The sequence below is a fragment of the Tenrec ecaudatus genome, chromosome X (assembly GCF_050624435.1).
Source record: "Tenrec ecaudatus isolate mTenEca1 chromosome X, mTenEca1.hap1, whole genome shotgun sequence".
In the NCBI taxonomy this organism is placed as follows: domain Eukaryota; kingdom Metazoa; phylum Chordata; class Mammalia; order Afrosoricida; family Tenrecidae; genus Tenrec; species Tenrec ecaudatus.
In genome coordinates this window covers 96414738-96558916 of record NC_134548.1, presented here as the reverse complement: position 1 = coordinate 96558916, position 144179 = coordinate 96414738, and the positions used below count along the sequence as shown (strand labels likewise).

Here is a 144179-nt window from a genome sequence, read left to right as displayed (position 1 = left end):
CAGAGATTTTCTGAAACTGGCCTAAGACTTAAAGAACCTTATTCTGTTTGCTTGATCATGGCCAACAATTGTATCTCAAGATTAGCCTGAAACTTGAGTCCATATTAAAGCATTTGAATGTGATTTCTTCAGGATATGAATTCCAGAGTAAAATGGATATAATACTTATATATTCTAATTTCAAAGGGGATTCCATCAGGACAGCCTGCATTGCTTTCAGATTCCCCACTGTTGTCACCTTCTAATACACTTCTTTTTTTCTTTCTAACTTTTGGCTAGTGAGTTGACTTTGCTGCTCCAAGATATAAACCTTATTAGAAGTAACAAACTCATTGAAAAGATTTAGATATTTTATATCATTTATTCCATTCTTGTTCACAGGTACCTTAAAGGATTACATAAATGCCAATTAAGCTATAATTATTTATTTCCACATACAAAATGAAATTAATTTTACAGTGAAACAATTTAGTTAAGCAGAACAATTATATAAACACTATGACTTTTATAGACAAAGTTGAAATTGTTTGATTAAATATTCAACATTACTATAACTACTCTAGTTGGTCAATTCATCCTTCTCTCAGTACAGAAATTGTCATCACTCTGTGCTTTGATTTCTTATAAGTAACATCTTTTAAAACTACAAAATTGATCTAGATTCATGTAAAATAAGACTTGCTTGGAAAAAGTGTTAAAATGATATATATACCACAGACTTTTGATATATACTTGTTAGAGCAATTGATTTTAACACAACGGAGATATCGGAGAGCATTTTAGCAATTGTAGAACTGTGTTCTTAATTTTATTAAAGAAACTAGTTATTATAGAAATTTCACTTTATTTTAAGCCTATATCTATGATATTGCCTGATGATTGTGACATTTATTTTGTTAAAGTGAAGTTTTTTAACTGATTTAGTGATAGCATGGTAAGTAATTATGAGTAATCTAGATTGCAAGACTATCATCTAAATTCCCATTTCATAGATCATATTGCTCTATGACGATTTGGGTCTTGTCAATAAAGTAAAGGATGAAGTAGTAGCTTGAGTTTCTTCTTATCTACTATACGATTTTGGGAAAATATTTTTAAAAGCATTTCCAAATCTTAGACAAAGTACAACTGAGATCACTGAGGAATCAAATACTAAAAATATAAACAGAAAAAAATGACTAAAAATTGCATGACTGAAAACTAAGAGTGACTTAGGTATAATATGTTTTCTTGTTCAGTTAAAGTACATCTTTACTGAAAACAAAAAAATAAAGAAGTGCCCAAAATGAGGTATCTTTTATCCCTGCTAGCACCAAAGACTAAGGAGAACTTTTGAAACAAGAAAAGAAGTCAGTTCCTCAACACAATTAAATAAACTAGAGACGGGTAATCTATGGTAAATCTTTTGGAGAAAGACAATGTTTAAATATAAGATAATAATAGATAATTCTAGTGCTGAAAAGTTCTTCTGTCTCTAAGAATAAGAATATTTTATTGCAGTCACAATACAATCTCTTTTATAGATATAAACAGAAGAATAACTATCACTTACAAATATATTACTCTTATATTTTTCCTAAAAACTTTCTCTCTCATTGCATTTATGTTTCTGTCAGGACCTTCTATGTGTCTAAAGGGGATGTTGTTTTAGTTACCAAGGAACATAATAATCAACATATTTTCATGAAAGAAGAATGCAAGGCTTGATTATTCCTATAGATTAATTACCTGGTTATAAACAAATTCACTCCTTCTTCTACCTCAAAATATTAATTTTATTTTTCCAAGCATTCTTGGAGAAAGCTTCCCCCCAAAGTAGACCCTAATCAAATCAAACACACTGCATATACATTAAAACAATCGTAGTGACTCCTGTACATAATTGAAGAATTGATTCATGGATATTTTCTACCCTTTTAGGTCTGATTCTTGTTGGATATGTTCTCTGGACATTATAGATGCATTCTGATTTAAAATGAGACCTTGCTACTATGTACACATAAAACCCTGGACACTTTTCCCTTTAACCAGTAAAAGTTATCAACCCCATAAACTTATCATCAACAGTTTAAGGTTAACCACACCCAAGGCAATGAAATGGCAAGAGTGTACTCAGTTTCAATGATGAAAATATTGAGGCACTAAGGTTTTTCTTATATGCATGTGGCCATAGAATTGGTTAGTGCTAAACTGGAAATGAGAACTCTTAATCTTTCTACTTATGGTTCATTATATGCTATCTTCTTCATGTTAGTTAATGAAAAGTAGTAAGACTCAGACTTTAGAGGTCTTATTTTTCCATCCAAACTCCTTTTTACTCCCTAGAATTGAGATAAATAAAATTTAAAATAAAAAGATTAATAATAAAGCAAAACTTACTGTCATTGAGTAAATTTGAACTCCCGTTGACCCTATGAAACAGAGTAGAAGTGTTCCTTTGGATTTCCAAGAACGTACATATTTAAGGGTGCAAACAGCCTCATGTGTCTTTCATGGAGCTTCTTGCTGGTGGGTTAAAAATTCCAACATTTTGGTTAAGAGCTCAATCTTTTATCCCACAGTGCTACTGTGCTTTTAAATGTAATTTAAGACTCTGGTATTTAAGAAACATACATATTATTAGTGAAAACCTCATAAAGTACATAATAATTTTGTGTGAGACCAGGTTGGCTAGAGAAACCAATCCAGGGACACTCATATATGTATGAGAGAGCTTTATACCAAAAAAATAGCATATATAAAGCAAACATCCCATCCCAATACACATCAAGTTCATAAGCAATATGCTAATACATAAGTGCCTCTTCAGACCCAAGCAGCTTCATGCAATGATTCAAAATGCAGGAAGGACACAGGCTGGTGGGTTCAAAGCTTTGTGGATCTGATGGTGGTGGATGTGTCTCTAGGGCTCTCGCAGGTCTCACCTGCCAAATTTGCCAACAGGAAGTTGAAGCAGAGAGAGTGTGTGTGTTGTCCGAGTAGACCAGAGTAACAGATCCATCGACAGCCTCATACGTGTAAAAGAAAGAGGTTTATATACAAGAGCAATTGAAGATTGAGAAAACATCCCAGCCAAGTCCAGATCAAGTCTATAACTCCTATATTAGCCCATATGTCTGATATCAATCTATAAAGTCCTCTTCAGACTCACAAAATTCATGCAATGACGCTGAATGCAAGAAGACCACAGGCCAGTGGGTGGGAAGTCTTGTGGATCCAGTGGTGTGCTAAATATCTCAGTGATGACAGGGGTCTTCATGTGCTCCTCCAGCTCCCAAGGCTCTGGCTACATCAGGGTAGCTTCATCAAGCTTCTGGTCAGAAATATCTCGCAGGGAGTGAGTGTATGTCCCATCTCCAGCTAGCTATTTATCTCCTTAGCACCTCCAAATGAGGGTATCAGGCTGTGACCTGAATGACAAGTATACTCCACACCTTCACTTGTAAGTCTTGAACTGACAACAGATTATGTGACTACCACAGACCACCCCTTGTCAATTTGACACTTTCACATATAAATTTTCAAGCACACAATAGTAAAGTCATATCTGTACCTAATAGGATAAAACTAAAATGCATACAATTCAATATGTGCCATGCACATTTAAATATAAAATTCTTTTTTTTTCTTTTAAGTTATTTTATTAGGGGCTCTTTACAGCTCTTATCACAATCCATACATGCATCCTATTGTATACTTCTTCTTTTTTTTTTAACAATTTATTAGGGGCTCATACAACTCTTATCACAGTCCATACATATACATACATCAATTGTATAAAGCACATCTGTACATTCTTTGCCCTAATCATCATTTTTTTCTCCTCTTTTCTTTTTTTACATTTTATTAGGGACTCATACAACTCTTATCACAATCCATACATATACATACATCAATTGTATAAAGCACATCCATACATTCCCTGCGCCAATCATTCTCAAAGCATTTGCTCTCCACTTAAGCCCTTTGCATCAGGTCATCTTTTTTTCCCCCTCCCTCCCCTCTCCCCCCTCCCTCATGTGCCCTTGGTAATTTATACATCGTTATTTTGTCATATATTGCCCTATCCGGAGTCTCCCCTCCCCTCCTTCTCTGCTGTCCCTCTCCCAGGGAAGAGGTCACATGTGGATCCTTGTAATCAGTTCCCCCTTTCCAAGCCACTCACCCTCCACTTTCCCATCATCGCCCCTCACACCCTTGGTCCTGAAGGTATCATCCACCCTGGATTCCCTATACCTCCAACCCTCATATGCACCAGTGTACAGCCTCTGTCCTATCCAGCCCTGCAAGGTAGAATTCGGATCATGGTAGTTGGGGGGAGGAAGCATCCAGGATCTGGGGGAAAGCTGTGTTCTTCATCGGTACTACCTCGCACCCTAATTAACCCATCTCCTCTCCTAAACCCCTCTATATTTGTCTTCAGCGATCCTATCATGGAGGTGTGCAGTCAATGATATGATTTTTTATTCTTTGATGCCTGGTAACTGATCCCTTTGGGACCACTCGATCACACAGGCTGGTGTGTTCTTCCATGTGGACTTTGTTGCTATAGGTGAACAAAACAAAATTACCCTATGCCTAACAATTGCAATTAAGTAACACCTATGTCTTAGGCCTATAATCTTATTAATATATTACCCTGCCTATTAAATTTATAAGCTAGGCACTTCATGCCTTTATTCCCCAATTTTGGGTATCCAATTTTTAGATTGCCCACTTATATCAACCCAGTGCTCTGGTCACACAATCATATTATTTGACATGAAAATTTTCATTCCACTTGGAAACTTGTGAAGTCTGCATCAAAAAGCAAAGTCAAATCAGGATAGGCCATCTATAAAGTCTGTAGCAATACGCACCAGTTCACAAGCTGAAAAAATCTCTTGTCAAATCAATGTGGACTTCCTCACTTAGCCTCACGAGGGTGCCCATTGGTCGTCCTGCCTTTAGACCAAGGACTTGTCACAAATTCTCAACAAGCCTAGTCCCTTTGAGCTAGATCATGAACCTCAGACCACTCAACCTATTCTCATCTTCTCCTCAGGTTTCTGTAAACCAGGTCCAAGGGTGTCAGTGTCAGACTCAACCCATATCTTTATTGCTTCATTCCACTCAACAAGTGGATCCAGGTGGTCACTGCAAGCATTTCAGCCTGTCCTAGGCTCCCTTTAACCTTCAGTCCTAGAAAGGAGTTTTCTTTGTGGTTACAGATTTTGTCCAGATTCTGACAAAAGCCATTAGGTCAAAGTTCAAAAAATGCAAGGAGTTCCTTTTTCTTCAATCTGTCAACAATCCCCCAGGTAGGTCTCTTGGAATGCAAATATCCTGAGTACTCCAAAGCACAGGGTGGGGCCTATCATTTCAGAGCCTTCTTTGCAGGCATATCCTAAACCCATTTTCAGATCAAATTTTAACAACTCAAGGCAAGTAGATTTGCAAGCTCTTTATTTTCATACTTCCTAATAATCATTTTTATAAATACTTATATCAACAGTAATCAGATATTAAAAACAGTCACGTTCAATCCTTATTTAGCTTATCTAAATCCTTATCTAAAGTATTCTATTGATACAAAATATGGAATTAGGCCTCTGAGAGCATCAAGCCAGAGTCAGGTTTTCTGTCAGCCATTTTATCCTTTTGTCAACCATTTTCTCTAAGCAGCTCTAAGAAATTCAAGGGGTGATTTTGTCCCCTGAGCTCAAAATATACATTAATCACATTTATTTTTGCCATTTCACACAGGAATAACCAAAGACTACAACCAATGAAAAGAATCAAAACTTTAACTTTCCATGTTCTTTCCAGAAAACAACCTAGTAAACAATATGAATAAATCTGACTTTTGGCTAGCCAGAGAAAAAACGGTATCATGAAGGGGAGGTCAAACAAATATTTACTCTCCATCTTCATGATTTGTTTCTCACATACCCTACTCCCAAGGTACCATAATATGTTAGCCTGGGTTGACTAGAGAAAAAAATCCAGAGACACTTATATGTGTATAAGAAAGAACTTTGTATACAAGAGCAATTGAATATTGAGTAAACAACCCTGCAAAGTCCAGATCAAGTCCATAATTCTGATATTAGCCCATATGTCTAAGGTGACCAGGCATCCCACTTTGGGCGGGACAGTCCCGATTTCTAACAATTTTTCCCACGTCCAGTGGCGTTTTTAAAAAGTCTGAATTTTGGAAAGAATGCACGACAAGCTAGGGAATATGGTTTTGGGTTGCCATGTGACTATTTCACCAGGATATGAGTTTTATCGCTGGTGTCCCGCTTTACCTGTTATTACCGGCTCTCCCTCAGCCCCAGGAACAGAGAGGCGGAATCACCGAAGCTGTAAGAACAAAGGAGTTTATTGACAAGCTTGAGCTAGAGCCTGAGTTCCAGTGAACCAATGCAGTGGCCACAGAGGACAAGGACCCCCTCCCTTTGTAGAGCTGTCTTCTTATACTTTTCTGCAGGTTACATAAGTTGGGCAGGCTCCCCCCTCCCTTTCCCACCCTCTCCCTGGGTTCATTGGCTTCTTTCTTTATGGCTGATTGGCTTCGCCTTCCGAATTGGTCGGTTCCAGTCTTGAGACAGTAATGCCAGATCACCTTAATTGACTGTCACCAGCCTCGGACTTTCCAGCCGTGGTCAGCGTCATTTCTAAGGAATGCTGGGCTGGTCTCGGGGAAATCGGAACTCAGGCCTATTTCAGGAGCTTCAGCCTGTCTTGGAGTAGCTGCCCCTCTACTTACCAATATTAATATCTGGTCACCTTACATATGTCTGATACCAATCTATATAGTCCTCTTCAGACGCACAAAATATATGCAATGACCCTAAATGCAGAAAGATCATAGGTCAGTGGGTGGGAAGTCTTGTGGATCCAGTGGCATTGTAAGCATCTCAGCGCTGGCAGGGGTCTCCATGTAGCTCCTCCAACTCCCAGGGTTCTGGCTGCATCAGGGTAGTTTCATGTGGCTTCCTGTCAGAAATGTCTTAAAGGGAGTGAGTGACTGTCCCACGTCCAGCGACATATTTATCTCTTTAGGGTCTCCAAATGAGAGCATCAAGCTGTGACCTGATTGGCCAGGTAAACTCCACCCCTTCACTCATAAGTCTCAAAGTGACAACATATTATGTAGCTATGAGAGAGAGAGAGAGAGTTTCCAGGATTCTCCTTGTAAGAAGGCCATGCCCACAAGGTCGTACCATCATGCTGTGACCGGATTGACAGGCTAGACTCCTCCCCTTCACTCTATTTATTAAGTTGACACAAGATTATGTAACAACCAGAAATTTAAAACATATTAAGGTATGAAGAACTTTAATAATAGATTTATAAATAGCATAAAAGAATTATCTTCTATTTCTTATTTTCTGAAATAATTACTTATTCTTGACTTCAATATATACATGTGAGGATAAGTTAAAACTTTTTTTAATAATATCATAGAAACATTGTATAATGTGTAATTATCATTCCACTATATATTCTCCACATAGGAATATAGAGTTTTGAAGGTAGTGTTTCTACCATGAATTCTTTAAATTTTGGTTTATACCCAATCAAAATAGCAGTTTTGGTACCATCAATAGGCTCAAATTGTGTTTCTTTTAAATGCTCGATTTAAAGGATCACAAAAAAATCTGAAGAGGCAAAATCAAAACTGTGGTTAGGTGAGGTAAGGTTCTCCAATGGAATTCTCTTAGGATAGCCCTCAATATACTTGAAGAAAGAGCAAGTTCATCATTATGATGGGGTGGGGGATCTTCAGAGCAAATACACTGTTCATTTTCTCACCAATGTGGTTTTGTATTTTCTTAAAACTTCTTCATAAAAATCTCCATGATCGCCCTGTTTCATTCAAGAAAATATATCATGATTATCCATTTGGGACCACCACCACCCCAAACAGTTGCTGTAAGCTTCTGAGCTGACCTTCCTGTGCCTTAAATTTAATTGATCCAGTGTATCTATGTGGAAACCACTATTTTGAATGTACCTTTATTTGGAAAGTATCCTGGTAAGACAAAGACAATTGTATTACTAAGTGAACTTATCTGCAGACATCCACTGATTGAAGAGACATGTTTAAACACATTTTCCTTGGAATAAATCATTCATGCATATACTAAAGCCTTATTCACAATATATTTTTACTTGCCCTGGTATTTAAAATACAAAAGGTTTAGATATGATCGAGATATGATTAATAACTTCATAATTACCTATAGCTGTGACTTTTGCGTGCCTTTATAAAATATAATATTGAAGGATTAAATTTTGTGGTATCTCAATTTCTTAGAGTATACAAATATTATCATCATTTTAGATGGCTTAAAAGAAAACATCAGTTATCTTCCTTTTGGCCAGGTTCAGTAGTGGATAGTTGATAACAAGAATGTGGCACCATAGAATATAAAATGCTAGGAGTTTTTAATAATCTTAAAACTAAATGCACTTTTCCTAATAAGATGAGCCCCATAGGCCCAGCTACAATAATTATTACATTTATATTCATGATAGATGTTATATGGCACTTAGCCTAAATTCAGAATTTTTTTCACTTTAATAAAAACAAAATGCCCCAATTGACCCATTTGCTAAGTTATGGGATGCCCACGAACCCAGAGGTCAGTCAAGCATTGCAGAGAGTTTTGTAAAAGACATATGTGACTATTGGGAGCCATTGGGAGCTTAGTATAGAATGAATTTTGAGAACAATTTATTCAAGACCTTATTCTAATTCACAGCAGACTGCTCAACAGGACACCTTTGATTCTCTGGAATCAAAAAGTGAGTAGCGTGTGAATGACATTTAGTGCTTAGGCAGTCTGTAACTTCAAAATCCCCTATATCCTAGTATTTGATTTAATATGAGGGAAAAATACACCAGAAAATGTGCACAGACAATGAATGTTTTGAAACAGTGGAAGAAACTAGGACATTTGTGGTATAATTTAAATCTTTCTATTGTAAATTATTTTTCTTTACCTTTAAATTTCAATAAATCACACACAATTACTTTTACTACTAAGATATTTTAATGCCATTAAATACCCAAGTGCAAACTAACAAGTTTTCTAATATAAATACATGCATTTTGAAATGGTTTAATTTAAAATTACCTATTTCTGTATTGCATGAAGCCACACTGCTGCCTGCATTAAAAAAACTAATCACAGCTTTCTTCCTAATATATGAATCCTATCCTTTACCCAGATAAGAAGTGTCAAAAAGGGAAGGCCGACTCTGCCATGATTCCATGTTGATTTATGTCCCACCTTTGTCTAAACCAAACAAGCAAAGCAACAACAACAAAAACAAGCCTTACTGTCATTAGGTAAATTCTGATGCATAGCAACAATATAGGATAGAGTGGAACAGTCCCTGTGCGTTGACAGGGCTGTAAATCTCTGGGAGTAGAAAGCTTCATCTTTCTCCCCTGGAGTTATTGGTAGTTTTGAACTGCTGACCTTGTTGTTAGCATTCCAACACACAGGCCAATATACCACCAGGACTCTCCTTTTTGTTTACTTGTGCCATATTAACATTCATAACTTGATTCAGTAGTTAGTTATTGTATAACTACTCTGTATTGGATACTGTGATGAACTGCAACTCTAAAGAAGAATCAAATAGTTATCTGTCAAATTTTAGTAATATACTGGAGAAATATCAAGATACAAGAGTCTCATAGAGCACCAAAAATGCTATGCATACGATGGAACTCTCTTGGCAGCCTCCATAGAGAAGGCAAGGCTCTGGTACAAATCTAAAGGATAACTGCTTGCTCTGCGAATGAGGGATTGATGTACATGAAGGTCACAGAGAGGTAAGAAAGATTAACTTCTGGACAGCTGAAGCTGATAATACAGTAAAGGATTCTCCGCAAAAATGATATGAGATGAGACTACAACTTAAACTATCACTCTTAGGTATTTGCATATCACTCTAAGAATTTTGTAATTGACCCTTTAGGCGATAGAAGATTATCAGTCAATACTTTTAAGCAGAGAGTTGACATGGACATCTGTATTTGAGAAATACAATATGTTTTTTTTCTGGCAAAGAAGAGACTTGTTTATGTGGGGGGCAGAAAATTGGTTTAGGAGATTGTTGGACAGCAATTTTCTTAATTTTTTTAATTATAGTATTTTAAAACAAATTAGCTCATGACTGCAATATTTTCCTCACCTCTGTTGTTTTATAGATGGTTCTACCTACATAGGTGTATTAGGCTGTGTTGTCTAGAGAAGCAAAACCAGTAAAACTCATATATGTGTAAGAAATAACTTTATATCAAAAAGTAGTTTTATATCCATAAAGCATGCCAGCCAGCTCCAACTTAAATCCATGAGTTTGATGCTAGCTGGATCCTGCTCTAGATTCACATAGCTACAAGTTAATGACATATAAAATGTGAAATGGGAAGCAGGGAGATCACACACCAGAGGATGCAGTCACATGGATTCAAGGTCTGTGGGAACATAGCAGGGCACCAACAACTCCCCAGGTTGATGGCCCATATGGGGCCACCCCTGAAGGCAGACACAGAGTCCCAGCAAGGAGGAATGCAAAAGGCCTGAGAGGTAAAACTTTTCACTGTCTTTCTAATAAAAAGGTCATATTACACTCCCAAGTAAGCATTACCAGGTTATCACCTGATGACAGGTTGAATTTCATCTGTGCACTTTTACACAGGTTCAATTTGACATAATATCTAACTGAAATAATAGGTATTAGTCATCTGGGAGAAACATCTCCATCCATTGGAAAAACATTATATATACACTATGAAAATTAATTAATCATCAAATAAATATTCCCTGCGTTTGCATATATTCTTGAATATTTGAATGTTTTAGTTACAGGAATATTAATTTGCCTTCTACACAACTGAAAATGAAGACAAACATGATAATTACAGAAAATTTAAAAATGTAAGTATAATTAAAATTAATGACAATTATATCTTTATTTTTTGTAAAATAAGTATTGTCTTTTATTTTTTTAAGTATATCATGGTCTTTGGTGCTATGGAGATTGACATGATTCTCCAAACAAGCTAGATATATTATACACTCACAACATGAAATGTAATTATATCCAGAGAAAACTGCTATGTTTAATTATTTTACATATTGTTCTGGCAAATGGACCTTGACTGTATCAAAGAGCTGTCAATCATGATAATATATATAAAATTAGGCTACTGAAAATTTCTGAGTACATAGAAGCTTTTTTTTCTATTACAGTCGATAATTTTTAACAATCATCTATTTAAAAGTTATTTTATTTAGTAATTGATGATCAAACTTTTGTATTAATGTTCTCAATTTTCATTGTATTTAGTGTTGTGGTACACTTTGTATTATGTAGACTTTTCCACTATTTATTTATTTTTTATTATGGAAAATTTCAAGTATATATAGAAAGAGAAAGAACTTTAAAGTACCTATTATCTAGTTTTAAAGGTTTTCATCTCACGACAAAAATAATTTCATCTATAACAACATCTCTAATTTTAATTCTTACAGAATTATTTCAAGGCACTCCCAAACATATAATGTTTAATTTTTAAAAATTAACACTTTATGATGATATAGAATCTGTCTTTCATGTTTCTATATGTTGAACCAAGGAACTCCTCAACTATGTAGATGCTTCAATGAGCAGATATTCAATTGGTGGGCTAGAAAGTGTTACAATCGAATCAAAGCATGTATTTGATTATACTTTATTATAACAAATTAAAATGTACTCTGGTATGTTATTCTTAGTTGCCTTCAAATTGATTACATATAAGGGTGATCAAATGTGTGCAGAATAAAATTGTTCAAAAGATTTCCAGAGCTCAACCTTTTGCCCACTAATGTTGTGCTTAAATATTTTTGTTACCCCATGGACCATATTTAGTGACTTTTTCTTCCGAGATCTCTCCTGATATGTTTTAATTCCTAACATATTTACTGGAGTGTCCCGCTTAAATTCTCATGTTATTTATTCTTATTCAAACTCATAATTTATCATGTGGCATCGCTCATCCACCAGCTACTCATGACAGAAATGTGGTACTTTTCTACCCCGTTGAATCACCTTAATCACTCACACCCATTTGTCAATAAAAATTATTGAATTTAGCATGTGCATGCTTCCACAATCTGTTCCTCTCCTCCTATTTCCATCTTTACTGACGCTGCCTTCGTATCAACACTCTTACTTATGTCATGACAAAACACTCCTAATCAGTCTTTCTACCCCCTATCTTGGTCTCTTCCAGTCAGCCTTTATTCTACTGCTTTAGTGATCTTTTAAAATTTCAAATCAGAATATGCCCATCTTATTTAAATTTCTTCAGTGAGCTTATAAGGTCTGATGTTATCTGGGCTTAGCTGCCATCTAAAATCTACTTTACTCCATGAACAGCTCTCCTACCACACCTAACTTACACACTCCCTCCCTTTGAAAATTTAAATGTTTTTAGGAAGATGAAAAGTTGAACCTCTAATGGAATAGTATATTATTCGCCTTTGGACACTGTTAAAATGATGGTTTTATTTATATAAATGTGTTGATTTTGAACTAGATTAGATATAATGTTTTTAAGAAACACAACCTTTTTCAGAGAGTTTGGCAGACACAAGGTTATCAATGATTGATAATTTATCCCAAGTTCATGCTCATCTTGAACATACTTACATCATCTGATTTGGTAGTGGTTTTTCATTGTCATTAATAGTCAAATTTGGATCACTGCAGATCCAATATTAATCACCTAGTCTTCTAATTCTTTGCACTTAGTTGTATTACCAGGAAAACACTACAGCAACTGAGTTACTCTGCTTTTAATGACATTATGCTGTACATGAAATAGCTCATCATACCCTTAGTGACATTAATCTGACAGTGATACTTATTGTGATTTATAATCTTATTACTCATTAGGGGGACTCTTGTTGGCAATTTTCTCGCCAAATGAAACTACAGTAGCAGCAGTACTCAGGACTAATGGAGGTTATATCAGAAGCAGTAGTTTTACAACTCAACATGAAACATTCTGTCATTTTGTATTAAAATCTTATAGCTAGTGATTACAATTGAGTTTCAACTACATAAAGACAGTAAGTAATTCCAAGTTGCCATTAAGAAGGAAAAAGAAACTTTCAAATCCCAATGGCAATATTTATTACCTAAAACAAAGTGTCCCCACTTGAAATCTCAGTGGTCTACCGTAAACAATTATCCCATTAACAATTGCTAAATACCAATTTTCAGACAGCTGTGCTAAATATTGTTTAAAAGCATTAAACACTAATGGGAACATTAGTGGATCATATTTTAGGGGAAAAAATTTCTTAAGAATGCATTCAGTTTTATGCACCAGAGAATCCACAAATTTGGAAGCACATATTATACAGTACCAAGGTTTTTGTTGTTGTTTTTAACCTCAAATGTTGAGAGTAAAATAGTAGTCAGATAACTTAGGGATTATTGAGCCATCTTCCCATTGACATTACATACCAGGTGAATGAATATTATATCCACAAACATCACAGGTTGATGATATTCTTGAGTGATCTAAAACAAAATGAAGAGTACCGGTTTGTTTGTGATTATTAATATGAGCAAAACATTAAAGGGAAATAGCTTTATACACTTTGCTGTCTATTCTGGTAGGGGAAATTGACTGACATAAAGCCCTTTAGGAATAAGACTCTGCTACATTTTTGCTGATGCATAAAGCTATAATTATAGAAAATGAGTTTAAAATAATTGTTCTGATCATAAATGCTGACCATATTAACATTTTTGTATTACAACATACCATGCTACTACATAAAAGTTTGACATTTAAATTTGCTTCACCAGAATATATTTAGTAACATATATTTAAAAAGTTTTGCTGTGATTGCAAATGTGAAGTTAATATAAACATTCACATTACCACAAAGAGCAGCTTTAACTAAAATGTTTCTAACATATTTAGTTGTTGTATGATGTAATAAATTATCTGCACTGCTTACGAGTTTTGTAAATAGTAAAATAATTTATAAATATGTTTGATGAATTAGTGAGCACGAAGAGATCACAAATGTAAAGATGGAGTTAATTGGGTGTAATATTGTTTTCCATTGCACTCTTTTCAGAGCCTATGACATTTTTCCAGTGAAAAATTTTATATGATATTCAATAATAATGAAAAATTGAATATAGCAAACTTGAATAACCTTTTGAACCTTTAATTAAACTGAGAGTCTTCTAAATCTCTGAAGAAAAGGAACTACCTCAATATAAAGTATCCTCCACACTACAAGCTCAAGATTTGTTGCATTAAAAACAAACAAACATCCTTATAAGGTAAGAACAAAAGATTAAAATTATTACTATAAAACTATTAAGTAAAAATTATGTAATCAGAAAGTGAGAAAATACCATTAACTAGAAGATCAGCAAAACACAACAGGCTGCAACAGATGAAATACTTAGGAAAAAACAAATTGGATGTCTATGGCAGCCAATATTAATTGCAAGAATACTAAATATTAGTCATGGCATCTTTTTAAAAAATTGAAATTGTTACATTTTTGCAAAAGAATGTTCTCTTGTAAATCATATACCTGATGGGCTTAATTTTCTATTCACTTTGTTTTCACACCTCCCTCTTTCTATTCATTTTTTAAGGTCTCCTTAAGCAGTAAAAAATCTATTCTACTCCTTGTGGATATTAAAGAACACACACACATATTTCATTTTATATGAATCCACATTTAATATAACAAAACTCACTTCAGCATAAAATATCATATTTAAGAAATAAAAATATAATCCAAAATAGTGTACACATGAATATTTCCATGCTCTAGTTCAGAAATTGAGAAAGAAAATATATTTGTCTGTAAATTTTGAACTATATCTCATTATATCTCATGTTAGCTAAATGGTGAATATTTTTAACAATACATGAGGGGGTACAAAAAAAATCGAAATTTCTTTTTTAAGCCTAGTATTTAATTTTTGTTTTATTTTACAAAACAAACTTATCACCTTAAAAATACTCTCCATTACACTTAATACATTTGACAAATTTTCGATTCCATTTTTGGAAACAATTTTCACACAAGTCTGTTTGGAGGGCTGACCGCATCCCCCTCATTTTTTTCTTCACTTCTTCTACATCATCAAATCACCGTCCTATCATGTCCCTCTTTATTTGTGAAAACAAAAAGAAGTCACACTGACTGAGATCTGGTGAGGTAGGTTTCCGGGGCAAGAGAGGCATGCTGCTTTTTTGCCCAAAACTTGCACACTAAGCTGGCTGCATGAACAGGTGCATTGTCTTGATAGCAAAACCAGTCCCCTGTCTGCAACAAATCGGGCCTGTTTTTGGTCACACACTGTTATCTAAACAGAAAGCTTGATTAACAGTTCGACCTGGTGAAGCAAACTCCAAATGCACTGAGTCGACATTTTCATCCATTTGGGAAGTTGACGGACATCTGGAACAAGGTTTGTCATCAATCAACATTTCGCTTTTTTGAAATAATAAAACCACTTGTGCACTTGAGTTTTTCCCATAGTGCTGACCTTGTAAGCTACGTGCAACATCACAACAGTTTCTGTGTATTTTTACTCAGCAGGAACAAAATTTCACAGCTGCATGCTGTTCTCTTAAATGGCCATCACAAAATAAAGGTTCCAGCAAAGCTGTTTTTATGAAAAAATTCACAGTCACTTGAGAGAAACTTCCCAGGTGGCATCACTGGGTGCACTAACTCAGATCGAGTTGCTTGATGCTTGCCTAGTGGGAAAAATGTATACCAGGAAAGCTCTGCTCCATCCAGTGCAAGTCCATTGCTGATACACACTATATATATATAATAATCCAGGATAGTTCAATAAGTTTCATTTTATACTAAGGAAATTATATTTTAAAAGATACTTACTTATTGTTATCATTAGTAATATAAGATACTTCACAAATGTAAAATATTTAATTTTTTTCTTGAATTAACCAATATTTGAGATACCTAGCTCCTTTTCCTTTTCTGGCTATATTAATTCCATGACAAGTAAATGAAGTTATCTAATTGAGCACAACTGCCTAGGTTGGTAACTTGTTCCCCATTTTATTTAATAAATTGCTTTTTAAAAAAAAATAAAAAATATTCACATACTTGAACCTAAATGTGAATATGTTAATCCATCCAAAGTAATTACTCTCTAGCAATTGAACTCTCCTTAGTTCCGTAATTGGACAGTAATCTGCCATTGAAGGGCAGAGTGCTCTCTTTGAAATACTGGCGCTGTGGGGTAGAAATCAATTCTTATGAAAATGAATATAATGTGTTTTTTTATTAGAAAGTGAAGGGAGACAAACAAAAATCTACATTGTAGTGCAGATTCCACAAAAGATGATTCTGTATGACATAGTAGAATGACACCAGAGAATTTGCAAGGCTGCAAGCTATGGAAGCTGACTGCTACCTCATTCTTAAACACAGCAGCTAGTGGGTTCAAACCACCCACCTTTTAGTTAGCAGCAGAATACTTACCCACTCCCTTACTAGGGTTCCAGGATGAATGCCTTCATACCATTTGCTTTGTGGAGCCAGTTTGAAAAAAACCTAGGTGTTACTGATTTTATATCCAAAGAACACTTATAAATAATTTGTCCATGCCTACCTTTTGAAAATAAAATATTTTGACAATTGATAAGATGTTTATGAACAATAAAAGAGGATTCATTTCATCTATAAATTAAGAACTTTTTGTCCCTGTTGATAAGGACTTCTCCCATACCATAAATCAAACCCACTGCCATTGAGTAGAAGCAGACTCATAGCGACACAATAACACTGAGCAGAATGGTCACATAGGTTTCCAATGGATACAATATTTATAGAATCAGATTGTCAAATCTTTCTCTCCTGGAACAATTGATGGGATTAATTTGCCAACCTTTTGGTTAGCAACCAAGCGCTCAAACACTGTGCCACCAGTGTTCTATTTGGAAAGTCCTCATAAAGTAATAGTAACAAAAGGGAATGATGTGCACAATATTGGCGAAGCTGAGTATTTGTCTAGCCCAGGGTATCCCAAATTGGGTATTATTGCTCCTTGGAGGGTGGTGCATGGAGTGTGGGGGAGTGCTGGGATGATCAAAAGGATTACAAAAGTAGGCACCTATCCTGTATGCTGAATGGTAGACTACAGTACAAAAGTTTTTCAGTGCAAGGAGCACTAAAGTTTGTTTGTCTATTTTGAAAATGAACTAGTAGGCTAAATAAGTCTAGGAACCTATGGTGCAGAAGAACAGATGAGAGAACAAATTCATAGACACTCATATGTGTGTGTGTGTGTGTGTGTGTATATATAAAGGTGTATACACAAGAGCAATTGAACATTGAGTATACATCCCAGCCAAGTCCAGATCAAGCCCATAAGTCCAATATTAGCACCCTTATGTCCAATACCAATCTATAAAATCCTCTTTAGGCTCACGAAATACATGCGATTACGCTGAATGCAGGAAGATGATAAACCAGTGGGCTCGAAGTCTTCTGGATCCAGTGGTGTTGTAAGCGTCTCCGCGCTGGCAGGGATGTGGCATTTCAGGCTCCGGGGGTCTGGTTGCATCAGGGCAGGTCCATGTGGCTTCTCTAGCTCCCAGGGCATAGCACCATGTGTCTTGTCAGTAGAGCATGGTCTCAGGGAGTGAGTAGAGAAAGAGTCTCCAAGGGACTGAGCAGAGAGACAGAGTGTCTTCTGCATTCAAGGAGGTAAAACAGGTTTTCCCAGAATTCGTAGGAGAAGACCATGCCCACACAGAGGCCTCATTGGTTATATCTTGATTAGCAGGCCAGACTCCACCCCTTCACTCATAATCCTCTCAAATTGACAGCAGATTATGTAACTACCACAATTATTAAGGGAGATGTCAAATAAGCTTATATTATTGGATTTGGAATCTAAAAATGCAAACTACAAAAATGCTTACCATCTTGACATTTTTCTTTCTACCAAAAATCTAGCTATATTTGGTATGTGTGGGAATAGGAATGGGGTATGTAGCGATTACTTATTGACACTCTTATTGTGTATTTACTACTCCAAAATTGGGAGAACAAGAAAGTAATTATATATTTAGATGGGCAGTTATTTGGTGAATTATAATGTCTAGATTCTTATAAATACTGTCATTTTCATTACTTCTTTAATAGTTATTCAGTTAAAAGTTATTTTATTTTTTGCAATCCACATATATTTTCTCACTGCCATTTAGTTGATGCTGACTCACAGTGACCTTATAGGACAGAGTAGAGCTGCCTGTTAAGGTTTCCTACTAGCAGCTCAATAAGTAGCTCTCTACGTCTTCAGAGATCCTTAGATATGTTTTAGCTAATCTTAAGGATTTTTTTTTTTCAGATTCACATGTTATAATTAAGAGCAAGCATACTTCTGAATTCAGCAAGGGTACTTCCTGTTTCTTTATTAAGCAATTTTTATCTATGGGATATTATTATTTAGTGGTGAAATACAGAAATGAATAAACATCTAATTCCTGTTCTCTATGGTCCACAATTTACTTAATGAGGTGAACAAGAAAATAAAATGTCAGTACAATGTCTAAATTGGCAAAGAAAATATGCGGGGAAAATAAAGGTTTTGAATATAAGAGAGTATTGGCAAACTTCCTATAGGAGTGATGTGGAAGCATTGCAGAAATGCTGAGATTTGTGAGTGTCCAAAGGACAAGCACTTTAAATATTTGGCACAGAAGGATAGCATGTGTTTGGATTTTTTTCATGATATAGCTCTATTTTGCTTTTCAATGCTCTAAATTAATTCTAAAAAAATTTGTGTGCATTTTAGAGCATGTAAGAAATGTTTTATAAATCAATTATAGAAATAATTATATTAATTGAACAATTCAAAATCAATTTCTCACGAATGTGTAATAGTAGAAAACCACTATTTGTTGCTAATTAATGGTTCCTTTGGGGAAGTTATCCACTGTAATGTAAGCTAGCATGATAGTCTTCATGTCTAGCATGCTAGACACATGTAAGACACAATGTGATCAGCAATATAGTAGGGCTGAATCTGGATTTCCTTCTCTTCATATTATAAGTCAAATTGACCCTGGCAGAAACCATCCCAAGACAGCATATGTTAACTCTTACCGCACTTGAAATCGTGTTATTGCTTAAGCTTGAATTATTTCAAATCATTAATTCTCTATAAGGTAACTGCTTTCAAACAGCTGTTCCATACAATGAATAAGTCACAAAAGTACATGATGTTCAACTACAAATGATTTAGAGAGGGGCTCAAACAAGAAGATTCTGCTACACAAAGCAAACTGTCTTTTAGGACTTTTACACCACTTTTTATGTCCTTTTTATACCCTTCTTAAAAATCTCCCCTGTCCTTATATTTGTAGAGATGTGACTTGGCTTGACTAAAAGTCTCCAAATCCCCCCTGGCAAGTCACTTACTCCTTTAATAAACCTTCTTACTTGGGTGATAAGAGTGGTTCTCTGTTTGTTATTCTGGGGTTTTTTTAATTAAACTTTTTTTTCAAAAAAATTTTATTTGGAGTTGATACACATATATCATTCTATACTTCAATCACATCAAGCAGTATTTTACAATTGCTACCAAAATCTGTTTCAAAACATGCTTTTCCCCTTGAAATAAGTTGCCTTTTATAATTCCACCACCACTATTCCCCCAGAAACTTTTATTCTACTTGCTGTCCCTATTGATTCTTTAATCCTGAGTTTCATATACTGAAAAACCAGAAAATCATGTAACAAAAATTCAAGAGGATGACCTTGATGACATAACAATTCTGAGATAAATCCTAATATGAACAAAGAAAAAAAGTACAGAAAGTGTTGAAAACAAGATCAGGCCTAATGTGTATAAGAGGGGGAAATCAATTGATAAGGTTTTAACCATTCAAATCAGATTTATCCTTTTGATCTTTTATAGTCATCTCTCCAATGCACTTGCCCTCTATAATGGATAGAAGGAAACTTATTTTCTATGTAGATCTCACACATGTATCTTGGGCATCCACTGTCATCCATAACCTGCAAATTGTATTCTCCCAATTTATGCTCTGATATTACTCTCTCCTTCAAATTCTGATTATATTATTTACGCTCCTTTGGTGAGTGATGTTGGTGTGCTTCTTCCATGTGGACTTAGTTGACTTTTCACTTAGATGGCTGCTTGTATGGAAACAAGCCTTTATGATCCCAGATGCTATTATATCTGATAGGTAGGCACAATCTAATTTCTTCACACTTTGCTATACCTTCTGTGTTCCCTTCATGATGGTGAGTATTGTGTAAGGCCATGATGTAAGAAGTAATTTTCCTTAAGTTGTAGTTAGGATTTAGTGCGAGTCCAAAACCCATTCCTTGCTATATGTTTGTTTTTTCCATTTTTAACAACATCCTTGTTAATTTATGATAGATAATTTTATCGATAATCTCACTGGGACATAGCAATCTTCCATTAATATTGTCTTTAATTAGCCCCCGGCACTATTTTTTAAGCCCTTTTCAGAGAGGCATATTGGGTCAATGTAGGCTAACTCCATATCAAAGTACCTGAATTATTCACTTGTACAGAATCCGTCCTTTTGTGGCTGGACACGGTTTACACAAACAATAGGGGATATTTGTCAGGGAAATTTTACAATAATATTCACTTACTTAGCAGAGAAAAATGACCTTTAATTGTATAGATGGTCCAATAAGTTCCTTCATTTGTCTGATTGCTTTTTTTAATATTCAATAAATAAAATTTGCCCTATATTTTGGAAGCAATAAAATGCTATGGATAAGAATAAGCCTCAAGGATCAAACTATTAACACTTAACCACCAATAAAGAATTGGCTAAGGAGTCCTGGTGACACTATGGATTAAGAATTGTGCTGATAACCACAAGGCCTGAACTTCAGTCTCATCAACCATGCTTCATGACAAAGATGAAGTGATTTGTTCCCATAAATATTTACAAATTCTGAAATCTTATAAATAGGATCACAATGAGTTGATATTGACTCTATGGCTATAGATTAAATTTGAATTTTAAGCTATTTGGAATAGCATTATCTTAGACAAGTCACCTCAGTCTCAGCGTTTGAAATTTCCCAGTTCTGAAATAGGGATACTTGTATCTCTTTTTATATATTAAATGATGTAAACGCCATAAAACCCTTGGCATTTTATCTACTGCATAATGTTAAGCACAAGGTTCCATTTCATATATTTTAATGTATATGTATTTATATTTATATTACTTTTTCTTTCAACTTTTGTCTTAATAACTCTCAAAATTATTTTACTATTCTACCCATATTTAAAATGTTTTCATATTTTTCTACAAAACTGAATCAATACCTCTAGAGATTAGTTTAACATCATAGAGCAAAATTATTGTGAATGATCAAAAGTTAAAGGAAAAATATGTGTTCAAGTTACAATTTTAGTTTTCACCATCAGTAGATATAAATCATTTTCAGAACACAAAAATGCTCATCAGTCATTTCTAACTTACCCAACATGTAAAATTAAATTAATTCTAGTTAGGGTCATACTGTTCTGGTTTTAAATGAAAATGTATACAAATAAGAGCTATATAAATATTTAAACTTACATAACATGCACATATATGAACATATATCAGTATATATATATACTCAAACATAATCATTGTGAGAATGGCACCAGACCAGGCTGTGTTTCATTCTTTTATACCTAGGATCCCTATGAATAAAAACTAACCCAACATGCCCTAACAACAACTTTTCTCACTACCATCAAGTTCACTCTGACTCATAGAAATCCTATAGGACAGGATAGAACTGCTCCTCTAAGTTTTCAATACTGTAACTCTTTATGGGAGTAGAAAGCCCCATTTTTCTCTCACACAGCACATGGTGGTTTAAACCTGCTGGCCTTTGGTTAGCAGCATAAGCCTTAAACTCCTAAGCAATCAAGGATCTTTACAGAAATTCTTTGGGATTGTGTCAACTTGGCAGGGCCAGGATACTCAGTGGTTATGTAATTGAAGCCTGGTAACCCTTCAGGCTGTGACAAAATGTAATCAAGTTCATGGTGAGATCTGCTGTGACCAACCAACCAGTTGTAAGATTTTTTTTTCAGTTGTAAGATGAAAGTGTAGTATAAGCCCCTTACTGAGGCCATGGCCCTGATGCAATTGAAAGAGGTGTGGCATATTTCCTATATAAATAGATACTATGGAAAGCATGTTTTCCTTTTGCTGGGTTGGGATCCTTCATCTGTCTTATCAATCCCATTCTTTGAACTTCTTTGAACTTGAGCAAATGACCTGCTGATCTTGGGAGTCATCAGTGACCTTCCATATGACTTGACATCTGATCTCTGAACCTTGGGTTCATTTGCCTCTCCTGTCACAAGCCTGACCAATTTGAGTCAAGAGAAGTCTCTAAACTTAACATTTGACCCATGGCTTGAAAGCAGACTGAATATATATATATCCAGCCTAACACAAATATAGAGGGAGTTTAAATGAAAATAATATAATTATTCATTGCACAAGTTCAACTTCTACAAAATTAACATAACAAACATGAAGAATTGGAAACATGTAGCAAAATATTGCTATGGCTATAAATATCTACCATAATAAAATATTTGATTACCCTTAATTTTTATAAAAGAAGATTTTATGGGCTATCAACAAATATTTGGCATGCTAGAAACTGCCTATGAAAAATATTGTATATTTTCATAGCTATTCTCAAGAAGATTTTAGGGGAACATGTTAATCTATTATGTAAACAAGAATGCATTGATTTTTCAAAATAATCAATGCACTAAAGAGTCCATGGTCTTTAAATTTCATTGGAAGTTATACGTTGAAATATTCTATACAGTTAGAAAACTTTATGCTATTTAATTCTCAATTCATAAGCTAATAGTATGATGCTGGCACTCACGCTAAATTAGCAGAAATGCTCATGGTAGCAACATTAATGTAAATGTGACAGTGATGCATGCAAGGCTACTGAAAGTCAGGGAAAGAGTGAAGATGGGGGGTTGGGGGGGGTGAAAGAAAAATGAAACCCACAGTAACTTAATGCAATATTTATACTTCATAAAGGCAAATGCATATTTTTGCTTAACCTAGATACCAAGTCAAGAAGATTAAAGATCTACATAATACACCAATTCTGCTTCAAAATATTTTACTTGTTTGAAAAACAGGGTCATATTAATATAGTGGAAGCATTAAGTTTTATTATCACCAGTAATGATTAGAAGCTTTTTATAACTTTGCCCTGGGCTATGACTACCAGTAACAAGAACAACAACAACAAAAATAGCAATTGGGTTTCTCAGAAGAGCTATCATTTACTATAATACTTTAACCAAATATTGCCTTAATTTGACAGCAACCAAGAACTTATTATAATTCATTGTGAAAATCCTATTCTGTTTTCTAAAGGAAAAGAATATATTATTAAGAAATTTCTCAATTTTTTGTTCAGTAGACAGATGTCCACACATGTACAGAGATATCTCTAAGTTATTTTTCATGTAAATCAGGAATATTTTCTAGAGAATCCTCCTTGCCTGTTTTGTGCATCTTTGAACAAGAAGTATAATAGGCACAATTATATGGCAAGTGAAATGAAAGACCACAGAGGAAGTTTTCTGATCCTCTATTTTTAAACACTGAATAAATAAGGAGTATTTTGTCTAGTTCATCTGAGTTAAATCATGATAAAAAATAAACATAAGAGGCTAAGAGTTATAAGGCAGCATAAGGTGACTTTGTAGAATGAAATAGGTTGGTGAAGGGCAATATTGTGAGCCATTAATGAAAACTACAAGCTACATCAGAATAGTTATGCACTCACAATTTGAAGAGTCTTATAATTAACAAATAATTATTATGGATCTTCTGATATTTATGAAATACTATCCTCTATATTCAATGTACTTCAAATTTATGGATTATCTCATGGTCTGATATTTTGCATTTACAATGATAGAACAAAATGTTACTACCTGATTATTTCACTCCTTAATAACATATATGTGGCACTAAGGAATGCCAAGGTGTGAGGCAAAAGTAATGCTGCTTATGCTCGTCAAGATTATGTGCAGTGCTTATATTATATTTTAAGATGAAGGAGGATATATAATGTCTGAAGTGAATAAAGAGGGCCATGCTGGTAGAATTAGATACTAAAGTCTGGAATTGAAAAAACTGTAAAATAAAATAGAAAGGTAAAGGATGAAAAGAAACGTTTAGCATGCAATATCTAGTTTTATATTTATGACAGCCCTATGAATTAGGCATTATAGTAAATTAAGGTGTGTTTAAATTGACAAAACAACAAGAAAATGGTAAATCTAGGAATTGAATCAAGATATCTGTGTTCTAAGGCATTATTTTTATTGTTAGTCTTTTTATTATTATAATATTGTAGCTGTCAGATATAAATCTATATATTAAGTCTATACATATTAAATCATGAAAACTAAAGAAGTTTAAGTATTGCCAGCAGCCAGTTTTTCCTTGACTATTAGGTTTCAATTTTGGATATTTAAAATATTTATATTAATATAAAATTGTATACCATAAGTTTCATATGGTTAAAGTGTACAGTTCAATGATTTTGTGAATGTTTACAAAGTTGTGCAATCATCACCATAATCTACATTTAGAACATTTTCATGGTCCAACGAATAATCCCCATACCCATTAGCAGTTACACGTCACATTCTTCAGGTCCAAACAACAGAGAACCATTAACCTTGGATCTGGAGGCACATGAGCCCTCCCTCCCATCAGATCAGTGGAACATACCACTGGCCTCCTCTGGATTGGCAGGAAATCCTTCCATAATCAGGTACCTTAAGCCTTTTGGGAACAAGCACATTGATCTCAGCCACCATCTGAACCAGCATAAATTACTTTCAGAGCAGATACTCTGAAACCAGATAACACAGATGGTCTCAGGAACTGTATCTAAGTCTAGTGTATCCCTCCCTCCGATGCCACCACCATGAGTTCATGATGCTCTGTTCTTTACACCCATCTCCTCTATAGTTTTTGTTTGTTAATATGTTCGTTCCCTCCATTGATCTTTATACTTTCCATGCTTTCCTTTTTGCTTAGTATCAGAGCCTAAATTGCGACATTCTGGTTTACAGAAAGTTATGGATTATAGTGGGAGGCCAAGATACATTTGTGAAAAACACACAGGAAATAAGCCTCCAGTGATTTCCCTCTATCCATAATGGGGGGGGTGGGAATAAAGTGGTTAACAAACAGAGTGCCTTGGAGAGATGACTCTAGGAGATCCAAATGATAAACCTGACGTGAATGGCCAAAACTTGTCAGTTGATGCCCACTTCGATGAACATTGGGCCTGACCTGGTTTTCAATATTTTCTGTGTTTCTCTTTTCTTTCTTTCTCATATTGGGGTTTATCTCTGATGCATTTTTTCATTGAGGGTAGCACTCTTGAATATTTGTTATATGATCTTATAATTTTAGGCATATGAAACCCAGAATTCATGAACCCATACAGACAGCCAGTAGAATAAGAGTTCCTAGGAGGTATAGTTGCAGGGCAGGGCGGGGGGGAGCTGAAGTAAAGATATTAAGAATGTCAAGGGGGAAGAGAAAGTTTTGAAACTGTGGTAGCAAATGTACAATATTTCTTGATATGATGCAACTACTGAATGAAATGATATCTGTAATAGCTCCAAATAATATTTTAATGCAGCTGGAAATTGAAATATCATCTAACAATACCACTATTGGCAATATCACTTTTCATAAGACCACATACCTCAAAGATTTAGACACAAAGCATGAGTAGATGCTCCTATATTTATAACAGCATAGTTCACAATAGCAAGAAACTAGAAGCAGCTTAAATGCCCAACAGTGGAAAAATAGATAAAGAAACTATGGTACATACACACAATGGAATACTATGCATCCCTAAAAATAGTGATGAAAGCATGAAACACCACACAGCATGGAAGGACCTGGAAGCCATTATGTGGAGTGAAGTTAGTCAATCACAAAACACACACACACATATATTTATATATTCACATATATATTCACAACTCTAAGAAGAGACACCAATTAAATAAACTTAGAGGTCGATTCTCAAACAAAGGGATAGAAAGTCTGCCTAGCAGCCATGAACCATATATCACACACACCCCACCTGCCCCTTATATACACTTTCTAAGAATCAACTAGAAACAGGAGATCTAACATCGGCTGGGGTCACTCCTTCAAAAAGTTGGAAAAGGGCTAAATAAAAAAAAAAGGGCGAAATCCACTTTATGTCATGCAATATTTAGGCAAGGCTGCAACAAATCAACAGGCTATCTACAAGAATGAGAGCAGAACCTAACAGGATAATCAAGTTAAGATCAGAGGAAGGAAGCAGCTACATTCCCGAGAAGGCACTAATAGTTCTTTTTGTGAATAGATGGGTAAATGAGGAGGGGCAGCCTCACATCAAAAAGGGCAAATAAACAATAGTTGTAAGGAGAATAAGGTGAGAATAAACCCGGTTCAATGGACCTGGATAGACATTTTTCACTAAATTTCAACCCATCCACGGTGAACTATACCATTATCTAAGCACTATGATAACATTAGATTCTGGCCTTACACGCAATATGGCATGCCCTAAAAGACACACCAGAGGAACTTGACATGAAATCCTGACTAAAAACGAACTGTAGTCCATGAATTTAGGATTGAAATTCCCTAATGGGAGAGCAAGCAAATGAAGGGCACCCCAAGATTGTGGAGCCAATGGTTGTTGGACTATGGGTGTAATACCTTGCTTAGTGGGTATCCACGGAAGGGGGACCCAGAACCATCATCTTTACTATCTCAATGCTCCCATTGCATTAATGTGACAAGTGTTTATCTGATAGGCAAGGATCTGCTCATGCAAGGAATGTTTCATGAAATTTCCCCTTAGTTCCAGCCCCATGCTGACCGTAAACAGAGCTCAATCACTTAAGAATGCCATCTATACAAGACAACAGCTCATGGATTTCAGTTTGAAGTTGGACAATACTGGAATAAACTCATTTTCTCAATAGTGCCTTAAATTGGATAAATTATTGGATAATTTATTATGTTATCAATACAAAGGGCCTTATGTCCCAGGTAACATTTTTCTTTTGTTTGTTTTTTATATTTGTTTTGTCCTAAAATGATAATATTCCGGCTAAACTACACCAGAGACATTCATAACACTTGGCCAGAGTGGAGGGACGAAGACAGCTCTGTTATCAAACAGATTATTGTAAACTTATTTTGGTAGTCCAAACTACAGTATAATATGATGCCTGGTCAGATGACTTCCCTCTTTAGTCATCCTGAATTTGCTCTAGGTTTAAATATTTCTCCCTTGTTCCATGACAGAAATTTTCGCTTTGGCTTAAAATATATATATATTACCAGTTGCATTTCTTACTCTTTATTTTTATCTTTATATTATTATTTATTGTTGTTTCACTTTGCTTTTTTATTGTTTATTTTAAGCTTCCAAGATTATGAAGCACAGAAGGATTGAATACATAGAGACAATAACTGATGCATTGATTTAATGTGTACAATGGGTGGGGAGAATGAGGGGAATTAGGGAGTAATAAGTGAATGAAGAAGGGGGAAGGGAGTATTAAAACTGATTGTGATGATGTAACCCCTTTTAAAGTAATGTTGCTATGAAACTGTATGATATGGGAATGTTACATCAATAAAGCGATTTTTTAAAAAGCAAAGCAAAAGGAAGAACATGCTAAGTATATCTTTAACTGAAAGAACTCAGCAAAAAATTTAAGCCCAAGTTGCAATATTTAATGTTTCTGTGGGTCAAATATTGAATGATGCTGGACGCATCAAAAGAAGATGGAATGAATTCAGAGTCACTGTACCAAAAAGAACTAGTAGACCATCCACCATTTTGACAGTTAGCATATGAGCAAGAACCAATGGTCCATAAAGAAATTCAAGCTGCACTGAAAGAATTGGCGAAAACAGGGCTTCAGGAATTGACAGAATACCAATTAAACTATTTCAACAAGCAGATGGAGTACTGGAAGTATTTACTTGTTTAGGTCAGGATTTTTGGAAGACAGCCACTTGGTGAATTGACTGGAATAGATCCATATTTGTCACCACTATGAAGAAAAAGGACACAACAATATAATTTGAGCACTGTTCTATAATTGATATCACATGCAAGCAAAATTTTGCTGAAGACCATTCAACAGAGTTTGCTACAGTACACTGACAGGGAGTTGCTAGAGTTTCAGGCCAGATTCAAAAGAGAAAATGGAAGAAGGGCTATCAATGCTGAAGTCAGAATGGGTGAAAGTAGATAACACCAGAAAGTTGCTTCATTTTGTTTTATTGACTTGCCAAGTTATTGAATTTGGAGCATAACAAGCTATGGATAGCCTTGAGAAGAATAAGAATTCCAGAATACCTTATTTTGCTCAGTTAGAATTTGTATATGAATCAAAAGGCAGTTTTACAAACAGAACAAGTAAATACTGCATGGTTTAAAATCAGGAAAGTGAGCATGGGTGTTGTATCTTCTCACCATATTTGTTCAATCTTTGTGCTGAGCAAATGATCAAAGAAGCTGAATTTTATTAAGATTGTGGTATCAGTATAGAAGAAGGCTTATTAACCACATGACACAGCCTTGCTTGCTGAAGGTCAAGGATTGCAGCCTGAAGCATAGATTAGAACTCAATAGACCAATAGGTAACACCATGATAAATGGAGCAGAGATTGAAGTTCAGGATTTCATCTTGCTTGCATCCACTATCAATATTCATGAAATCAGTAGCCAGAGATCAAAAGTGGAGTTGTATAGGGTAAATCTGTTGCACAATCTGTGTTTAGAATACTGAAAATTAAGGATGGTACATTGATGATTAAGGTGTTTCTGAACCAATCCGTGGTATTTTCAATTGCCTCAGATACATGTTAAAGTTGGACATTAAATAGGGAAGGATTGATGCCTTTGAATAGAGATGCTGGTGAAGAATATTGACAGTACAATACACTGCCAAAAGGACAAACTGAGCTGTCTTGGAAGAATTATAGCCACAGTGTTCCTTAGAGACAAGAATGGTGAGACTTCGTTTTAAAGACTGTGGACATGCTATCAAGAGAGACAAGTACCTGTAGAAGGTAAAGACAGTGAAAAAGATGAAATCCGTCAATCAGATGTATTGGCATAGTGGTTGCATCAGTGGACTCAAGGACAGGAACAATTTTGATGATGATATGGGACTAGGCAGTATTTCATTCTATTATGCTTAGGGTTGTTATGGATCACAACTGACTTGACGCACCTAATAACAACATATTCACAATGGAAAACAGTATGGAGCACCCTTGAACAAATGTTAATAGACATGCTGTATGATCATGCAATCTCTTTACTCAGTAAATATACAAGAAAACATGAACAGTGTATGCACACCCATGTTTATTTAAATGATAAGTATGATTGGAAAAAGACGAAAGCAACCCAAAATCCCAAGTGTGGACAATGTATATATAAACTCTGATACACATATATAATGGAATATTATGAATCTCTAAGAAACAATATGAAACCATCCGACACCTTAAAAGGTATTTTTTGGCATCTTCAGAAAAAATAATTTGGAAGACATTGTGCCCAGAAAACTTAGTTAATCTAATAAAGATACATATTATATGAAACCGTTTTATAAACAGAGAAAATAAATCTAAGGAAAATAGTTTGCACGCTAAAAGAAGTAGACATTGAAAGTTATGGCAACACCTGTTGGAAGTGGAAGAAACCAACATGCAAGACAGTGCCGCGTCTTTCTGGGATTTGTCAGTGGTCTGGATGAGTTGGTCTGTGCAACTGTTTTGTATGCTTTTCCCTGCATGTGTTATACTACAAACAGAGAGAAATCAAATGAGATTTCAAAGCAATTAATGCAATGGACTAATGGGTCATTCATATATCAGTCTCCACGACCCTGAGACCACAAGGTTTAGATGGTGCCCAGCTACCACTACCAACTGCCCTGAAAAAGATCAAATTAGAAGGTCCTGTTTTTAGTGGGAGAAAAATATCACCTAGAGCTTAAAATTCTAAAAGAACAAATCTTACTCATGTGAAACTGATGTCACATCCATGTTACCGTGATCAACCATTTAACACCTATTGGGCAACGTTTGCCCAAGGAGAAGGAAGGGAAACAGGAAACAAAGAGGAAGTGAGATAAGGGATGGTAAGCTACGGGGATTGAAATGCATAAGTTAAATCAGAATATATATGAATTATGGATGTAAAACTATTATTTTATTTAGAACCACAGTAAGCATTCATGGAAGCAGTAATAAAGAAATCAAATGACAAGTTTCACTGGAATAATATGCTACACAATACTCCTATAAAGTGTTTTTTAAAAAAAGAAAACAAAAATGTTACTTTGAGTACTACAGTGTACCTGACATAAGCCATGGTATATTCAATTTCATCATATGCATGTGAAAATGGACAATGAATAAGGAAGACAGATGAAGAATTGATACATTTGAATTATGGTCATGATGGAGAATATTAAATATGCGATGAACCGTCAGAAGAAAGAACATAGTTGTCTTGAAGAAAACAAGCCAGAATGCTCCTTAGAAGAGAGGATAGTGTTACTTTGTTTCTCTTATTTTGCACATGTTTTCAGAAGGGACCATTCCTTGGAATAGGACATCATTCTTGGGAAAGTAGGAGGTCAGTGAAAAGAAGTCCCTCAAAGAAATGGATTGAGCAAGTGGCTGCAACAATGGACTCAAACATAGTGATTATTGTGGGGATGGTGCTGGGCTAGGCAGTGTGTCATTTCACTGCATATAGGTTACTATGAGATGGAACTGACTCAGTGGTATCTAGCAAGAAAAATATTATCAAATACTGTTCTACAGGCTATCGTTAAAGCAATGATCAAAAACAGACTAAGAATTAGATAATCTCTCTATTTTGATACTTGTTAAATTTTTTGCTTTTAAGACATTAAGAACTATTTCTCATATTAGAGGCATATATTTTCTAGTTTTCCCATGGCTAAAATTTTATAAGAATGTAATATTGTATTCTAAACAATATTAGGACTTTAAACTTATACTAAATGAAATATGGTGTCAGTTACTCGAGTCTCTTCTTTTTCACCAACTTCCCTAATGACTTAAAATGAAAATATATTAAAATTACTTACATTTAGCTTTATTTTAGCTTGATGTTGCTTGTATTCTAGATAATATTCCAGATAGTTCTATATAATAAATATCAGAAAGTTAACAAAAAGCTTTCTAGAAGTGTCTCTCAAGGGGTAATTATGGTAATGACAGTCTGTGGCCCCATAGAAGTTTCTAAATTACTATTAAAATCTATCATCAAATAGCTAATTAACTATATTCAGGAAAGCAGCATATTCATGTGTGGAGGTAGTGTGGTTTAGTGGTTGATAATGTGAGCTTCTTACTCAGCTTGGTCAAGGTTTCTCTCTCACCACAGGCCCTTAATAGTATTTTGGCGGAACTTGGGAAAATAAATCGCCTTACTTGAATACCTATGCCACAGGTTGTTATGAATATAGTGAAATGTAAATACCTAAAGAACCTAGAATAGAAATTGAAACATAATGAAGCCTACAAAAGAGGAAGCTAATATTACTAAAATCAATTGCAGTTATAAGTATGATACTTACAGAATGATTGTTTCATTTTTTCCCCACAGAAACCCTTTGGGATGCTAAAAGCAAAGTGGCTGTGGTCAAAGACATTTAGGTACCTTCATAATAATTATGATCCTCAATCTTCATAAATTCTATTAGCATATTGGCATATGTTATAAGGTATTTTTGTAGATGTCTATTGAATTTGGTTAATACAATATTTCCTAACAAATTTTTAAAGGTTATTCTGGTGCAACATATGTATAGTAAAAAATGTATCATTTTGAATATTAAGTGTGCAATGTAGCGACATTATTACATTTACTATAACTTGCTACTACCCAGTCCATTCCAGAAGTTTTCCATCACATCAAAGAGAAACTTCATGCCGCTTCAGCTATAACTCTCATTCTCACCTGCTCTCAAACCCTGATACCATAAGTAAAGGGTTGTCATTATGCATTTGCCTATACTAGATCTTTCATATCAGTGCGATCATATCATATCTGTCCCTTTCTTACTGGACTGTTTAATCGAGCATAATGTATTCAAGGTCCATCCAGGTTATAGCATGCATCAGGGCTCCATTTCACGCTATTGAATGGGAACCACCTACTTTAACGGAATCTTGGGTCGTTTTCATCCATGCTTTCAAGCATTTTGTAGCAGAATTTCTGAATAATATGTTAATATATGTAATTTTATTGATTTATTTTAGTAATAATTTTATTAAGAGCTCTTAAAGATATCACAACAATCCATAGTCCAATCACATCAAGGAATATTATGTAATTGTTACTGCAATTAGTTTCAAAAGGTTTTCTCTCTCCTTGAACTCCTTGATATCAGCTCGCCTTTATCCCCTCCCTTCTCCACCCTACCCCCCAGAAACTCTTATTATTTTTTAATTGTTTGCCGTATCTTAAACTATCCATTATATCTTTTCACATACAGTTCTATGTTCTGCTCACCTCGAATAGGATTATACAATCATCAAAGCTATGAGGGCCAGCTCCACCAACCCCTCTTTCTTCCCATACCCTTAGGGAACCATTACTCAAATTACTGTTCCTTTTTTTTTTCATTTTTATTTTAGGAACTGTCCATTTTTTTTCCACAGAGGAGACACCACTTTACATTACCTACAGCAATTACTGAGTGTTCCAATTCCTCTACACCACCACCAACACACTTGTTATTTTCAGTTTTTCTGATAATAGCCATCCTACTAGAGGTGGAGTCATACTTCATTGTGTGGTTACAATTTGAATTTCCCCACTGATTTATGTCAAGGAGACCTGAAGTGTTAAGCAGTGGGATGCTAACCAAGAAGATGATGGTTGAGCCCACTAGCTACTTTTTGGGCCAAAGATGAGATGGATTCCCAAAGGATTTACTAGACACCCCATAGAGCAGGCCTATTCTATCCTTTAAGAAAGTTATGACTCACAACAGAGGGTTTGATAATTTTGATGATGATGAAGGATGTTGAATTTCTTTTTAATATGCTTATTGGGTATATATATGTATATATTGAAAAAGATCTAAGGCAATATTTCTCACTTAAAAATATTTGTCCTTTTACTGTTGGGTTGTATGAATTATTTTTATATTCTGAAACACTGGTAAGTTTATAACTTTATAAGATAATTGAGCACAGCAACAAAATTATTTTAAAAATCATATGAAGTACAATGTACTAAGATCCCTACAATAAGTATTTTCAAACAATTTTACCACTATATAAAAAGAAATAGTTATAAGTAAATGAAATACTTGCTTTCATTTTTGAAATCACTCTTTTGCTTCACTTTTAGCTTCTAGTGAAACATGAGAAAAGGGACAACGGTGTTGCAGCTTTTGTGAATAAATGTATTGAAACTTGAGATGTGTTTTATTTCTGTGTTTCAAGTTTTACTCAGAAACGATTTTATATTTATGGAAGTTGCAAAGCCAGTACAGAAATTTCATGTATAACCTTCTGTGATAGTGGGTTTTGAGTCATATTGGCTGGACCAGTGTTCTCATTAGTTGGACACTAAGCCCCGTGATTCATAGAACACAGTTTAATCAATTACATCATGGGATATGAAGGGAGCCCTGGGGGTACAGTGGCCACAGGTTGGACTGCTACCCAAAAGGTCAGCCATTCAAAACTGCCAGTGGTTTAAAGAGAAAGATGGGGTTTGCTACTCCTTTAAAGTGTGGCAGTCTCTGAAAACCACAGGGGCAGTCCCACCAATTCCTATAAGGTTGCTGTGAGTTGGAATCAACTCAATGACAGTGAGTCTGTTTTGGCTTTTGGATCATGGGTACTGCTATAATGTAATCAACTATGAGCAGTTAATAGTTGTGGTAAAGGGCAGGCATCTTGATAAGGTTGTCGTCTTGGTGTGGCCTGCTCCTTTTTTAAGCAAACTTAATGGGAAGCTTAAAAATATGAATACTGAAAGTACTAAAACGATAAACTAAACTCTCTTGAAAGAAGTATTGCCAGAGTGCTTCTTAGAGGCAAGGATAGTGAGATGTCATACATACTTTGGACATGTTGTCATGATAGACCAGTCCTTGGAGAAGGTCATCGTGCTTGGTAAAGCAGAGGGCCAGTGGAAACGAGGAAGGCCCTAAACTATATGGATTGATATACTGGATGTAACTATGCGTTCCAGCATAGAAACAATTTTGAGGATGGCACAGGACTGGACAGTGCTTCCTTCTGTTGTGTACTGGGTCACTATGGGTTAGGCCCGACACAAAGTCACCTAAACATTACGAACAACATGGAATAGCTTTTACCTTCGACTGGATCTGAATCCTGAATCTGTCCTTGACTTCTGCCATAAGCTGCCCATAATACCTGCTAGTCCCAGGAGTCATCAGAAAATTGCTGACCTTGGATTCATTTGGCTGTGCATTAACCAACCTATGGTCCTCCTGCTTCATTTTCCCACTTTCTGGTTCAACAGCCACACACACACACACACACACACACACACACACACACACACACACCCCACACACACAGAGCTATCCAAGTCAAGAGACACTTCCAATTTACCATCTGACCCACAGATAGGAAGTCTGGCTTGAAGTTCGGCTTGAAGTTGCCAACTTTTACAATTGTGTGAGTCATTTCTTGACATAAATCTCTCTTTATATATATATATATATGTGTGTGTGTGTGTGTGTGTGTGTGTACACACATGTATATTTGTATATATTAAATCATATGTTTATATATGTCATTAATTCATATATATGCATATACATACACAGAGGCACCAGTAGAACACATCTTCATATAATGTTCTTTATTAAGACCCTTTCCATATTTCACTCTTGGGATATGAAGCAGTAAGTCTAGCCTACATGAGAAATGAAGCTATACTCCTGGTAGAGAAATATCAATGAATTTAATACTCTATGTTAAAATCTACCATAAAACTCATTGGAAGATCATTTCAAGCTGTGAAAATATCCATAAAGTTTCAAGCACCAGGGTTCTTGCCTATACCTATTACTCTAGTGCTCTAACTGTGATTTTTTAATTTTCTTCATTTGTCTGCAATTGTAATCTGACTTCTCCACCCATATTTGTGGGTTTTACTATTTGTTTACATAGTATTGACTCATAAATATGTGTATAATTATTTTATTTATAATTCAATACCAATTATTTTTATTGCTCAAATTTTTAGAGTTTTGGACATTGGGAGGCCTTTTGAAGAAAAAAATGATAGTTTTATTGGCATATACTTCACATACACTATTTAATCTTTCAATAATATTAAGAAGAGTTGTGCAATCATTACCACCATGAATTTCAGAACATTTTCTTCTCATCCTCCTTGTTGTTAGCTCCCTGATTTCCTCCAACTCCCCTTGCCATGCCTCTAAGGTAATTATAATTCAGTCACTGTCTCTGTAGATTTACCTATCCTGAATGTCATAGGAAATCATTGATTGCATGCACTTCCTAGACAATCATTGATTTCATAGAAAACCATGGATTTTCACAGAGTCATTTAAAACACAGAACAACTTCAATTGAAAAGAAAGTGAATAATTAAGAACAGAAATAAGTTTTAGATGGGTCAAAAGGAGATGAAGTGAAAAGGTGTTACAGTTTAAGCTAACCACATCTCCCTGGTCTTTTCAATGCTGTCTGACAGCAAGACTATTCACATCCTCTTATGGGTTAAGCCTCCTGTGGGAGTTCTTTCAAGTTGACTCTTTTGTATTTTTGAAATGCCCTCATGCTGTCTTTGAAATCATGTATTTTTACCTACTGGTACAATAACCCACGCATCTCATATTTTCTTTGCCTTAGACAGTTCTATGAGACTGCTTTAGGTTTTGTGGGCCATAAGATCTCTGTCACAGTTACTATATTTTCTCAAACAACATACCTATGTTAAAACAAACAAAAAAGGTCTAGCATATACCATACCTATAGGAATCACAAGAATTAAGACTTGAAGGGATGTATAGTGTGCAAAAAGCATAAGATGTATGCATTATTTACATAAAATATATTTCTCGATTCTGCCATTGGAGTACAAATGTATAGCATTGTTCCCACAAAATTGTATTGACAAAGGTGGAAGGCTGAATTTGGACTATGTATCAGTCTACCTACTCTGCTTTAAATATTAGAAAAAACAATAACATGAAGGACCTTGTGAAAAGGTCTGTCTGAATAGGACAGGCTGGATGAACTATCTGGAGGAAAAACAACGGGACCGACAGTTCCGGGGGGACTTGGGGTGGGGGGTAGGGGGGAGTAAGGAAGTGGTGTTAACAAACCCAGGGACAAGGGAAAAACATGGGACCCCAAAGGGTAGAGAAGGGGGAGTGGCAGGCCTGGTGGGAAATGATCAAGGGTAAGGTTGCTTAGAGAAGAGGTATACTCTAGCCCAGGTGGCAATGAAGCATGGTAGTAGGGCAGGAGGAAGGTCAAGGGAGATGGAGGAAAGAGCTAGAAGTCAAAGGGCATTCATGGAGGTCTAGACAACGACATGTACAAGCAAATATATATAGGAGGTTGGGGAAATAGATCTTTGTGTCTATATTTATAGGTCAAGTATTAAGGTGGCAGAAGGACCTTGGGCCTCTACTCAAACACTCCCTCTATGCATGAATACCTTCTTTTATTAAATTGGAACTCTATGATGCTCACTCTCCCGACACAACAGCTGGAGCCAACATGGGTGAACAAGTAAATGTGGTGAAGAAAGCTGATGGTGCCCGGCTATCAAAAGAGATAGTGACTGGGGTCTTAAAGGCTTGAAGATAAACAAGCGGCCATCTAGCTCAGAAGCAACAAAGTCCACATGGAAGAACACACCAGCCTGTGTGATCGAGTGGTCCCAAAGGGATCAGTTACCAGGCATCAAAGAACAAAAAATCATATCATTGACTGCACACCTCCATGATAGGATCGCTGAAGACAAATGGGTGCATAAGCGAATGTGGTGAAGAAAGCTGATGGCGCCCGGCTATCAAAAGAGATAGTGTATGGGGTCTTAAAGGCTTGAAGGTGAACAAGCGGCCATCTCGCTCAGAAACAAATAAGCCCACATGGAAGAAGCACACCGGCCAGTGCGATCACGAGGTGCCCAAGGGACCAGATATAAGGCATCATGCAAAAAAAAAAAAAAAAGATATAAGTGTGTGTATTTATGTGTATTTATGTGTATTTATGTGTATATGTATATATGTATGTGTATATATATATTATATTAAATGAAGGGGGAAGTGCAGAGTGGAGACCCAAGGCCCAAGTGTCAGCCAATGGAGATCCCCTCACAGAGGGGCTTAGGAGAGGAGATGGGTTAATTAGGGTGTGAGGTAGTATCGATGAAGAACACAGCTTTCCCCCAGATCCTGGATGCTTCCTCCCCCCAACTACCATGATCTGAATTCTACCTTGCAGGGTTGGATAGGACAGAGGCTGTACACTGGTACATAGGAGGGTTGGAGATACAGGGAATCCAGGGTGGATGATACCTCCAGGACCAAGGGCGTGAGGGACGATGCTGGGAGAGTGGAGGGTGAGTGGGTTGGAAAGGGGGAACTGATTACAAGGAGCCACATGTGACCTCTTCCCTGGGAGAGGGACAGCAGAGAAGGGGGGAAGGGAGACCCCGAATAGGGCAAGATATGACAAAATAACGAGGTATAAATTACCAAGGGCATATGAGGGAGGGGGGAAAAGGGAGGGAGGGGGGAAAAAAAAGGAGGACCTGATGCAAGGGGCTTAGGTGAAGAGCAAATGCCTTGAGAGTGATTGGGACAGGGAGTGTATGGGTGTGCTTTGTACAATTGATGTATGTATATGTATGGATTGTGGTAAGAGTTGTTGGAGTCCCTAATAAAATGTAAAAGAAAAAAAAATCTAATTTTGAATCTGGAAACCTAATCCGAATATGTTGGCATGTATTTTTTACAAAGTAAATTAACATAACATACTCCCACCCATTCTTCAACACCTTACCTTTTAAAGTCTATTTTTGTAGTTATAACATATCTTACTCTGTTGCCTTCTTTAAAAACTCTAATACACAAAACTTGATTAAACTTCTGTGATCATATATGGCATATATGCAATTTGGTTATTCACAAAAAGAAAGCAATGGGAAGAATGCAATTGGTTGAAGAAATTAATAATACTGGATTCTTAAAATGGGTGTAGTAAAATCTATCTGTAGAGCTTTCATGAGCATTAATGAGATAGCAAATGAAAAATATTTGTATACTTTAATACTCATTATTTTGAGGATTAATCCATTTATTTTGAACAATTTCTTATATATAATTCACTTATAGTACATTTCAATTGTTCAATAACATTATTAGAAGTTGGGTAAACATTACCACAATCAATTCTAGCACATTTCTTTTTGCTTTTGTTGTTCATTGTTATTAGCTCTCCATTTCTCACCATCCTTTCCTTCCATATCCCTTTGAAATTATTAAACCAGTTGTTTCTAGAGGTTAACCTAATCTGGGTTTCATATACAGCAAAACAGGCAAAATACAAACAAACAGCCGAAAAACAATGACAGAATGAAACATAAAAAAACTCAATCAAAAATGAAGCATAAAATATTTTAAAATAGAGCAATTATACATGGGATCAGGAGGAAGATCTATGAGTAGGTGTCACATTTTAACCCAAATACAACTGCAGTACTCCACGCTACAATGTCTTCTATCTGATAACAGGGCCTTTCCCATCCTTTGTCCATAGTCAGAGAGGAATTCACTGCGAATGAGTTTTGGGCTTTCACTATAATCAGAAGTCTTCTGTAAACGTAATGTTCACAATTTAAGTTCTAATACTTTTTTCCCATGGGATTTGGATTTTATGATTTACAATTCTTGGAGCATACAAACTACTGTGCTTCTTCCATGTAGATTTAGTTAATGCATCACTTAGATGGCGGCTGACTTTAAGACAAACTTTAAAACCCCAGACACTATTTTATCTGATAGGCAAGAAACATCTGCTTTCTTCATCACATTTTGCTATAGCACCCAAATCTTCATTGATGGTTTAAAGAGGGTAGTATTGAGAAAAGCCATGTCATAATGAGGAGCTGATACCAAGGGTTCAAGTAAAAAGCAAATGTTTTGAGAATGATGAGGGCTATAAATGCACAAATATGCTTGACACAATGGATGGATGGATGGATTGTGATAAGAATTGTACGAGCCCCCAATAAAATGACTTTTTTTAAAAGAAGTAATAAGCAACATCACGATAAACGAAGAAAAGATCGACATTATCAAGGATTTCATTTTACTTAGGTCCACAATCAATGACCATGGAAGTAGCAGCCTAGAAATCAAGAAATTTTGATTTGGGAAAATTTATGTTGGGAAAATCTGCTGCAAAAGAACTCCTCAATATGTTAAAAAGCAAAACTGTCACTAAATCTGAGGATTAAGTGCACCTGATTTAAGCCATGCTATTGTCAGTTGCCTTTATATGCATATGAAATCTGAACAATAAATGAGGAAGACCAAGAAAAATAAAAGAACTAATTGTTCTTATATTACGGCTAATATAATTGATAATTCAAATCCATTCACATATATATGATTTAAATATGTCATTGGATTATGTTAAATATACCATTTGTTGTAGGATATTAGAAATTATACCCACAGGCATATTGATAATTATCAGTAATTTAGCCAATGGTATAGAGTTTAAGACAGTGTTATGAAAAATTAAGTATACATGTATAAGACAATTTTTGGACCAAAATATGGGGATTATTGATTTGTACAGAGTAACAATTTAGGTGATTGCCTACTATTTACACTAAAAATGAGTTTTGGAGATAGGGCAATATTTTCAATAATGCTCAATCACATAGAGCTGAGCTACACGTTTCAGTAAAAGCAAAGAGAGTCTGAAATAGCACATATATGGTAGTCTTGAGTTGCCACCTATTAGGCACCCTCAAGGCAAGAATTTTGAACCAAAGTTCAAAGACTTTGACATCCACATGCTTGAGATAGTGGTTGTCTATTTCTTCTCATCCTGGAACATTTCACCCTTAGGCCCATGGGATTAGTTAAATTCCTTTAAACTGATTCTGATGTGTTTAAGGTAAAGTCCAGTGTGCTTACTGGAGTTCCAAATTAGATCTTTCTGGTGTGATATATGAAGGATGTTGTGCATCTCAAAGGGACAGAGTCTAAAATCTTGATTGTGTATAGTACACAGCCTGGGTCAACAAGTAGGTCCAAAATGTCCAGTTAGGGACAATGAAGATCCTTAGAACTCTGACATTTACCTTTAAGCCTTCAGTGCATATTGAGATTATTTTGTGCAAGGAGAGAGGTATGGTTTGAATTTTATTCATCTACATATGGAGATCTAAAATTTACAATACCATTTGTTAGAAAGGCTCTCCTGTCCCATTTGATAGTTTGGAATCCTTTGTTGAATACCAGTTTCAGTTAGGTGGCTACATTTCCTAGAACATTTTATATTCTGCCCCACTGGTTTAAGTATCTATCATTGTATCAGTACTTGGCTGCTTTGACTACTGTGACTATTTAATAGGTTTTGAGGTCCTGCAGTGAGAAGCCTTCTTCCAAATTTGTCCTTCTTAGGAGTTTTCTGCTTATGCTAAGTTCTTCCTTCTCCATGTGGAGTTGATAACTCATTTTCCATTTCTTTTTTATAAATAAATCATTTTATTGGGGCTCACACAACTCTTATCACAATCCATACATACAGCAATTGAGCAAAGCACCCTTATACATTCGTTGCACTCGTCATTCTCAAAATTCACCTTCCACTTGGGTTCCTGGAATCAGCTCGGTTTCCCTTTTTTCCCCTCCTCCTCCCTCCCTGCTCCCCCTTCACCCCTGGTCCTTTAACAGTTTATAAATAATTATTATATCTTATCTTACACTGCCTGGCGTCTCCCCTCACCCACCTTCCAATTGCCCATCTCCCAGAGAGGAGGTTACACATAGATCTCCAAGATCAGTTCTCCCTTTCTACACTCCCTTCCCTCCTGGTGTCGCCACTCCTACCGCTCATTGTGTGATCACCTTCCTCACATAATCGCTGAAGACGAAGGTGTGCATAAGCAAGTGTGGTGAAGAAGGCTGATGGTGCCCGGTTACTGAGAAATATAGCGTCTGGGGATTTAAAGGCTTGAAAGCAAATAAGCGGCCATCTAGCCCAGAAGCAACAAAGCCCACATGGAAACAGTACACCAACATGGGTGATTGTGAAGGGCAGAGGAGTCCATTTCTTTAAAGAATCCAATATGGTTTGAAATTTGGATTGCATTGTGTCAGTAGATAGTGTTAGGTAGTGTTGAAATTTCCACAGTATAAGGTTGCCTATTCATGAACACACTGCCACCTCCCTGTAAGTTTGTCAGACTGCTGTGGTTTGCATGTTGCTGTGATATGTCACTGGTATTTCAAATACCAGTAGGTTCACTCAAAATGGACAGGTTTCAGCAGAGCTCCAAGACAAAGAAGAGACTATGAAGAAGAAATAGGTTGACCACTTCTCAGGAATTAGTCATTGATAACTCTATGGACAGAATTAAACCATTTTCAGACACTGAAAGCCTCTTGAAAAGAAGCAGATCATCTCAGGAGATGGTGCCAGAAGACCAGTCTCTCAAATCAAAAGTCACTCAAATTATTACTGAGGAAGAGCTACTTTCTCAAAATAGAGTCGATCATAATGACTTGGATGGAGTAGAGCATGTGGCAGTAAAGCCTTTGGAACCTTCATTTGATGAGGCATGACCACAAAATGAGAAGAAAAGCTGAAAACATCAAGTAATAATCAGTATTTGGTATGTGCACAGTATGAGTCGAGTAAAATTGGAAGTTGTCAAAAGTGAAATGCAACACACTAAAATCTGTGTTCTAGGTTTTCTTGAGCTGAAATGGTCTGGTATTGACCATTTAAAATCAGAAAAATTATTTTTGTTATAATGGGAGTGAAACAATCAAGAGGGCTGACTTTGCATTCATTGTCACAAAGAATCTATCTTGAAGTGCAGTGCTCTCCGTGAGAGGACGATCTGCCCTCAAGGAGTGCAATCCGCACAATTATGATTCACATGTTCCAACCAACTGCTAAAGCTACTAATGCGGATATTGAAGAAATCTATGAACTTCTTCAGTGTGGAATTGATCAAACATGCAATGAAGATGCGTTCGTAATTATTTGCAATTGGAATGCAGAAGTTGGAAACAAAGATCAAGAAACAGTAGTTGGAAAGTATGGACGTGGGGATAGAAATGAAGTTGGGGATTGCAGGATAGAATTTTGCAAGACCAACAACTTGTTCCTAGCAAATACCTCTTTTTTTCAACACGTAAAACATTACTATACATGTGAACTGCTCCGGGTAGAATACATAGAAATTAAATTGACTACATCTGTGGAAAAGATGACGGAGAAGCCAAATAGGAGCAGCTAAAACCAGGCAATATACCATGAAACAGAAATATGGAAATTGAAGCTGAAGAAATTCTAAACAAGTCCAGGTGAGCCAAAATAAGACTTTAAGTTTATCCCACCTGAATTTTGAGACTATTTCAAGAACAGTTTTTCTGCATTGAACACTAATGACAAAAGGCTTGATGAGCTATTAGATGACATCAGGGATATGTGTGCAGAAAGCAAAAGGCCATTAAAAAGACTGGAACAACAAATCAGTGTGGATTTTAGAAGAGACTCCAAAACTTGTTCTTGATTATAAAGTAGGTAAGACACATGGAAGAAAATATGAAAGGAAATTTAAAGGAGCAGCTGGAGAATACCATGTCAAATATAATGAACTGTGAAAAGGAAAACACAGTCAGCAGATCTTGAACTGGAAGCACTCAAGAAAGACATTCAAGCCTTAATTTGCAATGTTGACTGAGTCTATGGGCAGAATACTGAACAATGCATGAATCATCGGAAGAAAATGGAAAGAACATACAGTCACTGTACCAAAAAGAAGTAGTCAACCAACATTCCACCATTTTGAGAGGTACCATATGAACAAGAACCAATGGCAGTGAAGGAAGAAAATCCAGCTGCACGGAAAGGATAGGAAAAAAACAAGGTTCCAGGAATTGATGGAATGCCAATCTAAATGATTTAACGAGCTGATCAAGCACTGAAAGCACTTTCTCATTTAGGTCAAGAAATTTGGAAGACAGCTACTTGGCCAACTGACTGGAAGAGATTCATATTTGCACCCATTCCAAAGAAAGGTGACCCAACAGAATTTAAAAACAGTATCATTAATATCGTATTATCATTCAACAATGATTGTAGAACTACATTGACAAGTAGCTGCCAGAAGTTCAGTCAGTTTTCGGGATAATTAAATTAGGCTTTTCTAATTTGTGAAATGTGCATTTGGAGAATGTCTCTCTTCTCAAAATTATTTCTCTCTTCCTATTAACTCTCTGCTTTCCCAATATTCTTTTGTTTTAAGAACTCAAAGGGAATTAAAAAGGATGATTTATTGTATGGAGAAAAGAATGTGGGTTATCTGGAAAAAGTCAAATACATGTTCTTATTTTTGTGCTAGAATCTTAAATGAGTGTTTTAAGAAGATATGCAGAATTGGTCCCCTTATAACTTTAGAAATGTTGTTTTCATAATCTAGGTGGTAGTAACAGGTTTATTTATGTGTCCAGAGAGTAGTATTCTATTATTGACATATAACAAATTAGGAAGAAGAAAGTCTGATCTGTAATTCTAGTATAATGATTGAACATTTTTCTAGTGAAAAGAAGAGTTTTTAAGTTTGTTAATCTGCTCAAATATTAAACTGAAATTTAGTTTTTGTCAATCACTCTCACACTTAAGATTTTAAATGTATGACTGATCATTTTGAGGCACAGATGTAAACCACTTAATTATACATGGTTTCTTCCAAAGAAAATAGAATGGTGATTCTGCTCTCAAGTTGACACCACTGAAATAACACCAGATGATTTTATAATAAAGATGTGCTTAGAAAATGATAGATTTCACCATATATAGAGAGGGCTTAAATTAGCAAATATATGTTGGAAAAGTGTATAAGAGTCATAAGGTCCAATCCGTCATTAAATGCATCATAGTATCTCTGAGAGAGAAAGGGGAAGTGAATATTTATTGTACCCTACATGGAGCTAATATTCCCTTAAAATGTGTCAACCAAAGTCACTAGCTCTTCCTCAAGTCTTTCCATCATACCCAGATTTAATAATAGTTTGTTGCATGTCTTTTTTTCAAGGTCATGCTACAAATATTCTATAGGATTGAGAAGCCAATTATAGAAATATCTCTCTATCTGTAACAGAATCATTCATCTTGGAATAAAAATATTAAACTAGAAATGGCTCCATGCAAACAGCATTGTGTCATCCCTGGGTACAATATAGGCTTTAAAGTAACTCTCTTAGTGTTCAGGGTTTTGTTGAATGTGAGAATACAAACTTACCAGTTTACTAGCTATATGATCATGTGCAAGTAATTGACACTTTCTATAACTCTTCCTTGATAGAATCGAGACACCAGTAATTGAGAATTTAATTAAGTGGTGGAATAAATGCCTAGACAATTCTCTGAATGAAATGTTGGGATGCCATCAGGTATTAGTTATTGTTATTGATCATGAACCCATGCTTAGCATTCTGGATCAGAAAAAGTTCATAATAGGGATTGCAATATGGCTTCTAAAAGTCTTGATTAACTGTGTGTATCATATAGCCATTAAGTCCATGCATTCAAATTTGATGCCTCTTTCTTCTGTCTGCCTTATCTGCTTTAGAATCCCTCCAGAACAGTTTTTATTTCAGTTATTGTATTTTAGGCTGCAGTATTTCACTTTGTTTCCTTTTTATAAATTCTCTCTGTGTGTCAGTCTCTTTCTTTGAATTTTACTCATAAGCTAAAGTATTCTTTGGTTCTCACCATGTGTTTGACAGTTTGGCAACTGTTTGGCTTACACACATTTTGCTCTGATGCCAGAAGCTCTGTCAAGGGTATTTTAAACACCAGCAGGGTTATCCAAGGTGAACAGGTTTTAGTGGGGCTCACAGAACATGCACAGATTACAAATAAGGAATTGACTGTCCACATCTGATGAATTAGCCACTGAGAACCTTACAGACAGCATCGAACCACTGTCAGGTGGAGTACTCGGATATATTTATTTCTATTATGCGAAGGGTCCCTTTGAGTTAGACCTGACTCAGCAGCACCCAACAGCAACTGGTTGGTTCAAATAAAATATTAGGAGATAGTTTCGGTTTAATATAGAACGATTATCTCATATCAATTGTCTTGAGGGGGTCATATATGCTAAATGGCCCCAGAATGGATTCTATTGATAATATTAGAAATTATTTCCCACAGTTTTTCCATTTGGGTTCATATTCTTATAACAGAATATTTCTATGTTATTAATTTATTTTGTTGTGGTGGTAGATAAAATACACACATTCTATAGTTCCTACATATACAATTGAGTGGCATTGATTAAAATACTTGAGTTGTGCCAAAATTCTTAACTTTCTTTCTGAGTTGTACCGCTCCCATTAACATAAACTCACTGCTCCTGGATTCAAATTACTGTTGCCAGTTTGAGCCCATGTGAATGGTTCTTAAAGAACATACTACTCAAGGCAGACATCTTTCCCTGGTTGAGCTAAACTGATGTTTGATTTAAAAGAAAAAAAACAGGGATGTTTTTAATTTAAAATTCAAGGTTTAAAAATTATCTCAGGATAATTGTTTCAAGGGTTCATCCAGCCTCCATGGATTCAGAAAGTCTGGATTTCATGAGACTTTGAAATTCTGTTCTGCATTTTCCCTATTTTGAACAGGATTCTTTATAGAACAATGTATCAAAATATTTATCCTGGAAGACAGTTCTAGTCACATGGACTAGGAGGCATTTGTCCGTGGAAGAAATTAGTCATATATTCCATTTCCTCCTCTTATTACTGATTATCTTTCTTCCTCTGTTACTCTAGGAGAAGAGAGACCAGTTGTTGTGCCTTGGATGACTGCTGGCAAGCTTTTAAGACCCTGAACACTAGTCAATGAACAGGGAAGTGGTTATTTAACAGGACTGCCTCATGAAACTATTACCCTTAACCTCTAAACCAAATACTTAAATCCTTGGTTTAGTTATACATAAGTAGCCTTGGCAGCTATGGGGATTATTTTAATATTTGCTGTTGTTTGTGTCATTGATGGAAACATCTACAGAACTGTTGATCAAAACTCTCAGTTACGGTATCTGAACAACATCCAGTTCTGGTCTCAAGGAAAAGGAAAGAGCTTTTCATGAAAACAACCAATCACACATTCTGTTTTTTCCTGCTGTTCCTCACCCTCCTTCTTCCTTTTTGCTCTACGTGAATGAAGATCAATTGAATGATCACTTGAAAGTGTATAATATCCCAGGAACTACGCAGCACACTAGGAGGCTGAATAGAAGCAGTGTAAAACAATATTAGGTCAATTGGCTAGAATATCTCAGAAGATCTTGATCTGAAATCATCAAACCAAGGAAACAAATTCTATGAAGAGTTTGTTTGCGTAAAGTAACATCAATAGCTACTCTATTATATATATGTTTTTATATAACAACTTTTCAAATTAAACATTTTCAGGTGTAAATTAATTCAATGTACAACAATTAACCTTTATTGACGCTGAATTTTCCATCACCATGAATGTTCATTGCTTATCTCCTTCCCCCAGAAAATAGTATTTATTAATATGCTTTTCTCTTTATGTATTTATTCTTTCTTATAATTTTATGTAAGTGAAATAATTGTTTTCTGCTTGATTTGTTTCATTCAGCAACATAGCCACAGGGTCCACCTAGGTTGCAGCACGTATGAGGATTTCATTCTATTTCTGATTGAGTAGTACTAATATTCTCGTTTTTTTATTGCTGTTTTCCTAATTTGCTTAAGTTCTGTGTCGATCATATTCTATAGTATTTTAGTGTATTCAATACGGATGCTTTAAAGATGTTGTTTAGTAATTATCTTGTGTGAGTCTCATGGGGATGGTTTCTGTTACTTTGTCTTGTTCATTTCAATAAATCATTCTTTCTGTTTCTTTATATATTTGTCATTTTTGTTGTTTTAAAAGTTGACACATTTGAATATTATAACATAGTTACTCTGGAAGTCAGACTGTTTTCTTTTCACAAGGCTTGCTGTTTGTCTGTTTTTCTTAAAGTTTCCCAGGGATTGTTTGTTCAGGAACTTCCCCTATATCTCTAAAATCTGCCTTTAGAACTTGTATGCACAAAGACATCTCTGTCCCTTAGCTGGTGTTCAGCTAGTGTTTTGACATATATTTCCATAAATTCCACAGACAAAAATACAAGTAAATAAATAGAAGTAAAAGAACCCCAAAAGACTAAAGAAAGGGTGGTTCGCCGTTTCTGAAGACTGGTGCTGTGCGAGGACCAGCCTTCAGCTTAGGGATCAGCCTGAGGTAAGCATATATTATAGACACATCTCAGGCAGCTTCTGAGCATGTGTCTCTCCCTGGGTGTACACATAGATCTATCACTTCCCTTGTAGACGCGGTGCTTTATAAATTTTTAGTCTTCCAAAGTAACTTTTTCTCTGGCTTCTGGCTCCAACATCTAGGTGCCTGTCATATGCCGTTGAGAGGGAATGGGCACTTGAGCATTGAAAACGAAAATTTTCCTACCATTTAGAAATTCACTTTTTTCTTATTCATCATTGGTTTAGTTTCTTACTAGTGCCCAGAATTCTTACTCAGTTGGTCCTGGAAGTTCTGTTTTTGTTTTGTTTTTTTGCCAAGAAGACAGAGACAATAATGGACATGCTTGTGCTGCTATTTGTTTTCCTTGTGCTGCTTTTACACAATTTTAATTTTCTATCTCTTGGGATTTCAAGCCAGGGTTTTCCCTTATGAATATTATTTATATAAAGTATAGTGAAATGCTAAATTAACTGGATTAAAAACACAATGAGAGACAAGAGTATAGCTTCATATTCTCTTATCCTAAAACCCAACCAAAAGTCTTATGTATAATGCATACTCAATAAATGTTACTTAAAATAAAGTTAATTATATGAGGATAAACAAAGTTTTAGTTTATACGTTATATTTATTTCTATCAAACAGCAAGTGTTGTATATTTTTCTACCTAATTCAGGAAGTTTATGTTACATAACAGAAATTATGCATGGGCCATTAGTTTTCACTATGTAGTAAATCCAAATTCAGGCTGATCATCTACCCCATTGCTGTATGGAGTTTGGGGTTTTCCTAGAGTTCTTTTTAGGAGACTACTGCAACCCCACAGCTCACATCATTCCCAGGGCTAATATGGAGAGTGAGACATTAGAAATATCAGGATTAGGGAAAATAGTACTTCAGTTTCTTGATAGTACTCAAGAGAGGGAATCCTGAAGAGCTGAAAGTGTAATGTGAAATTTCAACCATTTTTAGCTTTTAAAAAAAATCAGTTCACATATAACTTGCTTTGAGAAAAATATTTTATCATGTATTGAATAATATAACTTGCTCTGATGAAAAATATTTTATCATGTATTGAATAATCTTGCTCCATTGATGATTTGGTATTTCATGTGAGTAATTTCCAGAAGTAAAATAGCTATTTATTTCAGCCTCTTTTCATGCATGCCAAGATCTTCTGTACATATACTGTTATAGTTACCACAACTTATATAACAGGCATAATTGTACATCAAAGTATATTAAATATTACCTGATTATATAAAAAATGTAAAGTGAAAATGTTTGAACAATTCGTTGTAACATTACAATTCGTTTTAACAATTCAGCAAAGCTATGAGGCACAAACTCGTAGTAAAACAGGACCCAAGAGGAAGAATAGTATAATTGTGTATCTTGTCATAATGTTAGCCACAAAGTTTTAGAATATTATATTTAGTAAGGTACATATGGGAAATAGATTTATGTAACAAGACAAAGCATACCAGGCTTGCCACTGGTGGTAGTTATATAATCTGTTGTCAATTTGAAAGGATTATGAGGGAAGGGGTGGAGTTTAGGCTATCAATCATTGTATAGCCAGTGAGGCCTCTGGGTAGGCATGGCCTTCCAGAGGATTCTGGGAACTGTTGTATTTTCGTCTTTGGAAGCAGGAGACATTCTTGGCTCACTCCCTTGGAGATTCTTTACTGACAAGGCTGACTCACTGGGAGACTTCCCTGAGAGACGCCACATGGACCTACCCTGATGAAGCCCTGGGTGCTGCAGAAGCATGAGGCGACCCCTGCCAGCACTGAGGTGCTTACAACGCCACTGGATTCACGAGACTTCCCATCCACTGGCCTGTGATCTTCCTGCATTCAGCATCATTGCATGTGTTTTTTTAGTCAGAAAAGGACTTTATAGTTTGGTATCTGGCATATGGGCCAATATCAGACTTGTGGACTTGATCTGGACTGGGCTGCGATGTTTTCTCAATATTCAATTGGTCCTATATATGAACCTCATTATTATACACATATGAGTGTCTCTACGAATTTGTTTCTCTAGTCTACCCAGATCACACCACTCAACTTGTATAAGTTGAATCACAGCTTCAATATGAAGTTTTTTTAACACATACACAGAGAAAAACAAAAACATTAAAAATCTGCTTTTTACATGCTAAATTTCTTAGCAAGTATACCATTAAACATAGAAATGAAATGTAATAATACAAAAGTAAGTAGTCACAAAAGCTAAATATTGCAGTCTAAACAAACTGCATGTAAAATAAAGTGACTATCACCGTTTACACAACTGGTACAAACATGCATTTTAGAAGCTTGAAATGTCAAGTTCTAAAAGTACCAGTGTCTATTTGAATTTATTATTTTCCCAAGCTAACGTGTAGTCAAAATTAATTCAAGTGGCATTGCACATTCTAAAGTGTGCTGGTGGCATAGTGGTTGCCTGTTGCGCTGCGCATTGCGAGGTCAGCAGTCTGAAACCACCAAGCACACCTCAAGAGAAAAAGCAAGAAGAGGCTTTCTACTCCTGTAAAGAGTTACAACCTCAGAAACCCACAAGTACTCTTCTACCCTGCCCTACAGGGTTGCCATGAGTCAGGATTGACACAGTGACAGTGAGTTTGTTTTTTTACTTAATGTTAGAAAATGTTTAGTATTATTAAAGTGGAGGTTAATTCCAGAGTTTGGGGCTCTTTCTCATGCTCCAAAGGACTTGTTTCTCTAGTTTCCTCAAAGTAGCACAGGTAGACTCCAAGGATGTCACCAAGCTCAGTAAAGAGCAAGGCTGCTGGGAGTCAGCCCTGACTTCCACAGGAAGCATGCCTGCTGCATCCACAAAAATAGGATATGTGTGCATCAGTGGCTCGCTATTCTGTTAGTTAAAGAGATAACAACTTACCCTTCTTCTCCTGAAAAGCTCCTTCCCCAGGTAAATAACTACACACAATAACTACACACAAGGAAAGCAAATAAAATACCTCTATCTAAAATGCTAATAACTGGAGTCAGTTGGATATATCTGAGCACATATTAAATTGTGTCCAAGTTTAATTTCCTTACACTTAAACCAGATATTTTTATTTTAAAAATGCTCACTTTATCCCTAAATACCTTAAATACTCATTTGACTGCAGTGTACTGCCACCCAGAGCTGGTGAGCACTGGAAAAGAAAAAGAGATGTTCAAGCAGCAGGCAACAATAATGGCCCTTTCACACACAGTGGCATCTAAGTGACTATTGACAGTTCAGGTACCATTTCTTTAAAAAGAAAAATCATGTAATTTAGGAAATAGGTTGTATTTCTCACAGCTGAAATTTCTGTAGACATTTTACTTTCTTTTTAAGGGCATCCTGATTTTTCTTAACATCATGGACATTCAGGATATGAACTAGCGGCCTTCTTTTTCTTATTGTATTTCTTACATTTTTTTCTTCTTTTTCTGTTGATTTTTCTCATTCTTCACTGCTTTTCTTCTTTTTTGTTTGTGTCTTCTCAATATAATCTGATTCTGATAAGGACTCAGATGATGGAGACTTATTTTCAGGACACGATTTTCTTTTCTTGCTAGTTTCTTGCATGTCCTTTTCTTTCTCAGTTGGTTTCTTTGATTTCTTTGTTCTTTTTAAAGCCATCCTTACACTCTGAATCGGGTTCTAACAAAGAGATTTCCAAATATTTATGTGAAAGGTTCTATTTTCTTTCTATTTTATCCTCATCTTCAGAATCTGAAGAACGGTTGAAAGAATTGAGCTTGATGAATAAATACCTCCCAGTTTTTTTTCTTTTCTTTGTGTTTATTTTTTTATTTTATTTATTTTTTTAATTTTAACAATTTATTAGGGGCTCATACAATTCTTATCACAGTTCATACATATACATACATCAATTGTGTAAAGCACATCTGTACAGTTTTTGCCCTAATCATTTTTTTCTCCTCTTTTCTTTTTTTACATTTTATTAGGGACTCATACAACTCTTGTCACCATCCATACATATACATACATCAATTGTATAAAGCACATCCATACATTCCCTGCCCCAATCATTCTCAAGGCATTTGCTCTCCACTTAAGCCCTTTGCATCAGGTCCTCTTTTTTTTTCTCCTCCCTCCCCTTTACCCCCTCCCTCATGTGCCCTTGGTAATTTATATCTCGTTATTTTGTCATATCTTGCCCTATCCGGAGTCTCCCTTCCCCCCTTCTCTGCTGTCCCTCTCCCAGGGAAGAGGTCACATGTGGATCCTTGTAATCAGTTCCCCCTTTCCAACCCACTCACCCTCCACTCTCCCAGCATCGTCCCTCACACCCTTGGTCCTGAAGGTATCATCCACCCTGGATTCCCTGTATCTCCAGCCCTCCTATGTACCAGTGTACAGCCTCTGTCCTATCCAGGCCTGCAAGGTAGAATTCGGATCATGGTAGTTGGGGGGAGGAAGCATCCAGGATCTGGGTGAAAGCTGTGTTCTTCATCGGTACTACCTCGCACCCTAATTAACCCATCTCCTCTCCTAAACGCCTCTATGAGGGGATCTCCACTGGCCGACACTTGGGCCTTGGGTCTCCACTCTGCACTTCCCCCTTCATTTAATATGGTATATATATTCATATACATATACACATATATACATATACATACACACACTTATATCGTTGTTGTTGTTTTTGCATGATGCCTATCACCTCAATTCCACTTAATAGATTTCCCTGTGTTTTTCTAGTTCTTTTCCAGTTCTCATTAATCTTCTCTTCAAATTCAGCCAATGCCTTGGAGTTCTTCTTTATTTTTTCTAGGGGTTCTTTCACGTCTTCCCATGCAGGCCTTGGTTGATTTAGATAATCTTGGATCATTGGCCCTGAAAACTAGCCTGGACCCCTTCATCTGATCATTATTACTGTGTTCATATAGGCCACTGATTGTCCCATGGTGCTGTAGTACTTGAGCAATGCAGATTCAGAGAGTGATGGACACCAGACCCGAAAGCCCACCAAAGCTGACCCTATTTTTTTAAGTGAGAGAATGGGATGAGTTTCTCAACTCCAGGGGATGCCTTAGGTATTGCTATATTAGATAGAATTTTATAGTAAATAACATGTGTTTCAAGCCTTTAGAAGAGCACAGAGAAAAATGAATAGTCTGGGAATGATGAGAATATTATAATGATAAATTATATATTCAAGGAGGAGGAGTCATGATGGTGTTCAGGTAGAATCACCCTCACGGTGCTCCTGTTGTTAAACTGGAAAATTAAGAGGTAAGGAGACCAAGAATGGGAGGTTGGTTGCTATAAACAGATTCAGTGTATTAGAGTCTGGTTCAGACCTCCCCCTGAAGTTTTCTCCAACAGTGCAATTCAAGAACTTTCTAAAACACTTTAAGTTCACTGCATCTGCCTGTGGGCTCTGCTAATCCCTTGCCAGTTCCATGATGCTGCACCCATGATCCCAGACTCACAGCGTTCATTAATGTCTCCAGGCTACTGTATGTAGATAGTCATAACCCAGGGTAAGTGGGGAGCCACTGAGAATTAGTCACGTGACCACACACCAGAGTTCTGCTCACTGTTATTCTTCTCCCTCCTTCAGTCTCAGAGTTTGCATCTCCCCTTCCAATGGCTATGCCCTCTCTCGCTCTCCCCAGCTCTGTGCCTGCCAACATGAAGAACTATAGAAAATTAGACACGAATTTGCAGCAATTGGAGAGCCCCCTGGGGTATTTACCTGTGACAGAATGCAGATCTTCAGAGCACAACTTGTAGAATTGTTCAGGAGAGAGCCGGAGTGACACAGGAGTGCAGATAGAGGTGAATTCTGATCCAGTCAGCCCCAAATCTACTCAGACAATCTGGTTCTACTTCCCTAGAGGACAGCAGGGTAAAGCCCCCATACCAGGGCACCCTAGAAGCCCATTATAAAAAGAAAAAAGAATTTACATTCTATCAATTCAAGGCTGAGTTCCTTTGTGCGACTTTGAATATAAGTCACCAGAAACTTGGTCATTATCATAGCATTAAAACATAACAAGGCTGGCAGAATGCTAATGCCCAGAGCACGGGCTAAGATTTTATCTTAACATAACAGCAAAAGCGAACAAGTTTGTTAGCCACAGCCCGAGCCAAACCTGGCTCTACCAGTTAAGGGGTACAGAGAGAGTCTTTAAAAGGCTTCAAATTGTGTCCAGATAGTCCATCTATGCCCCATTGTAGCTCTGCTCCAACCCAGCCCTGTGGCATACCTACATTCAATGGCCTCAAGCCCCCCTCAGAGGTTGCTCTATCTCACATACACAGCAGTCCAACCCATCACCATAATAGGCCACAAATACATCTCAAAACCACAAAGCCAGTAAACTTTGCTACCCCAACTGGGAAAGGAATCCACAGCAATAGAGAACTACAGACTGACATCTCTAATTAACATAGATGCAAAAATCCTTAACAAAGTGGGAGAATAGAATACAAAAGTATATGAAACATGTCACCCATCATTAGCAGATAGTATTCATTCCAGGGATGCAGGGATGCTTCAACATCCAAAAGGACATCAAAATTATTGGCCACATTGATAAGAAGAAGGATAACAACCACACGATAATATTGATAGATTCAGAAAAAGTATTTGACAACATCCAACACCCATTCCTAATGAAGACTCTCAAGAAGATAGGAGTGGAAGGAAAATTCTTCAAATTAGTACAAGGTATTTATGAAAAGAAAACAACTAACATCATAGTCAATGGAGAAAAGACTAAAACATTCCCGCTTAAAAAAGGGACCAGACAAGGATGCCTCTTGTCCCCAATTTCTTCAATGATGTTGAATAACAATATAAGGAAGCAGAAGGATATTAAAGTTATCTCTCTGGGAGAGGAGGGGGTGAAACGATCGCTATTTTCAGGCGACATGATTCTATACATTGAAAACCGCCAAAACTCCACAAAAGGAGTACTGGCAGCAATAGGGGAATATATAAGTGTTGCAGGATACAAAATCAATAAACAGAAGTCTATTGTTTTGCTACATACATTGGACAAGACCACAGAATGGGGGATCAAGAAGGCAGTGCCCTTTACAATAGCTAAAATGAATGGAAATATCTAGGGATATATTTAACCAAAACCAAAAAATACTTATACAAGGAAGACTATAGACCCTACTATAGGAAACTAAGAGTGAACCTCAACAGATGGAAGAATATCCCAAGCTCGTGGATTGGCAAACACAATATCGTAAAGATCTCAATCTTACCCATGGCAGTATATAGGTTTAAAGCTATCCTGATTCAAATACCAACAAACTTCTTCAACGAATTGGAAAAACTGACCACCAATTTCAGATGGAGAGAGGGAAAGGCCAGAATTAGCAGAGAACTCCTCAGGAAGAAAAAAAAGTCCCAGGGCTCATTTTACCTGAATTTAACACCTACAATATAGCCACAGTGGTATAGCATGGTATTAGAATAATGATAGGTATTGAGACCAATGGAAAAGAACAGAAAACCCAGATAAAACCATCAGCATATAGACACCCATCAAGTGGGAAGTCATGCCCTCTTTAATAAGAGGTGCTAGAAACAATGAATATCCACTTGCAGAAAAATGAAACAAGATCCTTATCCCGTAAACAAACAAGATCCCAGATGAAAAAAATATGCTCAATGTGGATCAAAGACCTAGAAGTAAAACCCCAAACTATCGGGTCATCAACGAAGGCATCAGGATGAACCTAAGAAACTTGACTCAGAGAATATATGGGTTAACTGAAATAAGGAAGGATACACACACAGGTGACCCTGAAATAGGCAAGTGCGATCTACTAAGGAAAACACACCTGTGTGTATCAAAAGACTTGAAGAAGAGAGTAACAAGAGAACCCACAGACTGGGAGAGGATTTTAGCTATGACACAACAGACAAAGAGCTTATTAAAAACATATGCAATATGCTCCAACCTGCACAAAAGAAGAAAACAATTAGTCCCTGTGGAAGTGGGCAAAAGAGCTGAACAGAAGCTCCACTTGGGAGGAAAACTGAATGGCCAATAAATATGTGAGAAAACGCTCCTGATCTTTAGCCAGCAAAGAAATGCAAATTAAAACAACTGTGAGATGCCACCTAACACCTTTGAGGGTAGCCCAAATCAGAAAATCTGAATGCAACAATGGTTGGAGGGGATGTGGCGAGATAGGAACTCTCCTCCAATGCTGGTGGTCCTGTAGATGTGTACAGCCTCTGGGCAAAGCAATCTGGTGCTATTTACCCAAATGGAAATGGAGCTACTTTATGACCTAACATATACCCTGAAGAGGTAAGAAATAGACCAGGACCAGTCATCTGCACTCCAATGTTCATTGCGGCGCAATTCACAATCTCAAAGAATTGAAAATAACCTAAATTTCCATCAGTAGACGAGTGGGTTAGAAAATTGTGGATATACACACAAAGGAGTCATATAAATCACTAAGAAACACTGGTGGTCGCATGAAGCACATAGTCTCATGGGAACAGTTGGAGAATATTATGCTAAGGGAAGTTAACCAATGACAAAAGCACCACATGTGCCCACTGAGGTAAGTTGTAGGAGGCGGTTGGCCATTCAGGTGTTTCTTGGTGGGTGACTAATTAGTCCCCTGTGCCTCTGTTGACTTTGCAGCTAAATGCATTGCGAGATAACTCCATTCTTTATGAACTTGTTAAGATTCTTTTGAACCTTGCATGTTCCTGTGCTTATCTTAGAATATAGTGCTTTTATTGTTCAAGTGTCTAGACAGTGTGCCTAGTTAAGTAATGTTTGCATAGATAAGAGGTTCCGAATGATTTTTCAGAGCAAGTGCTTTAATGTTTGTTTTGTAACTATTCCCTTGTATGAATAGTATAAAAACCAAGCTTTGAATATACTCGGTGCTTCAGTCCATCAGACTATTGTCCTCTCAATACCATACTTTGTACTTGTCTTTTTTTCCTTTCATCCACACGCCTCATTTCAGATGCAGCTTGGTACAGGATAGCTGGTCTATCTCCCGCAGTAATTATAATCAGCACAGTAGGTATAGAAGAAAACCACCACGCTCACACTTTACGGGTAGACTTACAGTAAATGGAATGGGGGACAGGCAAAACCAAGGATAGAGATGTCGTTCCAATACAAAGAAGGGCAAAGGTGGGGAAGGTGGAGGCAGAAAAGTGGACAAGGTAGAGGGAGACTGTGCACTGGGACAGCAGGGCACTAATCCTCCTAGGGGGAGGGTATTGGTTATGTCTCCACAGAAATGGGAGTGTGCGTGCAGACCTCACCAAGGGCCCATGCCTTGAGGGCAACATAAACACGTGTAGCAATTCATGAACATAGAGGGCTACCGGGCCGGCCCTAGTCAGAGCCAAACTGACCTCTCCCTAGATGTATGTGCTACAGAGGACAACACAAAACCTACAGGTGAGGGGGAGGTCCTGGCCTGCCACACCCACGCAGACCCAGTCAAGAAGGAAAATGATTGAGAGTGACGCTGTAGAGCCTCTATCAGCACACCAAGCACCAAGGACTGTGTCCCTGCATGGAGCTGCTAAGGCACAGAGAGGACTGCAGGACTGAGCACAAGCTGTCATCTGACAGAGAAGCAACACGCCCACATGGAAAAAGCACACTAGCCTGTGGGATCATGAGGTGTGGACAGAATCAGATAACAGGAATCAGAAGACCCAAAACAAAACAACAACAACAAAACATATCCTTGATGATGAGGGTCAGGGTAAAAGCCTCAAAAAAGGGTCAGAAAGAAGGGATGAGTCAACCAGGGCACTGTAAAGCACCTGTAAAACACACACTTCTCCTCTGGTTCCTTGAGGCTTCCTCCACCCCCGCTATCATGACCACAATCCTGCCTTTAACTGTGGGTTGGGGCAGATGGGTACAGATGGGAAGTCACGACACGGGAATCCAGCTCAGATAAACCCCCCAGGAACAGAAATGAGAGTAGCGATACCAGGAGGGCAGGGGAAGGCGTAGAGAGAAGTAGGGAAGAAACTATAGAGGAAGATATGAAAATAATAATAATTTTGATTTACCAGGGGTGGGAGAAAGGAAGGGAGTGGGAGGATGGAAGGGAGGATAAAAAGAGGAGCTGATACCAAGGGCTCAAAAGAATGATGGAAACATATGTAAAAATATGCCTGATGTAATTAATGTATGGATTTTTATAAGAACTGTAAGAGTCCCCAATATAATGATATGAAAATAAAATAAAATCTACATAGAAAGATTAAAAATAGATCAAATAAAATAAGTTTACATTCTGAGAGATACTAGCATTCGTCATCACTTCAAAATCCTTTGTGGAATCACAATTTCTTTAGAAATATGTACATATTTTCTTTCTTGGCTCAGCTACTTAAAATTTGTAGAAAGCTGAAACCCCAAGAGACACTGAATGCTCCAAGAATATGATACTTTGTCAGAAGGCATCACATCTCAAGTTTCAACAAACAGTAGAAGACATCTCAGGTCCTCTCCCTCAGCACAAAGGTGCTTCCCAATAGGTGGAGAAATGGGTGATAAAATAGCAATGTACAGGGATAAAAAGACCATTTCAAACCACCTGTAGAAGAGTTCAGTTGTCACCAAATTATCTTTTATTCCTTGGCAGATGCTTTCAAACCTCACCTCCCATGGTAGTTACATAATCTCCTGTCAACTTGTGCAAAGGTAGAGTCTAGCCTGTCAATCAGGTGATAGCTAATGAGGCCTCTTTGTGGGCATGGCCTTCTCCTGAGGATTCTGGGAAATCCTATCTTCCTCCCTGGAGGTGGGACACACACTCTCTGCTTCATCTTCTGCTGATAAGACACATGGATCTAAGCTCATGAAGCCAGATCTTCTTTAGACTCATGAAACAAATGCAATGATGCGGAATGCAGGAAGATCACAGGCCAGTAGGTGGGAAGGCTTGTGGATCCAGTGGTGTTGTAAGCATCACAGTGCTGGCAGGCGTCTCCACATGGTTCCTCTGGCTCAGGGCTCTGGCTTCATCAGCCTCTCTCCATGTGTCTTCTCCATAGGGATGTCTTGTAAGGAGTGAGCCAAGGGAGAGTCTCTCTGGCCTCTAAGGAGGAATACAGGAATTCCCAGAATTCTCCAGAGGCCATGCCACACAGAGGCTTCATTGGCTATGACCTGATTAACTGCCTAGACTCCACTCCTTCGCTGTGAATCTTGAAATTGACATCAGATTATGTAACAACCACAGAAAGCCACGCCAGCGCTGAGATGTTTCCACCCCCTCTGAATACACAAGACTTGTCCCACACTAGCCTATCATCTCCCTGCACTCAGTGTCATTGCATGTGTTGCATGAAGAGGAATTTACAGACTGGTCTCAGACATATGAGCTAATATCAGACTATGGACTTGATCTGGATTGGTCTGGAATGTTTTCTTAATATACAATTACTATTTGATATAAAGCTCTTTCTCACACACATATGAGTGTCTCTGGATTTGTTTCTCTAGTCATCCCAGACTAATATACCTCCACTACTGTGATAAGTAGGTTTGTTGTGCCAACATGGCCATTGAACACATGTGAGATTAGTTGAAGGGCAGAGATATAAATGGCTTGGCGAGCCTCACCCTTCTCTCTCTTGCTCTTTGATCATCGAACAAGTGTGCTTGTTCTATGCCTCAATTTGCAAGCTACACTATGTGTAGGACGCCTACCCATGATGTGTGTCGCTGTAACTTGAGGTTCCTTCAACCTGTTTCGCCCCGCTACTGGAAGGTACATCTCTTGAACTGAGGACTGTCGGACTCTGTCATCTGGCTGACTATTGGTGACCTGCATGCTGTTTGCTGCCTATGGCTAGATAGCCTGAATTGCTCCACAGAGGACTACCCCATGACCCTCAAGACTTGAAGGACTGCCAGCATACTAGATGTCTCATGGAAGTGAATTGCACTGAGCCATTTGTACTGCTTTATGGACTGTTTATAAGTTAACTGTTTTTTTCTTATGATATCTATCTATCATCTATCTATATAAATATATACAAAATGATTAGTGTCCTGGTTTTGTTTCTTGACATAACCCTTTCTAACACAACTACCATTCCCAGGAAAATGATGCTTCTTGTTACTGTCTTTTGTCAGACTTATCATATATTCAATTTCCTACAAAAAAGTTAAACTTTAAGTTATCTTGATTAGAATCATGTTTTGAAATTTTAGGCATGTTGTTATATCAATAATTTCTTTTCTCATCATACTCAATTATATGAATGACCAATTTCTAGAAACTATGAACTGAAGAACTACTAGGATGCTTCCAATTAATAAGTATTTATAATAAAACTAGTATGAAGATGTATACTGTATAAGCCAGTGTGTATCAAAATAAATTCCTTTATCCATGGATAAATGAGCAGTAGATGAATTTTTAAGTTTATATGACACTGCAAAACAGCTTTCCATAATTTTGCCTCATTTTACATTACTTCTAATCACATATGAAAATTCCAGTTGCTCCACATCCTCATCAGTACTTAGTATGGTCACTCTTTATAATTTTAGCCATTCTACTATATGTGTCATGATGGATTTTGTTGAGTTTTACTGATAACCAGAGAGAGGGAAGATCATTTCATATTATTCTCTCCTAAACTGTTCATTCTAACCTTTTAATAAATTCATAGAATTATTAAAACATACTGCAAGTCTATAACTTCATCTTTCAAAGTTGACATTTATACATACAAAAAGGAAATAAAATTATGTCAATAGTTCCCCATTTTTGATAGCCGGGCACCATCCGATTTCTTCCCCACATTTGCTCATGCACCCATTTTGTCTTCAGCGAACATGTTGGGAATGTGACTATCAAAGTGTACCAGATTATTAGAACAAAGTGTTATTGTGTTAAGGAGGGTTTTGCGTAGAGGCCCAAAGTCCATCTACTATCTTAATACTTAACATATGAATATGCGTATATTGGCCTCTATCACTTTCACTGTCAATTAATATATTTATATACATACATACATTATAAATTAATATATTTATATACATACCTCTATAAATAGCTTTTGCCTCCTACTTCTTTCCTCTATTTCCTTTGACTTTCCTCCTGTCCCACTATCATGCTCACCCTTCATTCAGCTCTCAGTAATTCCTCTCAGATACCCTGCACTTGATCAACTCCCAATAGGCCATCAGTTTTAGATCTCTAGTTGTTCCCTTATCCCTGAGTTTGTTGGCTCCCCACTTCTCTTCCCCACCTCCTCCTCTCCCATGTCCCCCGACCCCTGGAATTGCTGTACCCATTGTTTTCTTATCAGGATTGTTTGTCCTGCCTCTATCTTATATTGGTAGATATAGGACCTGGTGTCTTAAAGGTTTGAAGTTAAACAAACAGCCATCTAGCAGGTAAGCAAATGAGCTCACATGGAAGAAGCACAGGAGCCTGTGTTTTCATGGGTTGTTGAAGGGAGAAGGTATCAGGTATCAAATGATCCAAAACAAAGAGTTATATCAATTTGAAAGAAGGGGGTTGGAGTGGAGACCTAAAACCCAGCTGCAGCCCATTGGACATCCCCACCCACCTCACAGAGAGGTTACAAAGAAGGGATGATTCAACCATGGTGCAATATAGCACTGAAGAAACACACATCATTCTTCTAGTTCCTGAATGCTTCCTCCCCACAATTACCATGACTCAGTTCTATCTTACAAATCCAGCTAGACCAAAGTACAAACATTGGTACAGATAAGAACTTTTGATACATGGAATTCAGGACAGATAAAACCCTCAGTAGTGGGAGTAGTGATACCATGAGGGAAGGGTGATGGTGGGGGTAGAGGGTGGGGAAGATGAAGAAAGGGGGAATCCATCACAAGTTGGATATATAGCCCCCAGCCAGGGGGAAGAATATCAGAAAGGTGAGTGAAGGGAGGCATTGGGTAGTGTAAGACACGAAATAACAATAATAATAATATATAATTGATCAAGGATTCACAAGGGTGGAGGGTGGGGGAGGAAGGGGTAAAAAGAGGACCTGATATCAAGGGTTCAAGTAGAAATAAAGTGTTTTGGAAATGTTGATGACAACATATGTGCAAGTGTGCTTAATACAACTGAATAATGTTTTGTTATATTATTTTTAAGAACCCTCAATAAAATGATTAATTAAAAAATATTTCCCCATTTTTGGAACATTTTCTTGCATGTAGTAGATTCTCAAGATATATTTGTTTATTTATTGATGTTATGGTATGATTTTTATGTTACTATACCATGGTATCTAATTTTGGAGGGAAAATTGTGAAAATATGTATTCAATATTTTGTACAATTATTGCTCTTTTTTCTGTAAAAAGAAATAATCCATTGTTGACATCCAGTTAATGAAGTATAAGAAATATTTAAATTTCATTTTAGTTGATGCCAGACTTACAACAGAGAACATGTATCAGGAAGCAAAACTGAAACTTTAAAAATTAATTGTTTTTTTTAATTGTTTTTTAAGGCAAGCCTTTAAGACTCCAAAATGTCTTAAAGGTGTTCATTCTGAAAGCCAGGTATTGTTAGTTTTCTTCATCACACTTTGTCACTCAAATCATCAGTGATCTGAGGGTGAGTATCAAGTTACATAACTAATCATTCTTAGGTTAGAGCTACAATTAAGTGTGAGCCAAAAATCCATTCATATAGCTATGGATTATGTCTTTGGTTCACTGTAGAGATATCATTAACATTTTATAATGGAGAACATTATAAATTATACCCATGGGGCATAAGGTGATAAATATTATTGATATTAGTGATAATTAATAGCCAATGATATAGATTTTAAAACTATTGAGAAAAAATTATGCAGCTTTTTATATCAAAATATTTGAATTATTGACTTGTACAGATGAAAACGCTTAAGTTACTGGACACAATTAATGCAAACAATTGAACTGCCATTTAAATGAAGCATGAACTAAATTCAGAAGAGCGAAAGGTATCAGAGCTTAGATGGCGAAGGCTGTGGATGACAGAAGAACTACAAAATCCATTGCAGGGTCCCTACATGGATTAAGCCTCTGGTGAGTCCCCTCTGACCAAAGTCCAGGGATGTGACTAGCCGTGCTAGTAGACAGAGCGTATTGTAAAGCCGATCATGGCAGATTCAGATAAATCAAATGTAACACCTTGTAATTTGATCTACCTTTTGATCCATCTTAAATTTGTTCCAGTTTTTAATATTTTTTCTGCTTTATTTTCAATTTAGGTATTTCTCTGCTTTGTTTTGTCAATTTTTGTTTGTTTATTTCATTCTTGTTTTGTATGATTTCCTGTATATGAAATCCAGGAGAGATAAATATATAAATGCAGTAAGTGGATTAATAGTTGCATGGCAAGAAAGGGTGGGGAAAATGGGAAGCTAATAAGAATGACGCTGAGAAGATAATGTTCTGTAATTGATTTTGATGATTGCACAACTTTTCTTAATATGATTGAAAGGTTAAATTTTATGTTATATGATGCCTATGGCAAAAAAGCACTTTTTGAAAACTAACTAAAACACTTCCATTGATTACAAAACTAAAACTGAAACTAAATTGCTTCCTAACCTTGGATAAAATGATATGGCTGAATCAAGGTTAAAGTTATTGGGAAACACAGCTTGAGGTAGTTAATTGTGCCAACCTGGACGATAAACACATGTGGGATTAATTGAAGGGCAGTGGGATAAATGGCTTGGTGATCTTCGCCTTTCTAGTTCTCGGGTCTCTTGCTTTCTGATGGTCGGAACAGGGTACGGCTGCCTTAGCCCATTCCCTGCTTCAGCTGGCAAGGTTCACTTCCTGCAAGATACCCCTGAGGAGAAGCCACATAGAACTACCCTGATGCAGCATTGGGTTCTAGAGCACCAGTGTCGAGACCCCTGCCAGCGCTAAGATGCTTACTCATTCACTGACTAGGCTTTCCTCCTGCAGTCGGCATCATTGCATGTGTTTTGTGAGATGGAGGAGGACTTTGTGGATTGGTGTCAGACATGTAGGTTAATGTTGGATTTGTGGGCTTGGGCAGCACTGGATAGGGATGCTTTCTTGATGTGCACTTAACCTTTATGTAAAACTCTCTTATACATGAGTTTCTGGGGATTTGTTTCTCTAGAATACCCAGATTAACACACAGCTTTTTGTGTAATATTCAGATTTAATGTTCCCTCTTTTGCTTTCTTACAATTAGCAACTGTTACATTGTGTGTAAAAGAACACATTCTGCTATAACCCTATTATCTGCTTAACCACTATATCAATAAAATGAAAAATTAAAACTAGCTAGATCTAAAAGGTGACTCAGATACTCTGAAAAGAAGGCAAACTTTAAAAAGAAAATGTTTCCGAAAGATGAAAAAATGCTTACTTTGAACCTTACTACACTTGACTTCAAAAGGTAAAAATATCATTACTCTATTGAGTATTTACAAATCAAACCCAAACTATTTTCATTTTATACATTTGCTATTTTAATACTATATTACAAGTACTCATTTTGGTTGGTTCAGTTTGTTGAAATTCATAAACTCCACTTTCTCAAATAACCTAGAAAAATGTATTTGAAAGCAAAATATTTTTAGTATTGGAATGGTCTTTTATATGCTGAATATCGTTTTTTTCTCATATTTCTACATAGTAATTTTAGAATTTGTATATTCCTATACAAATTCCCCAGATTTGTATAGGATTCTGTTAAATACCAAACATCCAGTTGTGGGAATTTGCTCAAATTGTAATCAAAGAACAAATTGTAAGAAATTATATATAACATTTCTTGTTAAGTATTTAAAGCTAGAACTAATACTTCAGCATTAATATCATACTTTAAGAAAATTCTTTATCCTTTTTAGTTCAAGTAATAAAAATGTATATATAAAATGGAAGACATGATTAAACAAACCTTTTAAGCTATGGCATATTCCATTATATATATGTACTCTATATATACAAGGGAACACCAAAGTTCATAGAGAAAGTCCATTATCTTTTCATTTCAGTTTTCATAAACTTTTAAAAGCCCTTTCATGTACTATGTATGTAACCTTACTTCATATATATACATTATATATAAATAATATATATATATACTTGAAATAATTTGTTTGACATTTATGAATTGGAAAAGTAACTTAAATTTCGGAATATAATATTTTTCTTTATTGTGTGGCTCTCAATATTTTCTTTTTTATGATCATTTTATTGGGGGCTCTTACAACTCATACCAGTCCATTCATCAATTGCATCAAGTATATATGTACATATGTTGCCATCATTATTTCCTAAACATTTACTTTCTATTTGAGCCCTTGGTATCAGCTCCTCTATTCACTCCACCCTCGTGACGCCTTGATTGATTATAAATTATTATTATTTTCATATCTTGCACAAACCACTGTCTCCTTTCACCCATGTTTCGGTTATTCATGCCCCGTGAAAGGGGGCTTTATGTGTCGATCATTTTGATCAGTGGCCCCTTCTTGCCCTCTTCCCCCCACCTTCTCCCTACCCTTCTGGTATTGCTACTCTTATTTCTGTTCCTGAGGGCTTTATCTGACCTGGATTCCATTTATCCTGAGTTCTTATCTGTACCAGTGTAAATGCTTAAATGCTCCGGTCTAGCCCACAGTGGGTCATGATAGCGGTGGGTGAGGAAACTTGAAAAATCAGAGAAATCGTGTGTATTTCTTTTTAATCATTCTATTGGGGGTTCGTCGAACTCTTATCACAATCCATGCATACATCCATTGTGTCAAACACATTTGTAAATTTGTTGCCATCATCATTCTTGAGCCCTTGTATTAACTCCTCATTTTCCTCTCCCTCTCTTCTCCCCCTCCTTCATGAACCATTGACAATTTATAAATTATTATTATTTTGTCATAACTTACATTGTCTGACATCTCCCTTCACCCACTTTTCTGTTGCCGATTCCCCAGAGAGGAGGTTATATGTAGATCCTTGTAATCCTTGTAAATAGTTTGTATTTCTTCGGTGCTATACTGCATACTAGTTGACTCATTCCTTCCTTGTGATTCTTCTGTGAAGGGATGCCCTATTATCTACACATAGGTTTTGGGTCTCAGCTTTGTCCCTCTCAATCCCAACAATATGTGATTTTTGTTTTATTTTGTTTTGGGTCTTCTGATGTCTATTACCTGATCCTATTGGCACCTCAGTTTCTCACAGGCTGGTGTGCTTATTCAATGTGGGCTTGATGCTTTCCTGCTAGATGGCCATTTCTTTAACTTCAAGTCGTAAGGCTCCAGATGCTTATCTTGTGATAACCAGCACTTACAGCTTTTTTCATCACATTTGCTTACACACCATTTTGTCTTCAGTGATTGTGTCAGGAGGGTGAGCATCACAGAATGCCAAGTTGTTAGAGCAAAATGTTCTTGTATTGAGGGAAGGCTTGAGCAAAGGCCCAAAGTCCGCCTACTTCCTCAATATATTACCATAAACATAGGCCTATACCTCTATTTTTATGAATTAATATATTTAGATATATACACACCTATGTTTATAGTTCTATCCATAGGTTTGCTTCCTAGATCTTTCCTCTGTTTCCTTTTATGTTCCTCCTGTGGCACCATCACACTTGCCTTTCATCTGCCTCTTAGTAACTCCTCTCAGCAAGGCTGCATTGCTCCAACACCCCCCCACCCAAGGATCTTTGCGTCCTCTTCATTGGTGGATTTCAATTCTCTAGTTGTTCCCCTGTCTATAGTGTTGTTTGCCCACCGCGCCCTCCTTCCTCCAAGTGCCTCCAGAACCCTCAGTCTGTTGCTAGCTTCTCGGGCTTGCTTCCCATACCTATTTTGTAAAGGTAGGCAAAATAACAATAATGGAGAAAATACAAAAGGAAAATGAAAAAAAAGAACAAAAGGACTTCGGAAAGAATAATTTTACATATATAAAATAATAATAACTGGCAAAAGGACCCACAACAAAACAACAACCATAAACCCCCAAAATACCCCACTGAGTGGGAAGAGGAGGCAAGGGGTCAGACTGTTTGTTTCCATGCTGTGTGGCCCAGTATTGTCCTCTGTCATTGTATGCTCCAGCGAGGGGCCATCATATCTCCAGCTGTTGTCTGTCCAACAGTCCTCCCTGTTTCTTAGCAGCTCCATGCAGGGACATCCTCCTCAGTCCTTGATACGCAGGTCTATTTTCTCCTCTCTCATATTCCTCCTTGGTTAGCTTTTCTGTGGTTGTGAAAGGCCAGGAACTCCCCCTAACTTGTAGGTTTAGTGTTGTCCACTGTAGCACATATTTCTAGAGAGGGGGGCAGTTTACCTCTAACTACGGCCAGCCCTGTAGTCTGCTCTGTTCTCTGAATTGCTCCCTGTGGTTACGTTGCCCTCAAGGTATGGGATACTTCGTGGGGTCTGCACACATACTCCCACTTCTGTGGAGACATAAACAATACCCTCTCCCTAGGTGGATTAGTGCTTTGCTGTCCAAATGCATGGTCTCCCTCTATCTTGCCCCCTTTTCTGCCTCCACCCCCCCTCTTTGCCCTTCTTTGTATTGGAATGACATGTACATCATTGGGTTTTTCATGTCTCCCATTCCATTTACTGAAAGTCCACCCATAAAGTGTTAGCGTAGTGGCTTTTCCTCTATACATACTGTGCTGATTATTCTTACATCAGGGGACACATGTTGTACTTGTGCTTTTGTCATTAGTTAACTTCCCTTAGCATAATATTCTCCAACTGTTCCCATGAGACTATGTGCTTCATGCGACCACCAGTGTTTCTTAGTGATTTATATGACTCCTTTGTGTGCATATCCCACAATTTTCTAACCCACTCGTCTATTGATGGAAATTTAGGTTGTTTTCAATTCTTTGAGATTATGAATTGCGCCACAATGAACATTGGAGTGCAGATGACTGGTTTTGGCCTATTTCTTACCTCTTCAGGGTATATGCTAGGTCATAAAGTAGCTCCATTTCCATTTGCTGTAAATATCACCAGATTGCTTTGCCGAGAGGCTGTACACATCTACAGGCCCACCAGCATTGGAGGAGAGTTCCTATCTTGCCACATCCCCTCCAACCATTGTTGCATCCAGATTTTCTGATTTGGGCTACCCTCAAAGGTGTTAGGTGGCATCTCACAGTGGTTTTAATTTGCATTTCTTTGCTGACTAAAGATCAGGAGCATTTTCTCACATGTTTATTGGCAATTCGGTTTTCCTCCCAAGTGGAGCTTCTTTTCAGCTCTTTTGCCCACTTCCACAGGGGTTTAACTGTTTTCTTCTTTTATGCATACTAGGAGGGTATTGCATATTTTTGGAATAAGCCCCTTGTCTGTTGTGTCATAGCTAAAATCCTTTCCCAGTCTGTGGGTTCTCTTGTTACTCTCTTGTTCAAGTCTTTTGACACATACTGGTGTTTTTTTCCTTAGTATATCCCACTTGTCAATTTCAGGCTCTCCAAGAGCATGAGATTATGATCATGTTTAGCCAGCAGCCTTTGGAAATTATTTCTTGCTGCAGGTCTCCTATTTGGTTGCAGGACGTCATGGTGGAAGCTGTCCTGCTGGACCTAGAAAGGGTTTAGCAGAATCCGTTGACAGAATCATTAAGCTTAGAGTGTTTCAGTGAGTTGTTGAGTTGCTTCATGGGTAAAAAATCACAAGGGGGGACCTGAACCAGACCCTCATACATTTAATCTATTTTAGTACCTAATCTCCAAGTATTGGCTTCCTTACCTCTTAATTTTCTGGTCTAGCAACAGGAGCTCCAGGTGGGCGATTCTACCTGCACTCCATCTTGACTCTGAACCTTGTAATGTGATTTTAAAATGGAAATAATTTCTTTGCATTAAGTTCCATTATTGCTGCCTCTGAGAGCTATGTCTGAATTATAAATCATGGTTATGAGCTAAGGAAGTTTATATTGGAAAATAAACAACAAATGAAAAGCAAAAAATAATTGTTTGGAATGGTGGTTATATGTTTTGTTTTGTTTTTTTTTAAATCCACTGTGTTAGTCTGGGTAGACTAGGGAAACAAATCCATGGAGAAACATACGTGTATAAGAAAGAGATTTATATAAAAAAAATTGAACATTGAGAAAACATCCCAGATAAGTCCATAAGTCTAATATTAGCCCATATTCCAGTAACAATCTATGAAGTCCTCTTCAGACTCATGAAACACATGCAATGACACTGAATGCAGAAGATCACAGGCCAGTGGGTAGAAAGTCTTTGAATCCGGTGTCATTGGAAACATCTCAGCTCTGGCAGGGGTCTCTCTGTGGCTTCTCTGACTTCTAAGATCTGGTGGCATCCATGTGGCTTGGCTTCTGCAATGTCTCCCAGGAAGTACCAGAGAGAGAGAGAGGTGTCTTCCGCCTTTAAGGAGGAAATAGCAGATTTCCCAGAATTCTCCGGAGAAGGCTATGCCCACCCCGAAGTCTCATTGGCTATCTCCAGATTGACAGCCTAGACTCCACCCCTACACTCTTAATCCATAAATTGACACCAGGTTAGGTGACTACCACACCCACTAAACAGAACTAAAAATGGATGGTATATAATTTTAAATAAACTAAACAGTATTAAAGTAGATTTTAAAATATTTTTAAACATACCTATAAAGAAGAATAACTATAAACTTATCAATAAAGAAGAACACGGAGATTTAGGGTATAGTGGATTATTTGTTAGGTTGTCCAATGAAATATCAGCAGTTAGAACCCACCATCCACTTTTCATGAAAAAGATGAGGCTTCTGCTCTCATAAAGATATATAGTCTCAGAAAACCACAGAGGAAAATTCTGTCTGTACTATAGGATTTCTAGGGATCTGAATCAACTTGATGGGATGTGTGTGTGTGTGTGTGTGTGTGTGTGTGTTTGTGTCTAGGAATGCTTTAAATAAGTTGCTGTTGAATTGGTTCCAGTTCATAGGGCCCTTATATTAAACAAAACACTGCCAAGCCTTTTTACATTCTCAAAATTATTGTTATGTTTGAAATTATTGTTTCATCCATTGGGTCAATCTATCTCATGCAGGGAGTTCCCCCATATGTGCTGACTATCTGCTTTACCAAGCATGGTGTCCTTCTTCAATGACTGATCCCTTCTGGTAACATGTTCAAAAGAATAATCTCACCATTCTTGCTCCTTCCAAGACAAATTTGTTCACATATGCAATATTCTCAGAAAACATCATATTTAAAATGCATAGTTCTTCACACATATATTATCCAGCTTACACATGCATATGGGTAAGTGAAAAAATTAATCATATTCAAATAAGTACACATTAATGTTTCTTGGAGAGTGAACATTGTCATCCATAGAAGTCCAAACTGGCTCAAACATAGGAACAATTGTGAGACTGACCCAGGATCAGGAGTTGTTTCATTCTGTCATAGATAAGGTTGTTATGAGTCAGAACTGATGTGGGAGCACCTAACAACAACAAAGTAGCCCCAATTTATAAGGTAAAATGCTACTTAAATTAACACACTTTATAAGGATTAATAGTTGAATTTACATGCAACCAGCATAAAAATGCAAAAACATGTATTTTTCTAGTTGTGTCACTCCCACATAAAGTTACCTGCAATAGTGTACTAAGTACTAAGAAGCCATTTAATAATTATTTTGATCATTATCCCATGTCTGATTTTGTATAATTTTTTAATTAGAGAGACCTACATCTGTTGATAAAAAATTTATTTCTGCTTTTCTGGAAATAGATGAGCTTTATCAGTAGGATATTTTTCTACTATAATTTTATGTCACCATCTTGACAGCAATGGGCTATAATGAAGCATATTTTACACCCTGTTGGTTGTAACAGTCGCTCAAATATTACATGAAAATAATATATATGACTAATCATATACATAGAAATAATGCATTTTAAGTATTTTTCAAAGCTCTATGACAATTTTCTCCAAATTATTTTCCTAAAATATATTCCTATCTGCCCTTTAGTGTTATTTAAATTTTACATCATTTTGAAATTTTAAAGCATCTTATTACAAATTCTTCATCATAATCACCTTCTCTTGCTACATGTGCAGCTTCAAATTATTGAGAAGGCTTTAAGAAGTCTTTTCCTGCATTAAAATAGGACAAATAAGAACCATATGCACCTAGTTTGGATAATTCTTAAAGATAAAATGGGCTAAAAATTAGGTTACACACATCTTCAAGGTCTTTCAAAAGCAGAGTAGAAGGACAAAAGGTGTTTTCCCACATTAAACCTAAGAACACAATACATGCCTGAAGTATATTTTATATCATTTGTTTTTGTCACAACTACAAATTAAGCTTTGACATGCAAAAAAGAGATAGTAACAAGTTTGTGTGTATAATATATCACATATATGTAATATATATATATATATATATGATGCTGATTTATAGTGACTCCTTGTGGGTTTCTGAGATTTTTTCTGTTAACAGGAGTAGAAAGCTCTGTCTTTCTCCCAGGGAGCAGATGGTGGTCTCAAACTGCCGACCTGCAGATTGCAGCCTGAAGTGTTAACACACAACTATAAACTCCTCACCAACATCTAAATAGTGTTTTCCAATTCTCACAGAACAGCACTTTTCAATAGGCAGTAGTTCATTTTTCCTAAAGCAAAAAAGTGTCAGAAAAAAACTTATATAACCATTTGTGATACATAATCTGGTGTCAACTTATTAAATAGATTATAGGGATGGAGTCTAGCCTGTCAATCAGCTCACGGCTTGATGACCTCATTTGGAGGTGCGAAGGATATAAATAGCTCACTGGAGGTCAGATACACTCTCTTCCTGAAAGATGTTCCTGTTGACAAGACACATGGAGCTTTGGTGATGGCAGCCAGAGCCTGGGAGTTGGAGGAGCCACATGGAGACCCACGCCAGCGCTAAGATGTTTACACTGCCATTGGATCCCCAAGACTTTCCATCCACTGACCCGTGATCCTTGTGTACTCACTATCATTGCATGTGTAGCGTGTGCCTGAAGAGAAATTTACAGCCTGATATTGGACCTATGGGCTAGTATCAGACTTATGGACTTGATCTGGACTGGGCTGGGATATTTTCTCAATGTGCAATTACTCTTTTATGTAAAGCTCTTTCTTACACACATATGAGTGTCTTTGAATTGGTTTCTCTAGTCTCTCCGGAGTAACACACCATTAGTATAGGAACATATATGGATTTCATTAGGTTTTCCTCTTAACTAATTTTAAAATAGACTGAGAATGCTAAGAACTAAAAAGAAATAACAGAACAATTTAAATAATTTAAGAAAAAAGTAATATTTGAATAGCATTTGCTGCCAAAGTATCATATAGTTCTGGACAATGTATATGCATTAAGAAAAATTGAATTAATATAGTCATTTTTTCTGTTTAAACATTTTTCTAGGAAAATGTTGCCCTGTATGGTTATTTCATCTTTTTAAAGGAAAGAATGCATCTATGAGTGTGTTTTAAGAATTAATGAAACCCAACTAATTAATTAATTAATTAATTAGATCTAACTTATATCAGCCAATTTTACCCTAGTAGCAAAATAATTATTTACTGTATTACAGTTTTTTTTGGATGTTATCAGAAAACATAACACTGGGTAATGCTACCCCCAAACCAGATATCCATAGGGTGACAATAAGAGGGCCAATGATTCCTGTATATTTAAAGGGTTTTATTACTGAAAAGGATTCTGAGCTTAAGGAACCCATATATTGTAGAATGATCAGAAGAAATTGTCTTTGTTAAACTAAAGAGTAAGCAAACATACCTTGTGCTGGGGAAGGAGACACTCTATCTTCCAAGGCTATTCACTGAAGAATTATCTTGAAAGGTTACAAATAGATGCCTCCCTTTGCAAGACTTGTAGAAATGTGAGAAGCATGAAGAGAATTTCCTCCTCTGTGTGTTTTTACTCAAAACAAAGGAGAATGGGAAGTTTGTGGATGAAATAAATATTTGATTCAAGGATGTATTTAACACTTTCCAATTATAGACCATCTTCTTTTAATATAACAATTTAAAGGATTAGAAAAATATTCCAAATATTCACTTTTGAAAGTAGAAAATGTTCCATTGGCCAAGAATGTTCAGGAAGTCTTAAAAGACAGTAGATAAATTGGGATGCCAAAGACCTGCATCATAATCAAAGGGGGCTATCTAATAATGTAGAAGTACTCTTCAGCTCTATATTCATCTTTATGAATACACTGTTATTGTGATCTAAGATAATATCAAAGTCTATTGATAGCTTTCAGGCTAATATTGAGTTCCGTCGTGTAAAAACAGTACAAAATGTTCCTAAGGATTACATTATCAATAATAACCCCAGGTTCCCCAAATATTCAGGTCACTGTACATGAAAATATAAATGAGTGACACATATTCTATCTCTTTAAAACTTGAATATGAAATAAAAAATGTTATTTGCTTTGTGGCAAAAGTCATCAACTATCTAGGATTGATATATCCTGTTGTGCTCATTGGTAGCTCCTGCTTTGTGCAAAGAGGATTTCATAACAAATGTGATGTTAAGCAGCCCTGATTGTACTGTTGGGTAAATTTTGGATTGCTAATCATACCAGGCTACACGGGAGAAGGAGAAGGTTTTCTGCTCTCATTGAACATTTATTGTCCTGGAAACGGAATATGGGGTTATTGTGTTAGAACTTAAATTCTGAGCACTAGATTTGCAGACAGTTATTGGATAACAGTGAAATCCCAAAACCCACTTGAAGAGTCATCATGAGGATTCAACACCCAGTGAATTCCTTCTGACCATTAACCAGGAATGTGAACAGCCTTACCTTCAAGCAGACTGCAGAAGAAAGTGATTATCTCCACCCTCTTAACCAGCCTTGGAAGGGAAGTTATCTTTTAGGGGCTTGCATGGTATGTCCATTAGGGAGAGGGCCGTACAGGGCTCACATAATCACTTATTACCTTAGTTGGAAGGCCCTGGACCAATGTTGTTAGCTGTTCTGTCTAACATAATGTATGTGGCCCAATCATGTCCTGTTCCTGCTTCTGTAGTCCCACTTGTAACTGTGAAGTATCGATCTGTTGCCAATCATGTTTTTGTAGCAGTTTCCTTTGCCCTCCCATGTCTTCTTTTAGTGCCTGAATCTCAGGAAACAGAGATTCCAATCTCCATTTTTTTTTTTTTGTTTAGGAGCCAACTGTATCAACAGTTTGCACTTCCCAGAGATTCTTAAGAATGAAGTTAATTATTTTACATGAGTATTTCAAATTTGAGAAATATTCTTAAGGATAATTTCTACTCATTAGTGAAATTGTAGGCATATGTTTAATCTATAAACACTTTGTCAATATTAAAAATTGCTTTCTAAATCATCACAAGCCCAGTTTGACTTTGAAATAAATGTCTTGGCTAACTTCATCAATGAAACAAGATGTGTGGGAGTTGAAAAGACCTTACGTTGAATATCATCTCTTCCACTAATTAGCTTCACCTTCCTAAGCCACATTTTCCTCATCTGTAAGATGAAAATATCGTCACTGCTACATACTTTGCTTGGTTGTTGTGAAGAAAAAATGAAGTAGTACAATAAATACAATATATATTTTAAAATGCAGGGCAAATATAATTTGAGTTCCTGCTTGGTACAAATAATGAACACATCTGACTTTAGCCAAAAGGTTAGAGCAGGTTGAGGCAATTTTTTCTACCAAAGGCCATTTGAATGCATAGAACATCATTCATGGGCCACTCAAAATTATCAACTTAAAAATGTTCCTGCTATATTTAGTGACACATTTAATTAACTAACCCCTAATGTGGTGGCAAAAACTGCTTTACTTTCGTGAAACTAACAATGTGGGATGGTGTTGATTATTTTACCAGCTTTATATGGCCTGCGGGCCAGAAGTTCCCCACCCTTGGCATAGGATGAAACTGAGACAAAGAGATATGTCACTTGCACAAAGGGAAATACAAAAAGAAAGATGACCTGGAGAATACATTATATTATATACATATAAAATGTGTGCATAGATATAAAATCTTTGTGTGTATATATATGCATGTAGGTATGTATTATGTAATACTCAAACACACTTACATAGGTAGATATAGATAGATGAAATAGGCATAGATATAGATATTTGATAGTAGAAATGTTGTCAGTGATATTGTTGCTATTTGCCATCCAGTCAGTTCAGACTCATAACAACTCTACACACAACACAATAGAACAAAACACTGTCTGATCCTGCGCCATTCTCACAATTGTCCCTATGCTTGAGCTCAGTGTTGCAGCAAAAGTGTCAATCAATCTCCTTGAGGACATTTCTCTTTTTTGCTGCCCCTCCACTTTACTAAGCATGATGTGCTTTCCCAGGGACTAGTCTCTTTTAACAACATGCCCCAAGTATATAAGACAGTGAAGAAATAGTCCTCATTATGAGAGACATAAGAGAGGGTAGGATTATGCAAACTGGGAAAATGTCAAGAAAGTTGTGGAAAGCAGTGTAAAATGCTTAGTGATAGAAACTGAGCTGAGTTGTATGTTCTATTGACATTTTGCCTACTTATTTGATACTATTTCAATTTCTCAACAATTTTATGTTTACAAAATGGAAAGGACAACAATGATTCTCACAACTGAGCTACTAAACGTCTATCAAAAGAGGTTACAAATAAAAGAAAACATTAGGAATAAAGCAAAACCACAGAAATAAATGGATACGGACATATTGGTTAAGGTAGAAGAAAATGTGAAAAGTGCCAGTAAGCAAAGAAAAATCTTACTGGGGATGTCTGTAGACTAGATTGACAGAAGAAAGTGTCATGCCCTCAATCTAAATTGGAGGAAAACATAGATGCCCTCTAGAAAATCTTCCTTACTTCTTACTTGGAAGTGTAACAGAAAAAAGGTGATCCCAGAATATCTAGTTGAAGCTGAATTTGAGAAATCCCCCTCTCTAAACTTCATATTTTTCCATATTCTTTCTTGTTGCTGATAGGCCTTAACAAAGACAGCACAGAACTATTTGATAATCCCCCATTTAATCCACCTTTTATAGGATAACATTTATTTGTAAGAGTAAAGTTACCATGTTCATCCTAATTCTGCTTTTTCAAAATTCCCAGTCCTTTTGACAATGGGTTTTCCCTTTTGGACATGTTCACACTTGAATACCTTACTCTTAATGCTTTCTAGTTTCATTAATTTCTGTATTAATATATGACATTCTGAAATGAACAGACTACCTCAAATATCCAATGAGAATTGAACTGAACATAGAAAGCCTACTACTTCTTAGGCATTAGACACACTCTTCACCACAATGTTTGGGAGACCAGACTAAAAGATTAGTTGACTTGGAAATAGATGTCTGTCTTTGTCTTGGTATTTATCCGTACAGTAGTGGTCTCATAATATATTTGTCATTTTGTGATTAATTAACTTTATACAGCATAATGTTTTACAGGGTCATCTATGTCATAAGGTGCTTCATGTTTCATCCATGTCTTTTTACCAATGCATAATGTCCCATTGTGTGTATGCACCAATTTTTTTATTCATTCTTTTGAAGGGGTTTGGGGCTGTTTCCAAGTACATGTTACAGCAGTGGTTCTCAACCTGTGGGTCTTGACCCCTTAGGAGGTTCAAATTATCCTTTCATAGAGGTCGCCTAAGACCATCGGAAAACACATAAATAGTTCACAATATATAATTACATATTGTTTTGTGACTAATCCCTATGCTTTAATTATGTTTACTTATGTTCAATTTGTAACAATGAAAATACATCCTGCATATCAGATATTTACTTTATGATTCATAACAGTAGCAAAATTACAGTAATGGAGTAGCAACAAAAATAATTTTTTGATTGGGAGTCACCATAACATGAGGAACTGTATTAAAGGGTGGCAGCACTAGGAAGGTTGAGAACCACTGTGCTGCAGTGTTACAATGAACAAGGGAGTACATACATCTGTTTGTGTTATGTCTCTTACTTCTTTAGGGCATATACCCAGTGGAGGCATTGCTGGATCACATGAGATTTAGCTTCTCAGTTGTTTTAGGTAGCGTCATACCACTTTCAAAATGAATGTACCTGGGTATAGACCCACCAACAATGTTGGAGGGGTCAAATCTCTCAATGCCCTTTACAAGATTTGTTACTGTCGTTTTTTCCCTTTTTTTATTGCGCTGTCATTGTTGATACATATTGATCATGAGCAATTATGTGTTTGTTAGCCATTTTAATGTCATTTTTGATGAACTGTCTATTCGTGTCTTTTACCCACTTTTTAATTGGATGTTTTTTCTTTATTGAGTTCTTGAAGTATTCTGTAAATTGCAGAGATAAGACTTTTGTCAATTGTGTCTTAAGAATTTTACCCCCAAAGCGGGCTCTGTTTTTATTTATTTGGTGAAGTCTTTTGATGTACATGTCTAATTTTAGTAGGTTTCAGTGATTTATTTTGTCTTCTACTGAGTGTGCTACTTTCTTCATATATGATAATATGTCTGTGTCCTGCTCCAGGGCCCTTAAGTTTGTCCCTATTTTCTCATTGATGATTATTATAGTTCTAGGACCTACATTTAGGTCTTGATTTATCTTGAGTTCATTTTTGTACAGCGGATGAGGTATGGGTCTTGTTTCATGCTTCTGCAAACAGAGATCCAATGTTGTCAACACCATTTGTTGATAAGGTTGTCTCTTTTCCTTTTACTTTTTTTGGCCCGCTGTCTGAGATCAGTAGTCTTTAGCTGATGGATTTATTTCTGGGTTTTCTATTCTGTTCCATTCATCTATAATTGCACATATATTAAACTCTTTTGGCAACTATGGTTGTGTAATAGGTTTTGAGATAGTGTAAGGCCTTCTACTTTTCAGAATATTTGGTAAAATTACTCTGTGAAGCCCTGTGTTCCTCGAATTTTTCTTGGTTGGAAGTTTTCTTTTTTTTTGGAAGGATTAAAATGTTTTGTATTTTTTTTAGATCATTTTATTGGGGGCTCACACAACTCGTATCACAGTCCATATATATGTCAATTGTGTAAAGCATTCGTTGACCTCATCATTCTCAAAACATTTGATTTCTACTTGGGCTCTTGGAATCAGCTCCTCATTTTTCCTTTTTTTCCCTCTCTCCCCGCTCCTTCCTCCCTCATGAACCCTTGATAATTTATAAATTATTATTATTTTATCATATCTTACACTGCCCAACATCTCCCTCCACCCATTTTACTGCTTACATTCACAGGTCTAGTGGTAATGTAGCAGATGGGCTTTGGGCCTCCACTCACGTATTCCCTCAATACAAGAGCACTTTGCTTGACCAAACGGACATTCCATGATACCCACCATCTCAACATGATCACTGAAGAAAAATGAGTGCATACGCAAATGTGGTGAAGAAAGCTGATGGTGCCCAGCTATCAAAAGATACAGCGTCTGGCGTCTTAAGCGCTTGAAGGTAAACAAGCAGCCAGAAGCAACAAAGCCCACATAGAAGAAGCACACCAGCCTGTGTGATCACGAGGTGTTGAAGGGATCCTGTAGCAGACACAAAAGAACAAAAAATCATCATTGTGGGCTCATCTCCCCTATACACATGCTGAAGACAAATCTGTGCATAAGTAAGTGTGGTCAAAAAGGCAGAGGGTGCCCAGATATTGAGAGATATAGCATCTGGGGTCTTAAAGGCTTGAAGGTAAACAAGTGACCATCTAGCCCAGAAGCAACAAAGCTTACATGGAAGAAGCACACCAGCCTGTGCGATCATGAGGGGTCGAAGGGACCAGATATCAAGCACCAAAGAACAAAAAATCATATCATCGTGAATGCAGGAGAGTGCGAGGTGGAGACCCAATGCCCATCTGTAGGCAACTGGACATTCCTTTGCAGCGGGGTAGTGGGGAGGAGCCAAGTCAATCAGGTTGGCAGTTTTCTGATGACTTAATCTATTTCATTTTTTGTTATGAGTCTGTTAAGGTTTGCTACATATGACTGCGTTAATTTGGATAGATGGTGTATTTCTAGTTATTTGGCTGTTTGTTTTAGGTTATCAAATTTGTTCAGAAGAGTGTGTTATTCTCATTTCATTTGAATTTGTTGTGATGTTGCCTTTTTCATCTCTAATTCTAGATATTTGTATCTTCTCTTTTTCCTTGTTAAGTTTGCCAGGAGTTTTGTCAATTTTACTAATCCTTTCAAAGAACCAAATTTTTGTGTTGCTGATTTTTCCTATTATTTTCCAAATCATTTATTTCTGCTGTAATCTTTATGATTTCTCTGGTGTTATCGGGTTTATCTTGTTATCCTTATTCTAGATGCTGAATATGTTGTGTTACCATGTTGAATTTGGGCTTTTCCTTTTTTTTCATGTGTGCATTGATTGCTTTAAATTGCCTGCAGATAACAGCTTTTGCTGTATCAAAATATTTGATATACTATGTTATTATTTTTATTTGTTTCAAGGAAATAAAAAATGTCATCCTTTATTTGATCTATTTTAAATCATTTAAAAAATTATTTTATTGGGCGCTCATACAACTTTTAACACAATTCATACATACATCAATTGTGTCGATCACTTTTGTACATTTGTTTCCCTCATCATTCTCAAAATGTTTGCTCTCTTCTTAAGCCCTTGGTATCAGCTCCTAATTTTTTCCCCTTGCTCCCTGCTCCCACCTCTCGCATGAACCCTTGATAATTTATAAATTGTTATTTTGTCATATCTTACACCATCCGACATCTCCCTGCATCCACTTCTCCACTGTCCATCCCCCAGGTAGGAAGTTATATGTAGGTCCTTGTAATCGGTTCCCCCTTTCTACCCAACCTTTGCTCCACCCTCTCGGTATCGCCAATCTCACCACTGGTCCTGAAGGGATCATCCGCCCTGGATTCCCTGTGTTTCCAGTTCCTATCTGTACCAGTGTACATCCTTTGGTCCAGCCGGATGTGTAAGGTACAATTTGGATCATCATAGTGGGGCGGGGGAGGAGGAAACATTGAAGAATTAGAGGAAAAGTGTATGTTTCATCATTGCTACACTGCACTCTGACTGGCTTGTCTCCTCCACACGGCCCTTCTGCAAGGGGATGTCCAATTTCCCACAAATGGGACCTGGTTCCCCACTGTGCACCCCCCCTCATTCACAATGCTATGATTTTTTTTCTTCTTGTAGTTAACCAGTCATTTTTGAGCATCATGTTGTTCAGTCTCCTTGAGTATGATATTTTTGCCCTTGTACATTATATTGTTTATATCTAGTTCTATAGTGTTGTGGTCTGAGAAAATGGATTGTAGAATTTCAATGTTTTTGAATTTGTTAAGTCTTGCCTGAATTGTGTTCTATTTTGGAGAATATACCACGTGTGTGGAGAAGAATGTATACTGTGTTGTTGGATGGAGGGCACTGTATATGTCCAGAAGGTTAAGGTAGTTGATTGTTTTGTCTAACTCTTTTGTTTCTTTGAGTATATTTCCCATTGAAACTGGTGTATTGAAGTCTCCTACTATTATTGCCACACTGTTTATATCACTTTTCAGCTATGCTACAGTTTGATTGATGCATTTTTCAGGGTCTTTCATCGGGAGCATATATATTTAATAACGTTATGTCTTCTTGTTGTATTATTCCTTTAATCATGATGTAGTGCCCTTTCTTGTCTCTAGTGATATTATTTGCCTTCAAATATGTTTATCTGATATTAATATTGCCACCTCTGTTTTCTCATGCCTTACATTAGCTTGGTCAGTTTTTCTCCAATGTTTTTCTTGATCTTTTTTGTCTATTTTTGTCTTTGAGTTTAAGATGTGTCTCTTTTAGGCAGCATATAGATGGGTCTTTTTTTTTAACCAGTCTGCTGCTCTTTGTCTTTTGACTCGTCCATTTAATCCACTGACATTCAGTATCATTTGTATGTGTGCCTTTGTTGCTGTCATTTCACTGTGTTTATAATTTTTGAGTTTTGGTCATTTTATGGGGGTCGTTGCAAGAAGTCCTGGTGGTACAGTGGGTAGGCATTGGGCTGACAATCACATGGTTGTCAGTTCAAAACCAGAAGGAGAACCTCGGGATAAAGACTGGGCTTTCTATTCCTATAAAAAGTTACAGTCTCAGAAGCCCACAGAAGCTTTCTATGTGTTAGCAATGACCCAATGGCAGTAAGTTTGTGTTTTCTTGGTGTCGTTCTTCCTACTCTATTTATGTGTTGTTTTGAGTACTGTTTTCATTGTACTGGTTTGTGATTGGTATTGTCCTTTGTGATTGTCTCACGTTTGTCTGCTATTGTTGATCTTTGTCCATGGTATTCTTGTTAGCATTGTTCTTGTTTTTGCAAATGCTTATCAGAAAATACCTTTATTTCTCTCTCATATTTGAGGGATAATTTTCTGTATATAGAAATCTTGGTTGCCAGCCTGTTTTTGTTTTTTTTATTTTTCCTTTCAGGATTCTATATATGTCACTCAATTTCTTCTTGTCTACAAAGTCTGAAATTAGTATTATTGGTTTTCTTTTTTAAGTTACTGATATTTTCTCCTAGCACCTCTCAAGATTTGATTTTTTCCTTAAAATTATCATATTTTATTTTTATTAAGTGGGATTTAATACCAACAATGTATCTTTCCATATTTCAATCACGTGAAGTAGAATTGTACAATGGCTACCACAATTAGTTTCCAATGATTCTTTTTCTACATGGTTATTGACATCATCTGAAATTGGAAACTTTCAAAATGATATGTTGTGATGTTTTCTTTTGGGTTCTTTGCAGTGTGGGTTTCTCTCAGTTTCATTCACAGCTATTTTCTCCATCTTTATAGAATTAAGAAAGTTTTCCTTTTTTATCATTTTATTAGTGGCTCATACAACCCTTATCACAATCCATACATACATCAATTGTGTAAAGCACATCTGTACATTCATTGCCCTCATCATTCTCAAAATATTTGCTCTCTACTTAAGCCCCTGTTGTCGGGTCCTCATTCTTCCCACTCTCTCTCCGCTTCCCCCTCCCTCATGAACCCTTAATAATTTATAAATCATTATTTTGTCATATCTTGCCCTGTCCAACGTCTCCCTTTACCCACGTTTCTGTTGTCCATGTCCCAGGGAGGAGGTCACATGTAGATCCTTGTAATCAGTTCCCACTTTCCAACCCACCCTCCCTCTACACTCCCAGTATCACCACTATACCACTGGTCCTGAAGGGATCATCCACCCTGGATTCCCTGTGCTTCCAGTTCCTATCTGTACCAGTGTTCATCCTCTGGTCTAGCCAGCCTTGCAAGGTAGAATTTGGATCATGATAGTGGGGGTGGGGAGGAGGAGGAAGCATTTAGGAACAAGTTGTACTTTTCACTGTTGCTACATCGCACCCTGACTGGCTCATCTCCTCCCTGAGACCCCTCCACAGGTCTGTCTAAATAGCATAGACTGGAAGAACAATCTGGAGGCGAAAACAACAGGAGTGACAGTTCTGGGAGTACATGGGAGAGGGGGAAGTAGAGGGAAAGGAAGTGGTGTTAACAAACCCAGGGACAAGGGAAAAACAAGTGAACCAAATTGGTGGTGAGGAGGGTTTAGGAGGATAATGTAACAAGGGTAATGTAACAAAGAGCAATTGCTGAAACCCTGGTGGGGACTGAGCATGATGGTGGGACAGGAGGAAAGTCAAGGGAAATAGAGGAAAGAACTGGGAGGCAAAGGGCATTCATAGAAATCTAGATAAAGATATGTACATATGCAAATATATTAATATATGAGGATGGGGAAATAGATCTATGTGCATATATTTGTAGGTTCAGTATTAAGGTAGCAGAGGGAAATTGGGCCTACACTCAAGTACTCCCTCAAGGCAAGAATACTTTCTTTTATTAAATTGGCATTCTGTAATGCTCACCTTCCCGACACAACCGCTGAAGACAAAGCGGGTGAATAAGTAAATGTGGTGAAGAAAGCTTATGGTGCCTGGCTATCAAAAGATATAGCGTCTGGGGTTTTAAAAGCTTGAAGGTAAACAAGCAGCCATCTAGCTCAGAAGCAACAAAACCACATAGAAGAAGCACACCAGTCGGTGCAATCATGAGGTGTCAAAGGGATCAGGTATCAGGCATCATCAGAACAAAAATCTTACCCTAGTGAATGAGGGGGGGGAGTGCGGAGTGAAGACCCAAAGCCCATTTGAGGCCACTGGAGATCCCCTTGCAGGGAAAGTTTTCTTCTATGATACTTTGCATTATCTTCTTTGTGGGTTTTTGTTTTTATTCTTCTTCTTTTCCTGGGACCCCAATTAAACATAGTTTATGATTCTTGTTTGTGGCCTGCAGAATTCTCATGCTTTCTCTGGAGTGTCTGTGTGTGTGTTATTGTTGATTATTTCTCTTGCCAATTGTACTTGGAAGAATTGTCTTCAAGATCACTAATTCAGTTGTCCTTTTCCATCCTGTTACTAAAATCTTTAGTTGCACCGTTTAATTCTTTACTATTATTGCTTATCTTTTGGGATTCCATTTGATGTTAAGGTTCTAGTTTTCCATTGTCCACATAAGCATTTCCATTAGTCATTTAAGGGCCTATTTTTCAAAGTAAACTTTTGGGATTTGGTGCTTGTTTTGGTTGTTTGTGATCATTTTTCTTTACTATTTGGATCTAATTCAATTTATTGCAGTTTCTGCATCAGTGTGGTGAAGCAATTAGTAATAGGTGGACTTCTGAGTCACATGGGAGTAGTTGCCTTTGTCTAGACGTGGTAGAAAAGAGGAAGAAGGTAGAAAGTAGAGGAAAGAGAAAAAGAATAATGAGGTAGATCAAGGGAAAGGAGATAAGAATAAGAATTAAGTAAAACATTGAAAGAAATGAAAGGAAAAAATAACTGTTTAATGAAAATGAAAGGAAGAATTGGAAAAGAAAAACATTGGAGGGGTCTATTTGGGTCATTTATTTCCTCAATCTAGGAGCTTTGTAGTTGTTTTAGAGAGTGAGAGTCACAGTAAGAATGTCTTGGTGTCTGGTAATTACTTGAAGTGGCCATGGGCTGGTCTAATAGAGGAACACCTTATTTGTTGTGGCCTTGCTTATTGGCAGTACCCAGAGACAACGGTGACTAGGGAGCTGGGCCTGGTTGCTGTCATGGTTCAAAAAGTATCACCTAAGCCTGTCTGGACCCTACTTCCTGACAGGGCCAGAAAGATCAATGGGTTTCTTGGTGACTGGGCTTGTTTGCTGGTGGGATATAAAATGAATGCCTAAAGAATCTGAATGGCCAATAAATAAAATGTTCCCAATTATTAGCCATAGAGAAATGCAAATTAAATCAATTATGAGATACCAACTGACACCCTCAAAGGTAGCCCAATTAAAAAAATCAGAAAGTAACAAGTGTCAGATAGCAACTCTCGTCCACTGCTGGTGTTCCTGTAGGTATATACAGCCATTATGGAAATCAATTTGATGATATCTAAAACAGATGGAAATCAAACTACCACATGACCCAGAAATCCCTCTACATGTACCCAGAAGAGGCAAGAAATAAGCCATGGCCAGAAATCTGTACTACAATGTTCATCACAGCACAGTTCACAACTGCAAGGTGTTGGTAACAGCCCAAATTTCCATCAATGGATGAATGGTCCAAAAACCTGTGATACACCCATACAATGGAGTACTACGTATCCTTAAAAAGCAGTGATGAATGCATGAAGCACATAGCCATATGGGAAGAACTGGAGAAAATTATGTTAAGCAAAGTAAGTCAAGCACAAATGGATAATACATGAGTCCACTTAGGTAAGCTTAAAATTGGGGTCTAGGGGAAAAGCTACTATATACATACATTCCTGGGATGAGATCCAGTTACTATGGCAGAGGCCCAACCCAATCCAGAGATACATATGGCAGCCAACCAAATAGGAGGGGCAAGGAAAGAGAGGGGAAAAAGACATGAATAGGGGGGAGCAGGACACTATCCCATCCACAGGGAGGGTATTGTTTATATCTCCACAGGAGAGGGAAAGAGACTCTAGGCTTCAACCCAGTGCACCAAGACATGAATGCAACATACCAGCATTTACCAGGGAACAAATAGAGAGGTCAGCAGAGCCAGTCCCAATCCCAACAATGTGGAACCCCCGCCTCCCCACCGCCCCAAAGAATCCACTTCAGAGGACAGCACTGAAGCTACAGCTTGGGGAGATGAGCACCTCTGATCAGAGCACACAGAAGCAAACGAAGAGGGAAAGAGAGTGAGTGGAACACATCCTGGCCCACTAAGCCCCGAGGACGATATTCCTGCTTAGAGAAGCCAATGCACAGGGAGGACCATAGGTCTGGCCCCACCAAGAGACACAATGTTCCTCACTGAACCATAGTCCTATGGGGGACAATACTGGAGACACAGTGCAGGAATTGTGCCCGATCTGACCCCATCACTCTGGCAAGAATACTTTGGGGCGAAACACTAAGGGCATGCAACGGAGCAACAAGGGGAGCAAAAAAATGAAGTCCCCAAGGAATATCAAAAAGAGATTTTGGGGACAAAGTGTGGCACCCCATCAAACTTGACTGGAAAACATTCTAAAAAGGTGAAAAAACAGACTTAGAACTATTTATAGGTTTTTTTCCTTTTTGGTCATTGGTTTTTCTTTTTTTTTGTTATTTTGGTTATTTTCTTTGTTTGTTTTGTCTTCCTTTGTTGTCTTGTTTGGCTTTGTCTTATTTTTTGTGCTTGTTATTGTCTCTGCATGTCTATCTAGGTAAGATAGGAGGGATAAATAATTTGGAGGAGCAAACAATGGGACTGATGGTTCTGGAGGGACACAGGAGAAGGGGAGGTGGAAGAAAGGAAGGGGGTTGTCTACCAACCCAGGAACAAGGGAACAACAAGTGAACTAAAATCGATGAAGAGAAGGGTGTAGGATGCCTGGTTGTGTTTAATCAAAGACAATGTAACCTCAAGGAATTACTGAAATCAGAATGAAAGCCGAACATGATAGAGGGACAAGAGGAAAGTAAAAGGAAGTGGAGGAAAGAACTAGGAGCCAGTGGACATTTATAGAGGTCTAATTACATGCATATACATAAGTAAATATATTTTATATAATGATAGGGAAATAGATCTATGGACATATATTTGCGTTAAGTATGAAGGCAGCAGATGGACATTGGGCCTCAACTCTTTGTTCTAATAATCTGTCATTCTGTGATGCTCACTTACCCAACACGATTGCTGAAGACAAAATGGGTGCATAAGCAAATGTGGTGAGGAAAGCTGATGGTGCCCCGCTATCAAAAGCTATAACATCTGGGGTCTTAAAGACCTGAAGATAAACAAGTAGCCATCTAACTGAGAAGCAGCAAAGCCCACATGGAAAGCACACCAGCCTGTTGATCACAAGGTATCGATAAGATCATGTATCAGGCATCAAAGACCCAGAACAAAAAAAAATCATCAATGTAAATGAGAGGGGCTGGGGGCACAGAATGGAAACCCAAAGCCTATCTGTGGACATTCTCTTACAGAAAGATCATACGGAAGAGAATATCCAGTCAGGCTGCAGTATAGTACTGATGAAACATACATCTTTCCTCTAGTTATGTAATGCCCCCCCCCCCGTGCCACTATCATGACCTCAATTTTACATTCCAAATCTGACTGCTACAGATAAGAGCTCACAACACAGGGAATCCAGAACAGATAATTCTCTCAGGACCAATAACAAGAATAGAGATAACAGGATAGTAAGGGGGAGGTGAGGGGAAGAAGGGGGAACTGATCACAATGATCTACATATAAGCCTTTCCTAGGGGTATGGACAACAGAATAGTAAGTCAAGGGAGACAACAGTCTGTGTAAGACATGGGGGTGGTATAAATGTATAAATTATCAAGGTTTCATGAGGGAGGGATGGTGGGTTAGGGGGTAAATGAGGAGCTGATATCAAGGGCTCAAGTAGAATGAAAATGCCTTGAAAATGATGATGGCAACATATGTACAAATGTGCTTAACACAATGGATGTATGAATGGATTATGATAAGAGCTATAAGATCCCCCAATAAAATGATTTAAAAAAAAAGACTTCTTAGTCTTGACTGATGGCAGGGCATGGAAAGATCTCTGTCCCAGGTCTGAGTTTTCTTGCTGGTGGGGCAAAGAAAGGGTATTTAAGTGAGGCTAGACCTTACTTTTTAGTGGGGTATGAAATGAATAACAGGGCTGGGGTGGAACCTTTTGTCAGAGCAAAGAGAATGCCTGACATGGCCAGAACCAGCTGATTAGTGAGGCATGGAGGTATCAACCAGCTCAGCTGAACCTTCTTGTTGATGAGGTACTGAGAAAACTCCTGGCTTGACTGGAACCTGCTTGGTGGCAAGGCATGGAAAAATCATTAGAGTGGAGCTGGTGGAGCATTGAGAGAATGCCTAACTTGATTGCACCTTGCTTGTAGGCAGGATACAGAGGGATTGTGTGATACTCTGGTTGCTTCTCAAGCAGCCCAGTCCCCCCATTCCCTGACCCTTCTCAATACTGCAAGTTCTGGAACTTGGAGGTTTCAGATTATTTAACATCCCTGTTCTCTGTGATCACTGGCTGCCTGGCCCTGCCTTTGTGTTGCTTCTCTTCTGGTAGTTTTAGGAGGGTCCAGTTTTGTGCAAGTTCAGTTAGCCACCTTGCTATGGAAGTCTGAGCCTTTTTTTAAGGCACCCTAATAAGTGTGTTATTCAGAGAATTTGTCAGTAGCCACAGAGATATGTTTAAACACTTTTTATTTGGAATACCATGCATGTATGAAGTATGAAGTAGAACCCCAATAGCAACACTTTTGATATGCCCTCTTCTTGCTATAAGATATAGTTGAAAGTTAAATCCACTGTATTCTCATCACTCCACTAACATTACTACTACTAAAGCTCCAAATAAAACCTATCCTGTTCACTATTCCTCTATTCTATTCACTATTCATTTAACCTCATATCACAAAACATTCAAAATAGTTATCAACTCTCATTGATATGCTTCCTTCCCTTAGGTTTTGTGATATTAAGTATAAAACTTTAACCCTATTGCATTCCTTCTGTTTTGATATTGTCTATATTTTAAGCCGATGAAAATAATTATAATTTACAACTATAGTAATATTTCTAACTTTGTGATATAAGTCAACTATAACAACACGTCTAACTTTGTGATATAAGCCAAGTTAAGAGTGGCTTTCTATTATTTTTATTGTAGTAAAAATACACACAATGAAATATTTTCAAATTCAACCATTTCTACACATGGAACTCAGCGACTGGTCACCTTTTTTTTGAGCTACAAGTGTGGTCTTTTCTCTGGATATGTCAGAGCTTGAGAGAATGGCAAAGACACCACAGGTGGTTGGTAAACTACAGATATTACTTGCCATAGTTCTGGATCTGGGACTCAGTTGTCACTCCTTGTGCTGGGACCCAGGGTACCTTGAGTCCATGTCCACAGCTTGTTGACTTACATTTCTATCATGGCTGCTCACTCCTTGTGATAGGTAGAGATTATGTGAACTAGACCCTCCTGGGTAAGGGTGGAGTCAAACCCATCAATCAAGTCTCAGCCTGATGACACCTCCATGACATCATAAGCCTTTTTTTATGAGTGAGAGATGCGATAAACTTCTCTCTTTCTCTCTCTCTATCTCTGCCCTTCCACCTTCTTGTCTGCTAGAACTCTGCTTGCCTCCAGGCGCAACTCTATGTGTGCCAACTGACCCTGAGAGCTTCCAGTGACCTGCCATTTTCCCACCGACCTTGGATGCATGCAACTCTGCACCCACTGCTCTGTGATCCTCCTGCTTCCTTCTTCATTATTCTGAATCACCATCTTGCATCAACACGATTCTGAAGAGGGCCTTGGCTTGCATCTTACTTAGAGACTTGAGCTGGACTGGTCTGCGATGTCTCCTTGATATAAGTTTACTTCATGATATAAAGCTCTCTCTTATATGTGGATGAGTGTCACTGTATTTGTTTCTCTAGACAAGCTGGCCTAACACACTCCTCCACCCTATCTGACTTTTTATGGGTCTTGCTACTTAGCCAAGCTAGTGCGTGCCTGCTGTTCTACCTCTTGAAACTGGAACTTGTACCTCTTGACATTGATCTGCAGTTTGTTCACCAAGTCCTGCATGCCAGCTAGGTTTCTGTCTCCTCTTTAGACTGGTACCCAGTTCAATGAACTGGTGCTTGTGTTTCCCACTCCCTTGAGAGCTTTTTCTGGTCTGCATTCAGCTTGGCTCCGCTCCTGAATTTCAGCCTCCACATTCTGCACAAGCTTCTTCATGCCATGATGTGTAACTTGTGCTGTTTCCTCCATCTGGGCCTGGAGCTCCATCACCATCTGCCCCGGTTTCTTCTTTTTCTAAATTATTCTATAACCAGTAACAAAAATCTGGTGCTTCCCAAGGAAACGACCCCCTCTTCTTCACTTCTGGTAACCATAATAATTGTTGACATATATGTGTGTGTGTTAGATAATATGCTATTTGTCCTTGGGCTAATGAATTCCATCTCTCATAATGTTTTCAAAGTTTCCATGATGTGGCATGCATTAAAACATTATTTTTCTTGTGGGGTCTGTAATATTTCACTGTATGAATACACAACACTGCCTGTCCATTAATTTATTGATGGGTATTTACATTGTTTATACATTTAAGCTATTATGCAGCTGCTGCAATGAACATTGGTGTATATATTTTTATCTGTGTTCCTGTTTTCACGTCTTCTGGTTAAATAACTAGGATTAAGCTGGCTACAATATATGGTAGCTATCCACCACTTGCGTGTAAATTTATCATACTTTGGTGATAATCCTGCTACAATTATGCTTGAAGCTATATCACTGATATTTCAAAGACAAGTTTCACATGGTGGGCAGGTTACTTCGGAGCTTAAAGATGAGGAAAGAAAACCTATGATTCGCTTCTGAAAAAAAAACTGAATATTGAAACACTTATGAACAGTAATGGAACATTATCTTATAGAGTGCTGAAACATAAGCCTCTCAAGTTAGAAGTCACACAAGATAATATTAGGAAGACTACCTTCTCAAAGGAAAGTCAAACCTAATGTGGTTGGGAGTAAGATTTTCAGAACCTTCATTTGCTAATGTTACATGGTGCAAATGAGATAAATGATTGTAAATATCTACTAATAATTGGAATGTAAAATTTATAAAGTATAAATCTATGAAAATTTAACATCATCAAAAATGAAATGAAACATTGATATTGATATCCTAAAAGTGGTGAACAAAAATAGATTGAATTGAGTCATTTTAAATTGGACATTCAGATGGTCGATAATGCAGATAACGAGAAATTGAAATCAAATGATATTATAATCATTGCCAAAAATCAACATATCAAGATCTATCCTGAAGTACAACACTTTCAGTGTTATGATAATATCAAGATGCCTAAAAGGAGAACCAGTTAATAAGACTTTTACTCAAATTTACCCACAAACTAATAATAACAAAGAATAAATTGAAGATTTTTTAATTGAAGACTTTAATCAGTTCCTGCAATTTGAAATAGATCAAACATGAAATCGAGGTTCTTTGATAGTTGCTGGTGATTGAAAGGCAAAAGTTAAAAAAAGAAATGCATAGGTTCAAAACAAAGAAAAATTAGTAGTAAAAAAATGTGCTAGCGATTGCATGACAGCATGTTACATAACTGATCGCCTTCATTGTAAATACCTTTTCAACAATATCACTGTCTACTACACACATGGACCACCTCTGATGCAATATACAGGCATCAAATTCATTGCATCTGTGAAAGGAGATGATGCACAATCCCAATACCATGTGTCAGAACAGGGCCAAGGCTAACACACAGACCATCAATTGTTTATAGGCAAGTTCAAGCTGAAACTGAAAAAAAAAAATGACCTTGAGCCTTTCACATCTGAATTTAGATGTCCTTTCAAGAATATATTGGACTCATTGAACACTAATGGCCAAAGCTCAGAGGAGTTGTGAGATTACCTCAAGAACATCATACATGAAGAAACCAGGAGGTCATTATAAAGATAGGAAAAGGAAAAAAGGACCAAAATAGATAGCACAAAATAGACTTACTCCTGAAAAAATTCATTTTTAAAAATCATTTTATTAGGGGCTCGTACAACTCTTATCACAATCCATACATATATCCATTGTGTCAAGCACAGCGGTACATTTGTTGCCATCATCATTTTAAAAACATTTGTTTTCTAATTGAGCCCTTGATATCAGCTCCTCATTTCTCAACTCTGTCCCCGCTCTCCCCTCCCTCATGAACCCTTGATAATTTTTAAATTATGATTATTTTGTCATATCTTACACTGTCTGTCTCCCTTTACCCAGTTTTTGGTTGTCCATACCCCCAGGGAGGTGGTTTTATGTAGATCCTTGTAATCGGTTTCCCCTTTCTACCCCACCTTCCCTCCACCCTCCCAGTGTTGCCTCTCTCACCACTGGTCCTGAAGGGATCATCTGTCCTGGATTCCCCATGTTTCCAGTTCCTATCTGTACCAGTGTACATCCTCTGGTCTAGCCAGATTTTTAGGGTAGAATTGGGATCATGATAGTTAGAGAGAGGAAGCATTAAGAACTCAAGGGAAGTTGTATGTTTCTTCATTGCTACTCTGAACCCAGACTGGCTCATCCTCTCCACGACCCTTCTGTAAGTGGGTGTCCAGTTGCGTACAGGTGGGCTTTGGATCTCCACTCTGCACTCACCCTCATTTACAATGTTAAGATTTTTCATTCTTTGATGCCTGATATCTGATCCCTTCAACAACTTGTGGTCACACAGGCTGGTGTGCTTCCTCCATGTGGGCTTTGTTGCTTCTGAGCTAGATGGCCGCTTGTTTACCTTCAAGCCTTTAAGACCCTAGACGCTATATCTTTTGATAGCCGGGAACCATCAGCTTTTGTCACCACGTTTGCTTATGCACACATTTGTCTTCAGCGATCCTGTTGGGAAGGTGGGCATCCTGGAATGCCAATTTAATAGAACAAAGTGTTCTTGCATTGAGGAAGTACTTGAGTGGAGGTCCAATGTCCATCTTCTGCCTTAACACTAAACCTATAAATGCATACATGTAGATCTATTTCCCCACCATCCTATATAAAGATATTTACATATGTACATTACTCTATTTAGACCTCTGTAATTGCCCTTTGCCTCTGAGTTCTTTCCTCTATTTCCTTTCACTTTCCTCTTGTCCCACTATCATACTCAGCCTACATTTGGCTTTCAGTAATTTCTCTCAGTTACATTGCCCTTGCTGAATCCCTACCAGGCCTCTCACACCCTCCTTGCCACTAATTTTGGATCACTTGTTGCTCCTTTGTCCCTGGGTTGGTCAGCACCACCTCCTTTCCCCCACCTCTCCTTCTCCTATGTCCCCCCAGAACCATCGGTCCCGTTGTTTTCTCCTCCAGACTGTTCATTCAGCCTATCTTATTTAGATAGAGCTTCAGAGAAAATGTGCACCAAAAAACAAGGCATAGCATGACAAAGCAACAAAAAAGAACACAACGATGACAACAAAATAGAAAACCACTGACTCAGAAAAGAATAAATTATTTTTTCAAAAAGAAGAGAAAAATTAAAAAAAAAAAAAGGAAAACCTGTAAATAGATCAAGGTCTGATTTTTGACCTATAGACATGTCCTCCAGTCAAGACCGATGGGGTGCCAAGCTCTGGCCCCCAAATCTATCCTTTGCACTCCCTGAGGAGCTCCCTGCTCTGCTCCCCCAGTTATTCTGCAGCATTCCTTTAGTGTTTTTGCCTTGTTCTTGCGGGGTCAGGCCGGGCCAATCCTGACACGGAGTCTCCAGTGTTGTCCCCCATAGGTCCATGGGTCAATGAGGGACATTGTGTCTCATAGTGGGATCAGCCATATGGTCTACTCAGTGCATTGGCTGTTGGGAGCAGGGATATTGTCCTCCAGGCCTGGTGGGCCAGGATGTTCTCCACTCTCTTCTTTCCCATTCATTTGCTCCCGTGTGCTCTGATAAGACATGTCTCTCTCCCTGAGCTGCAGCTTCAGTGCTTTCCTCTAAGGGTAATTCTTCTGGGGGGAGGGGCAGTTGTCCACGTAGCTGGGAAAAATTATTAAATAGGAGGGAAGAAATGGTGATGAAAATTTCAAAGGCTGGCTAAAAAAGACAAAGTAAAGTATGAGTATTTTGTAAAGAGTTAGAAAACCAAAAGGGAAGAACACTCTTGACATTTCTCAATCTGAAATAATGAAAGAATAATGTAAACTTCAAGTGTGATGCTGAAGGATTCTATGAGCTGAATTTCTGGCTGCTCCTTTTCGGTGTACTGCTGCTCCACTTTAAAGTTACCTTCAGAAAAATTACTTATATGTGCTATTACTGTTAGTTTAATACTTTCCACATTCCATTCTTTGGAATGGACACAAATACAATTTTTCTAGCAGTTGGTCACCTAGCTGTTTTCTAATATTCATGGCATAGATGAGTGTATAATTACAGCCCTACATCAGTATATTGAAATAATTTGATTGGTATTCTATCAATTCCTAGAACATTTTTTGGTGAATGACTTCAGCGCGGTTCTGACTTCCCCCTTCAATATCATTAGTTCTTGATTATAGTTGAATATTGACAAATCCATTTTTATGCCATGACTCTGTGTATTCCTTCTTTTGATTCCTTCTGCAATATTCAACAATTTACCCCTAGAATGCTTCCATAGTACAACTCACAGCTTGGATTTTGTCTTCAGTTCTTTCAGCTTGAGAAAGAGTGAGCTTGTTCATCTCTCTTGGTTTTCAAACTCCAAGTCTTTACACATTCCACTCTGATAGTTTAGTCAGTCTTTTGAGCTGCCCATTTAATTGTTCTCTTCAATTCTATTACTTCATCATTTCCTCATTTTAGCTACTCTACCTTCATGAACAAATTTCAGTCTTTTCTGACATCCATTTTGGCTTTTCCTTTCCTGTCTTTTAAAAGTCCTTTTTTTGTTACTAATGGATGATGTTCCTGTTATCATTCAACCACACCCCTGGTCCTTGGTTAGAATATTCAATATGTCAAATCTGTTCTTGAAATAGTCTCTATATTCAGATGTGAAGTAAGTTTATATTTTGCCTTTCATGGACTTGTTTAATATTTTTTCTGATGCAACATGAATTTGCATGTGAGCAATTGAAATATATCATATTACAGAGTAAAAAATAGATAGGTGAAAGACCTGTATATGAAGAGGTTAAACATATGTAGAAAAATATCTTTCTAGTCTTAGGGAAGGGAAAAATATTCTAAATAAGATAGAAAGTTCAGTCCATATTCTACTAAATTATAAAAGGAACAATGTCATTAAAAATTGCCTACCGGTAAAATCTAGAACTATCAAGATCTTCAATGGAAAAAAGTGGAACAATTTAAGGACCTTAAAACATGGCATAAACACATTATCAGACATAATGAAAAATACACATGCTGTAGAAGATAAAATAAATGTCTATGACATCCTGAAAATGAGACTCTTAGATCCATCTATAGATTTTTACCAAAAGAGTATTTAAAGAAACCACAACTGTATAAAAAGTATGGACAATGAGATATCAAATGAGGAACTAATCTCTAAAATTTATATAAAATGTCAACGCCGGGCAGTGTAAGATAAGATAAAATAATTATTTATAAACTATTAAGGTACCAGGGGGAAGGGGGGAGTGGGGAGGGAGGGGGAGGGGGAAAAAGGAAACCTAGCTGATTCCAGGAACCCAGGTGGAAGGAGAATTTTGAGAATGATGAGTGCAATGAATGTATAAGGGTGCTTTGCTCAATTGATGTATGTGTGGATTGTGATAAGAGTTGTATGAGCCCCAATAAAAAGATTTATTAAAAATTTTTAAAAGAATGGAGGCAAATCTATTAATAAATAAATAAATAAAATGTCAGCACCTCAACAAGAAGAACAATTCAATTATAAATTAAGCAGAGGATATGAGTAGACACGTCTCCAAAAGAGACATTCATGCAGTCAACAAACATGAAGAAATGCTTATGATCATTTGCTATTCAAGACATGTAAATCAAAACAAACAGATATCACCTCACCCCAGCATAATTAGCAAAGTTCATATTAATAGATAATAGCAAAAGCTACTGAGGGCACTGGAGAGGATGGATAAGTCATATACTGCTTATAGAACTACAAAACAGTGAAACTACCTTAGAAAGTGCCTATGTGTTGATCATCGTGTTTGGTTTCCCCTTCCTCCCCTCCTTTCCCCACCTTCCTCCTACCATCCTGGTATCACTACTCCCATTCTTGTTCATGGATTCTGTGTGCCCTATCCCCACTTCCCTGCCCCTGGGGGACAAATAAAAGAAACTGTAGAGGAAGGGACACAGCGGTGGGTGTAAGATGTGAAAATAATTTATAATTTATCAAGGGGTCACAAGGGTGGGAAAGGGGGATGGAAGGATGAAAGAGGAGATGATACCAAGGGCTCAAATAGAAAGTAAATATTTAGAAAATAACAATTGCAACATATGTACAAATATGCTTGATGCAATTGATGTGTGGGTTTTTATAACAGCTGTAAGAGCCTCCAATAAAATTATCTTTAAATGTAAAAATAAAAGTGACATGGTGCTTCCTCCAAATGGTCAGACAAGGAATATCATATGACCCAACAATTCCTTTACTTGGCTATATCCTATAGAAATAATAGCCATACCCATGTTCGTCATGACATTATTCACAATATCAAAACGATGGAAACAACTTAAATACTTAGCAGTACAAGAATGAGTAAATACATTTTGGTACATACACACAAACAAGTGGAGTCCTGTTGTAGCACTGAGCTGCTAGCCACAAGGTCCACCGTTAGAACCCACCAACTGCTCCATGGGAGAAGTAAGAGCTTGTTCACTCACTTAGAGATTTAAAGGCTTGGAAATCTGAAATGGCAGTGCTCTCCGTCTCGTAGAGTTTCTATGAGTTGGAATCGTCTGGATGACACTGAGTTTTTAACTTAAAATACAATGGAATACCATACAACATCGAAGAGTAATGGTAGATCTGTGAAACACCTTACAATATGAATTCGTCTTAGTGAAATTAGTCAAGCACAAAAGATCTAATATTATATACCACCACTATTATAAGAAGTCAAGAATAGGTTTTTTATAGAAAAAAGGAGGGGAAAGGGAGGAAAGGAAATTGCAGGCTAATGGGTAGACAAGTGTTAATTTGCATGAAGGGGAAGGCAATATAGAGTAAGAGGGAACTTGGCAACCAATACTGAGGAACAGAAAGGCATTTTAAAGTTTGGAAGAGTTAAAGGCCACAGGGGCAAATCCTACTGTATACCCAATCTTGCAACAGTCAGGATCTAAGAATAGATAATAGCTGAGAGTGAAAGAATGGGCATATAGCCACATATCCATTTATATTTGACGGAAGATATTTATATATGCCTATTTACTTTTACTGCAAATATATCCATGGGTGTGGTGGAGCATACAGCTGGCAATATTATGAGCACTTCTTAGGCATAAACAACTTGTGTGAAGGAGTCATTAGCCAGGGGGATCTGAACTATAGTCTTGGGGAACACCCATGTCAATTAACATAATATAGTTTACAAAAATTATGTTCTAAATCCTTCTTTGCTGAGTGGTGACTGGGGTCTCAAAAGCTTTTAAGCCATCTAAGTTGAAACTATTGGTGTCTAGCTGTCCAGAAGAAAGAAGTGACTGAAAATAAAAAGATACAAGAAATTAATCCAATGTACCATGCAAACATTGATATACACAGCCCTGACCCAAGGAGTACTAGATTTGGCCAATTACCACTACTAACTACTCTGAAAGGGATCAGATTAGTACATCCTGGATAGTATATCCAGAAAACATGAAACAAAACTGAGAATGATAAAACAGACCAAGCTTACTGGTTGGCTAGAGACATATGGGATTCCCAAGTCAATGGCCCTTACCCTTAAGGTCCGGAATTGAATTCACCTCCACATTAGAACAATTAACCACTTAAGATTAAGAGTAGCATTTACCAAGGGACAAAGTTAAGAGGGTTAGGAAAGAATTGAAACACGAGGCACAAAAGTAGGGATAAGGGATGGTACATTGAGAGGACTGGAATGGAGTTGTTCAGTGTAAAGCTATGATCTGTCTCTCAACTCTCGTTTATTCACAATAATGTTTTTGTATGTGAAGTTTGAATGTAGCAACAGATTAAGAAAAAACATTTTAAAAACATTATTGACCAAGGCTAGGATCCAGTGTATATAAAGAAGTTTCACCTATCAGAAAGGAAAGTGTGAAGTTTGGCTACCAGGTTGCTCCCCACAGGGGACATAGCAAGCTCCAAAAACTGTTTGGTCTGCTAGTGTCCAGAGATAAGCCTCACTCAGGCACATGCACACAGCAGCAGAGTTTCACCACAGTTTTATTAAAGCATAGAATCACTTCAAAAGCATTGAAGCAGGGCCCTCTCTGGAAGTGAGGAGGGCACGTAAAGCATAGACAAGATACATTTCACTCGGGGAGTCAACTGGGTCCCCCTCTCGAGGTGAGAGGGCAAGTTGTCTAGGGGGGACGCTTCTCGTTCTTGTGTGGCACTTCAAATTGTGAGAGGGTTGCCGCTCTGCAGAGGGTCAAGCAACTTTCTAATGAGTTACTCAGTCTGTTCGTGGCTCTCATGAATTATTTCTTTCAGTTTATCTGAGCTGCTGCTCTGGGTCAGCATGCCTCAGAATTATTACCAAGTACAGTTCTGCATCAGATTTTCTCAGAATGATTCAGGATTTTCTGGCATCAAGATTTTCACTGGGGCCTGGCGTCAAGGTTAAGGTGTTTTCCAAGCCACTTTCCACGAAGTCCTTTTTCCATAACTTGTTTCACAGGGTCCTTTGTTCATCCTTGTTAGGGCAGAGGCCCCTGTTCTGTTCCTGTCAGAAAGCACAAAATATTTAACAGAATAATGGGAAAGGATATAAAAATATATTTCATGAAGGAGGAAATTCAAATAATCAATTATAATATGTAAATATGCTTACTCTTACCAATACTCAAGGAACCATAACTTTGAGCTAACATAAGTTATACTTTCAAATTCACCAAACTGGAAGAAAATGAAAAGAAAATAATAGCACAACAAAGAAACCCTGCCCCCAAACCAATCAGGAACAGATGGGGGCAAAATAAAATGATTTTGCAGATAAACAAAAATGCAATCCTTGAAGTTTACATTAGTTAATTTTCAGGTGTAAAACATAGTCTTCTCTTCTTACTCTATCTTAGTCTAGAAGTTTCATAACAACCTGTCCACCGGCGACAACAATTATGCTAATATTTGAAATATTGGGGGCATAGCTGCATCACCAGGAAGTTCTAATCAATCATGGGAGAAGGACAAAATATGTCATAAAGCGGAAGCCAGGGGTGGTAAGAAAAACTCGCAATTAGCTGGAACAACACCATGGACCAGAACAAACCAAATATGATAAAGACGGTATAGGGTGGAGCGATGTTTCATTCAGTTATACTTGAGGTCAGTAGAAGCTGGAAGTTACTGAATTGCAACTAAAAGCATTTAGGAGAGGCTATTCGAGGTTTCTGGTACAGCTGAAGATGCTCCTATCCTTCAGCCTATCAATTCTACTTCTAATCAGATTCTTTGTTACTGTGACATTGAATTTTATGGGTCAACTTTGGTTGTCTATGGTGGTCAGTTTTGTAAAACATTAGTTGTTTTTATAAGGTAATTTTGTGTCATGAAATCTGTGGCATCAGGTAAAATCAATTACCTAGTGCCATAGTGATTATGCATTGGGCTGCGAATCCCAACTCCAGTAATTCCAAAGGGGGGGGGGCTTTCTACTTCTGTGGAGTTACAGTCTTGGAAAGTCACAGGACCAGTTCTATCCAGTACTATCGGGCGTCTGTGAGTCGGAATCGACTCACTGGCAGTGATTTTTCACTAATGCCATTGAGCCTCTGTCAATCAGCTGAAGGCTTTAGGAGCAAAACAGAAGTTTTCCTAAGGTGTGTCATGCCTCCAGAATAGCAATAGATATTTTGCCAAGACACTTTTGCTTTTCACTCTTCTCACTGTCTGACTTAATAAAATTTGAGGTGAAAGCTATAGTAAATATCCAGTCTGTCCCCTGGCCAGATCTTGGAGATGCTAACTCTGTACAATTACTTGAAGTCTCTTTCTCTCTAGCTCCTCTCTTTCTCCATATATATGCACATACACAAATGAGGGGTTTCAAAAGTTTTGAGGAAAAATGAAATTAAAAGATAGATAATTTTTCTACAAAGTTTTGAACCTCCTTAATATGTGTGTGTGTGTATGCATGTGCATGTTTATGTTTCTTCAGAGAAGATCACTAAGAATGTAACACTGCTTCCAATAGTGAATCATCTGAATTAATAATTGCTTATCAGTAGCAAAGTACATTGTGCTGTGTTCATAAGCTGGAAAACTATGCAAATAGTTAAAATGACAGCCCAACATTAAATATATGAACATTGTTAAATCCTAATAATGTAAATTTCATTTAAAAAGAAATAGTATATACATTAGCAGGGTATTTACATAAAGCTTAAATTAAGGCACTAAACTGTAAATTTCTATTACTAAAACTTTAATAATATGGAAACACATATGTAAATGATAAACAAGATTAAGGATAGTAGTTAGCCTTGGTGAGTGAAATAGTTTATGGGAGATTGCTCTTAAGGCTTCAATTTATTTTTAATGCATTGTTTGATATATATATGTATGTCAATGAAATATATATAGCAAAATATTCAGATCTGATAATCATGGAAAAGGGGTTGAGACGTTTTCTCTCTATTCTTTATGCATAATTGAGATATATCTGATTACGAAGTTTAAATAAGTCTGTTGAGATCTGGGGATCTGATTTTTTAAAATTGATAGTAATATGGACATTAAAGGGGAAGGGATTACCTAAGGCTCTGAGAAAAGCTAATCTTATTACATTCCACTTGTCTCCTCATATTGCTCCTCAAAATGGCTGATCGTTAGAAACCGTGTCATTAAAAACTTAAAGTTGAAATATGTACCCACTAGTTCTAAAGCTATTGAATGTAATGAGGCCTTGGGAATGCTGTAGAATCTATAGTATTTGTAGAAAGGATTGAGAGTTGTCATTTTTCCCCTGAGATTTTATTATAAACTGTAATGATTTTTGAAGTTCAAAATTTGTCATTGTTCATATTTTTGTCTAGGTTAACATTTGAGTCCTTTGCAAATTTATCTTAAATTTTATGATTCTATGACTAAAGAAAAACTGTTGATGTTTTGTTCTGGTATGTTTTGAAGTAAGAGCAGAACTCTAAATAATAGCCCTTATTACAATATTGGGGAAACCAAAAACCCAATCTCACGGCCATCAAATTGATGCTAATACAGAGCAACCTTATAGGAGAGGCTAGAATTGTCTTTGCATATTCAAGAGTGTAACTGTTTAAAGGAGCAGGAAGCCCCATCTTTCTCCTTCAGAGTGGCTGGTGATTTCAAACTGCCGATTTAGCAGTTAGCAGCCCAACACTAACCACAATGCTCCAGGGTTCCTGCACAGTTACCATGTTTGTGAACTACACATTCAATTGAGTCCTCAGAAGTATTTTCTACTTTTCTTAAGGGAAACAGAGTTTGCTGTTATTATAAGTGAATGCCCTTAATTCTTGATAGTATACTCACATATGGTGATGGGTGCAACCTAATTTTTCTTAGGAAATGCAGAGTATTTGTGAGTACTACTTAGCATAAATTGTTACTCAGGGAAAACATTAAGAACTACAACAAGCAAGAGTTATAAAATACATTATTTAAATTTCTCAATAGAGAAATTTAGGTTCATTTATCAATGATCTGACATGTTGTCTTCCATAAATGGTGAAAAAAGACTAGACAAATAAATTTTAATTGTTCAACTGATATTTGACTTAAACATGTCATTATCATTAATTTTATTGTAAAGTAGCATTATTAAGGATATTATGACTTATGATATCAATGCATAATTGTTAATGAAACAAATTTCAAATAACAACTTTCAAGTTTATTTTGAATGTGAAATGGAAGTTAGAGATTGGAAAGTGTTTTTGTTACCATTAAAATTATTGACCATTTAAAATCAATGACTTACACTTTGTTCTATTTTGTAGAATAATTTGAATAGAAACTTGCTTTTGTTATTAATAAGAAACTATTTTTCTGTTTTGTTTTTTCTTGTTGAAAGTCCAACATGACAAATTTCCTTTGTGGATTTCTAAAATTAATTATAGATAAAAAAGTGAGAATCAAACAGCAATTAATTTAATGTGAGTCTCCCATAAAACTTTCCTTGATTTCAAAACAGGCAGTCCATACTTTGATTCCTCAGAAAATATAAAATCTATTTAGAGCAGCTTGACATATGAATATGTGAGATTTGGCATATGTATAAACACTGACTTGTTCCCTTAGCTCCTGAAAAGACTATAAGTGCCTTATAAATAGGGATAAAGCTTGTATAAATTCTCTTCTGTCTTCTCATTATTTGTCTCAAGAATCTTCATAAAATACATGCTCAATATACCTAGATTGTACTGTTAAAATCTTGTCCATCCATCTGTCCCTGCATCATTTCAATCCCTCCTTCCAATTGCGTTAGTGATCATTTTGTGGTTTTCTCATTTACTTATTTCTGTTTCTTTGTAATTTCATATATAAATTGTTGTGTATCAAGCTCTTTATATTTTACACAAATTAGAAAAATTTCAACATGTAAAGAATGCTTTATCCACCAATTTGATCATAATTTATTTAGAATTCACAAGAGCAGAAACAAGAGTCCCAAGTAACCACATATATAACCACTTATCAACCATTTGCATGAGCTGACATATGGACTATAAATTGTTTACTGGTGCAGTCAGCCTCTTAGGAGGTGAGAGTGTCATCTCGGTGCTACTTCAAATAACTATTTCTTGCTGAGTGCCATGCAAAGCAACTTGTGCATGTTCAAGCATACTGTCTCCTAATTGAAGTGAAGAAATGGAAAGGGAGACTAAAAAGCACTGGGACCTCACTGGTGTCTTGAAATTAATTACAGGAATGTCAAGTTTGTTTACTCGAACATAAAAATCTGGATATTATCTGAACCTCTATTCAATGAATTCACTCTACCAGTAATACAGTTCAACTTCAACTTGACTTTCTCATGTAGAAAAGTAGAAGTAAAACTGGTAAGTAATATTTTTCTTCATAATATTTAATTTTCTTTAGTTTCAAACTAAAATTACTTATTTAAGCACAGTGTGTGTGTGTGTGTGTGTGTGTGTGTGTGTTTATGATCTGTTGCTGTTTTTAGGTGGCAACAAGTTGCTTCTGACCCAGAATGATTCTATTCACAGCAGAATAAAACACAAAACGCTGCCTGGACCTGCACGATCTTCACTAGTGTTCCCATGCTGGAGTCCATTGTTGCAGCCACTATGTCAATCCATCTCCTTGCTGGGTCCTCTCTTTCTTAATTTTTTTTCCACTGCCACTCCACTTAATTTAGAATGACAACTTCTCCAGGAACCGATCTCTCCTGACAATATGTGCAAAGTATATACGACAAAACCATGACATCCTTGCCTCTATCACTCTGCCCATAATTTTTCCATGACAGGTTTGTTTGTCCTTTTATCAGTTCATGGTATGTTCAGCATTCACCAGCAACACAATTCAAGTGTATCAGTTCTTCTCCAGTCTATCTTATTCAATGGTCAACTGTCACATTCATATGAGGCAACTGAAAATTCTGCTGTTGAGTCAGACACAGCTTAGTCCTCAAAATAAACCCTTGCTTTTCAACACTATCAAGAGGTCTTTTGCAGCAAATTTACCTAATGCAACATGTCTTTTGATCTCTTCACTGCTTTTTCCATGGACATTGATTGTAGATCCAAGCAAGACAAAACACTTGACAAATTCAACCGTTTTCTTCACTTGTCGTGGTGCTACCTATAGGTCCAGTTTGGTCTTCTTTACATTAAGTCTGAATCCATACAGAAAGCTGCAATCAGTGACCTTCATCAAAAACTATGTTCATATTTTTAGAAAGAGTTCTCATCTCTTTCTACAAGAATGCTCTGTCTTCTGCACAAATAAGCCTTCCTCTAATCTTAAAATTACATTCTTCTGCATATGAACCAGATTTTCTGATGATTTGCTCAGTGTACAGATTGAACAAGTATGGCGAAAGGACTCAATCATGCCCTACATCTTTTCAGATTTTAAACCATGGAGTAATCCTTTGTTCTGTTTGTACAACTGCCTTTTGATCCATATACATGTTCGACATAAGCACAATGAACTGTTCTGGAATTCCCATTCTTCTCACGGACATCTATGGTTTTCAAATGATATACACAGGGGAATGCTTTGGCATAGTCAATGAAACACAAATGAACAGATTTCTGATATTCGCTGCTCTCAGTTAAGATCCATATGACATCAGCAATGACATTCCTTGCTTCACATCCTCTTCTGAATCTGGCATGAATTTCTCGAAGCTCCCTGTCAACATACTGCTGCAACCATTGTTGGGTGATCTTCAGCAAAATTTTACTTGAATGTGATATTAATGACATTGTTCTATAATTTGAGCATTCTGTTGGATCAACTTTCTTTTGAATGGGCACAAATATGGGTCTCTTCCAGTCAGTTGGCCAAGTTGCTGTCTTCCAAAATTTCTGGCACAGACGAGTGAGTGCTTCCAGTGCTTCATCAGATTTTGGAACATTTCAATTGGTATTCTGTCTATAGCTGGAGCCTTGTTTTCGCTAATGCTTTCAGTGCTACTTAAATTTCTTCCCACAGCACTGTTGGTTCTTGCTCATATGATACCTACTAAGATGGTGGAACAGAGATTGGTTCTTTTTGGTACCATGACTCTCTGTACTTTTTCTATCTTTTTTTGTGTTTCCTGCATCATTCAATATTTTGCCCATACAATTTTTCAATATTGCAACTCAAGGCTTGAGTTTTTCCTTCAGTTATTTCAGCTTAAGATATGGTGAGCATATTCTTTCTTTTTCATTTTCTAACTCTAGTTTTTTGGACATTTCATTGTAATATTTGACTTTGTCTTCTCAAGCTATCCTTTGAATTCTTCCATTCAGCTATATTTTCATTTACTTTGGACATGTTATTAAAAGGGATCAGGCCCTGCATCCAGGAATGACACTTAATGAAGATGAAATAGAGGGTCAACTAAAAAAGAGGAAGGCCTTTAATGAGATATACTGATATATTGGCTGCAACAACAAACTTAAGCATAACCGCAATTATAGTGTTGGTGCAAAACCAGGCAGTGTTTCATTCTGTTGTATAGAGAGAGAACTGATAAGACAACACCTTCACTAAAATAACAACAACTACATAACTACTTTAAACCCCTTTTCTATAAAATTCTAAAATGATACCAACACAATTGCGTTTATCACTCTTGTTGGCATTGGGAAACATGACATCCAAATGCTTTAGTCTCCCAGAACTATAGTTACATTGCTGCCTCTTTGAAACGTAATGAATTGTGTGAAGTGAAAGTTCATAAAATAATCTTTAAGTAAATCTAATTTCATCTAATGTTTGGAAATTCCCAAACTTTAACCTTCATGAGAATTCCCTGTTAAACACAAATTATTTTATTATGTTTGAGAATAACCAAATAATTAACATTTTTACCACCATCCTTAATGTTAGTGGACCAGGGTCCAAATTTTGAGACTGACTAAACTAAATTCCCTGGATTCAAAGAAATCACTCCCGCAATTGAAGTTTGATTAATCATTTACGTTTGGGTTTAACTGTATCTAGAGAGCAGAGAGAAATCTAGCATCTGAGCAGTCCAGTGGGAATTCACCTGGGAGATATTCATGTCTCCTTGTCAATTTCTTAAAATCATTCAACTCAATGCAAACCTACCTTATAGGCATCGAAGTTACAATTATCTTCCCTTTCCAATTTAACATGTTTGATAGCAGTTAAAGATTGCACCATTACACATAAATCCTCAAAGAACCAAAGCAGGTCATTCATTGTTAATTTATAAAGCCATTAAAGAATGCTTAAATATTCTTCTAAATGTTAATATACATAAATTTACCATTTTCCTTTATCATCAGAAATATATTCTTCAACATTTGCTTCTAAAAAGCTTTGCTGTTTTGCCTTACATATTCAGGTAAGTCCACTATTGAGTCAATTTTGACTCATAATGACCCTATATTTGATAAATAGAACTACTACTCAGGGGTTCCAATTTGATAAATCTTTATGGAGCATATAATTTCATCTGTCTCCTGTGATTCAGATATTACGTCTACCCACAATTGATTTTTGTGTATGGGTTTTTGGGACACAAGTATTTTGTGTTTTTTTTCTTTTTTCCCATTGATAATTTAATGTTTTCCCAACATCAAATTATCAGTGGGAAAAAGAGAAAAAAAACTGTGATGGAGTAAAATTATTTGGTATGATTTTTCTATCTACAGTCTTTGTAACTTCCACCTAGTGACTGGGTAGAAGTATGCAAATAAGGTAGAAAGGACTCTAATTTTTGTATTGGTCATCAGTTTTGCCATTCTGCTGGATATAAAAGTGATCCACTTCAGAAGTAGGAACAGAGAGAATCCTACAACCACCAAGAAGGAAAAGCCAACAGCTGAACATGTACAGCTCTCTGACTGAATGGCAGAGGAATCAGAAGCACCAGCGGCCACAGCACCAAGGAGCCAAGTATATACCATGGGACAGAGTAGTGGGCTTTGTGGCTCACAGAACAGGTAAAACAGTGTCTTCAGATAGGAGTTTGGCTTGCAAAATTAGTTGCCATTTGAGAATTTACCAGTACTACAATGTCTAAGACTTTCCAAGTGGTAATTCAATGTAACACTTTCCCAAACAGGGAAGAAGCCAAGGAGCGACATGGCTGAGAGACCAAGGAACGCAGAAATATGACTGCTGAACATGGCTGAAAGGAGGTGCTACAGACAAAAGTATTGTATTCGTAATGTTTTCTGACGTCCCTAATAGCACCCCAAAATCGTGAGTAGTATTTGTGTTACATATTTCAGTGAATCACCAAACCCTACAGAGAAGCAGCATGTCGTGGGAGGGATGGTTGATGTCAGAATAGGGTAAAGAAAGTTGGATTGTCGAGGAATGCTTGGCTTCTGCCTCATAGGAAACACTGTTGGGCAGATGTGGACTTAGGGTCTCCTTTCCATTTGGATAGCCAAAGGAGGTCACAAATCAAGTAGTGTCTGTCCCTAAGTGTGTGAATAATTTTCTGGGCATTATACTCTGTTATGTAATATCTGGAGATTTTAAAATGTCATGTTCATAAAGCATACTGAATTAACTCTGGACTACCAAAAGCATTCTTCAGCTTTAACTGGAACTTACATATGAGCAATTGATCATCTGTTTCACAATCAGCCCTTGTCCTGATTTTAACTGCTGATACTGAGTTACTCCATCTTCTCATCCCAAAGATGTAGTCAAATTTATTTCTGTATATATGATCTGTAAAGGTATGTGTGTATAGTTTCCATTTTTGTAGTTGAAAAAAGATATTTATTAGGAAGAAGTCCTTGGTCATGAAAAGTTCTATCATGTGATCACCAGCTTTATATATTTATCACCAAGTATATATTTCCAATTACTGCTCCTTCCTTTTTGTTTTCAACATTTTCATTCCAAACACAAAGAGTTATCAATGAAACTTGCTTGTATGTTTGATCAATCTCCAACTTTAGTTGTTGGTAGAAGTCTTCTAATTCTTTATCATTAGCTTTTGTGGTTTTGTGTATAAATTTGAAAAATAATTTTATTGATTGGTTAACTTGAAGGATGATAGATAAAATCCTATCACAAACAACATAGTACTTCAAGATAGATTTTGAAATGTCTTTTTTGACAATGAATGCAATACCGTTCCTCTTGATTGTGCCGTTCCCAGCACAATAAATCGTACGATTTTCTGATTCAAAATGGCCAATACCAGACAATCAATCAATGATAGGTAAGTTCAGGTTAAAACTGAAGAAAAATAAAGCAACTCCTTGAGAGTCAAAATAAGACCTTAAGTTCATCCAAAATGATTTGTAAGAGCATCTCAAGAACACATTTGACTCACTGAACACTCGTAAGAGAAGGCCTGAGGGGCAGTGGGAGGACACCAAGACATCATTAATGAAGAAAGCCAAAGGTCATTAAAAAGAAAGAAAATATAAAAGTAGAGATCAGAAGAAACTGTGAAACTTGTTCTTAAAAATCGAGTAGCTATAGCAAATTGAAGAAATAATGAAGTCAAAGAGTTGAATAGGAGATTTCAAAGGGGAGTTTGAAAAGAAAATGTCAAATATTACAATATCATTGATATCACATGACAGTAAAATTTTGCTGCATATCATCTTCCAAAAAAAGTGGAACAGACATCATTGCTGATGTCTGTTTTGTTCTATTTTTAATGGATCTTGGCAGAAAGCAGAGAATACTATAAAGTTGTTTACTTCTGTTTTATTGACTATGCCAAGGAATTCAAGTGTGTGTATCATTAAAAACTATGGATACTCATGACAAGAATGGGAATTACAGAACAGTTTATTGTGTTCATGTGGAACTTATACATGGATCCATAAGGAGTTGTACAAACAGAACAAGGGAATACTGAATGTTTGAAAATTAAGAAAGGTATGTATGTCCATCTGTTTTGTGACCTCACATTCTTATTCAATCTAAATTCTGAGCAAATAATTAGAGAATACAGCTTATATGAAGAAGAATGTGGTATCAGAATTACAGGAAGGCTTATTAACAACCTGTGATAGGTAGATTACACAACCATATTTGCTGAAAGTGAGGAGCACATGAAACTTTTGTTGTTGATGATTAAGGATTGCAACCTTCAGTATGGATTATAACTATATGTAAAGAAGACCCAAATTTCCACAATTGGTCTAATAGGTAATATCGTGAAACGTGGACAAAAGATAGAATTTTCAAGGATTTTTTCCTTGCTTGGATCTACAAACAATTCTCATGGAAACAACAGTCAATAGATAAAAAGATGAGTTGCATTTGATAAATCTGCTGAAATAGACCTCTTTAAAGTATTGAAAAACAAAGATGTTATTTTGAGGACTAAAATGTACCTGGCCCAACCACAGTATATTCAGTTGCCTCGTATGCATGTGAAAGTGGGATATTGAATGAGGAACACTGAAGAAGAATTGAATTGTATTTGAATTGTCATGCTAGTGAAAACTATGGAAATTACATCGGACTGTTAACAGACAACCGCATCTGCCTTAGAGGTATGGCCAGAGTCATCTTAGAGGCAAGGATGGTGACATTTTGTGCTACCTCGGATATTTGTTAGGAGAAATCACATCATGTTTGGTAGAGTGTCACTGAGTCAATATTGACTCATACAGACATCTCCTTCCCCACCTCTCACCCGCCCACCCCCCGTGGGTTTCCAAGACTCTAACTGTTTATGGGAGTAGAAAGTTCAGCCTTTCTCCTGGGAAGCTGATTGTGGTTGAAACTGCCAACCATTCAGATTCCAGCCCAATGAATAATCATTACATCACAGGGTAAAGTAGAGGGGCAGAAAAAAAGAGGCAGACCCTCGCGGAGATGCAGGCCCTCACGGAGATGTACTGACACAGTGGCTGCAACAATGGGCTCACACATAGGAACAATAATGAGAATGGTGCTGGACCAGGCAGGGTTTTGTTCTGTTGTGTGTAGGGTTGCTATGGGTCAGAAACAACCTGATGGAACCTAACAAAAAAGATAACCCAAAAGAATCAATAAATCATTCATAGAAGAAAACAAACTAGAGTGTTCCTTGGAAGGCCAGATAGAAAAACTTCAGCTCACTTGTTTAGACACATCATCTGGACAGAGCAATCACCACAAAAGGACACCATGATTGACAGAGGGTCAGCCTAAACAATGGAAACTCCCCAAAAGATGAGTTGACACAATTAATTCAACAATGGGCTCATATATGTCAGTTATCATAAAGATTATGTAGGATTCTTTAAAATTTTATTGTTATACACAAGTTTACCATGAGTCAGAGCTAAACTGATGAGAACTGAAGATAACAATAGGAGGTCCAATAAGTGTCACACCATATTACTAATACTAATGTTTGTAATACTTTTCAGTATTGTTGTCCATAAGCACAGCATACCAATATCTTTTTATTTGATGCTGATTTCAATTTTGTTTTCTGTCCCATCAATTTTCCTGTTACCAGGTATAAAAAGCTAATATGGAAACTTCGTCTAAGGTAAGTATTTTCCTAGACCAAGATCAACTTGTGATGAACTGAACAGACTAGTGATGGAAATGGGACCTCATTTTTTAACTACAAAGCATGAAATCACAAAAAATAGAAACTATTAAATAAGAAACCATACAAGACTTAAACTAAAAAAACAAGACGGTATTTATATTTTATTAGTTCTATAGACATAAAATAAATATAAGATTTTATATTCTATGTCTTTGAAATCAACAAATAAAGGACACCAGAAGAAATTGTATTTTTATCTTAAAGTTAGCTATTTTAGTGTATTCATTCATTGTCATCATCATCCAACTTCTAGAATCCATCAGTCTCATCCCCCAGCATTACCATTATTGAAGTAACTGAAAGCTCTGTGATTCATGTACTCATCTTATCATAATTACTGCCTTCTTTTTCTTAATTTTATTCACTAATATCTGCTGTCACACAATCCCAACTTTTCTGAAATCATTGTGGAAAGTTTCCAGAGTTATTTCCCCTCAAGCAGAGGCTCCCCACTTGCAGGCTTTTGTAACATCACTTGCTTCAGTCATACTGATTGTGTGAACTCACTCTTCTATTCCACTCTCTTCTCATAAAAGAGTTGAACATGTTCCTGCAAGTAAGGCCAGCACGTATGACTGTTACATGGGCAGTGGTTGAGTTAATCGAATTTTGATCATTTTTATCTTTCTAAGCAGCCATGGTGTCAAAAATGAATAAAGATACCTTTGAAAAGAATATCCCCGGTCTGATCCATAACATGTATCTACCTATATTTTCATAAATCATGGTACATCCATCCTTTCTTATTACAATTAACAACCAAACTGGTGGGCAGTTTTTCTCTTGAAAATCACCATTGACATTAATTTCTATCTCATGGTGCAACCCACAACCACAGTACAGAAAGCTCATATGTAACCAGTGGTTGTATGACTACAGTTTTCATACCCCCAAAAAAGCAGCTAAAAACATAGTGAAAAGAATGTAGAAAGATATATCAGAAAGTATCTTTGCTAATTTTGTCCATTGCAGAAATACTGAATTTAGAGATTTCTTTAGTGACAAAGTAGTAGAAGTTGACCATATTTTGCTCTCAGTCATCTGGAAGTTACTGCTCATTCTCATAGGAAAAACAAACAAACATTAATTTTCAGAAATTTAGAAACCCAGGTAAAACCCAACATGAAATCTGCAATTCCTCGTTTGTTTTCCAGAAATGTAGCTTTGATGCAAATTAAGACAGTAGAGAAAGCTTAATTTTGTTCCCTTTGATAAATAATGCAGTCTCTCGGGTCATTCTCCAACTCAGGTGATTTTGCTTTGGGCCTATAATGTGCACATTTTCATGAACTGAGTTTCTCCAGCTCCTTTTCCTCCTTTCTCCGTTCATGAATCGAGGACTCATCACCCTTGAATGAGGTTGAGTGAGTCTGAAATTCACTTGCAATTTCAGGACACATGCACAATATATGTATGCAATATATTAGAACACATTAATATAAATCTGTCTTTTCTGTGAACCATATGTATGGGAATGCAATTTACATGTGTTATTTGTTAAAATTTTGTTAAACGTTTATATCATTTTAAGAACTCAAAGAGCTTTTTATCACACCTTGCTCTTTTACCTTAACAATAGCCTGATTATTCTTGGCCCTTTGCATTGAAAAATAAATTTTATAATCAGTTTGTACACACACACATATGTACAATCTGTTGAGTATTAGATTAGAATTGCCTTTCACCTAACAATCACATTTCAATAGTTGATAATTTTACATAATCAAATCTTATAATTCATGAACTTTGTATCTGTCATTTAATTAGTTGTCCTTTAAAAACTTCTAATGATTTTATCATTTATAGTAGAGATGTAGTCAATTTATATGGCCTTTCTGGTCATAATTTCTTATGTGATATACTATAGTTCTGGTCCCTATGACTATGGTTGTAGTCCCAATTTGGAGAGAGGTCTCTGCTATACTAATGGACTGGATTAAGGTCAGATTAAGTCTCAACCTCAGTAGAGAGTGTGAACCAACTCACACTCTGTTTCCTTGAGGTATGATCTGCTAAGAGACAAAAACCATACCTGCATTAAAGCCTTTCCTCTATGTATAAAAACCATCTCAGAAACAGAGAGAAATCCCAAGACCATGTAAAGAGGAACATTTTGGAGATCTGTTTGAAAAAGCAGAGGCCAAGACTAAGGGAACCAGAAACTGACACGGAGACCATGGGACCAACGGTGCCAGGCTGAGACCAGAGGCAGGAGACCAGAGGCAGGACCATGAGACACGACAGAGGAGCAGTTCAGATGCTATGGAACTGTGATACAGAGCTATAGACACAGGCAGGTTTCTTGGCCACAGTGGCAGAGGCCAAAGTACTACGTGACTAAGAGGCTGAGATCTGGAAAAAGACTTGACTGCTTTTGGGGGAGAGTGTGGCTGTGCACCAATGACTGTGTCCTTACTATGTACTGGTCCTGACTTGTGATACTCTATTTTACCCTTCCTAATAATTATCAAATCCACCATAGACGTAGAGTGCTGTGTACGGAATGGATAATGAAGAAGGTAAAGAAGGATGGAAGATGGAGGCATGTCTGACACCTGTCTCCGGGCAAGAGGGAAATCAGAGAGGAGAAATATGGCCACTTCCCCCTCCCCCCAAGCTGTTTAGTGCAATAATTTTAAGTTGGTTATTTCTTAGTTATTTGATATTCTGTGACTTTATACAATGACATTCTTTAAAATTTTATTTTCAAATTTGTTTGCATATAGAACAAGCAAATAACTTTGTATTGATCTTTTATCCATGATACCGCAATACTACTTGTAATAATCAGTTTATCTGGAAATCCATTTTGGATTTCTAACTTGTAAAATCGTATATATCTTTCGTAAATAGTAAGTTTTATTAACTTAGAGTTTCTTTACATTTATTTATTTTTGTGTATCCATTTATCAAGTCATGTATAACTTGCTGTACAGATTAAGACATTTTGTTCACTGTTAAATAGAAATTATAGTAGTATTCTTATCTTGCTTTGATAAATATATAATTGAATCTGGATTTTTAAAATGATGCTAGATTAAGAAACATTGTTAAATGAAATGCAGTGCATTCTAAAACAGCTAAATTAATGAAACTCTATTTAAAATCACCAGACGTATATAATTTACATTCTTAATGGATTGTTTACTAACAGGAGTATTTTGTTGTTACTGTATATACTTGAGTATAAGCCGACTTCAATATCAGCCAAGGCACCTAATTTTACCACAAAAACTGCATTAAAAATGTGCTGAAAATCTCTGCTTATACACGAGTATATACTGTATGTCCGTTTTGTTGCCTTGAAATAGCTTTTTCTCAGTAATACTTCTATTTATCAAATACGCTTGCTTTTAGATAACACAGTAACTTAAAAAAAGAGATGTGTTTTCATATGCATGCATTTCCATTGAATAAATTCATATGTACTATACCTATATCTTGACAGGAAAGAGGCATATAGTACATAGTAGCTATAGGATGCCCTAGGTTCTGTAGTCACACACAATGAGTCAATGCTATGGAAGAAGTTGAGGAAAATATAATTACTAAGAGGAAAATTGCCTGGACATTCCTTCAGGATGAAATTATGGTAACCAGAAATGCCTTTATGTCTTGGACACCAAGCCAATCCTAACACAATAAGCAGAGAACATAAGATTAAGATATAAGGATTTCATGTCATTGTTTAGAGTGGCAGAATATTTTTTAATTTTCAGTGTATTTTGAATTGCTTAGATAACTGATAATTTTCCCCTACTATACTAATTTTGAAGCAGTGAAATATTATGGGACATACATAATGTTATTATATTGAAAGGTATATTTTCTACATAAACCAAGATCTATGTAAACAGATAAAGACTTAATGTAAACAGATAAAGACTTAAACTCAGGTTCATGTAAACAGATAAAGACAATCTCAGGGGAGTGCAAACATTTACAGATTATTCTCACATACATTTTGTGAATACCTATTACAAGGGTTAAAATATGATTGTTATAACATTCACCAAGTTATCCAAATATGTCATTCATAGATAAAAGGCAGTTAAAAGCACTATGACTTCAGCATATAATCTAATGAATTTACACAAAATCAGAGTCCAATTATGCATTTTGTAATCAAACACAATGGCAGATAAGAAAAAATAAATGATCCAGAGGGCAATATTTCCTAAGCTCTCATGGTTGGTGTCAAGCTGCTCAACCTCATGTTATGTAAATTTCACAGTTTGTGTCCAAGGAACACTCCCTTAGGATATGTTGTCACATAAGGTTGCCCATTATGGAGCCCTGGTGGTGTAGTAGTAACACGTTGGGCTACCATCCCCATGGTAGTCAGCTCAAAACTACCAGAAGTTCTGTGGGAGAAACATGGGGTATGGGACTTTCTACTTCAGTAAACAGTTACAGTATCAGAAACCCACAGTGGATCTATATGAGTCATCAATGACTCTATGGCACTAAGTATATTGCCCATAATTAGCACATACTTCTCCTCCTAATAAGAAGCCCTCATGTCATAGTGGGTTGCTTTGTTGGTTGCTGAAATCTAGGTCAACAATTTGAATCCACCAGCTTCTCCAAGGAAGAAAGAGTCTAAGAAACCCAGAGGAGCAATTCTTCTGTCTTATAGGGTCACTGTGAGCCAGAATTTACTTAATGACATTGAATGTGGAGTTTAATTTGTTCTTCCTTCCTGATAACTTGTCTTTTTTGAGCCGTTGTGTCCCATGAAAATATCTGTTTACAGCAAGGGAGTATAAAGTTACGACCAGAACTGTCTCACTGAACATGTGCAGAAAGGACAGTCATGACCTTGAAGTCACACCCGTTCAAAAGTACGTTTGTCAAGGAACCAAAAGTCGTCAGAACAGCTTGTGGGATATTTGTGGCTGAGGGGTCCGATAAGCCATATCCTGTCAAGAATCATAGCCCGGTGCACATTCATTACCATCCCTGGGCAATCGGTTACATAATCATAATCTTTTCTATCTACTTCCTTGCATACATGTATAAAACTTTGTCTAGGGTGTGCCTTGCCAACCCTGGTCTTTTCTTGTTCCTTGCTTCATCAGCCAAATTAGAGATTTTCCCTTTCATTTTCATCCACTCTCTCTATTTGTGTCTCAGTTTTTCTGACACTAGGTTTGGTAATAATAACATCTATTACACAAAGTTTTTTTTTAATTTTGCGTAGTTTCTGTTATGTTTGTGTATTCATTTTTAACATAAAAGGAAATGTTGAGTTGTTCTTTTCAAATCAGAAAACATAATTGTCAATACTTTACATGCCCTATCACAAAATTTGGGAAGAGAATAGTTTATAGGTTAATAGAAACTAAACAAAAACAGTATACCATGGGAAATAAATACCAAATTTTTGTTTAGATAGATGAAAGTATCAAACTAGTCAACTTCATTTGCAGAAAATGTGCTAGCCATTTGTCTCAGTTCTTGTCATTTCTGTGTTAAGATTAATGGCATATTTGCTTCTTTCAAATATCAATGGTTGCTGTGTTGATTAAATAATTCACTTTAAATGTGACTACAGATACCTGCTGAGGCTGACTTTTATTTCATCCCCATTCTTAAATATCTTCTTGTTAATTGTTCTTCTGGGAATTATGTATTTTATTATACTAGGTGAAAACAAAATATTTCTTTCAACAATGGTTTTAACTCAACAACTTGTCATGTTAATAACTTTCAATTTCCATTTCTTTACACTTGCATTCCCTCCCTAGTTACAACTCTGATAATCCTCTGTTTCCAAAAAGTAGTCACAGAGAATATAAAAACACATGTGACTGTACAGGCGCGTGCGCGCACGCGCGCACACACACACACACACACACTCTAACTCAAAGCCATCATGCTGATTCTGACTTGAAGGGACCCTAAAGAACGGAATTGAACTGCCCCTGTGGGTTTCTGAGACTAAATTTGTACCAGAGGAGAAAGCCTCACCTTTTCCCCTCACATGTTGTTATTGTTTGGTACCATTAAGTCAGTTCCGACACATAGTGACCTTATGTACAACATAGTTAAACACAGGGTGGTCCTGCACATTCCTTACTATTATTGTTGGAGCTGCGGTGTCAATCCATACCCTTGAGAGTCATGTTCTCCTATTTCCCTCTACTTTATCAAACATGATGTCCTTCCAGGGATTGGTCACTCCTGTCAACGTGTTCAAAGTATATAAGACAAAGAATCGTCATCCTTGCCTCTAAGGAGCACTCTGACCACACTTATTCCAAGTCAATTGGGTTTGTCTTTTTATCAGTCCATGGTATTTTCAATATTCTTCTCCAGCACAATTGAATGCATAGATTCTTCTTTGGTCTTCTTTATTCAACGTCTAATTGTCACACGCATGTGATGGGATTGAAAATGCATGTCTTGGGTAAGGCCCACTTTCTTCATCAAGTAAACTTATTTTTTAATACTCTACAGCAGTCTTGTACAACATGTTTTTGATCTCTTGATTGCTCCATCCATAAGCATTGATTGTGGATCCAAGCAAGACAAAATCCTTGACAATTTCAACCTTTCCTCCATTATCATTGCTATCTTTTGTCCAGTAGTGAGGGTTTTGGTCTTCTTTACATTGAGCTGCCATCCATATTGAAGGTTATAATCCATGATCTTCACCAGCAAGTATTTCAACTCCTCCTCTCCTTTAGCAAACAAGGTTGTGTCATCTGCACAACACAGGTTGTTAAACAGCCTTCCTCTAAGCTTGAATTCACATTCTTCTGCATATAAACCAGCTTTACTGATGCTCAGCATACAGATTGAACAAGTATGGTGAGATGATGGATACAACCATGTCCCAAACCTTTCCTGATTTTAAACCATATAGTATTCCCTTGTTATTTACACATTTGTCTCTCAATCCATGTGCACGTTCTACGTGAGCACAGTAAATTGTTCTAGAATTCCCATTCTTCTCAAGGTTATCCATCGTCTGTTACTATCCACACAGTTTAATGCCTTTCCATAGTCAACAAAACACAAGTAAACATCTGACTGGTATACGTGGCTTTCAGCCAAGATCCACCTGACATCAGCAATTATATCCCTTGCATGTCCTCTTCCTTATCCGTCCTGAACTCTGGAAGCTCCTTGTCAAGATACAGTTGCACCCTTGTTGGATGATCTTCAGTAAAATTTTACTGATATCAATGTGATAAAAATAACATTGATGTTCAACATAGTTTCAGCATTCTGCTGGGTCACCTTTCTTTAGAATGGGTACAAATAGGAAGTCTTCCAGTCAATAGGCCAAGTAACTGTCTTTCAAATTTCCTGGCATAAATGAATGAGTGCTTCCAGGCTTCGTCAGTGGTTAAAACATTTCAATTCATATTCCATGAATTCTTGGAGCCTTGTTTTTGGCTAATGCTTTCAAACTGGCTTGAACTTCTTCCTTCAGCACCATTGGTACTTGCTCATATGCTACCTCCTGAAATGGTGGAATGTTGGCTAGTTTTCTTTGGTACAGTGACTCTGTGTGTTATTTCTATCATTTTTTGATGTTTCCTGCATCATTCAATATTTTGTCCAAGCAATCTTTCAATATTGCACCTCAAGGGGCTTGAATTTATTATTATTATTAGTTCTTTCGGTTTAAGAACTTACTCATAAACACCAAAAATCAAACAAAACCCAATGCCGTTGAGTCAATTTTAACTCTTAGCAACCCTATAGGACAGGGTAGAATTGCCCCTGTGAGTTTCTCAGACTGTAATCTAACAGAGAAAATCAACCACAGAGAATGTTTAAGATCAAAGTAAAGCTATGATTTCTAAATTGTCATATGGTTACTTCATTTGAGTATCCACCTTCTTTTTAGATGCTCATTTCTAACAATAGAAAAAAATTATTTCATGGTCATGAGCACTATTTCATGAGAGTTGGTGTGTTTTCAACAATTCATTTAACAAAATGTTACCATGTACCTTTTATGATCTCAGTTTTGTGCCAACTATAGCTGCTTGTTCAAAGCACAAGGACAAAATGAGTATATATTTAAGGAATAATAAATTTGTTTGGTATGAAGTAGCTGGCAAGTCAACATAATGTAGTTTTCTGGGCGATTATATTGTGATGTGAGAGTAGTATGTTGGCATAGTTGTAGAAGAGTGATGATGTTTACACCTCTGGAGTTTTTAATTGAGCTTGTTATTTTTTTAAGTTAATCATTTTATTTGGAGGTTTTACACACTTAGAGCTCTTATAACAATCCTTACATCAATTTCATCAAGCACATTTAGATGCAAGAGGCAATGGCTTCACTGGGCCAAACGCCAAACACATTTTAATCATGAGATAATTTACAAGAAACAAAATGGAAACTTAAGCAAGTTTTATTTATCAGTATAGATTAGCATGAGTTAGCAACACACATCTGATCAAGGTAGCAAGGTTCGCATCTAATATGCAAAACAAAAGGAAAATTAGATATAATTAGCCAATAAAACAAGGGAAGGAATAGTCATCAAAGCTTTAAAAAGGCATTGTAAGTATGATTGGATGCTCCTGGTTTTTCTAACAGTTTTCTCACTCAATACACCTTTTAAATCTAATTGATTGTAGAACAGATTTTTTTGCCACAAGTGTTTGAAAGGTGGAATTTTGCATTCTAATGAATTTTAGGGTCGTAATAACTTGTTTAAGGCTTACAAAGGACTGGATGGGTGCTAAAGCAAACCGACAAAATAGTTTCACAAATTTAAAATCTGATTAGTAATATGTGATGGCTACTGTTTTAACTAATACCTCACTAACATTGATTATTTTATTCAGAGTTTCTAACATCATAGGTGAAACCTGGCATTTCATTAAATAATAATTTCTTAGATGTTTATATTATTGTTGTATGTTTGTTATCCAATTTTACCTTAACTTTTTCTCACTTTTATTATTGTCTCTTGATATATTTTTCTCTTCAAATTTATTTTTTTTACATGAGTTTGGAACTGATTTTTTTCTCTTTATATGAAAATAAAATTTAGAACCTTTGATTAGGCATGATCCAGGTGAATATTTCCAGATTATGGTCACCTATTATTGTGCATTTAGTTAATAAAAATAGTGAAGCAAAATATTAATAAGTCAATTTGTAAGCTTTAATTTTGATTTTTACATCTTATTTTAGGGATTTATAAAGTTAATTAATTTTGCCCATTAAAACATCATACATGTTGAGTATAGAAGATTTAGAATATCAAAAAATATGCTAAAATATTTAAAGCATCATTTCCCACTTTTCAAAGAGCCGCATATTCAATATTAATAATTTAAAATTTACTTTTAGTATTATTTTTTCCTCATGTTAGACTCAAACTCTTGCCATCTAGTTGATTCAGTATCCTACTGACCTGACAGGACAGAGTAGAATTTCCCTGTGGGTTTCTGAGACTGTAACTCTTTACAGGAATTAACGGTTAGCAAGAAAATTTTATTATGTTGTTATTGTTTGTTAGTTACAATTCCACTAGTGCTATGTGATATAGTATTCTCCTTTCCTGTGATATATTATATGCCACAATATTATGTAATTTATTGATTAAATATTTATTTATCATCTATTACATGAGTTATTCTTGTAGGAAATAGAATGTAAGTATGAACAAAGCACCACGTCACATGGAGAATATAGTTCAGTGATAGTGAGGTGGTGAACAAAACCACAATAAACTTAAAAACATGAAGCAATTTTTAATGTTATATAGAAAAGTTGGTCATGCAGGAGACATAAGGATAGGAGGTAAATTTGAAATTTTACAGGGGGTCAGGTCTTGCTTATTGAGATATATTTAGCCAAAATCTGAAATAACTTAAAGAATAAATGATGGAGATATTTAAGGGAATAAAGTTCCTGACAAAGGAACATAGCCTGAGTTAAGGAACTAAGGTGCTTGTTAACCGAGACTATACAAGGAACAGAATGACAAGAGCATTCTTAAGGAGAGAGAGAGGCATAAGATGAAATTAGACAGGTAAGGTCACGGTAAAGGTGGTAAAATAGGCTGCCAATGGAGCACTGAAAAGAGGAAAGCTATTTGATCTGAATTATATTTGAAAGAATCACTCTGAAAGTTGTATGCATAATAAACTGTAGAAGGAAAATATATCACTTATAGGAAATTGTTAGGTTCTGTTATGAAACTGGGGACCTTGGTGGTGCAGTGGTTACACTAAGACTGCCACAGGCAAGGTCAGCATTTCAAAATCATCAGCAGCTCCACTGGAGAAAGATTGGCCCGTCTAAATCTGTCAACAGTTACAGTCTCAGAACACACAGTGTGTCACAATGAGTCAGCATTGACTTATGGAAATGAGTTTGGTTTGGTTTTCGATTATGAAACTACTGAAGTATTATAGGTGATGAATAATGGCTATTTCAAAAAGGTTGTTGGCAATGCAGGCAATAAAATATACTCAAATTCTGAATAAATTTTAAAGACTAACTATCATAGTTTCCTGACAGAATAAATATGGGGCATGAGAAAAAGAAAGATGCGAGTAAAAGTTTGAAGAATGAGCTAAGAGTTTAGTCATTGTAAAATCTTCATCTATGCCATTTAAAATATTTTTCCTTAATAAAGAAGGTCTATGTGTTAGTTTGGTAAGCACTGAACTGCTAACCACAAGGTAAATAGTTTGAACCTATCAGCCATTCCTTACGTGGAAATCAGGCTACTTGTTCAAATAAAGATTGATAGCCTCAGAAATCCTGTGGAATTGATCTACCCGGTCCTGTAAGATCACTATGAATCAGAATCGACTTGATGGAAGTGGCTTTGGTTTTGGTTTAGTGTGTGCTGATAATAAGCTATTTAGAAAATTTAACTAACCAAAAAGTTAGAAAATGTCATGTGCAATTTTATAATCAATGATAATTATTCAATGTCTTCATGTAACTTTATAGTCCTGTCTCTCTGTCTCTCTCTCTCTCTTCCCCTACACACACACACACACACACACACACACACACATACACACACACACACACTGAGATTTGTTATAACTTAGCTAACTTTATCGATCACTTAATATAGAAAGCTTTATAAACGTGATAGTCTCATCTAATGTGTTCTAGTACTTTTATGCTTTGAATTTTTAAAATTTTCCTTTGTAACTGCATTTCCTTTAGAACATAATTTTTGCATGACATAAATTGACAGCTCTGTTATATCTTATCTAAATAACTAATTTTCCTATTAGCTTTGGAAAATATTTCATAGGCCTAAGCCTCTAGATTAGTGTTCTTAGGCCAATGGTAGATAAACTATGGCTTACAGGTAAAATCTAGGCCATCATTGTTTTTGTAAAGTTCACCAGAATAGCTTTTATGATGAATATGTTTGCAACTGATTAGATGATAGAGAACACTCAGTTTGAATTCTAATTAAATTAAATATTATCTCTTGTGACAAAAAATCCTTTATTTTCATGTCTTGTAGAGTTGTATTAAAAATGTTCTCTAGTCTAGAAATAAACACTAATATTTCTCAACAACTGATATTTGTAAAGGGTGCTAAGAACATTCAATGGAGGAAAGCACACAAAACCACATAAAAAGTAACTAAAAAGAATGAAAGATACAAATCTAAGAGCTATATCTACAGAATTTGTAGAGCCAAGAGAGAGAAAAAAAAACCTTCCTGACCTTGGGATTGGCAATGATTTCTTAAATATGTCACACAAGACACCCATGAAACCTACTCCACCCCTCCTAAACACTGGACTTTTCACAGCAGTGCAGTGCTAAAGATGCATACATTTTGTGAATGAAAGACTACTATTAAGATCGCGGAAAGACAATGCATAGAATGAAAGAAAATACCTTCCAACCATATACCTGATCCGAATTTAGTATACAGCGCATAGAAATACCCTTACAACTCAAAAACAAACAGAATGACAAACCAATTTTAAAAGACTTGAATAGGCATTTGTTTAAAGAAAGTATTAAAATAGCCAATAGGCACTTGAAAAGATGCACATAACCAGTTAATAAGGAAATATAAATCAAAACTATAATGAAATACTTCACAGCAATTATTATCACTATTATTATTTTTTAAAAAGAAGGAAGATAAATGTTGACAATGATATGTAGAAATTGGAATACACACCATTGCTGTTTGAATTGAAAATGGTGTTAGAATTGCACCCGATCTGATCCCGCCACACTGAGACAAAACACTGGAGGGGGGCGGGGGGTGCAACAGAACAGCAAGGAAATGGAGTGGCAAGGTTCCCAGGGAATGCTGAAGGTGGATTATGGGGCCAGGGCATGGTGCCTCAACAGACTGAACTGGAAAACACTCCTAAAGGCCAAGGGGCAATCCTTGAACTAACTACAAGCTTTTGTTTCTTGTTGCGTTTGTTTGTGTGTGTGTGTGTCATGGGTATGTTGTTGCTATTGTTGTTTTGTTGTATATTGTTGCTTGCTTTTGCTCTGTCCTGTTTGTGTGCATGTCATTATCTCCACAGGTCTGTCTAAATAAGATAGGCTGGATGAAAAGTCTGGAGGAGAAAACAAAGGGACCGACAGTTCCGAGGGAACATGGGAGAGGGGTAGGTGGGGTTAAAGATAGTGGTGTTAACAAACCCAGGGACAAGGGAACAAGTGATCTAAGTTGGTGGTGAGGAGGGTGTGGGAGGCCTGGTAGGGCATGAGCAAGGGTAATGTAATCAAGAGGAATTGCTGAAACCCTAATGGGGACTGAGCATGATAATGGGACAGGAGGAAAGTCAAGGGAAATGGAGGAAAGAGCTGGGAGGCAAAGGGCATTTATAGAAGTCTAGATAAAGACATGTACACATGCAAATAAATTTATATATGAGGATGGAGAAATAGATCTATATGTATATATTTATAGGTTTAGTATTAAGGTACCAGAAGGACATTGGACCTCCACTCAAGTACTTCCTCGATGCAAGATTCCTTTTTTCTATTAAATTGGCATTCTATAATGCTCACCTTTCTGACACAACCACTGAAGAAAAATCGGGTGAATAAGCAAATGTGGTGAAGAAAGCTGATGGTTCCCAGCTATCAAAATATATTGTGTCTGGGGTCTTAAAGACTTTAATGTAAGCAAGCGGCATCTAGCTCAGAAGCAAGAAAGCCCACGTGGAAGAAGCACACCAGCCTGTGTGATCCTGAGGTGTTGAAGGGAGCAGTTATCAGGAATGAAAGAATAAAAAAAGCATATTATTGTGTGCTCATCTTCATGATACAATTGCTGAAGACAAATGGGTGCATAAGCAAATGTGGCAAAGAAAGTTGTTGGTGCCCGAATAGCAAAAGATATAGCGTTTGGGGTTGTAAAGGATTGGAGGTAAACAAGCGGCCATCTAGCTCAGAAGCAACAAAGCCCACATGGAAAAAGCACTCCAGCCTGTGTAATCACGAAGTGTCAAAGGGATCAGGGATCAGGAAAGCCCATTTGTAGGCCACTGGATATCCCTGTACAGAAGGGTCTCGGGAGGAGACGAGCCAGTCAGGGTGCGATGTAGCAATGATGAAAAATACAACTTTCCTCTAGTTCCAAATGCTTCCTACAACTCCCCCCCCCCACTCCTATCATGTTCTAAATTCTACCTTGCAAGTCTGGCTAGACCAAAGAATGGACAATGGCACAGATAGGAACTGGAAACACAGGGAATCCATGACAAATGATCCATCCCTTCAGGACCAGTGGTGTGAGTAGTGATGCTGGCAAGGTAGAGGGAGGGTGGGTTGGAAAGGGGGGAACGATTGCAAGGATCTACATGTGACCTCCTCCATGGGGGATGGACAACAGAAAAGTGGGTGAAGGGAGACATCGGACAAAATAATAATTTATAAGTTATCAAGGGTTCATGCAGGATGGGGGCGCGGGGAGGGAGGGGGGAAATTGAGGACCTGATGCCAGGGGCTTATGTGGAGAGCAAATGTTTTGAGAATAATGAGGGCAATGAATGTACAAAAGTGCTTTACACAATTGATGTATGTCTGAATTGTGATAAGAGTTGCATGAGCCCCTAATAAAACAATTAAAAAATTAAAAGAAACAAATAAATAGACCAGTAGGTGGCCGAGGAGCATGGTGTGAGTTTCCTGAAACTGGGTTCTAAAGTTTTGCAGGGTGGTAGCAAGAACAGCAGTTGGCCTTCCCAATAACAATTTGTGAGATCTGTTAAGTTTTGCTGTTGTTAATGAAATGTGAATATTATTATAACTTGGTACTATTAGTCTATTAATAGATTTTATTTTCTTAACAGTACCTTGATATTGATATGTAATCTTTCAACAATGCATCAATAATTACTTATGATTTTCATCAAAAGTTTTTCTCTTCATTTTTTTAACATGACTCTTTAAAAATTCAATTCATGTCCTCTGAAAAGAGAAGAACTATATTGCATTATTATAGTACCATCAGGATCCTGTGTCTCAGTATTAAACCCTGTTAAACTAAAAAAAAAGAAAGAAAGAAAGAAAAAGGAAATGGCATTGCCATTGTGGAAAAGAGTATGGCAGCTCCTCGAACATTAAACAAAATTACTCAGCCATTTCACTCCTAGAAATATATATGGAATTTTTAAAACAGGGACTTGTATGCCAATATCCATGGCAGCATTAATCAGAGAAGTCAAAAGGTGAAAAACCTCCAAGTGTTCATCAACAGATAAGTGGATAAAGAAAATGTGGTGTGTGTGTATGTGTGTAATTCAGCCATAAAAAGTAATGAAGAAACATGGATGAACCTTAAAAGCATTATGGCAAATGAAATAAACCAGAATTAAAAGGAAAAATAATATGTCTTCATTTAATATGCAATATCTGGAATAGACAAAAGACCAGTGCTTGTTAAATGTCATAAGGGATTGGAGCAAGAGGGAGTTGGAAGTTATTGAATAACGGACAGAATTGTTTTGTTTAGGGAGATAAGACATGTTACTATCCACTGGAATTTGACTCATGGTGACCCCAGGTGTATGAGAGTACAATTGGGCTCCATAGGACCATTAATTGTTGATTCTCCAGAAATATATCACCAGGCTCCTCTTCCTAGGCAACTCGCAGTAAGCTGGTACCACCAAATCTTTGGCTACCAGTTAAGCACATTAATGGTTTGAAACACAAACGGATTTCTCTGATTAAATTAACCACTGAATCACCAGGGGTCCTTAGTTACAATAACCTAGATTATGTCTCCTGGTCTATAGAACACAGGATATTTACTCTCTGGTCCCTTAACTGAAAAACAACTAACCAACTACTGTTTGACATATTTATTATTGTGCATATGAATCCCATGAAAGTCATGCTTATAATGTAGATTTCTCTTGTTAGTCCTCATCCCCCACTACTACATCAATTTTGATTCAGTAAATATAGTCGTAATAGGATTGTCAATTTTAACATGCAAAATTGATTATGATGTACGTTGGACCTAATTTTGAGAAATATGTGATATCAACATCCACTGAACCTTATTTCAAAATTTCCTTCTAACAACATAGGCCATTATTTCCCCACCATCAAGGGGTGAGTGGCTTTAATGCTGTGATTATAGCATAGCGAATTGTCACAGGGACCAATCTTACCTATGATTCTTTTCACCCATCATCATTTATCCAATCATTTTTTCCTTCTAACACAGTGGTTCTCAACCTTCCTAATGCCGCGACCCTTTAATACAGTTCCTCATGTTGTGGTGACCCCAACCATAAAATTATTTTCGTTGCTACTTCTTAACTGTAATTTTGCTACACTTATGAATTGGGCGACTCCTGTGAGAGTGGCTTTCTACTCCCAAAGGGATCGTAATCCACAGGTTAAGAACCACTGTTCTAACACAACCTTGTTTGGGAAACAAACTCTTACATTTGGTCTACACGATCTCTGGTTCCTAATCGTGAAAAACATGTGATAAACAATACATTATGCTTGGGTTCAATGTCTTTATGCTCATCTTTTAAAAATATTTCCATATTTAGTATTGTTTATGTACAAGGGTAAGTAGAAAAATATTCCTACTAGGTTTACAACCCAGGAGCTCTGGTGCTGCAATGTTTACATGTTGGGTTGTGATCCATATGGTCAGCCGTTGGAAATCACCAGCAGCTCAATTGAAGAAAGACTGTGCTTTTGACCTCCATAAACAGTTTCAGTCTTGGAAATCCACAGAGGGTCACTGTCAGTCAGCATTGACTCAATGGCAGTAAGAATTTTTGAACGAGGCTTACAGTTCATGTATATACATTACTTGCTCTGAATAAAACATATTTAACCATGTCTCTTTGATCAGTAGATGACAGCAGACAAGTTCTCTCAGTACTACAATTGGGGTGCTTTTTAAAATAAGGATACAATTAAAACGTGTTTCCAAGGGGATCTGCTGGTACAGTTGTATTAAAAACACAGGGTATGGTGACAGTCTCCTGGAATTCCTAGGGAGTAATTTGATAGATGTTCTCAAAGGTCACAGGGAAATCACAGGCGGTTGTTAGAAAGAAATTTGAAGAAAATTGAAAACTGCATTGGTGAGCATAAGCCCAGGGAAATTGAGCTGAGGAATTTTTCTCTGTATCTGTTCGTTGTTTGAGGGTAGCAAAGCGTGCCCTATGATAATTTCCATTGGGAAACCTTACTACATCTATGCTACAGCTCTGATCTTGCTCTTTCAGACGGCTTTTGGTTTCCCAAGGTGAAACAACATTTCAAAGAAACATGATTGTTTCCTCTTGAGGATGGTAGAACTGCTGTTTTGATGTGATGTACATCAAAAACTGCACATTCTAGAGGGAAGGGTTGGGAAAGGGAAATACTATTTTCAATAGTGTACAGTCCCAGAGGGAAGATACATTGAGAAAAAATAGCTTCATTATTTTGACATTTTTGTTCAATAAGTGTTCCTGTAATTCTGTTACAGTAATTTGTATGTACCCTTGTGTGTGTGTACTTTATCATTATCCCTCCAATTTCCCTACTAATGCAAACATTTGAAATTTACTAGAGTTAGCAGCCAGGAGCCCTGATGTTTATGCTTTGAGCTGTGATCCGCATGGTTGGCCGTTCGAAATGACAACAGCCCCGTGGGAGAAAGACTGGGTTTTCGACTCCCTGTTCTCAGAAACGCACAGTGGATCACTAGGAGTTTCCACTGACTCGATGGCAATGAGCATGGTTTTCACAGCACTCCTCCAAATTTAATTGCCATGAAAATTTTGACATTTTAACAGGAATGATTTAACAGGTATGATCTATCATTTATGTATGCCATAGAAAATTTATAATTTAACAATATACTTTGTAAATAGAAAATGTTGTCACATGTGAATAAAAACAGCAAAACAGAGTTAGCTTTGAAAAATCACCACTGTAAACACATTTCAGAGTCATTGCTATTGGAAGTTAGCAATTATTGCTAGACTGTCTTAATTAGGATTCCATGAAGTCCTGGAGCTTTTGTGTAGCATATATGACATTGAGAGAGAAATAATCAAGCTTCTGAGATTAATGAAAACATTAAACATCGATTCTTATTAATGTTAATTGATTCTTTCAATAATGTGTTATAATTTTATAATACAATATCAATTTCACACCCCTAAAGTTCTTGGCCCCAGATTCCAAATGCCAGATAAAATTTCAAAAAGGAATTGTTCACATCAAAAGGTCAGCTTAGGGTGAGGGGTGAAAGGCAGACAATGATTCCAGGAAGAAAAAGAATGTTTGGAAACTGATGTGGTAGCAATTTTGCAATTCAGCTTGATGTGATTGCACTATGGAATGAAAGATATGTGTATTAAATCCCACTTAATAATTTGAAAAAAAGAAGATCAGCTTAAGTGATCTCAACCACTGTTGAGAAATGCCTGTGGCGTTCTGTTTTTCAGTTTAAGTGTCATCTTCAAATGCAATACAAGGTGTCTCTCTCTTCTCTCTGTGTGTTTTGCATTCTCATTGCTGCCTGGGTCTACATTGAGATGGTGCAACAGAGAACAGAGAACTACTGTTCTCTCAAAGTAATTTGAGAGTTCAAAGATATTGTGCCTCCTTTTTATTACTGGTCATCACTTTTACTTATTTTGAGGGCACTCTATACTTGAGGACAAGGGTGGAAGCACTATCTTCTATAGATAGGTTCTCTTTTTTTCCTTCAACTATAAAACTCCTGATGAAGATCAAGGATTGTGGCCTTTAGCATGGATTACAACTCAATGTAAGGAAACCAAAATTCTTACCACTAGACCAATAGGTGACATCATGATACGAGGGGAAAAGGTTCAATTTATCAAGGAAATTTGTCTTATTTGAGTCCAAAATCAATGTTCCTGGAAGCAGTAGTCAAGAGATGAAAAGGCAAACTGCATTAGGTATTTGTTGCAAAAATCCCTTTAGAGTACAAGGTTGTCACATTGAGGACCAAGGGGCACCTGGCCCAAGCCATGGTATTCTCTCTTCCATCAATGCATGTGAATGTTGGACATGGAATAAGGAAGACCATAGAATAATTGATGCATTTGAATTGTGGTTCTGGAGAAGAATATTAAAAGTACCAAGGACGGCTAAAAGGACAAACCCATCATTCTTGAAAGAAATAAGACTAGAGTGCTCCTTAGAGGCAAGGATATCAACTTAGTCTTACATTCTTTGGACATATTGTCTGCAGAGATCATTCCCTGGAGAAGACATCATTTTTGGTAAAGTGAACGGGTGGCCAAAAAGAGAACTCTCAACAAAATGGATGGACAGTATCTGCATCAACGGGCTCACGCATATTTTGAGGATTGTGCAGGAGTATGGAGCCTTTCATTCTGTTGTGCATAGGGTTGCTATGGGTCCAAGTTGACTTGATGGCACCTAACAACAACAACATGAAACTCCATTTTTTTCATTTCAAATAATGTATAGCCCAATTATTTAAAACTAATATCTCCTATCAATTTAAATGATGAATATTTCATATTGATTAAGGTAATTTAACACTGTGCTTTCAATTATGCAATTATCCTTAATATCACTCCTTATGGAAATATCCTATATTATTTCATGTATTTAATAACATTTTTTATTTCATCCAGAAACCTGAACGATAGCTGAGATATAATCAGTTATATATGACCCTTCTAGCCATAATCCCTTATTATAAATTCTAGCCTCCATACTTGTGTTTATAATCTAGTTTTCTTGGGCTTTCTCTGCTATGCAAATGGATAGGATTAAAGTGGGATTAAATCTCCACCTTAGTAGAATGTGTGAATCAAGCCACCACCCTTTGTTTCCTTGGGAGTTTGATCTGCTGAAGGAAAAACAAACCAAAACAAAAACCATACCTCAAAGCCATTCTTCTGTGTCTAAGAGACATCTCAGAAGCAGGAAGACAGAGAGAAATCCCAGGATCGTTGGAAGCAAAACCACCCGTGGAGCACTTTCAAGATCTGTCAGAAGTGGTGGAGGCTGAGACCAGAGGCATTAGTGGTTGAGGCAAGAAGATCATGAGACTGACCAGAGAGGACCTTTACTGAGACTACGAGACTGTGAGGCAGAGCAGAAGGCTGGCTTCTTGGTCCATTAAAAGAGTGTCCAAGGAGCCATGCTGCAGACTGGAAAGAGACTTGACTACTCGCTGGGGAGAGGTATTGCTGTGGACCAATGACTCTATCCTTACTGTATACGGATCCCGACTTGTGGCAACCTGTTAACTTCTCTAAGAAATCCCTAGAAGAGTGAGTATTGTTTGTGAGTTCTGTGTAGTCCTTGTGATGAATTTACAAACCCAGCAGAGTGCTGTGGAAAGGAAGCGTTGGTGCCATCATGGGTAAAGAAGGTTGGTGGGTGGAGGCATTGTGAAAACCCTGCCTCAGGAATCAGCCTAATGAGTTTGATTCTCATTTCCCCTTGTGAAGTCAGTGGAGGTTAGATAAGCAACCCTCGTGCCAGATAAATAATTGATCAATTAAAATACAAACTTCACAACCCTAGTGTTCTTGGCACTAGATTCCAGATAAAATTGCAAACAAGCACAAGTGTATCTCAGAAGCACAGCTTGAGTTATCTTAACTATTGTTGAGAAGAGACTATAGCATTGTATGCTTTGCGTTTATGTATCAATAATTACAATGCATCGAGGAAACATTTTGTTTTTGATCATTCAGTAAAATAAATATACAAACATGTGCTGCATAATGACAGTTTGGGCAACTTGTGACACATGTACATCTGCAGCCCCATTAAATTGTAATAGAATTCAGAAATACTGACCAGAAAATGGGATGTAGGGTATGCAACAACTTCCCACATGCAACATGTATCTTACGTCTCTTGCATACAAAGTGCTTCTACTATTAAACATATGAGGGGGCTTCAAAAAGTTCCTGGGAAAATGGATTTAAAAAGTAATTCCATTTCCCAGGATCTTTTTGAAACCTCCTTGTGAAACCTATAACACCTATACCACGTAGGCCTTGATAGTCATATCACAGTGAATACATGTATCATAAATTAGAAATTCCTAGTACTGGTTTATGTATATACTGTGCCCTCTCAAAAAAGTTAGCCGTTAACCGATGTATGCTTCCGTTAGTAGGAAGCATCATCCAATCACATGTGTCACGTTTCTTTTGAATGTTATAGCATTGTTTTTCTATTTAATTTTCTTTTGAAACCATTACTATAAAGCAGATCATGGCTCCTGAACACAGCAGAGGTAAGGCTAGTGATAGAAGCAGCAAGAGGCAAAGGAGCAGTATGAGTTTAGAAATACAGCAAACAATTAAAAACGACAAAAAGGCACAAAGTCATTGACTGCTATTGCTTGTAGTTTGGTCATGCTATACTCCACAATCACGATAATCTCAAAAAACAAAGTTAAAATTAGCTTCTCTAAAAGTGACATGGCTAGCAAAAATGATACAGTGATGTCTCAAATATGGAGAAATGACTTATTATGTAGATTGAGGTCCAAATACAAAATTGAATCTCTCTCAGGACCATGATGACCACTACTAATGTATAAAACTTGTTTGAGGTGTCTAAAGAAGAAACAGGACCAAACTTCGTGGTGTCACTAGAATTGGTAACTCATAGTGATTCATGGTCCTCCTCCTGTACTAGCTCATACAGAATTCTTAATAATGTTTCTGATCAGTTTTAACCATAAAATAATATGTGATGAACACAATTATAAATTGATCAAGTATAATATTTCTTACATTATCAGAACCTTAACAAACTTATTCAATTAATTTAATTTTTAAACTTTTTATTGTGATTTAGATGGGAATTTCATTTCATATGATCATTTTTCTCAAAAATTATTTAACCTCCCAATATTTTGCCGTATTCCCCTCGTTTCTTGCCTTTTCTCTCTTGTAAACTATTATCTTCCCCTTCACGTAATTTAACCCCTGGATGTCTTCTAGCCCACTGCTTCGCCATTCTTCCCTTTCCTGCCAAGCCTTCTGACCCAGTCACTGCCATCGAATTGCTTCTGACTCATAGTGACCCTATAACAGTGCACAACTGCCCCTGTGGGTTTCCAAGACTGTAACACTTTAAAACAGCACAAAGCGTCATCTTTCTCCCTTGGAGCAGCTGGGAATATTAAACTGTTGACTTCCTAGTTAGAAGACCAATACACAACCACTATGCCACCAGGGCTCTCTCCCAACTCTGGGAACATCAAAATATTTTGTAAATTTTTCCATAATGAGTTTAAAGCATAATTACTTAAATTATTAGTAACTGAGTACAAGTTTATTGCTTTATTTTTCTCCGTCTCAAAAATGCTATTGGTATAGATCCTCAAATGCTCATTACCACAATATTGTAGCTTAAACACCCAAACATTTGACAAGCTCAACAATGTAAAATTGCGGCTAGCAAGGAAAGCAGCAGTATATGATTCCAGACAAAAAACACATGATTTGAATTTCCATTGTAATTGGATCATGCTGATAGCTCTGACCAGAGTTAGAATCAAATCGATGGCAGTGAGTTTCCACGCTGACTGGAGTGCATAAGATCCCATTGCCATAGACCTGATTTCAATTAGGAGTGCCTCTGTAGGAGAGAGTAGAACTGCGCCATTGGATTTCTGAGACAGTCTGTATCTATGGAAGCAGACTGCCTCATCTTTTTCTTCTGTATCAACTGCTGGGTTTGAACTGTCATTCTTCTTTTTTTTTTTGAACTGTCATTCTTTGGTGTGTTTGTGGTTTGTTTTTTTTTTTTTAGGTGCCATAGAGTTGGCTCCAACTCGTGGGGTCCCTATATACAGCAGAAGGAAAACTCTCACTTCGGTGCTACCCTCTCAATGGTTACTTTTGGACCCTTTGTTGCAGGCAGCGTGCCTATCCATCTTGTGGAGGGTTTGTTAGCAGGCTGACACTTAACCCAGTGTGCCGCCAGAGCTCTTGGAGTGCATTAGACGTCTCAAAAATGAAAGCAGTATAGCGTTTTTGCTTCATAGGTAAACTGGGCTCGGGAAATAATATCTTTGTTGTTATAACTCACTACAGGTATATTTTTATAAAAGATAATAAATTTCTGCTAACACATTGCATAAAAATTGTAGAAATAGTCATTTGGGTGTCACCCCTCTGACATGTCACCCGGTGAGGTTCACACTCCTTGTAACTCCCTAGTGACTCCATTGACTATATTAAGATATAAGTTTCATGATGCCCACATCACACGTCATATTTCATGGACTGTGTCACAGATGTTATGTGACACATGACTAGACACATCAATGACATAAATACATACATATGTATATGTGTGTGGATTTCACAACTATAGATAAAAAATAGTGAAAATTACCAAGGATTGTGAGAAAATCATTCTACCTAGAGTAAAATTTGTCAATTAGACTTAAACAAGGAAAACATCTATTCAAACTTGTTTTTCATTCAGTCTGCTTCATCAGTATCAGAACCATAATAGAAGTTTCATAAACTTCTGTATCTTCCTAGAAATTTTTACTCTTTGCCAGGGATGGTTTATGTTATTGTAGAAAATTTTTGCAATTTCTCAAAAAAATAATTTTATTTGCCTATGTTGTAACTTTAGAAAAAAATGGCAGCTTCTCTTAGAACTATTTCTTGTTATCCTTGGGATATGTTATCATATGTTAGCATTTATCCCACATTAGCAATATATCCTTTTAGTCCTTTCATCCATTTTCAGTATTCATATGCAAGTCCATGCATAAATTATGGAACCACAATTTCAAAAGACCTCACAGCTTTGTTACTGGTTTAATTAGCATCATTTCAAATTCACATTTAAAAAATTATACCTTTAGATAGATACAATCATTCACAGATAAACAGTAGGCAATTTCCCACCAATTACTGTGACTTTTAACATGCAAATCCTGAAACTTTAAGCAATATGGTAGAACACCACATATCTAATAGTACAAAGACATTTTTGAGTGATGCGTCGATAAACTATGTAAGCCACAAATACTTTGTAATTTTGAGGGTTCACAAAAAGTGTTCACCAAGTGGCATTGGAACTAGGTGGCTGAGGTAAGAGAATGGAGAATAGTAGTTTAGCACCAGTAATTATTTCAGAAAATTTCACTTATAAATGAAATGGTCTAGAAGTTTAGTACCAGTAGATACCTGTAGTAATCAAATCAATATTGAAGATAACCGTACATATTGTATGAAAATTGTTCAACAGATTTCAGATTAAAAGAGGAATCTAACTATGTAGAATTTTACTGTCTTCACGTCATTCATTTACATTACTAACCTTTCAATGATTCTTAAATTCTCTGTGTTGAACTGAATAATTTTGAGTTAATTTACAAATCATACCAATTTAAAAGTCTATAAGGAACAAGGAAACAAATTCATTTTGACTTGACTTGCTTTGTTACTGTCATGACCATCAGGTGACAAAGCTGCCCTTTGTCACACAGAAAGGAAACAAAACACACACAAAAAAAACAAAGAAAACTCATATTAAGGTAATTTCTTAAATGTAACATATAATAGATTTTTGTGCAATAAAATCTTTAAGTGATATACTCTGGGCTTCTTGACACACTAACAAAGTAAAGCTTAAAAATTCCTTTCTGTATTGGCTGTATCTTGGTTTGTAAGTATTTAGTCTGCCCAAAGCCCTTAAAGAGACGTGAACACAATTTAGTCATTTACCATTCTGCATTAATCAGTTTAAAATTACATTTATGTGCCTAGCCTCCATTACTGACTTTTAAAGTCAGTATTGATTTTTGAAATGTATAATTTACATTTTTGTAGGTTTTAAGTAAATTCCAAATAGATGTAACTTTAGTCTTCATTATAGAAAACTTATTTTTGTCCATACAAAAGATACCAACATCTGGTGTGTCCCTTTAAATAAATTTTCAAATAAAGTAATTCATTTTCTAACATGACTGAGAAAGCCATATCATATCATATCAACACTCATTCCTTTCCCTGGATTGTCCTCTAAAATTTTAAATGTTAAAAATAAATAAATTTCAAAGACTCCAATTGTTCTTATGGGACATTTATTGAACTGGCTGATATATTTTTGTACCCAATGGGAGCTCTTTTAAAATGAACTTTAACTTTCGAGTGTGAGAGTTCTTGGAGTTAATTTCTTGATTTGGTAGGGGTTATATCCTCAGTATTTGTAGCTTATGTTAATCAGGACTTTTTCTTTACAGATTTCAAATAATAGGCAATTTCTAAATCTGACTACAATATCCAGAAGCAAATTGAAATACATTAACTTCCTTGAGGCTCCAAGGAACTATTTATTAGGTTACAGTTAATGGACAATAAATAATATCCTGAAAATATGACAAAACATTCATTTTGCATGAAGAAACATCAATAAGCAGGGATTGTCATTATCACCTGCTACAACATAGAAACAATCTTCTTGGTTTTGAAGCAGCATCCCATTAAACTTGCTACTGTACAAATAGTCTATTATCTAAATTGTGCCAATTATTTAGCTTTCTTTGCATAGACAAGCACATCAATCAAACACTGAGCCAAAAAAGAGTATGAGACAAGTGAAAACAATGATGACACTTTAACATAGGCAGCAGCCTTTATAACCAATAGGTTCTCATTTATTTTAGCAGAAGATGAGATATAATAAAATATCTAAATTAGTAATAACATTTCTTTTATCAACTATTGAGACAATAAAGGAAAAGAAATGAAACAGTAGGATATAAGGTCCAAAAACCAAATTCACTGCCATCCAGTGGAAGCCAATGTATAGTGACCCTATAAGACAGGATAGAACTGCTCAAGTTAGTTTCTGAGAAAATAAGTCTTTATGAGAGTGGAAAGCCCCATATTTCTCCCAGGATATAAGCTGCAGTTTATGAATTCATTTGTTGAATAAGTATGCATATTCATGGTTTTCCTACTATATTCCAGGCACCATCATAGGTGTGGGGACAACCTGTACAATTTATATTGTCATTTATTATTGCATTTCTACCTATGTCTTTAAATATAGGGGATAGATGTATATAGAAGATGGTATTCTTTCCCTAATCTCCTTAAATAAATCATCATTCTTACTGTTTTCTTCATTGAGCTAAAAATATCTCCTATTTGCCTAATTTTAGCTTCTCCTTTAACGACATGTGTGAAATTTCCTGGATAGAAGAGGCTGTTCAAAATTACCTTTATTGTGGTGGTATGTAATCACAAAACAATATTCCTAATTTTTTCCTCCTGAGTACTTCTGAAGTTTATACAAGTGATCATTTTGAATCGTTACAAAAACAAAACAAAACTTCTATTATATAGTTCATTCTTAAAGCGGTTTTAGAATTTTTGGCTAATTATCATGTGCAAATGGTGAAAAATAAAACTTTAAATGATGGTTTAAATTGTTTAAGTTGCTCAATTGTTTAGCTACTCCTATTTGGGAGTCTTAATTATCAGGAGTCTATTAAGTATAGCTAAAACCTGGTATGTTTTAGGCTTTAAAGTATGGGGTATGCTTTAGGCTGTTAGGCACAAGGTCAGTAGTTTCAAAATCACCAGCTGTTCTGCTGGTGAAAGATAAGCCTTTCTACTCACAAAAATATTTACAGGCTCAGAAACCCACCGAAGTTCTACTCTGTCATAAAGAGTCACTATGAGCGGGAATCAACTCGATAACAATGAGGTTTGTTTTCTGAATATACCATATATACTCATGCATAAGCCGAGTTTTTCAGCACATTTTAATTCAGTTTTTGTGGCAAAATTAGGTGCCTCAACTAATATTTGGATCAGCTTATACTTGAATATATACGGTATATGAAAAGCACAAGATTTATAATCTGTAGAGGTATTGATGTTCACTTTGATGATCTTTTTCTTTATATTTTTGTTCTACTTTTTACCAACTGGATTTACAGAATTCTTTGGAATGTTTAGTAGTTTCCTGCAATGTATATTTTAGTTTTACTTTGGCATATTTTAATTTCTCTTTTTTAAATATTGCATTATTACTTGAAAATACTAGCTATTTAAATACTGAAATAGTTGCAAGGAAATGTGTTAACTGTTCATAGTAGGTGATTTCTATCTTCTAGGAATATTTATAGATTTATATAGAACTACAGCATTTGTAAAGAATATAGGCGAACAATGACCCTTCAGTTTTATAAATTTAGAGGAGAACTGGTCATGGAAAAAAATAAATAGTGAGTACATATGGCAAATGCCAAGGTAGTTACTGTAAAAAGTATGTGGAGCTGCATTATAAGTGTAGATTTTGAGAACCATAATGCAAAGCAAATAGGCTTCTAAAATATGAGGTATTATGTTTCCCTTTACTTTTTCAGTTTTTCTTTTGTCGAGTGCAAACTATATCTTGAAATATTCCCAAATTTTGATTCATATACTAATATGGTGCATGTTTTTATTTCTTTGGAATTAAGGCTTTACATGCTATAGGTATTTTTCTCTCTAGCTCCTATAACTCATGAAGTTTTATTCAGGGGCATGTTTATTGAAGATTAGCTTAAAATATAGGAAATATGTAAAGCCACATAAACCTTAATAACAAATTACTTAAATAAATTATAGTACATTCACATAATGGAATACTATACAGTTGCTAAAAGTATGCTACTGAGTGTTATTTATTTATACGTTAAGATGAATATGGCTCAATTTTAAATAAAAAGAATATAAAACAGTCCAATAAAGTATGCTTTCTTTTTTGTAAAAACATGTGTGCCTGTAAAGAGAAAAAAAGGAGTGAAAAGATTTGCACTGAAAATATTAATAATGAATGTCAGTGATGGGAATTTATATGCATTCTTTAGAAAGTTCTTCGATGTATACTTTTTTCACTATTAGCAGGTTATGTATAAATCAATAAAAATAATAGGTTCCATTTTGAAAATATTTGCTAAAAGTGTGCATGTAACTTGCAGATAAATAACGAATTGTTTCATTTTATTATATGGTCAAATACCTAAAAATATTAACAATATTATAAATTTATATTTAATTATATATGAAATCGTTTTATATATAAAATAATAAAAACCAAACCTACTATGAAGAGAGATACTCATTTTCTTATGTTTAGATCTTTGGTATGAGTGAATCAAATTATTAAAAAGTAATTATTTAAATTTTACATAAATCAGACATTCACTTCTCTACTTGCAAGATGGATTTGAGCTGGCAGAGACTAAAAGGAGAACAAACAAGGCAAATGTAAAAAACATTCCAGTAATATAAATGTAATATGAACAGAAAAGAGTGAGAATACTGGGAACCTTCAGGTAAAAAATTGGGTAATTTTGCTATAAATTACAGATTAATTAACGGTTTTACAACATAGAACACAACATAACTAATGTTTTCAAGCATCCAAGATGTAAAGGGAATCAAATTTGATTATTAGCTCTTATGTAAATAATGGACGCATGTGGCTTACAGGAGACGACTTTTTAAATTTGAACTAGTTGTGAATCTTGATACATTCAACAATTTGTAATAATGGCAAGTTGAAAATATTTTTCAAAGTTTTCAACATTGTTCTGTGAATTTTTTTTGCCCTTCATATTGACACCTGATAGACTGAAGGCAAGATATATTAAATTATCTATATGTAAAGGTAATTCAGTACAGGTATTCGGTTTTTCTTATTAATTTGTTATGATGTCGGTATATATACCAAGAAATTTAGGCAAATGCTCCTTTGACTGTCATCAAATATCCGCTCTCTCGATATAGGTTTTTAAGAATTAAAGCATAATTTAAACAGAAACACTTAAAGTCGTAATTTCTACGGTACTTATTGAAGAAAAACAGACAAACCATATCCTTACTTCCTTGGGGATTAAGATCAAAAAACCCTCCGAACACTTTAGTCAAAGCCACTATTATGTTTGTAACATGGCCATGACATATTTGAAAAAGAAATAAAAATGTAAATAACTTTTAAAACTATACACAGTTTTTAAAGAATCTGTTTTATATAGTAACTTTCAATATACTTATGCATAGAAGTGATTGGATCAGACGTTTTCCCCTACTCTTACTAATTTATCAAAATCTTTACCTAGATAGATTCAGAAGTAAAGCCTACCTGGAGAGTATTTTCATGGAAGAAATTAAAGTTACTAGTAGTACTGAAATAATGAAGGAAATAAATATCCTCAATTACCTCAACTTGGCTGATTCCCGGGAAAAAATGTTGAGGAATAAACCTCCCTCTGCAGATTCCTAAAGATATTATATCAAAAAATCGTAAAAATGACAGTTTTACAATTAGAAATTATATTCTTCATTTGAATGAGCAAGGTTTCTTAAATTTCACTCTTTTCCCCAAAAAGAAAGTATTCGCTTAAAAAAACCCGTGAATTGTCATTAAATAACATCATATAACAAAGGAGCCCAAACTAAGCGGGCCCAAGCATAAGGTGGAAACGAACGCGTTTTCATTTTCACCACCTGTGCCTGCCATGGCCCAGGGCGACATGCAGGGGCTTGGAGCCCACTATTCGACCATTCATTTCATTCACTGCTTTGATAGCCTCTTCAAAAGAGGAAAAGCAAACCACACCAAACCCTTTGCCTTGCCCCACTTCCATCATCACCTTGGCACGGCTAATTGATCCAAAGGAAGAAAATTCTTTCTTCAGTGTTTCATCATTAACGGTCTCATCTAGGTTCTTAATATAGATAGGCACTCCTGGGGGTCGACTTTTCTCCTTTAACCTCAGCCGTTCAAATCTCCGCCTTAACTCGGCCAGGCGTTCAATTTTCTTCTGTGCCCGGCCTACGTACAGCACTCTCCCATCGATGGCCTTGCCATGCAGGTCTAGCACAGCCTTCTGGGCAGCCTCGTGCGTCTCATATCTCACAAACCCAAAGCCTTTGGATTTCCCACTGCCATCTTTGATCACTTTCACACTCTCCGTTGGCCCATATTCACTGAAAAGTTCCTTCAGTCGTTCATCATCCATGTCGTCCCCAAAGTTTTTAACGAACACGTTGGTGAACGTGGCTCTCTCCCGGGTCCTGACTTCAGCAGCCCGCTCTTCTGGGAACTTGAATCGGCCTACATACACCTGGCGGTGGTTGAGCCTCACTCCATTCATGTGCCAGATCGCCCGGTTGGCAGCGGCCAGGCTGTCGAAGTGCACATAGGCATAGCCTTTAGAGCCGTTGTCATCGCATACTACTTTGCAGGACAGAATGTTCCCAAAAGCTGAAAACAAATAAAAGAGGGCCCGATTGTCTATGGATTTGTCCAGGTTTTTGATGAAGATGTTCCCCACGCCAGACTTTCGTAAGCGGTCATCCGGCTGAGACCACATGAGGCGGAATGGCTTGCCGTTAATTAAATCAAAATTCATGGTGTTGAGTGCCCACTCGGCGTCTGCAGTAAAGCGGAAGTTAACATAACCGTAGCCCAAGGGACTGTGGGTCACTGGGTCACGGCAGATCCGTGTGAAGCGCAAAGGACCAGCAGGCCTGAACTTCTTATAGAGCATGTCCTCGGTGACATCGGGGGCCAAGTCACCCACATACAGCGCAGCCTTGAGGTACTTCTTTTTCCTGCCGGCAGGATTAGGCTCCCCACTCCCCATTTCTGGAAGCGCGGGAGGCGTCTCTTGGGAGTGAAAAAGACTGCTTTCTCTAAACTATGCGCCAAGCAGCTGTTCGGGAAGAACAGGAACAGCCAAGGCGAAGGAAGCTTAAAGCAGACTCAGAATCTCTGTTGAGGCTGAGAAATGAAGTTCAAAAACAGCTGGTCAGCAGGCTCAGAACAAATTAGACAACAAGGCACCCTAGTCAAGAATCGCTTGCCCCTAAAGGGGCTGAGGGGTGTTTGCCAGTTCCGATTTCTAATGAGTTCCAAAGGCCACCATTAGGGAAGAAGCTACCTTTCCCTGGTTACATGGTTAGAAATCATCAGGCAGCCACTCTGACTCTCCAAATCGCCGACGGAGGCCTCGCGACCGCTTTGCTGCATAAACGCAGGCCTCGCGCTCCCCTTGGTTTAAAATTAGATCAACGAGGGCAGGGGCCGAACTGGCATTCCTCCGCCTGCTGCCTGGCAAGTCGCCGGCGGGCTCGCAGCCGCCCAAGGCCGCCGCACGCGCTGGGCGGCAGCGACAGGGCAGGCTAGACACTGGGTGCTCTGGGCGCGGCAGGCGGGCTGCAGGCAGCGGCTGAAACAGCGAGACAGACAGACACACGCGCGCGCAGGGAACCGGAGACCGCCCAGAAACCCAAGGTGCCCACTGGGTACGGACCGAGTGACGCGCGGTGAGCTCGGAAGCCTCGCAGCAGGTCCGGAGGGACTGGCTGGCAGACTGGCACTGGGTCAGCTCCGACGCGAGGCGGTTCCGGACAGATGCGGGGCGGAGTCAGAAGGGAAGGGCAGATGCACGGCGGGAGGGCAGAGCGCAGACCGATGGACAGGGATTGCCCACAAACAGGACAGACCAACTGACGGACCAAGAGCTTGTAGCTGTTGATGGGTTGTGCGGGTGGGGCTGGAGGAAACCCGGAACCGTGCTAAGTTACTTCCCTCAAGCTCTGAGCCGAGATTTTTTTTTAATTAAAATGATATTTAGAGTTTTCTTTTCAAATTATATAAAGGTATTTATTTAATGATCTCCAAGTCACAATAAGAAGATCCCACTGCCCTGGATGGAAAGCATTTACAAGTAAAAATAATGACACCAGAAGCCCAACTCATTCAGTGAATATTTTTCCCCCCTTAGGAAAGAAGATACTGCGTACACACTCTCCTCGGTGCATCAGATGTCAAATTTGACAGTTGTATTGGGCACCCAATGAGGCCTAAATGTTCATAGAGTTAAATAGTACCCAGGGTCCTGACTTCTTTTGGGGGCGAAGGGGTGCCTTATTCTTACTCTTTTAATCATCAACATTATAGTAGTTGTATCCCTAGGTTATAGGTAGGAAGTTTTTCTCTACCTCAGTTATACTGATGCTCAAATGATTGGAGGGAGCCCTGGTGATATAGTGGGTTAAGCGTAGCATTGCCAACTCTAAGTTCAGCAGTTTGAAACCACCAGCTACTCCACAGGAGAAAAATGAGCCTTTCTACTCCCTGAAAGAGTTGCAGTCTCACAAACCCACAGGGGCCATTCTACTCTGTCCTATAGGGTGGTTATGAATCAAAAACAACTCGATGGCAGGGAGTTTGGGTTTTTCAGACTGATTGGAGAGCCACAAAATGACTTTTTAAAAATAGAAATGTCCTTTATGTTTTTAAATCATTTTACTGGGGGCTCATACAATTCTTATCACAATCAATAAATACATCAATTGTGTAAAGCACATCTATACATTTGTTGCCATCATCATTCTCAAATCATTTGCTTTCTATTTGAGCCCTTGATATCCGCTCCTCTTTTACCCCCTCCCTCCCCACTCAACTCTCCATCATGAACCCTTGATAATTTATAAATTATTATTTTGTCATATGTTACACTGTCTGAAGTCTCCCTTCACCCACTTTTCTGTTGTCCATTCCCAAGGGAGGAGGTTATATGTAGATCCTTGTAATCGGTTCCACCTTTCTACCTCACCTTTCCTCCACCCTCCAGGTATCGCCACTCTCACCACTGGTCCTGAAGGGATCATCTGTCCTGGATTCCCTGTGTTTCCAGCTCCTATCTGTACCAGTGTACATCCTCTGGTTTAGCCAGATTTGTAAGGTAGAATTGGGATCATGATAGTGGGGGAGGAAGCATTTAAGAACTAGAAGAAATGACTTTTAATGGTACTTAGTGCCACAAAATGTAAATATTACTAGATTGCCTCCTTAACCAAAGTCTTGATTAAAGAAATTAAAGCTTCAAAATCAATGCAAATTGTATAGTAATATTTTAAGATGATATAAAATGTAAAATTTTAGGCACTGTGCATGATTAATTATGAATTTCAATCCATGTAGGTAACTCTAAAACACTTCAGAAGAGAGTGCGGTAAAATTAGATTCAACTCTAATGTTTTCTAATACTTTCTACTTAGAGTTTGAGGGAAACAGTTTTGGAGAGAAAGAATGGAAATTTAGGACTCTTTGAAATATCTACAATACATAAATCACTCCTCACACAAGCCTTCCACACTCCTTCTACCTTCCCTTTCCTAAAGGCATTGCTAGAGTTGGTATTACTTGATACAATAGCTCATGGTGTCATTCATCTCCCTAATCAACCTCTTCCCCTACCACATCAAGTAGAAATTTTAGTGCTATTTGTTATTAATTTTAATCATAGAATGATATGTTACAAATATAGTTGTAAAATGTTTAAATGTAATATTACTTAAATTATATAAATACTAACATAATTTACTATATATTATATATGAGTGTTCATATAATTTAATGAAACTTGTTTTATAAAATCTTTCTATGTTGTATTAAAAGAGTAGAATTATGATATAATTTTTATTGAGTGGAAATCTTTTTAGATTTTATCCCTTATTTCCTTTAGTTACTAATTCATTCTAAAAATTTTGATATATCTATAATAAAAACCAAAGCACACTACCATCAAGGTTCTGCCTACTCATAAACTTCATAAAATCAGTGACTAAAAAAAGCACCTGGCAACAATGAAAACAAGGGTGTGTTTGTAATCGCTCTAGTTCCACATGATTCAAAGTGTCATTGTTATTGGCTAATAATAACTATTCTTACCAGCTTGGGTTGGAAGGTTCAAAAAATAAATTAGCATAGATACATGTAAGCTGGATGTATGAAAAATACTTAAGTTGTTATGACTGACTACATGGATATGTCTCTAAAATGTAATAATTTTCTGCTGAAACACTGCACAAAAATGTATAGACGTCATTTAGGTGACACCAGGTTCACCTGGGGCTACCTGAGCCCCTAAACCCCCTTTGTGATATAGCTGCCTTCCTCCACCAAAATAAAGAAATCAAGAAAATTTAGAAGCATAATGATTTTATTTATATCACAGTGATATTGGCTGAGGTAGAATGCAAAAGAATAACATTACTACAAAGGGAGTTTTCCTAAGAAGAAATTTTCAGAAACTGGCCAAATATATGTGCTATAATTCAGTGGTTCTCAAATTGTGGGTCGTGAACCCTTGGGCGGGGGGTGTGTCAAATGACCATTTCACAGGGGTTTCCCAACTCATAACAGTAGCAAAATTCGTTATGAAGTAGCAATGAAAATACTTTTATGGTTGGTGGCCATTACAACATGAGGAACTTTATTAGAGGAACATGGCATTAGGAAGATTGAGAACCACTGTGCTATATCCTTGATTAAATTTTACCGTCTCTGAATAGGAGCCCTTATGGCAATGTAGGGTAGGCATTAGGCTGCGAATCCTAAAATTGGTAGTTCAAATGGGAGAAAGATGAGGCTGTTTGCTCCAATGAAGGTTTACAATCTTGGGATCCCTATATAACGTATATACGCATGTATGAACCGAGTGCTGAAAAACTGGGATTCGGCTTATACACGGGTCAGTGGTACCCCAGCGAGGTGTAACATCTCGCTTCCGCCCCCCCCCCCCCCAAGTAACTAAATGAGCGCCTGTTATCTCGTGGGTGATTGCCATTTCTTCGCTATTCATTTAAAGCCCCTCTGACACTGCAGGGCTTTGAATGTTTGTTTACTCACATCTAACCAATCAGAGTTGTCCTATGACATGGACGGCTCCAATTTGCAGAAGCACCCATAGTGATTCACTTAAGCAGGCAGCTGAACTGGTAAGGATGTGTCTGTGGCTGTGCTCTGTCTCTCCCCTCTGGTCTCTATGTTAATTCACATCCTGAATTCCCCGCCCCTACGGACTCCCCTCTTCCTCCCAGGTAACACATCGCAGGGGGGAGGGGGCATTACCATGAAAATTCTTTCAAAGTCTTGTTTTTTATTCCTATTAGAAATGGATACTCTTGAACAAAAACGCTGGTCATATGAGGCTGGTTTCAAAATGAAGATTGTGTAAAGAGCAGAAGAGAGCAATAACAGTATTGCAAGTAGGGAATTCTGTGTTGACGAAAAGCAAGTGAGGGAGTGGTGGAAAATGAAGACTGACTTGGAACAGATTCCAACAGTTCGTCATGGTTTAACATCTTTTTATGGGGCTCTAGAGAGTGAATTGAATAAATGGGTTTCATCAAAATGGTTACTGCGTAACACGCATGGGAATCAGCATACGTGCTCTACAAATGGCTAAGGATGAAAAATATAAAGCATCAGACATTGCAAAATTTGCTGCATCAACTATGTTTTTGACAAAGAACAAAGATTTCCCAGAAATTGCCACAAGACCTTGAAGA

The 144179-nt window shown here is 36.8% G+C and overlaps 1 protein-coding gene across 2 annotated transcripts; it reads right to left on the bottom strand.

Annotated features, from left to right (window-relative positions):
* Positions 1-97341: 97341 nt before the first annotated feature.
* PABPC5 (poly(A) binding protein cytoplasmic 5) lies at positions 97342-140360 on the bottom strand. 2 transcript variants are annotated; one of them, XM_075538951.1, is made up of 3 exons: positions 140132-140360; positions 138467-139599; positions 97342-97847 (listed from the first exon to the last, which is right to left on the bottom strand). In XM_075538951.1, the coding sequence occupies exons 2-3, from the start codon at positions 139460-139462 to the stop codon at positions 97797-97799; spliced, it is 1047 nt and encodes a 348-aa protein (XP_075395066.1). In that variant the 5' UTR covers positions 139463-139599; positions 140132-140360; the 3' UTR covers positions 97342-97796. The 2 variants fall into 2 exon arrangements, with proteins under 2 accessions (XP_075395066.1, XP_075395064.1); XM_075538949.1 differs by lacking the exon at positions 97342-97847 and having other exon boundaries at positions 132709-139599.
* Between the last annotated feature and the right edge of the window lie 3819 nt (positions 140361-144179).

What these genes read in the sequence shown, in the direction of transcription:
- PABPC5 (XM_075538949.1), bottom strand. Translation starts at nt 139,462, where the DNA reads ATGGGGAGTGGGGAGCCTAATCCTGCCGGCAGGAAAAAGAAGTACCTC.